The sequence below is a fragment of the Dreissena polymorpha genome, chromosome 8 (assembly GCF_020536995.1).
Source record: "Dreissena polymorpha isolate Duluth1 chromosome 8, UMN_Dpol_1.0, whole genome shotgun sequence".
NCBI classification, from domain to species: domain Eukaryota; kingdom Metazoa; phylum Mollusca; class Bivalvia; order Myida; family Dreissenidae; genus Dreissena; species Dreissena polymorpha.
The window spans coordinates 67,225,275-67,367,094 of record NC_068362.1 but is presented as its reverse complement, the minus strand read 5'-3'; the positions used below and the strand labels follow the sequence as shown (position 1 = coordinate 67,367,094).

The 141,820-nt window shown below is 35.1% G+C and overlaps 2 protein-coding genes and 2 long non-coding RNA genes across 4 annotated transcripts; all 4 read right to left on the bottom strand.

The window, feature by feature from the left end:
• Positions 1-11,042: 11,042 nt before the first annotated feature.
• Positions 11,043-15,794, bottom strand: LOC127841524 (uncharacterized). Its single transcript, XR_008031049.1, has 4 exons — positions 15,671-15,794; positions 14,840-14,989; positions 13,029-13,155; positions 11,043-11,116 (listed from the first exon to the last, which is right to left on the bottom strand). It is a non-coding gene; the product is annotated as an uncharacterized LOC127841524 (long non-coding RNA).
• Positions 15,795-18,070: 2,276 nt separating this feature from the next.
• On the bottom strand, positions 18,071-45,692 carry LOC127840599 (uncharacterized). The gene is made up of 9 exons (XM_052369008.1): positions 44,583-45,692; positions 41,259-41,508; positions 37,674-37,857; positions 36,427-36,677; positions 32,365-32,425; positions 30,693-30,932; positions 19,556-19,780; positions 18,191-18,263; positions 18,071-18,126 (listed from the first exon to the last, which is right to left on the bottom strand). The coding sequence occupies exons 1-9, from the start codon at positions 45,301-45,303 to the stop codon at positions 18,071-18,073; spliced, it is 2,061 nt and encodes a 686-aa protein (XP_052224968.1). The 5' UTR covers positions 45,304-45,692.
• Positions 45,693-88,947: 43,255 nt separating this feature from the next.
• Positions 88,948-141,060, bottom strand: LOC127841518 (uncharacterized). Its single transcript, XM_052370398.1, has 13 exons — positions 140,631-141,060; positions 127,762-127,814; positions 123,668-123,904; positions 122,960-123,181; positions 121,684-121,753; positions 118,409-118,534; positions 117,477-117,605; positions 113,844-114,002; positions 109,922-110,066; positions 104,540-104,591; positions 101,565-102,264; positions 91,436-91,927; positions 88,948-91,157 (listed from the first exon to the last, which is right to left on the bottom strand). Exons 8-13 carry the CDS (start codon positions 113,977-113,979, stop codon positions 90,973-90,975), a joined length of 1,710 nt encoding a protein of 569 aa, XP_052226358.1. The 5' UTR covers positions 113,980-114,002; positions 117,477-117,605; positions 118,409-118,534; positions 121,684-121,753; positions 122,960-123,181; positions 123,668-123,904; positions 127,762-127,814; positions 140,631-141,060; the 3' UTR covers positions 88,948-90,972.
• Positions 100,688-101,235, bottom strand: LOC127841522 (uncharacterized). The gene is made up of 2 exons (XR_008031047.1): positions 101,044-101,235; positions 100,688-100,881 (listed from the first exon to the last, which is right to left on the bottom strand). It is a non-coding gene; the product is annotated as an uncharacterized LOC127841522 (long non-coding RNA).
• Positions 141,061-141,820: the final 760 nt, after the last annotated feature.

Below are 141,820 nucleotides of genomic sequence, written 5' to 3'. Positions count from 1 at the left end.
TTTCTTGCACCAACCTTTCAGGAGGCTAAAGAGGCCCTCGACTCTTTCTGTCAAATGTGTGCGTTGCTAAATGTGCCCTTGAGTGCCAAAAACATTTTCTTCATCACCTGTCATGACTTTTCTAGGCATTACATTAGATTCAATTCAAATGGAGGCACGTTTACCAAAAGAAAAAAATGCAAAAACAGCAAGGCCTTTGTATGACTTAAGATCAAATGATACCTGTACACTCGGTGAACTCTGATCTATCATAGGGCAACTAAATTTTGCCTGTTCAGTCGTCATACCAGGCAGAGCTTTGTTGCGACGCCTGATAGATCTGTCTATTGGTGTAAAAACGTTACCTTACACGGTCAAGTTAAGGTCTCCGGCAAAACATGACATGATGGTATGGTAATCGTTTCTCACACATTTTAATGGAACCTCTTTTTTTCATCAATGAAACTCGACTTCCCCGCAATAGTCTTGGCTTGTATACAGACGCATCTGGCTCAAAAGGTTACGGAGCAATTTACAAGAACAGTTGGTTTTATGGACTTTTTCCAGAGAGCTGGCATAAAGCAAACATTACCTTCCTTGAATTATACCCTATTGTCATTGCGGTATTCACATGGGGTCCCTTTGGCGGAATCACACAGTGGTTTTCAACACTGATAATGAAGCATTAGTGTCAATCATAAACAAGCAAACCTCGAAAATAAGTTGTATAATGTACCTTCTCAGGAAGTGCAATGTCTCGAACTCATCATTATCTTCTTGGCCCGTCACGTTAGGGGAAAAGACAACAGTATCGCAGACAGTCTTTCACGATTTCTGATTCAACGGTTCAAAGAGTTATCGCCCTTCTGCAACCCACATCCAACAGTTATAGCTCCACATCTCAACCAAGAGGTATTGTGCAAGGGTTTGAACAAATGCTAAATGCTTCTCTTGCACCTTCAACTATGAAGACATACACGCGCAGTTGGAGGTTGTTTTATGTGTTCTGTCAAGTTTATTCCATTTCAACCATCTCTTTGCCCCTTTCAGTCACGACTCTAGCCCTATCTGTGGATTTCCTTCACCAAAATCCATGAAATCCATTACCACTTACCTTTCAGGCATAAGCTATGCACATAAGCTACAAAACAGGACAGACCCAACTTATCATTTCCTAATATCGTCCTTACTTAAAGGTGCGCAACGTTTGTCACCATCTTTCGACTGGCGCTTACCTATCAGTATTGGTCTTCTAGATAAATTATTATTGGCTCTAAGGCATACTTGCGCATCTCACTACCATGAACAACTATTTGCTGCCATGTTTCTATTTGCATTTCATGCTTTGGCTCGTTGTAGCGAAATAACAAGCTACAAGCCATATACAAAGTCTTTCTTTTTACAGTTAGCAGACATTCAAGTTTATTCAATTTCAACACCATCTTCAGTATCGGTTACGTACCACAGATTTAAACATAACCATGGCAAACCACACACAATCACCTTTTCACATGACCATACAAAACAGTCTGCAGTTCTTGTCCTGAAGGACTACATATCAGTTCGTGGTCAATATCCGGGACCTATTTTTACTTTAACTTCGGTTTAGCATTTTGTGGCTTAGACAGCAAAAGGTACAAATCCCACAGCTTTCGCATAGGTAAAGCTACCGACTGTGCTCAACGGTGGTTCTCAGATGCTAAGATAAGACATTTAGGCCATTGGCGTAGTAACGCTTTCCAAAAATACATCAGAATCACAGATAATTGACCAGTCGTATCCCACAGACGAAAAGCATTGCATAATATGATTAACTTGGTGATAAGAGCACTCTCTATCAAGCAACCTGCTGGGGCTGGTTGGTTACAAGAGATGTGCTTTCTGATATTAATGCAAACTTTATTGAGATTAGATTTGTCCCGGTAGAGAAACCCAGATTTACCTGTTACCTGTAAATATATATCGTGTAACATTTTTAGTTGTAGTATTTGTATAATTGTGTTGTGTTTTTTTTTTCAATATGAATGTTTATTGTGTTTTAAGCACTGTGAGAGATACTAACTTTTTGTATTGGAAACATTATCGTTGCCTGCTTTGGCTGTCAACGACAACAATTTTCCAACTGCTATTTTTTCATGTACGATATGTTAGAGAATACCACATAATTACAATATATTCGGTACCTGCCTGGGCTGGCTATCGAAAAACATCTGTATGTCGTCACATGCTAGATGTGTTCAACTACAATGTATTGAATTTCTTGTAGCTACATTTTGTTGTTTACATTATTTTCATTTCATACGCTACTGTAATGCAGCGAGTAATGTTTATTATACGCAGTATCACAGTTACTACTTTATCAAGCTCTTTTTGTTAACACAGAAGCATTATATGATTGGAACAATAGCTTAACAGTTGTGGGACTTTTTTTTAATCAAGATATTATTATTTATATGTATGCACTGGTAGCAACACGGTCTACTGTTCACTTGCAATAAAATACGATTATTTAGTGATAATCTCATTTCTGTATGGATTTTTTTTAATGCGTGACAAAATATTGTTCAATTTACATTTACATACACTCCTAGTCAGGGCCAGGAGTGCTAGCATTTCTGTTATTAACATGTTACTGGTAGTTACAAGTGTATATTGTTAGGGTAGATTTTGCATACTTTTTATGCCCCCGGATCGAAAGATCGGGGGTATATTGTTTTTGGCCTGTCTGTCTGTCATTGTGTCAGTCATTGTAGATGTGTGCCACAAAACTTTAACCTTGGTTACACTTTTAGAGCTGCACATTTTGAGTGGCTTAAGGTCAAGGTCATCGTTCAAGGTCAGAGGTCAAATTTATGGCTTCAAAGCGGCGCCATATGGGGCATTGTGTTTCTGACAAACACATCTCTTGTTATATTTACGTTACTGACATTATTTACTTTGTTTTGCTTTAACAAGTTATTTGATGCATTTCCAAATGACATGCTTTATTCTAGTCAGAATATTTTGTGATTCTGTTGAAAAATGTGTTATTTATTATATACTTGCTATACTTGAGCTATGAAATGCAAGTTTTGTTCACGAGATGCCAAAGTATGAGTATAATTTTGTCTTCCTCAGTCGTGCAAGCTAGGTAGGACCTCTCCATTACCGTTTTAATATATGGGGGAAGATAGCAAGATGGGAATACATGCAAACTATACGAAATAACTTATCAGTGTTTTTTATGCAATGGGTGAAAGGAACGGCAATCTAATAGACGTTAACCTATCTACAGAACCATAGCTTGGCTATATTCCCTGTAAACAATGACGGAAACACACGAAGTGTAACGATCTTTGTAATTATGCACATTCAGATGCCTTGCGGCTGTACAAAGAGAACAACGAAACATTTTGATTTACCCACCTCCCACCCCAATCTCCTCACGAATCGGCACTTGCCTGCAGGAAATAAATTGTTTTGTTGTAACTAGTACATTTTGTAATAACTTTTAGAAGGCCATTTTCTTAAGAAACCTCCACATGTTACCGAATGACATAATTGTTTAATCTCCTTATGTCTTAAGTTATATACATTGATATATGTTTTGAACTTTTATTATATAATAAAAACGGTCAGTCATGACCATTTAACCACAGCATATGTTTTGTTTGTTACTTCCAACCAGTGCATAAATAAGAAATAAATCGACTTTTACGTTTTTCAAATGTACTAATCTTTGTTTTGCTAACATAAGTCTTTTACCACGTGATGTCAGATATAGCGTTATGCTTTTGATTTGTGTCTGACGTCCTTACAGATTTGTTTTAAAATAAGTATTTAGCAAATAATAGAAGAAAAATGATAATTGTTCAACATCATTGCATGATAATCATAACACATATACATTATCAACAAAATCGCTACCAAAATCTACAGACATCAGGGGAAAATTAACTTGTCCTGCTTAAGCCCAATTGATATAGCATATAAATATTAATCATACGTGTTTCAGCTTAATCGGTCACAGGCGTATACGCTTGGAGACTTTTCTAACGCAACACGTGTTCAAATAAATAAAGCTCTCTTATTTTTGAATGGATTTTTTTGAAATTTGGGTCAACAATTATTCCACACCTGATTATTATTTTCTTAAATTTAATTAAATTGATCGAAAAACGAGTATGAAACTTAAAATATTTAAAAAGTCAAATTCTCACAATCTTATAACATAAAATAATAACATTTAAAAAAATTATGAATATATAACAAATCGAGTGGTTAATTTCCTGTGTGTCCTCCCGTGGCTGTTAGAACGTGAGCACATCTCTTTCGCATTGAGGCCAAGTAGGTTAAAAAAATAAAAAAAACTTTGAGGAATGATTCGTCACTCTTCAACAAGGGCAACACTTGATGATTTTTCTATTGCAATAATTCTTAAACTTGAATATCTCAGTAACAAATAAAAATTTTGATTTAAAAATGTACACGTGATCATTTTCCTACATCGTGTGCAAGCTCACGATAAAACAATTCATCCCTTACGATATGACGCTATAGTATGGGGGAAGGTAGCCTGCAGCATGCTGATTGCGCTACGAATTATTCATGCTAGACATATTGTTGTTGTTTTTTTCGGCGTAAGCTGAATAAGCCAGCTTTTCACCCTGACTTGACCTTTGTAAGTGTCCAATAATACTCAAATAAAATTTCCCGCGGCTAGGTACGAATGAATACACTTCATTTATTCCATTGGCTGATTTGAGTATAACACCAGAACATTGGAAACATATCCGCGTCTTTGTAACACTGTTTTACTGCATGAAACAATTTTATCTATAATAAAAAGGCCCAATAGATAGAACAGTTTTACAATCAATTTTCGACATAAATACAGTTTGTGCGTTCACCTTTTATTTTCAGAGAATTACCAGCGCAAAAGCGTTTAACTAAAGGCTATGTTGTCATATTTAGTACTTACTTGCATTGCATTTCAACCCGCGAGGTTTCGGGTCAACACGCGGTCATTTTGTGAAAGTCAGAGTTTATATACAGTTCATCACCGGAGTTCGCAAAAGGGGTTGCGATCATTGTGTCTTACTGACAATAACGTAGTGACTGTAATGCATTGCATTCCAATCCGCAAGGTATCAAGGTCAGTTTGCGGTCAGTTGCAGAAATCTTTATATAAACGCCGTCTCATAAACTTTGTGCACTTGAAGTCTGTTTTGATCAGGAAGATACTAAATAAAGATATTCGGCGACATTATTGTGGTATGTCAATCATCGATTTTTAATATGGTTTCAAAATTTGCATGATAAGGACCAATTTTGATAAAATTAATTAGAAATATTTATCCATTTAGATCAGTTTATTAAGCATGACCACAATAATTCGCTATACTATAATTATGCAATTAAAGCGGGTATATACGATTTTTTATATGTGTTTAATTGTAATATATTGATAAAATATGTTACAATAACACAAAATAAGCAAGAAAAATTATACATTAAAGTCGAATTTCATAAAATGCAGAAAAGACAAATTAGCGCCATGAGCCGATAGTGACGTACATATTTTCCTACAATAACCGAAGCATTCGTCTTTGTATTAGGATCGGAGTTAGTGTTCGTGTGTCGTAGGAATAGATATCGTTGCAGGAATTCAAATAAACCGTTAAACTAAGTTTCGATTCAAATCGTACATGTATGGTATACATGCTGGCGAATTCGGCTGTACAGCCGTTTTCAATTTCAGAATTAAAAATCTGGCTTATTTCGCATTTTTCGACACATGTTCTTCTTATCTTTTATTTTAATTTATATTGAACTATATATATAATACGTTTTTTACACAGTTTATATAAATTCATAAATATTTGACAAAATCGTATATACCCGCTTTAAATAAGATTCGAGTATTGCCGGCTGACCTATATGCACTCGTTTATTTTCATGTTTCTTGTGTTTTTCTATTCTGTAAATATAGATATCTGAGTAATAATATCACATAAAGCAAAATAAGCCACGAAATCTGGCGCAACACCCCGTAATTGATTTGCTTATGATGTAGCTAACAACTGCGCAGAAAAAAGGCATCCGCTACTTTTTATCTCATAGAGATAACTTTTGATCGTTCATAAACATCGACCACAATCAACGCCGTATATCTTTTTTAAAGATATTTCTTGTTTAAATTTATTTTAAGTTTTCATGGGATAAGAATCCACCTAGAATGATCAGATCGAAATACAAATATAATTATATCGCGTTTCTTCATATATGGGCGCAAAAAGTTTAAACGATACCAACTCCAGGTGCTAAAGTATTCGATCGTTACGGATGAATGATTGTATCGCGAGCTTGCCTAAATAGTAGTCAAATGATGACATGCAAAATTAATTAAAAATTATTTTACTCATAAGTGAGATATCTGTAAATTGGTACCAAAAAAGCCCTTCTGTTATAAAATTATAAATGGTATAAAGTATATGTACGCAATTATACACTTTCCAACGCAACACTTTTCTAACTTGAATAATTGCGTACATATACTCTTTACCATTTATAATTTTATAACAGTAAGGCCTTTTGGTACCAATTCACAGATATTGCCCAAAATAAAATATCTTTTCTTATTATTTTCTCTCGGCTGCACGAAATATGGATGATTTTTGTTTTGTTTTTTAAATTGTATTTATATAAAATTGTATTTATATTTAATTCAGTTGAAGGCGTTAAAAAATAAATTGTGTTACTATTTTACTGAATCCGGTTATTAAATAAGTATTTTGTATATTCGACTCTAAAATTGTGTACGAGACAATGGCATTGACGACATTATGTAATAAGTTTAAATTCTAACAGGACATCATCATCTGAATTTATAGATAGAAATCCACCTGTTCGACGTTTTTCAAATTTGTGTAAGTGACCATGACCAAGTACCGACCGTTCAAAAAACAATTATATCATAATAAAATGATTTCATTTAAATCAAGGTTGTGAACAGGTTTCATGAGCATCGGACACAGAATGTGACTTTTAAATTCTTCACAACGTTTCACAATAGCCATATGAGGAATACCGCCCATCACAGGAGAAATTGTCAGGATGATGCAGAAAACAAATCTGAAATTTTAGTATCGACAAAATTTTGCAACAGCCATCAAAAGACTGCAGCACCTTCTTACGGCCACGCTTTTCGAGAGACTGGAACGATGTGTTTAAGAATCTTGACGATTTGGAGAAATGATACTTCTAGTGCTCACAGACTCACATGCTTTTTTTTTTATTGAATTTGACACAGGGACCTAGTTTTTTTGCCCATCATGATCCAGTTCAAAATTTGGTCGCGATAAAAAAAGGATAAATGTAATGATCAAATTAAATGATGATTGGCATTAATGTTGGGCTCTAGTATATTCACAAGGAAAATGTTAACGACGCACGCCTAAAATCGCACGCCGAACAAAAGGCGATCACATAAAGGACTTCATGAACAATTTGTGCTCATGTGAGATACTAAAAAGAGCCAAGCCCACCCCCCCCCCCAAAAAAAAAAATAAAAAGGTCCGTTTCCGGTCGCCCGACCGTGTCTCCCGAATTGGCGCCGACCCTCAACTTTTTATTGGGGTCGCAAAAAAATAATTTGTTTTTGTTCATTTCGGTTGCTTTCGCATACTTTTCCGCTCCCATTTCGAATATTGTGCATTCTGGCGATTTCATTGGCTAATAATGTTATTATTTGACAAATGACTGAATAGTTCATTATATCAAAGTATGAAATTTTATTAATACATTCTGCAATAAATATGGAAAAAGGCAAACAATGCAAAAATTATACATATATTTCTCAATAGAAGATGTTATATTAAGCAAACTAAGCATATATATGTACATGTATTTCTTATTATAAGCTTAAGTAGACTTCCATTCTAGTACCCGAAAGACACACACATTTTTTTTATTCATTTCGCATAACTTTTCGCTCCCATTTCGTGTATTGAACTTTCTGGCGATTTCATTGGCTAATAAGGTTATTATTTGACACAAAATGACTGAATAGTTCTTAATATCAAAGTATGAAATTTTATGAATACAGTCTGCAATAAATATGGAAAAAAAGCAAACAAAGCAAATATTATACATATATTTCCCAATATAAGATGTAATATCAAGCAAACTAAGCATATATGTACATGTATTTCTTATTATAATCTTTAGTAGCCTTCCAATCTAGTACCCGAAAGACAAAAAAATCCCTACCTACCGCTCTGTTTTTTTCCCAAAGAGACCAGAAACGGACCTACTTTGGGGCCTAAGTGATGCTCATCATCACCAAATATAATGAAAAGCGATACAATTGTTTAATAGTTATAACGGCATAGTAAGGGTTTGTTAAATTTCGAATATTTGTAACATTGACCTTTCGTCCAACAACATTGGAATGAAATGCCACACACTGAATAAAATCATCCAACAATATAAATGATTAATAATCAATTAAAAATATCTCAATATGCGCATGTACATACGTTTTGATAAAACAATTACACAACGTTTCAAAAACGTAAATAATGTCATAATCATTAATGAATACGAACATATTTTAACACATGCTTGCACCGATATCAAAATGTCGAATAATTTCATCTAATAAAACCTAACATGCGAGACTATGTAACATGCATTATTATTAATAGTAGTTAAAGTAGCATGTTGCAGTAGAAATTGTTGCTACTGATATACTACTAGTAGAGTTAATGTGGTAGCTATATAAAATATGAAGTAGTAGTAGTAGGAATACTAGTAGTAGAAGTAGAAGCAGTGGTAGTAGTGGCATCAGTCGTGGCAGAAGTAAAAGTAATGTTAGTAGCAGTAATAGTAGTTGAATTATTATCATTTACTTTATTATTTTCCTAAATTGCTAAACCGCAAATAAATGACGGACTATTATCTCGTGTAATACAGTATATGTTAGTGCTTTGCGCGGGTACTACTCATTTGTAGACAAGGTGTTTGTGAAACACTATGTCCCCCCATATATTAGACCTTGAAAGATGACCTTGACCTTTGAACACTCAAAATGTGCAGGTCCATGAGATACACATGCATGCTAAATTCAATATTGCAAAAGTTATGGCCAATGTTAAGGGGGCCTTTTCAAAGATTTTGGCATGTTTTGATATTTGTCATTAAATGCTTCATATTAATACATGTAAACATCGGATCTATAAAGCTCCAGTAAAAAATAAAAAAATAAATTTAAAAAACCTAACCCTCAGCAGTGATCGAACCACTGACCCATGGAGCCCAGGGGACCGTTTCAATAAACATCGTAGTACACATTTACGATACATTTATCGAAGATACATAATTTTTTAAGTCCATATCATATGATTATACATTTTTAGTACTTAATTAATTGCATTGGCATCTCAAGCGCCGTTTATACTTGACGAGCATGGCGAGCTAGTTCGTCTACTTATTAAGATTACAAAATTCTCTCGTAAGTTAAAATTGTCGTACGAGTGTTTATGAAACGGCCCCCTGGAGTGACAAGTCTACGACTTAGACCAATCGGCCATCCTTTCTCATACAATGTAAATGTATTTTATACTTAATATAAGCAATCCTCGTCGTTTCACAAAATATAACGACAACAACAGAACTCTCTAAATTGACCAATCGCTTCGCGTTGCAACGCTTTATAATTTTCAGGTTTTTAAATCGTCAAAGGATGCATATAATGGCTTTTTTAGAGCATGGTAAATGTTCAGTATAACTATTTCCTCACAAATATCATAACTAAAACAACAATAAACCGTCGGAGACGGGTGATGCTCCCCAAAGTTTTTTTTGTCACAATATTGCACTTTATATTCAGATAAAAGGAAACGTCTTGAGGGGCATACCTTTGGACAAAATAATACGATGGATGGTTTAGCAACTTAAAAATTTCAAAGGGCCATAACTCTCTAGATAAATCATCTAACCAGAACCCACAAATAACATGCGCATCTCCTCAAGGTGGTTAAGCTTCCCATAGAGCTTCATTGAATTCCAGTCAGTTTTTTTTTGGGAGAAATAGCTCGGACAAGAATTGCACTATATGTACAGTTTATAGAAACTTTCAAAGGGCATTAAGTCTGTGAAAAATCATCGGACTAAAACTGGCTGATAATATGCACATGTCCTCTTGGTAGTGAAGCTTCCCATAAAGTTTCATTGAATTCCGGTCATTAGTTGCTGAGAAATAGCCCGGTCAAGAATTGCACTATATGTACAGTTAATGGAAAATTTCAAAGGGCCATAACTCGGTAAAAAATCATCCGACCAGAACCGGCTGATAATATGCACATCTCCTCTTGGTAGCGAAGCTTCCCATAAAGTTTAATTGAATTCCGGTCATTAATTGCCGAGAAATAGCCCGGACAAAATTGCACACGGGCGGTCGGACACACGCACGGACGGACACACGCACGGACAGACGAAGCGGCGACTATCTGCTCCCCCCAGAAATATCCGGGGAGCATAAAAATTTACGAAACTGAAACAACTTTTTTCAATGTTGGCAATTTACCAAAACGTGATAAGGCCCCTTTAAAATTTGACGCAAACCTTCGAGTTAGAGAGACGCGTGTTCCTAGCGACTTTCGTCTTTTGATTGTTTAGATTTGTTCCAAATGAAAAATCTATTTGTGTATGGCAAAATTTGGAGGAGAACGGAATTTCCTCGTTCTCATCATTTCGTGCCATCTCATTGCATTCTTGCTCAATTGAATACGTCACTTTCGCTGCCACCAAATACTGCACGTGTCCGGCTGCTATGCAAGTAGATCGATCCTTTACAACTTTCGTGTATTTGGCTGTTGATTATATGATTAAAACAGGTTAGGTCGCTAAACATGTAACGAAAATGCTTAAATTAAAGTTTAACTGATTATCTAATCGAGTATGAATGCAATATAGGTCACTGACACTTAAAACAAATGAGTTCCCAAACTCTGTACACAGGTGTAAGCCATTTCGTTATGTAGATGTACCATATTTAACGCTCTATTGATTTTTTATCAATACCTCATGCTGATATTCAGTTGTCTCCACATGTTGAATAACATCATATTCATCTATATTGTAATCTGGTCCGGATCTGTAAAAATAAGCTTATTACAACTACAGATTGCAACAATGGCTAACAATACCCATGTACACCGCTCTTACACAATTTATAATTCTAAATCTGAATTGTTAATGAAATGTGTTGAACATCTCTTGTTTCAAAACAAAATAAAACTGATTCACATGCATTTAATTATTAAAATAAATCCCTGCAGGGGGTGTTGAAAAGTCAAGAACGAACAATATGCATGAAGGAAAGAGCCTTAGAGACTTTTCTGGCCTTCTTTGTTAACATTTTGAATCCCCTGCTTTGATGGATATTTTTCGCTGGAAACATTTCTGTAGACGTTTGAATTTTTGCACACACAGAAAGGACCGAAATGACTTTGGCTTTCAACCACAGCAAAATGTAGGCAATAAACTACTAATACTTTTAAAGATGACTTCAAATATGTTATAAATAGTCATGTCAACGTATATAAAAAAATAAGTATCCGTTTGATAGAAGTACTAGGCTTTAATTTTACAGATTCAGCGTATTGAGATTATTGACAATAACAGCTGCTTTTGACCTTAAATATTAGTCACCTATGTCCATTGCCCCACAAACACACCATTTCATATAGACTAAACAAGGGGGCCTGAAAGGCCCAAAGTCGCTCACCTGAGGTTCAAAGAAACTTACCTGTTCTTCGGTGCCCAAGATGTCATAAGAACAAAATGTTCTTACCAACTTTCATGACCTGGCAGCCATGTTTTTCTACAGACCAGAACCTTTTTCATACACATCCAAGATATCATTTAAACAAATATTCTGACAAAGTTTCATGAAGATTCATGAAGCCAGATAATGAAAAATGCCCAGTCCCCTGGTGGCCATATTTTTCAAGTAACTGGAACCATTTTCGAACTTGTCAAAGATATCATTGGGACAAATCTTCTGACAATGTTTCATGATGATGGGACATTAATTATGGCTTCTAGAGTGTTGACAAGGTTTTACTATAGCTTTATAAGGAAAAATGCCACGCCCCCTTGTCGGCCATGTTTTCCCACCAACCGGAAACATTTTCGAATTCATCTAAGATATAATAGGGACAAATCGTCTGACCAAGCCTCTAGGACATTTAACCATGGTTCATGGAGATTTGACAAAAAATGTTGATGACAAACAACAAAATACAAACAACAGACTATAGGGAATCACAAAGGCTTATTATTAGCATGTTCTTTTCAGGTGAGCTATAAGTCTTATACTGATATGACAAATACATAATAGATGTGATTTTAAAAGGTAAAAGAGGACACTATGAAGCTAAATGATACAAGTTTTTTTCTGGAGACAGTCCTGTATAGTTGACGATATGTTGTACATAAAATTGTTTGGATATGATAATAATAATATATGTTATTACTTCAAAAACTATTGATATTGCAAGTATCAAATATAAATTATTATAAAAACACTGTTATTTCAGTATCATAGGCCTTTTTAGCAAATTACTTTCTCAAATCTTACTTCATAAAATTGTACAGTATACCTTTAGAGAATTTATAAGCCGTTCTGATTGTATTCAATAATTGTTATTATCTTAAAGATCAGCATACATAAAATGTACATTCCATATACAAAACCATATAATAATTAAATCAATAGCTCAACATTATAGAATTATTATCAATATTATTGAATGTGATCATTTTTATTGAATAGAAACAAACAAATAAAACAGGAACATTTATACCATACTCATACCAAACATTTTTAGCAGTTATTACAATGAAGCTAGAAAAATTACAGCCAGCAAGCTCCACATTTTCCATATGCATGAAATGTTGGACGGGTATGCATTCCATGAAGGATGGACACTACAATTAATAATGGAATGGGAAAAAAACTTTAATATTTCAGGTCATGTTTACATAATGACATTCAATCTTACCCTAAAACTGGCTTGACGAAACTAGCATACTATTCAACTTTATGTATATCTTTCTCTTCCATAGAACACACCCTGTAAGCTACATCAAGGTCAGTTGATTTTATCAGTGTCCATTTAGAAAATCCAGCTGAAAGGAAAATGGTACATAACACTGTAAAATAACATACTAATTTATTCTACAATAGCAAGATGCTATTTAACCTATTGCCTTGATGTAACAATCCCTACACTAAAAGTTATTGGATTTTATATCATGTCTTGCTTAATTAAGGGATCATTCCTGTGAAGTTTCATACTATTCTTTTAATAAGAACTACCTGAGACATGTTTTCTCATGATGTTTACATGTGTGACAGGTTAATTTTAAATCCATCCATGTACATGTATGGCAAAGTTATGGCTGAGGCAACAATTGTTTAGCTCTTGAATGGACATTTTTTAACTTTGACCTTTCCTTGCCACCTTGATCTTTGAGGTATGGAGATGGTTGTTACGGGCAACATGGCATCTTATTAAGTTCTAAATATGAGCCAATTGTTTTAAAATTCATCAATAAATGACTAAGTAATGGCTGAGATAGGAATTTTCAGAGGGGATGCTGGAAACACGGGCATGGTGTGACTGATGCCGCCTTCTTCTAAAGAGGCATATGCAATCCAATAATTTGACAAAATTCACACTAGAGCTACCAAACATTGAATAAGGGGAACATTGTAATGAATACAATCTGAGAAGCCGATGACGAGACAAACTAAATAGACAGTACAATAACTTGCATTTTTCTTTACAATATCTAGAAAAAACAAGTTCATATAAATTACAATCCAGAGAAGCTGTATTTCACACATTAAACCTTTGACATAATCTTAGTGTGACCCTGACCTTAGAGCAAAGGAGATTTATCTTTAAAGCAACAGGCCATCTCTAGGACATAGTTATATCACATGTAATTGGGTCCTACAGGGTTTATAATCTTACCTATAGATAGTTATAGAATTGTTCAGCCTGAATTCAGAAATCAATTCTGGAAACAGAGATAACCCTTTCTTGTAATGCTTTTTGGGAAGAATACAATTCTACTCAAACGCAAAGGAACAGAGCATATACACATCTATAAGTGATTCATACTTTTTTGACATTTCATAAAAATAATTATATTTTTTCAATAACATAAATAATTGAAATGAAACAATATTTACAAGTGGTTCGACAAAAACAAATGTGAAAAACAACACAATAAGTAACACATAAACGATTATTTTTACAACGTAAGCACATGCCGGCCATATTTTCTATATTAATATAACTCTTTAAAATATTTGTCATCTTAAACATGTGTCATAAACAGCTTATTGAGCATTTTTATTGCATACATTTTGCTTAACTGACCAATTGCAAAACATTATTTTGCTGAAATGAAGTTGCAACATCAAGTTTTTTTCACTTAATTTAACCATTTTTTCCCCGTGTATCATGTGTACATTAATGTAAATATTAATTTCCTTGCTAGTTTAAAAACATGTGATCAAATAGATCTTACACTTTTTATCTGTTTATACCATAATTTATTTTACTTGTCCCTGAATCTTTTATGAGAGGTGAACAAACCTCCTGAACTCGTATAATAAAATATCGTATGACAAGGCTTGAATTGGCCCCCACTGTAAGTTTGTACATGCAGGTGATAAATAAAAGATCATGACTATTTTTGATTTATCATTTCTTCAAGTTACTTAAAATACTCATGCGTTAAAAAGAGGACAAAAGAACAAAACATGGCTTGACAAGTGGTTAAATAACATTATACTCACGAAGATATGAATTTGTAGCAAGAAGTTTGTCAACTGTTTCTTTCAAGAGGGCATCCGGTAACAGAATGGTTATTCTTCGTAAATATTTAGTATTTTCAATAACACTTGACACATGCTCAGCAACTGCGACACACTCTTGTTTCAAAATGCCTGAAGAAGATAAATAAATTTTATACATTTAATGCATTTAATTAGAAATAAGCACATTTTCTATTTAAGTTTATTAGAACCTATGTCAGTTTGAATTGTAATTAATGGTATTAAATCACAGTTGCTTTCCACCTCATTGCAAATAGAAGCGAACAATAATCCCCCTATTACTTAACAAGATATATAATTAACCCAACCACATTCACATTTGACTTTACTGTATTAAAATTGTATATTTTTGAAGAATTTACACAGGAACATTATGACAATGTTGTATACTATGATTTTATTATTTACTTGTTTTATATTATTAGTTGTAGTAGTATTATACAAGTCATGTATTATGTTATTTTAATAGGAATCATCTACTGGCAAAGGCCAATACACATGGAAAGTATCAAGCCAAGCGGCCAATCTGTTCACAAGTTATTGATTGGAAACAAACTGGTCTACCGACATAACGGCAAACTGAAATACAGAATAACAATAAACCCCCTCTTCTTCGAAGGGGGGGGGGGGGGCTACAATAAATTATAACTGATCAGAAAACTTCAAGCACCCCATCGAAGGTCCATACAAGGCATGAGAAAAGCAAAAGGTCAATGATAAAAATATGCTTTTTTAATAAATATAAATAGAATTGACTGTTTTAGCAGTAATTTAAGTCATAGGAAAACATACTTGGATTTCCATTGCCATAAACAAATGCGACATCTGTAACTGTTGCTTTTAGACACTCGTCTATAGCATCTTTGGTTTTGAAATATTTCGAAGCAATATTTGAGCCCTCTCCTCTTTCAAGATGTACTTCTACAAACAAATGTGTTGAACAAATGAAATTGATAAATGTACCAATAAAATTAGATATAGCAAAACAAAATATAGTGACTGTGTTTGACAGCTCCAATTAAATGTTTCATGGCTCAAATTATAATACCATTCACTGTACATAGATGTTTAATTGAACTATATTATTATAAAAAATGTAACGAATCCCCCCCACCACTTTTTCTCACGTATTGCACGCATTTCCATTGCCTAGGGAAAGAGCACTTACCTAAGGATACATTTCAAGTTTTAATTTAATCGCTTGAGTAATGTAGAAGTTATTTCCACAAGCTTACAACATTTTCTATATCACTTATGTCCTTGCCTATGTTAATAGGGTACTATCTCATTAATAATCTCACTTAGACCTTCACAACGTGTAACAAGAGCACCGCCTTGCGGGTGCAGACCGCTCATCTATTTTATTTTTAAAGGTGAAGGGACTCTCATTTTAAATCACAAAGGAGGGAGGGGTGGAGTGAAGGGGGGTGTATAGTGTGGGGGTGTGGAATTTATTACATTATCTCCCCAAAAATGCGAACAAAAAAAACGAAAAAAAAATTCGAGGGGGGGGGAGTGGGGGGGGATTCTTGGGTGCGATGGTTGAACGGTATTTCAAACATAAAATAATAAAAATAAATATTTGTGTTTTTTAACCGTTTCAAAAAAAAATTAAAATTTGGGGGTGGGGTGGGGTGTATAGTGTGAGGGTGTGGTGGTAATTTGTGAGATGATCTAAAAAAAAAAAAAAATGAGGGGGGGGGGGGGATTCGGGTGGGGGGGAGGGGGGGTGGATTCTTGGGTGCGATGGTAGGACGGTATTTCAAACATAAAAAGAATAAAAATAAATATTTGTGTTTTTTAACCGTTTCAAAAAAAAATTGGGGGTGGGGTGGGGTGGGGGGGGGGTGTAGTGTGAGGGTGTGGTGGTCATTTGTGAGATGATCTTAAAAAAAATAAAATAGGGGGGGGGGGAGGGGGGGAGGGCACGGGGGATGGTTTGGGTGGAGTCTATTGTGGTTTGTCAGGTAAGAGTAGTTTTGTCAAAGTATCAATCAAATAAAATCATAAGTAAAGAAGTTATGGCAATTTTAGCTAAATTTAATAATTTGACCTTGAGAGTCAAGGTCATTCAAAGGTCAAGGTAAAATTCAACTTGCCAGGTACAGTAACCTCATGATAGCATGAAAGTATTTGAAGTTTGAAAGCAATAGCCTTGATACTTAAGTAAAGTGGATCGAAACACAAAATTTAACCATATATTCAAAGTTACTAAGTCAAAAAAGGGCCATAATTTCGTAAAAATGACAACTTGTCCTTGTACTGTACCCTTATGATAGTTTGCGAGTGTTCCAAGTATCAAAGCAATATCTATGATACTTTAGGGGTAAAGTGGACCAAAGCACAAAACTTCACCAAATTTTTAATTTTCTAAGTATAAAGGGCCCATAATTCCGTCCAAATGCCAGTCACAGTTACATAACTTTGCGTGCACAGTCAACTTATGATAGTTAATAAGTGTTGCAAGTATGAAAGCAATAGCTTTGATATTGTAGGAATAAAGTGGACCTAAACACAAAACTTATCCAAATTTTCAATTTTCTAAGTATAAAAAGGGCACATAATTCTGTCGAAATGCCAGTCAGAGTTGCATTACTTTGCCTGCACAGTCCCCTTATGATAGTTACTAAGTGTTGCAAGTATGAAAGCAATAGCTTTGATACTTAAGGAATAAAATGGACCTAAACACAAAACTTAACCAAAATTTTTAATTTTCTAAGTATAAAAAGGGCACATGATTCTGTCAAAATGCACGCCAGAGTTATCTAACTTTGCCTACCCAGTCCCCTCATGATAGTAAGTAAGTGTACCAAGTTTGAATGCAATAGCATTGATACTTTCTGAGAAAAGTGGACCTAAACGCAAAACTTAACCAAAATTTTCAATTTTCTAAGTATAAAAAGGGCACATTATTCTGTCAAAATGCATCTTTTACACAATTATGCAAATTATGATTTTAAACACAAGTGCATGCATATTTGTATCTAAGAAAAAAACAAAAAATGCCAAATGACAATATTTTTGGTCCTTTGTAAAGGATGCAATTCACAGTATTAGTATTGACAAATTACTATTAACCCTTTAACATTGTTCTTGATGAATATTTTATTATTCATAATTCATTTAAAGGTCAATTAAAATATATGCTATTGCTCACAAGCTCAGACAGACTAACACATTCATGTAAATGCACTAAATCAGTGTGACAGCTCCATCCAGGTTATCGCAAACAAACTTGATAAGGACAACTGAAGTACATATACTTTATATCAGATAATGTGTATGCACAAAATAAAATTACAGGATACTTACATGATAATCTTAAATCATACTTTAATCGTCTCTGTCGTTCCTGTTTAATGTCATTATGAATCTCAATAAATTGCTGAAATACAACACAAAAGGTAATAATTGACATGTGTTGCTGATATTGTTTTTTTTTATAGGCAGGAATAAAGATTATAAAAAAGTATTATAAAAAAAGGTTTTACAAATATTGAAAACATTTGTGAAGTTTCATTTTAATATCTATAGTGGTTGCAGGGATAAGTACTTGTTGCACACTAACAGCAACCAAAATGTCATAGTGCACACACACCTGAACTGGACATTTAAATACAAAATTCAAAAGGGGGGATTCTTCCTGCAAAAAAACGCTGATCACAGCTATAATTTTGTTAATGAATGTTAATGAAAACCCTGAATACATATGCAAAGCATATTTCAGATACAGGTATATGGAGTACATATAAGTACACCAAGACATTGTCCTTGGGGAAAGATGCCCATCCCCCTTCCACTTCTGTTTCAAAACCCTGCTTATGTCTAACACATGTTGCTGATGGCTAAATTTGACTGTCAAGATAATTAGACAGGTGATACATGTCACATTTAGCAAGACTCCTCATGTTCGTCATTTGTGGTAAATTAATAAAATGTGGAAATGAGGAATTACAAAGACTATTTGGTGAAAAGTCCAAGCTGAAAAATAACTTACAACAAGAGATGTGTTTGTCAGAAACACAATGCCCCCTATTGCGCCGCTTTGAAGCCATATATTTGACCTTTGACCTTGAAGGATGACCTTTACCTTTCACCACTCAAAATGTGCAGCTCCATGAGATACACATGCATGCTAAATATCAAGTTGCTATCTTCAATATTGCAAAAGTTATGACCAAGGTTAAGTAAGTTTTTGGAGAGACACACATAATGACAGACATACACATACAAATGTAGAATGACAGACAGACAGGCCAAAAACAATATACCCCCGATCATTCGATCTGGGGTCATAAAAAACAAAGCAATATAACAATAAGTGTATCAACTTCAAAGTTTGTTTTTGGCTGTACTTATGTTGACTAAGTGTTGAAATAACTAATACTTAAGATGTTGTTAGTTTTTCACAATATCATTACAATAATCTAAATTGTGGCATTTTCCACATGGTTATTACAGTTATACATAGTTTCATCAACATAATTATCTTGAGTGTTAACATGCTCTAATAAACCAATTAATGTAGGCTGATGGACGGAGGGCAAATCTAAACGTATTAAAAAAATTACCCATACATTTTAAACTAGAAATTGAATAAATCTACACAGTATTAATTTTAAAATCTCAATAACTTTCCTATTTGCAATTTTGAGAAGTATAAATAAAATATCTTACCTCAATGTTTTTACTATCCGCAGCAACATATATGATGAAAAGAATTCTTTCGAGACAGGAACATATTGCTGAGGTTGTATACTCATAAGTCGTTTCCAGCATAGCATATATGGTCTCTCTTACAGGATATTCAAAACTCCCTGTACCAATAGGTGGAAAAGCGATAGATGCACATTTTCTTTGTTCTGCCTCCACAAGGATTTGTTTTACCATGTCTTGAATGACCTATAAAATACTATACATCAAAGTCCATGCAGAGAATTGAAGATGTATCCAAAATAAATGGTAATACATAAAAAAAATAGTTTAAAAAAATGAAACAAGAGAGTCAAAGGCCTTAAGACGCATAACAGAGAACCCAACGATTTCAACTTATTTGAGCAGGTGCCGTAGTGTTTACAGGATTTAAACATAACATATAAGGAAGATTGCCTTGTCTCCTAACAGCTAGTTTTGATGGACACAACTATTTTCAAACTAGGCCATAAATAATTAGAAGAATTTTCTGAGCAGGTTCTATGGTTTGTTTGCAATGTTTCTTTATAGCCAATCGTGACAAACAGCCCCCACAAGCCAACCATTTTTTTCAACTGACACAAACCATTTGGAAACTAGCAAAGATATCATTAGGACAAATTGTTCTGGTCAAATTTCATTACGATTGGACATATTTAACATAACCTGTGTCTAGCAGGCTAGCCTTACCTTTCTCGAAATAAAATACGCTTTTTAACAAAATACACTTTAATAAGTGCATTTATTCTGCGCTTTCTCCAAAAAAGTGTATTTTTCTGCGTCTTTCGTTTTAAAAGTACACTTAAGTGTATTAAAGTGTATTTTTTGAAATTAGAGCGCGTTTTTTTCATAATCTTTTGAATTGCCAAGTGTATTTTTTCTGTACTTTTTCATGATTGAGTGCGTCTTTTCAATGGAAGTGTATGTTTAACTATATCTTTTCCAAGACAGTGCGTCTTTTCAATTTAAGTGTATTTAAGTGTATTAATAAGTGTATCTTTTCTGGGTCTGAACATATTTTATACTTGAGAAACAAATGTACTTATCTTTTAAAAGAAACATTTTGTTTACCTTAAAATTTAATCAAGAAAACAAGTATTTTTTTCTATCTTAAGTGCATTAAATCAAAATTGTCAGCACACTTACAACCTCTGAAGCTTATGAATGGAACATCATTTTTTTAAATTACATTTTTGTCCATACTTCAGTTCAATCAGTGAAAGTTAATTACAAGTCGGAACAAAAAGAAAGAATGTATAGTGAATGAAAACAAAACTGTCATTATCAAAGACACTTAAAGATTTACTAACACAACATCCAGTTCATACGTTTCAACAACTTTATTCACATCAACATTATATATTATTAGTATTTACAAAAACAACACAAATACAAGTGTTATGTTTGACATTATCAAATGTTTATTGATTATTTGAAAACATCAAGAAAATAATACTTTTCATAATAAATATTTTAACAACAATGTTTAACAGCTTTAAAAAGCACAAGTTCAACTAAATCAGGCTGTGGGTCACTAATTAAAAATATTGAATGTGTCAAAAATATTGTGTGGGCTTCTGGCTAGCCCACATAATATTTTTGACACTTTCAATATTTTTAATTTTAAAATTATATTTTCTCAACTTTCTTATACTGATATTTAACCCAAATAAAATTAATATCTACCACATTGACTACTAAACACATTTTTTAAAAGGCAATTAAAATAATATTTATAATAGAATTATAATTTTCTAACACCATTCAGTATGTTAAATTGAAATATTCACAATTAAATATAATATGCTAAGGGTTTTGTTCATGTATTGTAATTTGTGATTTTATAAACAATGAACAGATTGTCATTTCTCAGTAATGATATTCAATTTAAGGTCACAAAGAGAAGAATTGTTATCAGTGATGTGTATTATTCCATAAATATTTTGGTGTTGAAATTTGCCATATCAGTAGATATATCTCAAGCTGACAAAGCAGATAAGAGATCAGCTCTCCCCCATCAAATATGCATCATAAACACTAATCTCTTATCAGCGATGCAGCAATGCCTAACAAAGAGGTGCATATCATCTGCATACTTTTGATTGGTTGATAGTTTTGTTTTGAAAACAAGCCACTTTTGATTGGTTTAGGGCACAGGAAGTAAATTTGTGTAAACAAGCAGGTGTCAGCAACTGATAATGAGCTACATTTTTAGACATAATTTAGCAAATTAAGATTTTAAATTGTACTTGTAGTGTCAAATGTCTTGAAATACTGTCAGCATGAAGTATTGTGTGATGAAAACAATGTGTATTTACTACAATGTAGTAAATCAAAGGAGGTTCAAAGTGGCTGGATACTGAAGAACAGTTGTAACAGGTTTGTATTTTCATTTCTGCATCCCTTTTTTAATTAAGTTCATTGAATTAATTATGATCATTATCATATTTATGTATTGTCTCGGTATATGGATAAGTAAATGCATTGTAATTTTAAGGAAAAATAACACCAATTGAAACAAAAATAGATAAATATACAAATTAAAAAGTGTAAATGTTGTGTACAGTGAATTATTATGGCTGTGTTTTATGGTTATTGTCATCTTAAATTTTATTTATAGCTAAGTCTGGTCATAACTGAATGGATTTCCTTCCCTCATATTTAATGAGAACTTTTATATTTTGTTTTTAAAGGTATAACTCTTGCCCCAAGGAAAGAATGTGCATTATCACCTGCTAAAAAAGGAAGAAACAGGGGGATACTGACTGATGTATGGACTTTAACACCAGGTTTTTACCCTTCAAGAGTTGGCCAACTAGAGTGGAGCAGGAGAGTGGGCTGTGCTTGACTAAGAAAAGCTGGATTTGTTTTGAGGTAAAACTATACAGGTTATTGCATCTAAAAGGCATCACACTTCCAGCCAGTCCAGACAGCCAAATGAGACCACGCATCTTAGTTCATTTTCAGACTGTATTGTCTACAAAACGCTATTTCTTTGATGATAAGAGTTTAGTCACATGTGATCACAGGATTAAAATTGCAAAAATAAACAAACAAAAACAACAAGCAAACAAACTTGAATTGATTTAAATTTCTAATTATTATCGCAACAAGATTACCATTACAGCAATATTTCACAGTTAAGTGAAACAAAAACCTTACAATTTAACAAGTATGAAGAATGCCTCGCCCTTTTGATAGTGTGTGATATCATGTTTATCTTACGCAGATCAATACGCATTCATGATCCTCAAGAAGAGAAGGACACAAGCAACATCAGTGGTAGATGTCACTCCAGCCCCTGCTTTTCCGGTCTCTCCTGCTACTTTCCAGGTCCCTCCACCCGCCAAGATCAGGTCTAGGCACTGGCTGCCATCCAAGTCCCCCTAGCGGTTGCGGTCGTGTTCCCAAATGGCTACTGTACTGGACTACTGGTCCCACCACCATATTCGGTCAAGGTCTCTCCAACTGCTGAAGTCCAGGTTCCTCAAGCCACTGCGGTTCAGGTACCCCCAACAGCTCTGACCTAGTTCTCTGCAGCAGCTGCGATCTAAATATATTGACCCACTGCGGAACACTGCGGTTAATCGTTTTTTTTCCTTACAATCTTCCACAAATGCCTCATTTTATAATGAAGTGTAAAATTCTTATGTTCTTATTTTTTGTGTTATAAAGATGATTTTCCTGCACATTGTGTTTATTTCCCTTTAAAACTGCATGGGGCTATTACTTTATTTACTGAAACATATCAGCACAAAATCGTAAAAGACTTTAACATACTTTAATACAAAAAAGTGTTTAAACCCACAGGAAACCACCTTGCCAAAAAACCACAAAAACTTACTGAGCAGGTTATTGTTTGCCAAAACCTAGCGAGTGTGTGTTTCATTGTCCAAAGTGCTTATAAATTTAATAATAAGAATGAATTATCTTTAATGTATTTTTTTAGTTATATAAACTCGATAAAACGTACATTATTTTTGCGCCACATTACAAGTTTATTTAAATTTGTGTCACTCCTAAGATTTTCCCACGGCCTCCGAATGTCTCTCGTACCCTCTAAAAGTGTTTATTTTAAAAAATTATTTATTATGTAATTTTTAATAAATAAATCTATTTCAGACTTTAAAATACTGTTCTAGCTGTTGATATGTCCCCTTTATAGTTAAAACTGAGATAACTTGTGAGTAAATAGTTGTAAATTGTTGTATATATTTCCAAGTTTGGAAAGTTATGTAGATCTCAAATGTGCTTTCATGTCCATAGTGCTTATATATTCAATAATAAGAACGAATTATCTTTGATGTAATTTTAGTTTTTTTCATAAAAACTCGAAAACTACATAATTTGTGCGCCACATTAAAAGTTTGGCAAGAAAAAATCTTTAACAATATTAAAAACAAAGTGAGGATTGAGAAAGATTTTTTGTGTACTTTTTTGCTATTTGACAATTTGGTAAGTTTACATGTATGTCTTTGTCTTTCAACATATTTTATTTGCCATTGTTATTTAGTGTGATATTGTTTGAAAAAAATGTATATTGACATGTTATTTTTCAATGCATTCTTTGTATGAAACAATGTAAACCAAAAAGTATAGGGACAGGGGGAAGCAGTTGCAGAGGAAAGCGGAAAAGCTTTTAAGCACCCATAGAATGGTCTTAACTACTTGTTTATTTTAAAATTATTTATGCTAATAAATGTGTTTATTTCAAAGTGTATTTGCTGTTGTTCTTTCAGATCATATTTAAACCGGCCACTTTTCATATCCAAATGAATGTTTTTTTAAATAGACATTTTCAAAGATACACTTAAGTGCACTTATACACTAAAAATACACTAGAGCGTTTTTTATTTCTTCAAAAAATACACTAGAGCGTATTTTTTTAAAAACATACACTTGAGCGTATTTTTTTCCCAAAAATACGCTAGAGCGTATTTTTTTCAAAAAAATACACTAGAGCGTATTTTTTTCAAAAAATACACTAGAGCGTATTTAAGTGTATTTTTTCATGTTTTCCTAAGTAAATTAAAATGCTTAAAATACGCTTCAAGTGTATTTTTGGGGGAACAAAATAAAACGGAAAGCGAATTAATACGCTAAAATAAACTTAAGCGTATTAATTCACTTAAAAACACTTAAATACACTTTAAAATACACACAAAAGTGCATTTATACACTCAAAAAGTGTATTATTTGAACAGAAAAATGCACTTGTTTAGTTAAATGCGCTTTAAAGCGCTTTAAAGCGCATGTTATTGGCACCGTATTTTTCTAGCAAAAAATACGGTGCCAATAACATGCGCTTTAATGCGCATTAAAAGCGCATTTAATGCGCATTAAATGCGCATTTAGTGCACTTTTTTGAGAAGGGTAATCGGCATTTCCAAGAAAGAGCGTATTTTTGCTAAAAGGCTGGTAAATGTTACAGCATTGGTCAGTGACTGTTTACTAAGACCCTAAAACATTGAGTTTTATTTCAATATCTGTAGAAGACATAAACATAAACATATGGAGCTGTTTCATACAAATGTTAGTCTGAATTTTTACATATAATACAGGCTTATTTCTGCTGAATTGGATGCCTGAAATATGCGTATTTGTCAATGACATTATGAGATGATCCCATTTAAATGTGTAAAAATTCATTTGCATATCAATTGGTTTCAGAAGTATGTACTTCCTGTATGTAGACTTTAACCTTAATTTCTTTTTGCACATCTTAACCTGACCGTTATAAGAACAAAAGGGGTCTTAATCTTGCTGAAAGCCTGATCACAGTTATTATTCTTGGTCAGTGACTATTTAGATATTGAGTTGTTGGATGCAAACGTTAATATTCAATTACATGTACTAAATGGGGAATCATTCTGCTTAACTCAAGGTCAGTGATATGGAACTTGGTAAGTGACCTCACAGAATGAACCAGATCATATTTGTAAAGTTTCAGGTGAATAATTGCAGTAGAAACAGTAATGGAGAGATCTTGCAAGTTTACTTTGACCAGAGCACTATGCCGACTTCAACAAATAAGTGGGAAGTATTGACATAATAGTTGTTAGCTAAAAATGTTAATTCTTGACTGTACAGTTATTTTTTATTTGACAAAGTGACCTAGTGTTTGACCCAGTTTAAAACTTGGATGAGAAAAAATCACAAGAAATGTTTTACCAACATTTATAAAAAAATGAGCAATACATGAGGCCTTTAAAGTATTCACAAGGTCAATCGTGACAAAGAATGACGTCCAACATACAAAAATGACAAATAATTGGTGATCACAAAAGCTCACTATGAGTAAAACATGCATTTCATGACATATTCACAAATTATAGTCTGTAATCGATATCCACTATAGTGAGCATTCATCCAAATATATGGTTGTACAATAAGAAATACAACAAATATTATTAATGTGTGTTAGTTCTTAGTGTTTTGTGAACAAATCTTATTGTTGGCAAAATAATGCAAATATTTGGTATGTCATCCGTTAGAAAGTTTATGTCCATTTATAATCTAAAAGCTATTATTTCCTTTATAAAAAAATGACACTATTAAAGTGCTCTGGAAAGGAAGATGAATCAAAACATGTGAAACAATTTCAGTTGCTGGAGATATTGGATGATTATTTAATTCAAATGCACTCTTGTTTGGAGATATTGCCTGATTGATCCATTCATAAGAAGTATTTTTGAAATTACTATAACATGACCGTTCTGACTTTGTTATATACAGCGTATGACCTTTTTAGGCCACACGTGCATATTTTAAACATATTTTGTTAACAACACCTATAGGGTTTAATAACAAATATGCAAGCTATAGATCAATATGAAAAAGAGTAGCACAACAGGACCCTTGAGATCCTTTAAAGCCAACCTTGTTACTCTTAGCATAATACTAAAAATTTCTGATTTGAGGCTTCTTTTGTTGTCGTATGTATTATCCAATAACTTGCCATGAAATACTGTGCAGAGCTCCAGATCAGATGCTTATCTGCGTATTTACGCATTGAAAAATCAAAGATGAGAAACAAGAAAGGCCCAAAGTCGCTCACCTGAGATTCAAAGGAACTGACCTGTTCTGTGCAGCCCAAGATGTCATTAGAACAAATGTTCTAACAAACTTTCATGAATAGTGAACACCCTGGTGGCCATGTTTTTCAACAGACCGGAACCATTTTTGTACACATCCAAGGTGTCATATTCTAATCAAGTTTCATGAAGATTGGACAATAAATGTGACTTTAAAGAGAGTTAAGTTTTTATAATAGCCATATAAGGAAAAATGCCGCAACCCCTGGTGGCCATGTTTTTCAACCAACTGAACAATTTTTGAACTTGTCCAAGATATCATTGGGACAAATCTTTTGGCCAAGTTTCATGAAGATCAGACAATAAATGTGGCATCTAGAGTGTAAACAAGGTTTTACTATAGCCATATAGCAATATAAGGAAAACTGCCCCGCCCATTGGTGCCATTGATTTTCAACCAAATGGAACTATTTTTCAACTCATCTAAGATATCATTGGGACAAATCTTCTGACCAAGTTTCAATGATGATCGGACAATAAATGTGGCCTCTAGAGTGTTAACAAGGTTTTACTATAGCCATATAAGGAAAAATGCCCCGCCCACTAGTGGCCATGTTTTTCAACCAACACGAACCATTTTTGAACTCGTCCAAGATATGATTAGGATAAATCTTGTGACCAAGTTTCATGAAGATCGGACAATAAATGTGGCCACAAGGTCAAGAGTGTTAACAAGGTTTTACTAAAGCCATATATAGCCATATAAGGAAAAATGCCCCGCCCCCTGGTGGCCATGTTTTTCAAGCAACCAGAACCTTTTTAAAAACTTTTTCAAGCTACATTAGGACAAATCTTCTGACCAAGTTTCATAATGATCGTACAATAAATGTGGCGTCTATAGTGTTAACTATGTTTTTCTATACCTATATAAGGAAAAATGCCACGCCCCTTAACAGCCATGTTTTTCAACCAACCTGAACCATTTTCAAACTCATCCAATATATCATTAGGACAAATCTTCTGACATAGTTTCATGAAGATCAGACAATAAATGTTGCCTCTAGAGTGTTAACAAGGTTAATCTTAAGCCATATGTAGCCATATAAGGAACAAGAGCTGTCAGAAGACAGCGCGCTCGACTATTTGAGTGCTTGACAGTATAATGTAAGCCATCATGGAGAAATTGTTCATATTCAATAAGGTCAAGGTAATATAGTCATATTCTAAGTGGTAGTGGACCATAATTGAAACATATTGATCGCTTATGTTTTAAAACAATTGTACTTTATAGACAATTCAGAGTTCAGGTATATTTCAACAATCTATTGAACATTTGTAAAGACATAAAACAAACTAATAAGATTTTATTTCAAGTTTGATAGCAATAGCTTGGGTGGGATGGTTGGACGGTCCTTCAAAAATAAAATAAACAAGCAAATTCGTTGAATTGATATCCCCCGCCAATATGCTTCTGGACACTCATACAAAGTTTCAATGAAATCCGCCAAAGCACTTCCAAGATATGGCTCTGGACACAAAAAGCATTGTTTCAAGATACAAAGGGCCATAACTCTGTTATTATCAGATGGTGTACAATGCCATTTGGCATGCATCATCCTTTTATCCATATATATACTCATACCAAGTTTTAATGAAATCCGCCAAAGCACTTCCAAGATATGGCTCTTGACAGACGGACGGACGGAAAGACAGACGGACAACGCCAAAACAATATCTCTCCGGCTATGGCGGGGGATAAAAAATATATGTGGGTTTTTTTTAACATGTTTTTGGGGTGGTGGGGGGTGGAGTGGGGGAGGAGAGGGGGGTAAATTGTGGGGTGTGGTCATTTATTATATGATCTTTCAAAAATAAGAAAAAAAGGACAACACAAATTGTTTTTTTGTTTTTTTTTTTGGGGGGGGGGGGTTCTAGGGTGTGGCATGAGGGATAATTTGGGTGGAGTCCATTGTGGTATGTCGTGTAGTCTATTGTGGTATGTCATGTAAGTGTTGTTTTGTCAAAGTATGAATCAAATCTGATCATAAATAAAGAAGTTATGGCAATTTAAGCAAAATTTATTAATTTGACCTTTAGAGTCAAGGTCATTCAAAGGTCAAGTTCAAATTCAACTTGCCAGGTACAGTACCCTCATGATAGTAAGAAAGTATTTGAAGTATGAAAGCAATAGCCTTGATACTTTAGTAGTAAAGTGGATCTTAACACAAAATTTAACAAAATATTCAAAGTAACTAAGACAAAAAAGGGCCATAATTCCGTTAAAATGCCAACCAGAGTTATGCAACTTGCCCTGTAAAGTCCACGTATGATAGTTAGCGAGCGTTCTAAGTCTGAAAGCAATAGCTATGATACTTTAGGAATAAAATGGACCAAAACACAAAACTTAACCAAATGTTAAATTATCTTAGTATAAAAGGGGCCATAATTCTGTCAAAATGCCAGTCAGAGATACATAACTTTGCCTGTGCAGTCCCCTTATTATAGTTAGTAAGTGTTGCAAGTATGAAAGCAATTGCTTTTGTTGTTTCAGAAAATATTTGAAAAGTTTTCCCTTTTAAAAGTCCCTTCAAAACTCGTGACCATGAAGCGAGGCCAGTCTTGAACGTAAGGGCATAATTTGAACAGACTTTGAAGATGACCACAATACAATGTTACATACCAAATATTAAATTTCTAAGCTATGTGGTCTCTGAGGAGTGTTTTTATCACCACGCTTTTAAAAGCATGTGGATATTGATTTGATCTCCGTTTTTTTGTCCGTCCGATGGGCCACTATCTCCTCCTACACTATTGGCACTAAAACCTTGACACTTACACACATGGTAGCTATGAGCATATGTGCTACGGTGACGGCGATGTAATTTTGATCTGACCCCTGGGTCAAAAGTTATGGGTAAACAAGAGATTGCCAAGCAATATTGTCCCACGATTGTCAGTGTTTTTTGTTTTTTATATTCGTTGCCATAGCAACCATAATTCTTGACGTAAGAACAAAATGAAATGACGTGCATAATCTCCATATTGCCATCTATCTATGTTTCAAGTTTCATGAAAAAATATGAAGCATTTATAAAGTTATCGCAGGATCCAAAAAAGTGTGACTGACTGACAGACAGACAGACATACAGACAGAGCGCAAACCACATGTCCCCTCATGTTTCACCGGTAGGGGACAATAAATGGGTAAAATGGGAAAAAATAACTCATTTTACTAAAAACATGGTAATAACTTTTGACCAAGGGGTCAGATCAAAATTCCAAATAGTGCACTGTTGCATGCTCATAGCTACCATGTGGGTAAGTTTCAAGTTTCTAGTGCTAATAGAATAGGACGAGATAGTGGAGAACCACTCCCATCCAAAACCTTAAAATGGGTAAAAAAATCAGTTTAATAGCAACATGAGAGGCACATGATAAAAACTTTTGACCCAGAGGTAAGATCAAAAATTCCAAATAGTGCACCGTCGCACAAATGCTCAAAGCTACCATGTGTGTAAGTTTCAAGGTTCAAGTGCTAATAGTGTAGGAGAAGATAGTTGACAATTACCACGCCCACCCAAAATTGTGTTTTAACATAACTTCTTCATTTATTCACCAATTGACTTCAAATTATTACTGAACATCTCTTATGACAACACGGTCTATCTCCACCATCCATGTCCACATTACCCACACCGGGGCCATTGATAAAGGTAAAGGCAGCTTGGTTCGCCTCCACTTATAGTTTTAAGTTTTCATTCAGGAAACCCATTCTTTGCCTGTGAGCTAATTCATTAACCAACCATAATCATTTGAACAATTTTCATGGCAGACCACCCACAGAATATCCCTGTGAAGAAGTCCAGCCATTCAGGGGGAGATACGGTTTGAAAAAAAAGTTGATGGACACAGGACACAAAGAAGCCTTGTACTTTAAAACATCATAGGCAGATACAATTTATTTAACTGTTCGACCGTGCTGGAGTGTCACAATATATTATTTTTTTATTGCATTACAATGGGTTTAACAGACATCTGACAATATATTTAATGAATACTTGTGTTGCAAATGTATAAACCCAACACACCTGATCAAACTTTTCTTTTTCAAATGAAGGAAGTGCGCAGTGAAAAATGTAGCGAGCTTTTGTTTGTTCAGCCAGCTTCCCAGAACTAGTGACTGCAAATGATCCTTCTTTGATTCCGGACGGATACTTTTCTTTACATTCATCCAGAATTCCGGTACCTGCATGTTTAAGTATTTGTTTTGAAATGATCCCTGAAGAAAACATAAGGTGTGCATCTGTTGTGTTTACCAAGACATCAGCCTATAATTAAAAAAAGAAAAAACAAAACAAATGAATTTGCAATAAATATTTCCCTCCTAAGTTTTAGCAACAGCATGCACAGCTTTTAGAAACTAACTATTTCCACAATCAAGATTTACATGCATCATTCTTAATTTTTTAAATATTCACATTTTAACACTATAAATATGAGGAAAACATGGTACCCATCCAAACCAAAATGAATGCTTGTGGCAAGCTTGCGGCAAGCTTGCGAAGCTAAATTATAATTTGTACAAGCTTGCTGCGAGCTTGCCGCAATTTCAATACAAAGTTCTGCAAGCTTGTGCAAGCTTGCGCAAGCTTTTTTTGGATGCAAGCTTGCGCAAGCTTTTAAGTAACTGTTGGACAAGTACAAAAATTTAAAAAAAGTTAACAAAAATCATAATTTCAAGGAAGCTGATTTCTTTCCCAGCATATTGGGATTCAAATTTAATGGCATGAAACACAGAATCTTAATCAGGTTAACATTTTTTTCTGCGTAGCTGTTTAACATAACATATATTTTGACCTTTCAAGACCTTCTCAGAAGCCAATCGAATTTGAAATAAATTTTCCTCCAGTATGTCTGAAATGAATAAAACCAAATAATCTCTTGGCTAATTCGAGAAAAAGCCCCCCTGTAACATTGACCTTCGAAATGAATAGGCATTCTATGATACAATTTCCAAATGATCTCTTCGCAAAGGCTTGGCCAGTGTTTCTCTGCTGTGTAAATCAATAAATAGGTCAACATTGTCTGGTGAAGTTGAAAATAGGACTTGCTTTCAAGGCTATGTTTCCATATTTAATAAAAACCATATTGTATATGAAACAAATAAAAATATCTGTAAAAACAAGTGATGTGTTTGTGAAACACTTTGTCCCCTTTAGAGCGCTTTTGACCCATATATTTGACCTTTGACCTTGAAGAATGACCTTGACCTTTCACCACTCAAAATGTGCAGCTCCATGAGATACACATGCATGCCAAATATCAAGTTGATATCTTCAATATTGCAAAAGTTATGGCCAAATGTTAAAGTTTGTGCAAACCAACAAACCAACAGAAAGGGCAAAAAACAATATGTCCCCCAGTATAGACTGGGGGACCTAAAAATTGTTATTGCTGATATTTCAATTCACCTTTAATTTATCTTATTTTTGACTAATTTTGCCCTTCTTTAATTATTTTTTCATTAAAGTTTTATAAATAACAAGATTTGGTGGTTTTCAACATTTTAAATGTTTCACACAATACTATTTTAATGATATTTTTATGTCATCAAAATGAATCAAGTTTCTATGCATGTTAAACTATAATAGAAATGTAAAGTAGTTTAAATTTCTAAAATATATTTTCCCAGTCTCAAACTCCATGAAATGATACATAAATGACAATGTTTAATTGGATAAACACTGACCCCCAGCTAACCTGGACTTGGTTTTCTGCAGCCCCAATTTTCCCTGACAATGCTGAGCCCTCATACAAGAACCTGATTATAAAACCAAATGGCTTTGGATTGGTTGCTAGTAATTCACGGGAAGTTAATTGTTTATTTAAAACAAGAGCGTTTAAACAACTGACTGACCTAAATTGTAGGTATAATTCCAAGCAACATGAGGACTTAAAATTGTAGTAAGAAAATGCCATGCAATTCTGATAGAAAGGGAGTATTATGGAAAAAAACAATGTGTAATTAATAAAGTGTGGAAATGAACAAAGTTTGTTTCAAAAGAGGTTCAAAGTGGCTGGTTACTGTGTTTTGGTCTCTGATGATTCTTAACCAAATTCCTGTGTTTTTGGAATACTACAGAACAGCATAAAAGGTTTGTATTTTTATTTCTTCATTCCTTTTTAGTTTAGATTATTAGATAATATAATTTGAATTATATTTATGTACTGTGTTCCAGTGGGAAATGTAGAAGGATGATTGAAAGTCAATGTTGTGTGCCAATTTGATGGAAAAAAACACAATTTCAAACAAAAATAGATGAAAATACAAATATTGCTTATATATATTTACAACATTTCAGATTATATCATAGGATGGGGGAAAAAAAGGGAGACTGCAAGAGCTGAGCAGCACAAAAGCAGACAGTGTACAAACAAACACCAGTACAGCTTACATATGGTGTAGTGGAAGCCAATAAGTTTGACATGAAGTCTCTACCCAATTGCTTTCAGTTTGACTACTGTGATCAAAGTCTGCAAGGGACTTATCATTGGGAGGAATGTTAAACGGTAAAACAACAAGCAGCACAGAAAATATTTAAAAATTGCAACTTAAAATTGCCAAAATTTGACATTGACCCTATCTGTTAAAATACCAATTCAAATCTGACCTACTATTTTGTTTTAAAGCGGATATTTGTTGATTTCTGTAGCATATCAATTTCATGCCATGAGTCATGTAGAAATTATCAGGTTTACTTTTATCACAAGTAAATAATAATATCGATATGCTATAACATGCTTATACCCTGTTTTTACAAATAAACCGTTAGCCCTGAACTCTAAAGCTTATTTTCAACTTGCAATGAGTTTCATTTAAAAAAAGCAGAATAACAGATTCCTCAGAGCATCATTATGAAACACATCATTTATTCTTGTAATATTTTAACTCATGAAATTACTTCCTGCTAATTATGGTTGCAGTCACATTTATTGAAATAAAAGGATATAAAAAAGAATAACATATATACATTTCAGTGGTATTGATTTTCCTTTATTGCAGAGCTCTGGTGTTAAAAAGGTTCACCTTCATCCAGAGCACGAAGTGTACATTATTCAGTGACAACTTTCACAAGAATGGCATTCTGGAGCCTATATTCACAAAAGTTAACAATTGCTCTGCTGGATGTCCTTTTCAGCAGGGAACAACTTGCTAAGTCCAGCGCCAATGGGTCTGGGAAGGTCAATAATACTTTAATATCAACAATATGTTTGCCTTGTGTTGCCACACAGGCTGTGAAACATTTTGTGTTGAATGCATTTAAAAAAGACAATGGTACACTGTGCCTGTCCGATTCAGCTTTCAATGACATAATTAACAGTAAATGTGCAAATGCTAGAAGGGCACTAACTTGTTGAAATGTTCAAATGTGTCAATTATGAAGATATGTATAAACTATGTTATATAAACTTTAAAATATAAATTGTTCATTTGTACTCTTTACTTTTTTCAGATTGGAAGGTTGTACACAAACTTGAAAGTATACTATTCTATGGAATCTGCAAGCTTGCGCAAACTTGCAAATAAACATCATCAGCAAGCTTGCGCAAGCTCGCTGCAAGGTTCCAATTCTAAGCTTGCGCAAGCTTAATAAATCGCAAGCTTGCTCAAGCTCGCGCAAGCTTAGTGCAAGGTTCCAATTCTAAGCGTGCGCAAGCTTCCTCCACAAGCTTGCCGCAAGCTTGCCACAAGCATGTTAGAAAAGCTTGCGATTTTGGTTTGGGGCATAGGGCAGGGGTTATTTTGATACAGTGAAAATCTGTATTTTAATGAAATACATATTTGATAATTTCTTCAGTAAAATAAAGGAATATACTAAAATGGACATGTTTTTTCTTTTATTTGTGTTTTGTTAAAAAATAGGTTTCCATTTTCCATCAATTAGGAACACACACTTGTGGTCCACGAAAAGAAACATGATATTATTTTAAACAAGGGCTGTTTGTTAAACATGCTTGCCCCCCATATGGGTTGTCAGTTGTAGTGGCAGCCATTGTGTGAATACGTTTTTTGTCAATGTGACCTTGACCTTTGACTAAGTGACCTGAAAATCAATAGGGGTCATCTGCCAGTCATGATCAATGTACCTATGAAGTTTCATGATCCTAGGCTTAAGCATTCTTGAGTTATCATCCGGAAACCATTTTACTATTTCGAGTCACTATGACATTGACCTCTGACCTAGAGCCCTAAAAATCTATAGGGTCATCTGCCAGTCATGATCAATGTACCTATGAAGTTTCATGATCCTAAGCCAAAGCATTCTTGAGTTTTCATCCGGAAACCATTTTACTATTTTTTAAGTCACTGCGACCTTGACCCTTTGAGCTAGTGACCTGAAAATCAATAGGGGTCATGTGCCAGTCATGATCAATGTACCTATGAAGTTTTATGATCCTAGGCATAAGCATTCTTGAGTTATCATCCGGTCACCATCTGGTGGACGGACCGACAAACCAACATGTGCAAAACAATATACCCCCTGTTCTTCGAAGGGGACCATAAATATTATGCAACATGCTTCTGGTATTCATAACATTCATAACTAACAGATATGGCACTACATGCAGGGCTCATAGAACTTTTACTTGTTAACACTGTTGTAAAATTAATGATAGGTAGAATAAACAAGGGCTGCTTGTAAAACATGCATGCCCCCCGCCCATATGGACTGTCAGTTGTAGTGAGTGCCATTGTGTGAATACGTTTTTTGTCACTGTGACCTTGACCTTTGACATAGTGACCTGAAAATCAATAGGGGTCATCTACCAGTGATGATCAATGTACCTATGAAGTTTCATGATCCTAGGCCTAATTTTTCTTGAGTTATCATAAAAAAATCATTTTACTGTTTCGAGTCATTGCGACCTTGACCTTTGACCTAGTGACCTGAAAATCAATAGGGGTCATTTGCCAGTCAAGATCAATGTACCTAAGAAGTTTCATGATCCTAGGCGTAAGCATTCTTGAGTTATTATCCGGAAACCATTTAACTATTTTGAATCACTTTGACCTTGACCTTTGACCTACTGACCTAAAATCCATAGGGTCATCTGCCAGTCATGATCAATGTACCTATGAAGTTTCATGATCCTAGGCCTTAGCGTTCTTGAGTTATCATCCGGAAACCATCTGGTGGACGGACCGACTGACGGACCGATGGTCATGTGAAAACAATATACCCCCTCTTCTTCGAAGGGGGACATAAATATATTAAAGAAAATTATTTCATAAAATGCTTCATACATATTTTTTAAAGTGAAATTTTATTGCTTACACAAATAATTTAAGCATAGGTAAAGGGATGTGCAACAGGAATAGGACATCATAAAAAGATTTAACATTTTCAATAAAGGAAATGATACTGATAATAATTATATATTATATAAAAGGAAATTTGTATGTGCCAAAGGATCATTCTAGTAAAAACTATTCTCAAATCCGTTTCTTACAAGATTAACAGAGTAGGACTGTTTTTTTAGTTTTTTATAGGCATGGCCAACATTTTATTTTAGGTATTCTTGTGAATTGAACGCAATTGAAGACGGATCACCCTATGACAATCCTGCCACTTTTGGTCAAAATCAACAAGATGGTTTTATATAAGATATTTGAAGGAAGAAAGCAGGAAAACGCACATGGAAATCTTTATCCTGCTGGTGACTGACCACAAAACTAAGCTCCTTTTTAGCTCTTTTTTTATAATTGTAAGCTGTACAATACACGGACAAAAATGATAAATATAAAATTAGCACACTCACACACTCTTGCCAGCCCTGGCCGCTTCAAGTTTCCCGCTTTCATCAGGTAATGTGGAACGTCGACTATCCACTGATTCCGCTGTTGGCGAACCAACCCTGAACGGCTTGTTCAAGCAGACATCAAGAGGCTGTAGAACTGACGTACACCCTCTAGGTTTCACAGCCTGGTGGGTGCGTAGATCTACCAGGCGTCTCTTGATACGGTCCATCGGGTGGACACGGAACATGTCCCACACGAGCAACGACCGTTTCTTGAGAAGGCAACCTGGTCGCTTGCTCTATATGTCGCTTAGCCAACGCTCCAATACAACATCGTCCACTAGAGCTGTAACGATTTACCCATCATTCGATTCGATTTGATTTCGATACCAAATGGTTCGATTCGATTATTTTCGATTTGATTCAAATTAAACTATTTGCTGCTTATTTTGCAAACTATTTCATGTTTGGTTTGTCTAGAGCATGAATTAATATGTTTGGTATTTGTTATTAACTTATTATGTTGTACATTTAAAGTGTTTAATTTTTTAATTACAATTTAAAACACACATGTGTTTAACAGAAAACAACAACAAACAAAAATGTAAGAAATTACAACATCCAGTTGACTTCTTAACAGAATGCACACAGTTTAGTAAACAAACCATATGGGTAACTTACGTCAACAAAACACGTTTTGCAAGTTGCGTTTGCATCAGAAACTTTGAAAACCCGAAATGTTCGAAATACTTTTAATTTTAATTTTGATGGTGCGTCTTTCGGTATGGTTGAAGAAGCCATTTTTTCCGGCTGATGTAATGCTCAGCATGTTTTTCATTCATTCATTCATTGGATCCATATTGTCTATTGACCAGTCACAATACGTATTACAAATGACAAGAACGTTACGACGACAGTTTTGGAAAGTAAGGTTTAAAATGCAGATCAATCGGGATTGTAGTGAATCGAATAGAAATTGGCCGTATTGGTATCGAAATCGAATCGGCGGCGTTGAACCGGTTTTTCGATTCATCGAACCGAATCGTTACAGCTCTATCGTCCATCCATCCTTTCTCCTGGATGTACACGTCGATCCCAGGAGGAAACTTCTCTTAAACACGACCGCAGGTGGCAATTTGGTCCTGATAGAGATCGTTTTCTCGCCGATTGGGTTCACCGTATTTGAACCCGGCATGTCAAAGAACATCGGCGTCTCGTCCATGTTCCCTATCTGGGACAACTCAAAGTCAAATTCCCTTCTTTAACACCAAGCTGTGGAAGGAGAACACCTTTGCATCGACATCAGCTGGCAATTTCTGGGCAATGTGCGTCCTTTGGCGCAGCGTCAGGCCAAAGCGATCCATGAAGTGGGTGTACCAACCTGCAGATGCCTTAAAGGCCGCAGCGTCGATGCCATACTTAGTGTCCTTAGCCATAATGTGTGCTTTAAGTCTGATGGCATTACGGGAAACCACATTGCCGCTGTTCCAGTATCCAAACGTGCAAGTCCGTCTCAATTGCATCATACGGGCTAATCCACTCAACACGCCGCTTCTGTTTAGCAGGTCCACTCATTATTGTGTCCTTAATCTTACGCCAATCACGCACTTGCTTTTCACTTACACCAAACTCGCGTTCAGCAGCACTATTATTATTTGATTGCTCTGCAAATTCTATCACACGTATTTTAAACGCATGGTCATACGCCTGGCGTTTGCGTTTTCCAGGCATTTTCACACATCAAATGTGAATCAAATTAATAAATTATTATTATAAAATTTGCACTAAAATGTCCACGCTATTAATAATCCACAAACTTATAATCCGATGACACAATGTGATCACTGTAATCCAATTTTTGTACTTTTAATCTGACTATCAAAACAATTGATTAGTGCCTCGGTACAACATGTTTTTATAACAATGATTGACATAACCAATAGGCCGGTAACTCCGCCTTTGTTCTACATAACAGTTTCAAAGGCGGAGCCTTGCATGTGCTCAAATATAATTGGACGATAACCAGTGAATAACAAACTCGTGATTGGTTAAACATGTCGCTTCACAAATTAAAGGAATCTTATATGATCGGCGAGAAGGGTGATGCTTTATGGCTTCTTGGCAGGAAGCGGCTTTCCTTTGATGACGTCAAACTGTCAATTCACACAGGTTGCCAATTATCGCCCGACTTTAACAAGAGCACCGCATAAAGGGTGCCACGCTCTGCTGCGAAAGCTTGTCAGAAGATTTTTTTAGAGGTCACAGTGACCTTGACCTTTGACCTAGTGACCGAAAATGGGTGTGGCGTGTAAAACTCATCAAGGTGCATCTACATATGAAGTTCAAAGTTGTAGGTGGAAGCACTTTGATTTTAGACTCAATGTAAAGGTTTTAGCACGACGCCAGCGAACGGCTGACGTCATACAACGAACAGGCTATGAACAATACCTCGGGTTTTCTCCGAAAACAGCCTCGCTAAAAATGACTTGATCTTTTGTTTACGCGTACAGTTATAAAAAAAACACCTGCTAACATGAAAACTTTGGATTAAATTATGAAAATAAAAACAATGGAAATGTTGCAAACTGTGGTTATATTAATTGGTAAGTATCAGTTAAAAGACGACATTTTGTGTGTCGTATTTCAACAAGTTTTCTATACAACAACAACAACAACATTAACCATTACTGCGGGGATCGATCTTGTTAGAATGTCATCATTTTTTTTCATGATCAACCTCTTTAGTCGAGACTGTAAATTTAATCAATTTTTTTAGGAAAAAAATCTCCACTTATGACTGGATTTTTACGGTAATAAACGATTCTGAGTTCAAGTATATTTTCCACAATCTATTGAACATTTGTAAAGAGATTAAACAAAGATTTTATTTCAAGTTTGACAGCAATAGCTTGGGTGGGATGGTTGGACGGTCCTTCAAAAATAAAATAAACAAGAGATTGTCAAGCAATATGGTCCCCACCGGTGAAACTACACCATTGTCAGTAAAAAAAATCATTTTTTATTTTTGTTGCCATAGCAACCATAATATTTGACGTAGGAACAAAACGAAATGACGTACATAATCTCCATATTGCCATCTATCCATGTTTTTAGTTTCATGAAAAAATATGAAGAACTTTAAAAGTTATTGCAGGATCCAGAAAAGTGTGACGGACTGACTGACTGACAGACAGACTGACAGACAGACGGAGTGCAAACCATAAGTCCCCTCCGGTTTCACCGGTAGGGGACAATAAATATTTGCGTCTTTTTTTTACCATGTTTAAAAAGAAAAATTGGGGGGGGAGGGGGGGAGGGTTGGGGTGGAGTGGAGAGGGGGTTATAATTGGGGGAATGCTTAGGGGGAGTCCAATGTGGTATGTCAGGTAAGTGTTATTTTGTCGAAGTATGAATCAAATCTGAGAATGAATAAAGAAGTTATGGCAATTTAAGCAAAATTTATTAATTTGACCATGAGAGTCAAGGTCATTCAAAGGTCAAGGTTGAATATAACTTGCCAGGTACAGTACCCTCATGTTAGTAAGAAAGTATTTGAAGTTTGAAAGCAAAAGCCTTGATACCTTACAAGTAAAGTGGATATAAACACAAAATTTAACAAAATAGTCAAAGTTACTAAAAAAAGGGCCATACTTCTATCAAAATGCCAGCCCTGTACAGTCCCCTTATGATTGTTAGCAAGTTTTCCAAGTCTGAAAGCAATAGCTATGAATCTTTAGGAGTAAAATGGACCAAAACATAAAACTTTACCAAATTTTCAAGTTTCTAAATATAAAATGGGCCATAATTCTGTCAAAATACCAGTCAGAGTTACATTACTTTGCCTGCACATTCCTCTTTTGATGGTAAGTAAGTGTTGCAAGTATGAAAGCAATTGTAAGCTTTGATAGTTTAGGAATAAAGTGAACCTAAACACAAAACTTAACCAAATTTTCAATTTTCTAAGTATAACAAGATGTGTTTGTGAAACACTATGTCCCCCCATATATTTGACCTTTGATCTTGAAGAAAGACCTTGACCTTTCACCACTCAAAAGCTCCATGAGATACACATGCATGGCACATACCAAGTTGCTATCTTCAATATTGCAAAAGTGTTTATTAAATGAGCAATTTTGACCCACATTTTTCACCTTTGACCTTGAAGGATGACCTTGACCTTTCACCACTCAAAATGTGCAGCTCCATGAGATACACATGCATGCCAAATATGAAGATGCTATCTTCAATATTGCAAAAGATATGGCAAATGTTGAAGTATGACACAAACCAACAAACAAACCAACAGATAGGGCAAAAACAATATGTCCCCCACTTAAGTGGTGGGGAACATAAAAAGGGGCCATAATTCTTACAAAATGCTTGATACAGTTATCTGCTCTTGTTTATAGATTAGGGTCATGTTGGCAAAGAAGTATGCAAAATATGAAAGCAATATGTCATGGGACATTGAAAATATTTGAGGTGGTGCGCAAACTTTAACATAGATTTATCAATAATAGGCATATTCTTAGTGAAAAAAGGGCCATAATTCTTACAAAATGCTTGATACCGTTGTCTGCTCTTGTTTATAGATTGGGGTCATGTTGGTAAAAAAAGCATGCAAAATATGAAAGCTATATTTCAAGGGACATAGAAAATATTTCAGGTGGTACTCAAAGTTTAACATAGATTTATCAATAATATGCATATTCAAAGTTTAACATAGATTTATCAATAATATGCATATTCTAAGTGAAAAAGGGCCATAATTTTTATAAAATGCTTGATACAGTTGTCTGCTCTTGCTTATAGATTGGGGTCATGTTGGTAAAGAAGTATGCAAAATATGAAACTCACTGAGGAAAAGTGGAAAGCAATGCTGCACTTCTTCCATAACATCTGAATGAAAAGCAACTGTTTTGAATTGTTTCGCAGTTATTTTGGAAAAGGCATCCTGAAACCCTGCATTTAGATTTCTGATACTGTTACCACTTTTATTATGCTCATAGATTGGAAGGAGACAGCGTGTTGGAATGTTCTCTGAAAACACAGCTTTGTCCCATGTGTACGCGTATTTCTTCCAGAGAGTCACTGCAGGTTTCACTAAAAATAATAGTGAATATATGTATGTAATGATATTTTTGTTCATCTAAATATTGACAATAAATTTTGTATGTCAAATTAGTGAAACATTTTACCAATTTTTGTATAAAGGATAAGCCAAACACAAGTTATTTCCACACTGCATTACGACACAGAACTGACAAAAATTACTATAAAGGGTTATGTTATAGTGTATCCAAACAATTTGAAGAAATGATGACATCATTCTGTCTCATTTCCCATATCTGACATGAACAAGAAATTCTTAAAACTTATTTCTCGTCCTGTAGTTACCCAGATGCAATCTCAGATGAAGTTTTTCCTATTATAATGTTGAGCGCTTCATTTTGACATATTTTGAAAATATAATACAAAACGTCATCTATGTATGAATATTTTTTTTGCAATAATTGCAAAAGCTGAATAAATGTATCATGATAGAAAGAGAGCAGTTAGAGTAGAGGATGCTGCCATGACACACACACTCCCCCACAACATGAACTACACATATCTAAAAAAACGCACAAGATGTCCATGATTCACTTAAACGCTCACCTGATTTAAAATACACCAAATTGTTAAATATTTGACCTTGTGATCTAGTTTTAGACTACACTGAATTCATTGACAGGTTACAAAGACGAATAGAGATATTCTATGTATTATCAATATTTCACTCACAATTTTATGCGAGCATCAACAGACAGTACTTGCAAAACTTTTTTAACTCGCATTTGGCAAGTGAGAAAGTGCTAATTTTGAGCTCTGTGCTTCATGCATATTTGGAAACACGTGACCCAGATTGGAACTCAGTCTAGATATTGTACATTACTTTACAGACCAAGTATCATGAGGATTGAGTCATTCAAGAGTAGCAGTAAGTTTATTCTAAGATTTTATTACCTGTGACTCAGACTATTAGATATTGTTAAGATACAGGATGTCCAAGTTTCATTGAGATGGAGATACAGTTCAGCCCACGCCGAAAAAACATATTTTGCGATCTGCAGAGTCAAGGCGTAACAAGTCGATGCCGAGTCGGCCGTTGAAGCCTCGTCAGTTTCTCCAAGAGCTGACCTTGTGGCTTAGTTTTTGAATGCACCTGAACCAGTTTCAAACCCTAGATATTGTAACACCCAAACCAGTTTTGAACCTTAGATATTGTTAAGATAAACACTCTTACGAACTATCAGACTGAGTCATAAATGTGGCCCATCCCTAAGATTCCCATCTGAGACCAAAAATAACAACTGTTCTGAGCAGGTAGTGTTCACAAGATTTTACAAAAGCCTTTTCAGGAAAACTACCCCAAAACCAGGCTTGCATGCAACAACCAACATTTCTTTACAAACTCAATCCAGATACATAATTATGTTCTGAGAAAATGTTTCATGAGTGGATAAAAAAAAATACTTGGTGTTTTACTTTAACCTCTTAAGAAAAACTGCCCAACCTCATTTCAGCCATGTTTTTTATTGGACATGACAGCAATGTTTTTCCACCTTTATAATAAAGTACCCATAAAAGGCATTTTTCAAATCAATAAATAATTATATTATTCCCAATAACCTTCCAAAACGTTTCCTAAAGGCATTATATATGCATCAAGTTCATTCAAAAAGCACATTTTCTGCAGTTGAACAGATAAAAATGAGGACTGAAACTGATCATTCCAGAAAATAGTCATGTTAAAGAATATTAAGTTGGGTTTGCGCAATTAAACACCAAGCAATTAAAAATGACCGTCATTCCCAATACAATACGGCAAAAATATCTTAGATATCATTGGGACAAACGTTTTGACCAACTTTCATGAAGATGTATAAATATGGCCTTTAGTTTGTTCACAATCTTTTCTATAATTTCATCACGTGACTTTTAATTTTGACCCCATGTGACTCAGTTTCAAACTAGACTGGTAAAAGGGTTTTTCTAAGAATTTGACCACATGACCTAGATTTTGAAAGCAAATGACCAATATTCCAAATCAGCCTACATATTGCAAAAATAAAAATTCTTAGAAAATGTCATCAAGATTTAGTTGCAGATGAGGCTTCTAAAGAGGTAGCAATGTTTTTCTTATATTTGACCAACTTAAATAATTCAAAGACACACAAAACCCAGATTTTATGTCATCTTAGATATTTTCAAGATAAACATTCTGAATAGTTTGATCAAGAATGGATGAAAAATCTGGCCTCTTGAGTGGAAACCAGCTAAAAGTTGATGACAGACAACATGCAACACACGATGCAAGAAAAACAAAAATCGCGGTGGTGTAGTAGATGAGGTGTCCGCCTAGCGATCGGGAGTTCATGGGTTCCCACCCTACTCTGGGAGCGTTCTCATTACCTCCTCCATAGACACCAAGTACTGGTTCTTCCCAGGAAACGGACTTGATAATGTCCCTCTGTCTATAATGCTCTAAAGGGCGCTTGGCAGTATATATAGATAGATAGATAAGAAAAGGAAAGCTGGACACGGGCTGATCACAATTGCACTTCATGCTCAGGTGAGCTAGAACAGGGACCATAACTCCGTTGTTTAGAAAATATTAGAACCAAATCTAAGTATGACAGTGTGCTTGTTCATATGCTGCTAAATATCTTTGAATATTTTCTAGCTCTCTAGCAACACTACTTTTTAAGCAGCACAAGATAAAAAAATGTATTGTTTTTATTAAAACAGGCAACAGAGACTTGTTAAAAAAATTGCCAAACCTAAATATCTAAGTGCCCAAGTACAGATGTTAATATGCTTGTAAAGTTTCAACCCATTAGCAACTATTGTTTTTGAACTACAAGCAACACAACCAAAAAAGTGTAAGTTTTAGCATTAAAACGGGCCATAACTCTGATTGAGCCGAAAACATGCAAACCAAAATATTGGGATGCCCACAAGTTAATAATGCTGGTTTAACTGTGTTTGTCAAGTTTTATTTTTGTAGCAGCTATACTTTAGGTTAGGCTTTATCAAAAATCCCAACAGATGGGGATGGAAGTACAAAAAGATAGACATGGTGATTTCAGCATATGCCCCACTCTACCTGGTACATGTGATGTAATAATACCTACCGTTTTCTTGTGTTTGCAGTTTAGCCACAGGAAATAGATATTCTGTGGTAAGAATCAAAATTGTGTCCTCTTTTAGTTCCAACAGGTTACCCTGGACAACATGGATTTGTCTCGCATCCGAATTAAACCAAGTCGCTATCAAAGAACCCCCTGTTCGATCCTTCCTGGGTAAAGATATTTCAACACAGAAGTTTGAGTCATCAGCTATTTGTGTAAGTGATTGTTCAATTTCATAAACCTTCAAGGGCGATACTGGTAATGGCACTTTCACTTCATGTACACAAAATATCTTTTGGAGTTCTTTTATAAGTCTGTGTACACCATTCTTTGTACCATTTAAATGCAGTAGTTCAGTGTGTTTGTCATGTTGAACAATAGTAACATTGAGTTTTTTTGCCAAATCCATAAGCTTAGTGTAACTTTTTTTATTTTTTGATAGTGTTTCACTTTCGAGGGAGGGCAGCTTAAAAAAATGGTCATTTATAACTGTTTCATTAAAGTCTTCCATTACATCACTTGTTACCAAATACACAACAGCATAATCATCTTCGGCCAATTTAACAAGTTTGTTTTTCGAAGCCCACCGTTCTATATAGGATTGAATTTTGTCCAATTCTGCTCTTTGGAGAGCACTTTTGACAATTGATTGTGCAAGCACAGGTTGTGCTTTGTCAACACATGTTTTAGTTTTGCCACATACAAAAACTTTTTCAGTTATCATGCATTGGTATACTTGAGTTTTATGTTGTCTACATAACTTTTCTAAATAAAGAAAAACATTTTAATTTATTTCATTATTCTTCATTAGAAGCTTTAATGCGGAAACACACTCAAATGTAACAGGTCTTGAGTACATTGATGTCCTTGCAAAATCCTGAAATATATTTGTCACATCCTGTAAAGTCTTTGTTTTACACTGAAACAAACCATCACTCATGAATTCGTTTATTTTAACAACATGAATATTGTTTGATTGCAGGTAATTCTCAATATCAAAACTGCATAAAACTGCCCAAGGAATGCCAATCTGAACATCAGTCAATGAAAAGGTGTCTGCATTGGAGATGTGCCTTCCATCCACTCCTTCAACAACAGCTTTACCGTCATTGTTCAAATCTGCAAAATACAAATCAATGATGTTAAGAGGGTCTTTATTCTCGTTATGCTAAATTGACACCAAGTGTTTTACAAATCTTCACAAATCAAAAAGATTGTTGACCTGATAATCAGCATATCTAATATATAAACCTGTTCAATCTAGATGTGAAATGGAGTTGGTAGACAGGACAAAAAGCAGTGAAACTATTAAATCAGTGAAAGATAATCCATGAAATGTTCAATTCTTTTTCATGTTTGGTTTCAGATAGAAGTTCAAAGTGACTGTTCATCAATATTTGTTGTCATTTGTTATCTCATATTGCAAAATTATTAAAGCCATTCCAGTGATATTATTTAGAGGATAATACACAGCTGATCCGGGCCGGGCAGTGACAATTGGCCTGCAGGGAGCATAACGGACCTGGGGCCGATTATCACTGCCCGGCCTGGCTCAGCCGTGTATTAACGTCTATAATATATATCTTACTTTGTTTTTTGTTTATCTTTGTTTTGTTCTTTCTCTTAATTTATTACAGAACAAGCTTTCCGTACTTTTATTCATTCAATTGATCACGCAATTTATGATTTATTTCTATGACGTAATTTCTGTGACGAAAAACACCAGTTTAAGCTATTCAGACATGAAAGGTTTATATTAAATATTTTTGAAGCATCGAACAAAAACAAAAATCTATTTCGTATTGTGCATTTGTCGTGCATAATTGGAAGCTTTGATAAAATTCTTGTTATCGCTCCGATACGTCATTCGATTTTGTAAATCGTGTTTATGGTCAGCATTCGCTACAATCGTTAAAAAAGGTGTGATTCAACATAAATATAGATATCAAACGGATAGAATAACAGACAACGGATTGCACATCGTTGTTATTTTATTATTATAAGCATCGAATTAAAGTTGTCATAGTGGTAAGTGTATCTTTTACTTTTTAAATTTTGCTGTTTGGTGAATCCTGTTAAAGCTCAAATAGAGGAATCAAAATAATGTGAAGCAGTCGACTAGTTTCAGTTTCAATCGATATTTGTATTATCCACATTGCCTGCTACCTGTCATTTAATAATCTAATTATGATTGAATATTTTGTTGATTTTTGGCTAAGACTGAATGTGGACGCCATTTTTTCCAGTTGGAAATTAAGCGCACACATTCTGAGGGCCGATTATTTATTATGACCCAGCAATGGTGATAATGGCATGAAAAACTGTTAAATGTGTTACTATATATAGTAGGTACATGTATATAATGCTTAATTGTAACTGGGCCAAAGTTATGTCTATGTTTTGTAAGAAACAAGGTGAGAGTAGTCTGCATTTCCATTCACTGTTCAGTGCTACATCCTATACTACAAAGATGCATTGATTTTGCCAATGTTCCAGGTGATTATGCTAAAATCAGCCAAGCGAATGAATGGAGTGTATATTCATTCTGGTCTTCTGGCGTTGTGTAAAAGTCATCTAAGGTAAAAAGCTGGGTAACACAACTACGCAAAAAAAAAGCACTTACATTTGAATAGCGCCATGAGAAAACCAGCACAAATGACGTTGACGACGTCATTGGCAAATCGTCATTCTCATTATGTCATAATTTTCTACGGAAAATTGATTTGCATGTGTGCATGACATATTTGTGTATGTGTGTTTGATTTCTTTCGAAAGTTAGAAACTTATGGAATGGATGCCAAACTTGAGGTAAGAGCCGTAACACTATGTAGATTTATTTATATTATGTTTTCGCACAATCGTCACTGACTATACTTGTTTTAACATTAATTATTTAAATCTGATTTAGAAACACGTCACGTATTGTTTTGCACTCTATCAGTGAATGAAAGAAACTTTGGTTGGTCATAGAATAGTGTCAGAGAATAACTAGACTGTTATGATATTTTAAAAACATTATTTGAATTATATTAAAAAAGCATATTACAGAGTACTAATAATTAAAATGTAAAGTTTAAGTAGCAATTATGGACAGAGTAATAAGCTGTTAGTTGATGATAGTTTTATTTTTGTGTGGATATTCAAAATGGTATTTTTGCAAAATACCGAATGGATATATTTAGATAATACAATACATCATAACTCTACTCAGAGTGAAAAGAGTAGTCGGTATAGCAGTAATCTTTATACTTTTTTATTGATCTTAGAAGCAATGGTTCAAATCGTGGAAGTTCTAACATTTTTTGTGTTAGTATGTGCATGTTATAGAATACAATTATTGTTAAATTGCCTCTTAATTGTTGCTTTAAATATACTGATATATATCAATTGAGTAATGCGTATTTAAATATTTCAGGATTTGGAAAGCATCATCTCAGAACACTTTGGTCATACCCTTGCGAGTACACCCGTTTGTTCCCAGACATTAGAGGCCAGTGACGAGAACGACGTGGATACCAGCAGCTAGTACATCTGTCAGGGTTGTGTGAGGTCTATGGTGAGTGAAATATTGATGCAAGTTGTGGACGGATCGAGTAGCACTAACGCTGCAGTACGTTACCCAGCGTGGTGCTGGCGTAACTGGAAGTCGTTTCATAGGCAAACACTTAAATGCGCTACCTGGCATACGGTATGTAGCAATTATTACATTATAGAAAATGTACTGGTACATTTATCTACGCAAAGAGTTTAATATTAACAATCCTACTGATTTGGACAAAATACAAATAATAAAATGTGTCCTTCCACTGAAGGAAATATTAGTACTTCAGAATGTTGTCTGCCAACCCCGGCGCTGTTATGGCAAAGACATGCAGCAGCAGAGAAGAAACCTCTTTGTGTTTATTGAAGAACTCAGGTTTCCTCTTCACAAACACCAACCGTCCAGTGCTGCTGCTCGCTCCTGGATTATCTGCAGCACGGCGACTATTTGCATGATAACTTGCGACCTCAATTGTCAGCTCAGGGTCAGGAAGGCTTCGCGTGTTAGACAGAATGTGACATTTTTACTGTTCTAACTGTGCTTAGGGTTTATTTAACCAGTTATTGTTAATGCATTATGGATTCTGTACGTTTGTTTGCATAACAAAAATATATAAACATTCCGATTTCATTTAAATTATCGAACAAACTACGTATTTATTTTCGTGTAGAAAAACATAAATTAATATTTACACATTATATGACATAACAAAACAGTAATACATTTGCGTCACCGTTATCAACAACAAGAGGCCCACGAGAGCCTGAATCGTTCTACTGGCTGGAATCAATAGGGCTCAAGCCCTTGATAGTATGAGCAATCTGAGTAAGTTTTAAATAAACAGACCCAAAATGGGAAATTTATCGCATTTACAACAAGAAACGTAAAATTTAAACTTCAAATGGCTCCTTTTCAACAATAAGTTGGACAAAATTGTATCACTCTCAATGGGGTTCTGTCCCGTTTAACGAACTTAAGTTTGTCGCTAACTGTTTCGCCTTTTCTCATGTAGCAAACTTTGCGCCGCTCGTACGACCCACCTAAACAGAGCATTGCCTCATCAGAAGTGACAAAGTTCTTCCATCTTCCACCTCTTAACTTCATGTATAACTGCCATGATCTAGACCTCCTCTTCTTAATTTGCGTTATGTTAAGCTGATGAACTTTGCATTTTTTTCGTAGTTTAGCTTCGAATTTTTTTTGTGATAATGTTATATACAGTTCCTTCAGAGATGCCTAACATAGACGTCATCTCACCTTGGGTCGGTGGATTAACTTTGGCGATCATACGATTGATATTTCTGATGACGTTCAGTGTGGCCACATTTTGACGATATCTAAACATTGGCATAGGAAGGCCAGCATTGATATTTTGGCGTTGATATCCAATATTATAACAAATATTCTTGATGTAGACAAAGGAAATCGAATAGCCGATTGCTTTTTACTCATTTTGGATACTCCTATATGCGTGTTTAGCCTTCAAAAGTCCAACAACTATCCCTTCCACTTCCACGTTATCACTAATTTTTCAACGCACCATTCTATAAATGACGAATATCAATGTTGAAACATCAATATTATGATTGTACATGACAGAGTAAAAGCAATCTGCACGGGTTTTTCATGTGGTACTGTCTAAACATGTATACAGATTTTGTTCAAATATAATGTGGGCGCCTCTCGTATGTATCATCTGCTTGCGTTATTTTGCCCCTAAGAAGGGAAGAATACAAATCCTTTGCATGATCCAGCAGTATCTGAATGTCTGGATCTTCCTGGGTCATTTCAGCTGTAAGCTGGCTGTGTATGCACTTTTTAACAAGAAGATGGTCCCGTGACTCTGGACAGCATTTCATGTCACAATGTGCACAATTGCATTTTCTCCATAGACAGCCTCAAGTATGTGTTTGAGACCGTTTTCTTTCATGAGGGATCCTTTGCCCCCCCCAATTCTGAACAGCCTTTTCAACTACTGTGTGGCGCATCAATGATGATTTCGGCAACCTTCCAAAACAAGGGTTGGTCAAACGTTCCAATGGTGTGAAGGTTGTGGCAAGGTTGCAAACTAAGGCTTATGTTGACAGAATGCACGCTTTGTCCCCATTGTACCTATTAATCATAGGCAAGAACTTGACTTACAACAGCCCAGGGTACTGACTTTTCTGATGCAAGATACGCATCATTTCCTGCCAATTCAGTGTTGCCTGAAGCTGAAAAATATCAATCCTCTAGTCAAAATCCAGAAATCGCGGCAGGTCCAAACTATGGCGTTTCACATAACAAGCATCACGTCAAAAGTAATAGACTTGTGGTCCTTCATATTGTGTCGTTGGACGCCATGTGAGATTTCTGTGTCACATAAACCTGGGTATAGACACCAAAATCATCAAATGTGAGTGGATACTTAGTAGTTACATAGTTATGATCATTAATGGGTTTTGGTGGCCATCTTGGTGACCATTTTGGACGCCATGTTGGATTTGTGTGTTTTATAATAAACTTAAACAATGTCTGATGATCTAAATGTGTTCTTTACCCCTTGAAACCTATGTATAACCCCCCCCCCCCCAAAAAAAAAAATCAAATTTGAGTGGATATTTACATAGTTATGATCATTCATAGGTTTTGGCGGTCATCTTGGTGGCCATCTTGGCGGCCATTTTAGACGCGATGTTGGATTTGTGTGAACTATTGTAAACTTCAACATGTGTGATGATGTTTATGTGTTAATTGCCCCTTAAAACCTAGGTATAGACACCAAATTCATAATATTTGAGTGGACAGTTGCATAGTTATGATCATTAATAGGTTTTGGTGGCCATCTTGGCAGCTATTCTGGACACCATGTTGGATTTGTGTGTAATATAATAAACTTAAACAATGTCTGATGATCTTAACGTGTTCTTTGCCCTTTAAAACCTATATGTATAGCAACTAAAATAATCAAATTTGAGTGGATATTTGTATAGTTATGCTCATAAATAAGTTTTGACGGCCACTTGGCAGTCATCTTGTCGGCCATCTTGGCGACCATTTTAGAAGCGATGATGAATTTGTGTGAACTATTGTAAACTTAAACATGTGTGATGATCTTTATGTGTTATTTGCCCCTTAAAACCTAGGTATAGACACCAAATTCATAATATTTGAGTGGATAGTTACATAGTTATGATCATTAATAGGTTATGGTGGCCATCATGGTGGCCATTGTTGACGCCATGTTGGATTTGTGTGTAATATAATAAACTTAAACAATGTCTGATGATCTTAATGTGTTCTTTGTCACTGAAAACCTATGTGTAGCCGCGAAAAAATAATCAAATTTGAGTGGATATTTACATGATTATTAATAGGTTTTGGTGGCCACTTTTCAATGAAATAATCACATCGCCGTTATTTTGAAAGACATAATTTTCGTTTCCAAGGGAGCAAAGTTGTTGTACTGTTTGCATAAAAATAAAGAAAGTCAATGCACTTCAGTTTGATAGAAAATTACCTTGAATACCTTCTACATATTGTGCCAAAAAGTGAAAATATGTGGTTAGATCGATAATTTTTCTGTATTTTTGACCTTTGATATGACCTTGAACTTGACCTTCAAAGATGACCTGAATGCATCAAATTTTGAGTAGTTCTAATATAAACAATTTCCACCATTAGACTTATTTGCATCATTTTTATATCAAGACGTATCCCTAGGTTTTAATTACTATTCAGTACAAACAAAAATGGCGGCCATCTTGGTGGCCATCTTGGATATCTTAGCTCGCCACCATTTATGCTAATTTATGCCGGTGTCTTAGTAAACTTCAGGCTATCACGGTCATTTTGGTATATGACTCAGCTTGTTGCAATATGGTTTCCAGGTTACCCCTTGAAATAGTGGCCTTCTTAGCTGAAAGTCACCCTACCACAGTAAGTATTTCAAAATTAAAAAAAAATGGAAAAAAGAGGGCCAGTGCATAATGTGCTCAGCTGACACCAAACAAAACTTAACTGATCTGATATGTTATTGTGATTTTCTGTGTAAGAAATATGACATGATAGACTGCCATAGCTTTACCCCCAATGACACAGATTTAATGCGGGCCAGACGCTATTGAAACATATGTTCTAGTAAATATATATTATTTTTCATCATGTCAGCCAGTGCTTCCGCTGTCACTCGCAAAATTCACTAATGGCGAAAACAAGAGCAATTTCTGCTAATAAATAAATCGTTTGGCAAAATTGTTCGGCCAAATTTTTTTTCCCCTGCTTCAGTAAGTGCAGTCCCAGATTGTCAACTCTTTAAAACTGTAGACTGTTCTAGAAACATCACCGTGTTATCGACTGGAAAATTGGATACGCAGTCTGCATAAACACCGGTCTGAACCGGGCATCGAAACAAAGGAAAGTGTCTGGTGCGAAAACAAACCAATCGTGTAACTGTACATATTATCGGCTTAAATAAACAATTAAATCTGATTAAAGACTGCTGCCGATTTCAAACAATTTGAGTAAAAGCAGTAGTGGAATTATTAACTCATTTAAGGAGTAAATTGTAGGAACAAATTATATAGTGTGTAACTGTTAGCTATAACAAAGCCAACCAACTATCGCAAAGCCCCAGCATTTGGTTTTTCACGTCTTACTGATTAACTACCACTCACATCTTAAGTGCCTCGGGCTTAAAATGTTTCATGAAATCGTAAAGTAAAATCACGTAATAAATTAATGAAAGGACTAATATTGTCTTGAGTTGTTGAAATAGTATTAATTTTTAATTAAATTTACCAATGACAAAAGTTGCGATACGTAAAATTCGCCATATCATTAAACTGATTAGGAAAATTTTCTCAACTTATCTTAGATATCATAAGACCAAATGTCTGACCAAGTTCACAGAAGACAGAACAAAAATGTGTTCTTTACAAGCGTTCAAATGGTTGACCATAACCAAAAAAGAAATACTACCCAGCCCGATTGCAGCAATGTTTTACAATTTAGTGTTTTTTTCCAGGAGGGCAAAGGGGCATGGCACATTCCTTTCAAAAAGGGCATTTTAACGCGCAGTTAAGGCAAAATAGGAGCAAAAACGTTCCATAATACCTGGTTTTAGGAGAAACATGTAATCAGAAGCAGGTGTGGGAAAAACAAAAAAATATAAACAAGCACATGTAATCGTAATTGATGTATTTAACTTACTTTAATTAAAACAAGAGATTGCAAAGCAATATTGTCCCCTACCGATGAAACTCTTCCATTGTCAGTAATTTTTTTATTTTATTTGTTGCCATAGCAACCAGAATTTTTGATGTAGGAACAAAATGAAATGACATGCATAATATCCATATGCCATCCATCCATATTTCAAGTTTCATTAAAAAATATGAAGAACTTTTAAAGTCATCACAGGATTCAGAGAACCACCATTTTCAGCTGTATTTCTAGTCTATTTGTTGCCATGGCAACCATAATTTTTGACGTAGGAACAAAATGAAATGACGTGCATAATCTCAATATTGTTATCTATCCATGTTTCAAGTTTCATAAAAAAATATGAAGAACTGCAGGATCCAGAAAAGTGTGACGGACAGACAGACTGATAGACTAACAGACGGAGCGCAAACCATAAGTCCCCTCCGGTTTCACCGGACCAGAACCGACTGATAATATTCACATCTCCTCTTAGTAGTGAAGCTTCCCATAAAGTTTAATTGAATGCCAATCATTAATTGCTGAGAAATAGCCCGGACAAGAATTGCACTATATGTACAGTTAATGGAAAATTTCAAAGGGCCATAACTCTGTGAAAAATCATCCGACCAGAACCCGCTGATAATATGCACATCTCCTCTTGGTAGTGAAGCTTCCCATAAAGTTTCATTGAATTCCGGTCATTAGTTGCTGAGAAATAGCCCGGACAAAAATTGTGCACGGACGGACGGAAACACACTGACACACGGACGGACGGACAGACGCAGCGGCGACTATATGCTTCCCCCCACCCCCAAATTTTTGGGGGGAGCATAAAAACACTAACAATGCACATGAACTATTTTCAAACTCAGCAGATAAATCATATGAACAAATGTCTATAGCAAGATTCATTATGACTGGGCACAGAATGTTATGTCTATTGTTCTCAAGGTTTGCCATATATCTGGCAGGGCATTGTTTTAGAAAGTTTTTTTTTTAGTTTGAACAAGGAATTGCCTTCTAGTTTTGTGAGAAAGGGTTAACAATTTGAAATCTGGGGAAATTAATGATTTAAAAGAAATTCCCTTTGAGGAAGGGGCCTCTTGCTCCTCAAAAGGGACCTAATTAAAGTCACAGTTTAAGAAGGAAAATTCCCTTTCAAAGGGCTGGAACCCTTTTCAAACACAGCCTAGGTATTGTAAGAACAAATTTCATGAGCATGTTTCATGATGATAGGGCTAAAAACGTGACTTCTAGTGTGTGTTAAGTTTTTACAAAAGCCCTCTTAGGAAAAATATGCCGCCACCAGGAAGCCATGTTTTTAATATACCAAAACCGTTTTCTAACTCAATCATGATAATTTGATGGGAACAAAATGTTCTCAGTAACTTTCATGATGATTTGGCAAAATTTGACTTCTAGAGTGTTCTCAAGATTTTACTTGGATGTACAAGGAAAATGGATAACCTCAGTGTCAGTCATTTTGAAACAAATGATCTGAGCAAGTTTCATACTGATTGGTAATAAATTATGACTTTAAGAGTGTAAACTAGGTTTCACCAAAAGCATACATTTTTAACTGCAATGCCTCCTTTTGGCCATAACTGGTTATGTCTAGTTACATCAAACTTTGCCAGCACACTTAATTTTAAATATGTTTTCAGAAGCTGAACATGCATTAATATAGATGGTTATCACTTTTTAAATTATTTGAGCATTCAATATAACTGGCATTTAGAGTATCAGTAAAAATGTTTATTTTGGACTTAAAGCTAGCTAGATCTTCAGAATATCAGGTCTTCAGAAAAATTATACCTTATTATTATATAGGCAGTCAGAGACAGCAACTGTAGAGACAAAATGACCATTGCAATGACATAATTTTCCCTGAGCAACCTATTTGATGGTATCCATTCATGTAATGTCACACAGTTTAGAATTATTTAAAAATAAGCTTTTAAAATAATTGTTAACGTTTGATTTTATATGAATAATATAAGGTCCTCTATTTTGAGTTTTCTTTAAAAAAGTAACTATCATACTAATTTTAATGATCATAGGTCAAAGTATTTTCAAGATAGCCAGTGAAAACAAACTGGTCTATGCAGAAAATAGCAGTCATGTTACATGCCCAATTGTGACCTTGACCTTTGATAAAGTTAATAGGCCCCTTTCTTACTCGCATGTAATTAGTACTGTATACCCATTTGGATGAGTGTGAGTCAAAGCATTCTCTTGGTATATTGCAGAAATTTAACTACTGTCACTTAAAACCGAAGTGATGTTGTCTTTAGTATAAACCTATTTATTTTAGATCGATTGCGTAGAAAGCCTAAGGCTTATTTGAAACGCTATCTAGTCCATTTCCTGGGAGTAGAACCAGTAATTGGTGTCAATGGGGGAAATCAAAAGAACGCTCCCACGGTGGGGATCGAAATTGTAACCTCCTGATTGCTAGGCGGACACCATATCCACTACACCACTGCGACCTTTTCTCTAATCTAAACCCCATAAAAAATTTAGATTATCAAATGTAATCAAGTTGTTTGATATAATTCATAATTTTTTTTGTAACATTTGACCTTTTGACCTAAAAAATTGAAACATCTTTTCCTCAGAAGGAACAAGTATACCAATTAAGCAAATTGGGTGTCAATCCCTTATCTTGAGTAATGAAGACTTGCTTTTCAAGTAACAAACCCTTGTTAACTTTACTTTAAACTGTTGACGACAACATAACAAGAGGACCTGAAAGGCCCAAAGTCGCTCACCTGAGATAAAAAGATATTATTGGGACAAATTAATCTTCTGACCAAGTTTTACGAAGACCGCCCCTTTGAAGCCATGTTTTTCAAGCAAACATAATTATTTTCGAACTCATCCAAGATATCATTGAGACCAATCTTCTGACCAAATTTCATGAAGATTGGACAATAAATGTGGCCTCTAGAGTGTTAACAAGGTTTTACTATAGCCATATAAGGAAAAATGCCCCGCCCCCTGGTGGCCATGTTTTCCAACCCAAGGGCATCATTTTTTACCTCTTCCAATATATTATTGGGATGAATCTTCTGACCAAGTTTCATGAAGATTGGACAATAAGTGTGGCCTCTAGAGTGTAAACAAGATTTTACTATAGCCATATAAGGAAAAATGCCCCACCCCTTGACAGCCATGTTTTTCGAGCAAATGTTACCATTTTCAAACTCATCCAAGATATCATTAGGACAAATCTTCTGACCAAGTTTCATGAAGATCGGAAAATAAATGTGGCCTCTGGAGTGTTAACAAGGTTTTACTATAGCCATATAAGGAAAAATGCCCCGCCCCCTAGCGGCCATGTTTTTCAACCGGCATAATTTTCGAAGTCTTCTAAGATATTATTGGGATGAATCTCCTGACCAAATTTCATGAAGAGTTGGACAATAAATGTGGCCTCTAGAGTGTTAATAAGATTTTACTATACATGTAGCCATTTATAGCCATATAAGGAAACATGCCCCGCAGCCATGTTTTTCAAGCAAAGGTTACCATTTTTGAACTCATCCAAGATATCATTGGAAAAAATCTTCTAAGCAAGTTTCATGAAGATAAATGTGGACTCTAGAGTGACATTTAATTTAACAAGGTTTTACTATAGCCATATAACGAAAAATGCCCCTCCCCCTGGCAGCCATGATTTTCATCCAACGGGCATCATTTTCGAACTCGTCCAAGATATTATTGGGATATATCTTCTGACCAAGTTTCATGAAGATCAGACAATAAATGTGGCCTCTAGAGTGTTAAGATTTTACAATAGCCATATAGAGCCATATAAGGAAAAATGCCCCGCCCCTTGGCGTAACAATTTTCGAATTCAACCGTCATATCCAGAAAACACATGTTCTGACCAAATTTCATGAAGATTGGACCAAAAATGTGACTTCAAGAGTGTTCACGTGTTTTCACTATATGCATATATAGAGAAAACAGCTCCGCCCACTAGCGGCATTGTTTTTCACCGATCTGGACCATTTTCAAACTCATCCAAGATATTAATGAAACCAATGTTTCCACCAAGTTTCATGATGATTGGGCAAAAATTGTGACTTCTAGAATGTTCACAAGGTTTCTCTAAAGCCATAGAAGGAATAATGCCTTCTAGAGGCCATGTTTTTCATTGGACCGAAACCATTTTTGAACTCAACCAACATATCATTTAGACAAACATTTTGACAAAGTTACATGAAGATTTGGCATTAAATGTAACATCTACAGTGTTCACAAGGTTTTTCTTTTTTTTTTAACTAGTGACCTAGTTTTTGACCCAGCATGACCCAGTTTCGAACTCAGTCGATGGATCAATGGGACAAATTTTATAGTCCGATCTTCATGAAACTCGGTCAGAAGATTCATCCAAATAATATCTTGGACGAGTTAAAAAAAAGATGCCGGTTGGTTGAAAAACATGGCCACCACGGAGGCGGGGCTATTTTCCTTATATGGCTATAGTAAAACCTTGTTAACACTCTAGAGGTCACATTTATTTTCTGATCTTCATGAAACTTGGTCAGAAGATTTGTCCCAATGATATCTTGGATGAGTTCGAAAATGGTTTTGGTTGCTTTAAAAACATGGCCACCAGGGGCGGGGCATTTTTCCTTATATGGCTATATATGGCTATAGTAAAACCTTGTTAACACTCTAGAGGCCACATTTATTGTCCAATCTTCATGAAATTTGGTAAGAAGATTGGTCTCCATGATATCTTGGATGAGTTCGAAAATAATTAAGTTTGCTGGAAAAAAAATGTCTTCCAAGGGGCGGGGCATTTTCCTTTTATGGCTATAGTAAAATCTTGTTAACACTCTCAAGGCCACATTTACTGTCCGATCTTCATGAAACTTGGTCAGAAGATTCATCTCAATAATATTTCGGAAGAGTTGATAAATGATGCCGGTTGGTTGAAAAACATGGCTGCCAGGGGGCGGGGTATTTTTCCTTATATGGCTATAGTAAAATCTTTTTAACACTCTAGAGGCCACATTTATTGTCCAATCTTCATGAAACTTGGTAAGAAGATTCATAATAATAATATCTTGGACGAGTTCGAAAATGATGTCGGTTGGTTGAAAAACATGGCCGCCAGGGGGCGGGGCATTTTTCCTTATAATTATGGCTATAGTAAAACCTTGTTAACACTCTAGAGGCCACATTTATTGTCCAATCTTGATGAAATATGGTCAGAAGATTTGTCTTAATGATATCTTGGATGAGTTCGAAAATGGTTACGTATGCTTGAAAAACATGGCCGCCAAGGGGCGGGGCATTTTTCCTAATATGGCTATATAAGGCTATAGTAAAATCTTGTTAACACTCTAAAGGCCACATTTATAGTCCGATCTTCATAATGAATGTACAGAACACCAGGAACTTTGCACAGAAAAGAATGAAGTTTGCACAGAAAATAAAACTTTGTCCACGGAACGTAATACTGTAACTACTGCAAGTAATGCTGTAATTACTGCACATATTGACGAATGTACCGAACCTAATTAAGTTTTGACAGAACATAATGATGTAACTACTGCACGTAATGCTGTTAGTACTGCACATAATAACGAATGTAGAGAACGTAAAGAAGATTGCACGCGGCATAAAGCTTATCCCACCGAAACTAATGATGAATGTACTGCAAACAGTGACATTACTCATATAACGTCAGATATGGCGCTCCATACTTTTCTATTCTTAAACCTTTTCCTATGAAGTATACTTATTGAGATAAAAGCCACCACAACTGTACATTCTGTGTTTATATTGTTTAATCATGTATCAGGTTATATCAATGTAGTTAAATGTATTAATTGCCTTTCATTTCGTATGTACAGGTATGTTATTCATAGTATTTTTGTCAACAGCTGCCTTAAGTATAGATTTTGACAGTGTTCTTTGAAATTAGCAACTGCATGTGTTTAATACTTTGAATATTCATTATGATATTTAAATATTAATATATTAATACTAAAGAATATGACGAGCATTTTGCATTATTAACAAACAAAATGTTAATATATGTTATGTAAAGTTTTGTGTACCATAAATTTAATAAATTGTTCATAAATAACCTAATAGTTTATGTCTTAAATGATTATTGTTTAAAACAACCATAATTAAATAAGATAGAATCATAAAGTCACTTGGAGCAGTGTTGCACATATTTAATATAAGCAAGCAACACTAATTGTTAGGTGAAATAGTGTTCTAACTTGAGTTAGAACAGTTTTCCATTAAATAAAAAACCCATATAGACACAGTTTTAAGTGGGAAAACTATTCTAACTGCAATAATGTTTAATATCTCTTTTAAAATTTATATTTTTTTGTAGTAAAGAGCTATTTTATAAAGTATTTGAATATTACATCATTATAAGAAAAAACATATGACATATCTAAAGAAGCAACATAAAACCACAGTTTTTTCTTCTTCCTGAAAACTTTTGTAAAATGGAGTTGGAACAGTGTTGCGCTGAACAGGCGATTTGTTCACCATCACTGGACAGTGTGTTGCGCGAAAGAATTACGTCGATATCTCCAAGGTCACACTGAGTTCAAAGGTCAACAATGGCCATAAATGAGCTTGTCTGGACCATAACTATGTCGTTCATTGTGACATTTTAAAATCACTCCCAAGGTCAAGGTCACTCTTTGAGTTCAAAGGTTAAAAATGGCCATAAATGATAATGGCATAATAATTCTTAAAAATCGCCATATATCAGATTCTCTTTTTTTGTGAAGACAGCGTGCAAAATAGTCTGTGTCAATGCGGCACGTGGGGGTATAAGTCGCGTCTTTGACAAAGCTCTAGTTTGGTGTAATATTGTTCTAATCTTCCGTCTGAGGTCAAAACTGGCCATAACCATGAGGAACCTGGTTAATATTGACTATACGCAAAATTACTTTGGCTCGAAGTAAATTGCAGGTGATTGATAGGTCATCAAGAAGTAGTATCATCAGCACTTTACTTGAAGCAAAACATATCTCTATTTAAGCTCATGTTCGTGACTCCGAGCCACCAATGCCTTTCCCCTCATGTTTGAAGTGTATCTTTGTATCTACATTGTATTAAACATGGGTAAAGCTTGATTTTAAGAGTTACTTGTTTCAGCTATATTTGGAGTTCCAATAAAGTACTGTACAATGAAGCATTCTAAGGCCGTGTTGAACTTCTGTACCCTTCATAAAGAAACTTCATCTCTTCGGGAAATTCACTTTGTTGATGTGAAGGATGAAACTGTTAAGGGAATCCAAACCATGTTTGATTGTATGATTCGTGACAATAAACAGGAACCGTACCAGCCGTCTGATTTTCTTCCTAAAACGCAATACCGGCGCGGACACACAGAAAATATGCAATATTCCGCCATTCCAATAAACCAGCAGGGTGCATTTAGTGGCAGCATGAGAGACAATGAGCAACATCTAAGTGCGCCTTTACAATATGAAACAGTCAATAACAAAAACGGGGCCGTGATTCATAAACTGAAGTCATGTGAAATGAAACAGAATATAATTTGTTACCAATGCAATATATTGGAAGCACATGTTGATTCAATTGTGGTTGTAATAGACAAAAAAGGTGAGCCTGGGGTTATATGCAGAGCATTAAAGAAAAAAATGACAGATGTTAACAGGGCGTTTTATGAAAGCACTTTGGAAGACAAATGTAAAAAGAATTTCAACGTGAATGATGTCATTGAAACATTGAACTTCGGTTCACATTTTAAATACATACTTCACGTAGTATTGCCAATGGCAGTAAAATCAATGTCTTCAAAAGAACGAATTAAGATAATGAAAGCAACATATCAAAAGCTGTATAAAAAAATCAACGACAATGTTATGACCAGATCTATTGCTGTGGCTCTCTTGGCAGTAGGTAAGACCCTTATTTTGAGACTAGTTTTCCCCTACTTTAAAAGTTGGATTGGTAGGAGCAACAATGGTAACAAATTAACGTAAGCTGCATAATATTAAGAGTTATTCTGCCCTTCAACTTCCCTCATATTTCAGTTATTGTTATCGTATTTAACCTTGAAATACGTTTGAAGACCTACAGATTGAGCTTTCAAATTTTATTTAAAACTCACTGAACGCTGTCAGATTCAATTATGTGCTCATGTTTTATTACTTCTTTGTAGAGTTGATGCGACCGGCCATTTTCTAAATCACGCGTAAATGGTCAAGTTAACGAATTTTAACAACTACTTACTGTTGCAAAACTTAAGAAACGTATTACATTGTAAAAATTTGCAATTAAGTTTATTCAATCCTCTGGCTTTCTATTGGTATGTACACATGTCAAACAGTGAAGTAAAAGCTGTAATAATATAAAAATTCGATCACAAGACGTGGGTCCTCGTATTAATATCAATAACAGTATTATTCTTTACGCATTTCTAGCTAGGCCACAGTCCTTAGTATAACATATGACGAATTAGACCAAAAACTGCAATAAATGGAAGGGTTCATTTTATAAGATTAAAAAATATGCCATGCATATAATTTGAAATTAATGAACTAAGCCTGTAACACAATCATTTGCTGATCATTAGTTTTACATGATGTTACATTTTTATATACAAATTAACAACACGTGTTTACCTAAAATCATGTTATTTGCATTTAATATTAATGTTTACATGTATGATTTCAGACCCTGAAATACCGGATGATCTCAACTTAGGGAGTCGACATGTTCTGGAACGGATTCCTTGAGCATTGCAAAATAATTCCAGGCAAAGACCACAAGAAAGAATTGGATGTTCATCTCGTTTGCTTAACAGACGATACCATGTCCAAGACCATTGATTTGCTCTTAAACAAAAATTCCTTATTGGAACTGGATGCAAAGAAAACACTGTCAGTCAATGTGAATAATGAGGTTTGGTGTTGTTACTATTAACAGTTTTTATGTACCATGCAAAAAAACGACAAAGTTGGTATAATCTAGTCACCGTTTTTGTTGATTGGTTAATTAATTGACCTAATAGCATATCGTGTCATTTTAACTACCTCTTTAATGTTTAGCGTGATTGCAAGTAAATGTTCTGTCTTTTGTATTGCTTTTCTGTACGCTTTTCTTTAACCACTCGCCTAATAGTCATGATAAATAGAGAATACTATGTTAGTGTGACTGTGTACTTGAACTTATAGGACGAGTTGAAGAAAGGTTTCCATGGCGAGGCTTGCCGAGCCGTGTAAGCCTTTCTCAGACGAGTCGGATAAATTCAAGTTCAAAATCACACTAACATAGTATTCTATTATGTATCCTACAATATTTTGTTAATTTGTTCCCGATGCATTTAAATAGTCTTTAGTTGCTTGAAACAATAGCAAAACAGATTAAATTAACTGAATCAATATCTAACCTTGCGTAGTAATATTAAAATTTGTTCATGATCGATCCCGTTAAACGCCAATTGAAATAGTCACATCCAAATTCCACTCAATAGCAGAGTAACAAGACAAAATATCGCTTTATGCCTCGATTAAAATTTAATCAGTAGTCCATATGTTACACACTCAAGTAGAGCACATATGATTTTGTTCAAACTAAAATTCTAGTTTCACCAATGCAGAATACAAACAAATGCTGCCATTTTGAATTTACTCGTCAACCATGATTCAGCATTTATCCCCGCCAATATTGTTAATGTTCATCTATAAACAACTCTTCGTTTTACACACTTTTACTAACTGGCATAAAAATGTCAAACATCTACTGATTCTTTTTCTACTCACCAAAATTGTGTAACAACCATGTTTGTTTTCTTCAAGCTGTGTATGCCTCCATGACGAGAAAATTCCATCAAAACTCTGCACACATTATTAAAATGTACATATCTTCCTCGCCATCAATCTTTTCCATTTTAAAGCACTTGGTGTAATCAGGCAATTCTTTGTGGATAGACACTCTTTGATCGACTGACAAAGGAACAACTTATTCATAAAAAAAAATACCATTAAGGCTTTTAAGCCAACATTGATTTCCTTCGAAACATTAAAGACACTATTCTCTGACACTTCTCTCAATCCGTCAATTGTTCAATATAACATCGCTTTATTCGAGTATATTCGATATTTTTAAGAAATCGAAAATGCTGTCTCACCGGTTTCATTGGCGTAATATATTCCAACACTGTTTTCACGTTTTGTTTTAATAATCCATCGTAAACACACGCAATCATTCAAATTAGAACGACCGCAGACATTAGCGTTGTTGACCTGAATGACTTAATCAAGTGATTTCGTCAGCTTTGTGGTAAAATTAAGAAGGTTAAAGGCCAATACAAGTAGTCGCTATGTACATGTGCTAGCCATTGGATAAAGCTAAGGTGTGGGATAAACCTTATTTTTATCCGCTGGATCGTATTTTGTTATATACAATCATTTAGCTGTAGGATAAATAGTTAATTCCTTTCTTTAGCGTTCGATGTATCAATTTCTGTATAGCAGCTTTTCATATAATTTGATCATCATATAGAATAGCCATTCGTCTATAATACTAAATATTATACCACTAAAACAGAAACATCATATAGCAGGTAATCAATGTTATTATGGAGCAATACATCAACTTGTAAAATTTAAAATAAAATAGTCAACCACTGTGAAATTATGCAAACTTACAGTTAATATAAAATTGACTATTTCTTAATCAATATACAACACATCGATTTTTATTCCATAACCTTAATGTGGTAAATATAGTTATGCGATTCATTTGTCCATCTGTATGTCCGTCACTGTGGTGTATCCATGCTCCTTATCTCTTAACCCTTTGACAGATTCTTTAGTTAATTGCGCTGGCTCATAATCAATGTCACCACTTCAAGGTGAAACAAATATTTAGAATGGACACAATTTTCTCTTTGACAGCTTTGTTCATTTTGTTACAAATCTAGTAATATTGAGTTGTGTCCCGTTTGTATTTCACATATTAACGGTCTTTGAATTATTGTATGAGTTCGATGCATTAAGCAATGTTCGTTCGTCCATATGTCCGAACCTTTTGTTTTGAACATCATTTTAACGACTGGGTGGATCTTTTCTCAGGAATTATGACGTTTCGTCTTTGTTTTCAAACATGGAAGATATAGAGAATAACAGGTTACTGCCTAATACTTTTGTAATATATCAGGCAAGGCTTAGAATAATATAACGACGAGACTTGTCGATCCATTATTTTATTCGTGCCGAGCCTTATTTATTACAAAAAGATCAGGCAGTAACCTGTTTTTCTGTTTATCATACCTCTAAAAACTCCCCGATTTGAAGAAATAATGAAACATTCGCTAAAAAGCTGCAGTTTTAGCGGGAAAGAATATGACTTTTGTCGTTTGACGTGTTAATGACGTCTTGAGCACGCGCGCTTAATATTTGTAAAAAAATGTTGTTTTTTTTCAGTTTGTGTTGCATTTTGTGTTGAAAATATATAACATCTTGGTATCAAGTTGTTTCTTTTGTTGAATTTGATTCGATTTTACTAAAAATAATAACTTTATAGTTGATTCCGAGTAATATGACCTACCTCCTATCATTGACTGATATATGAACTTCCTGTTGACAATGATATAAAAATTTATCATACCTCCGCATTGATATCTGCCTGATACAACGTTGCTTGATATATTTTTTCTATCATGGTCAACAGGAAATTCTTATATCAGTCATGTGTGAAGGATGGTCATATTACTCGGAATCAACTATAAAGTAATCAATTTTAGTAAAATCGAATCAGATTCAACAAAACAAAAAAATTGATTGGCGTCGCTCTGGAGAGCGGCGACTAGTATGTAATGCATTTTTTTTCGCTTATGGGAGGAGAAGTTATTTTATGGATCAATGTGTATATTTTTGTTTTAAGAATATCTTGCATATTGGTGATTTTTTTGTGTAAATTAGTGTAAATAAGTACTGCATTTGTGCCTGTTACATTTATTACAACATTTATTGCCAATAATGCAAAGCTAATTGTTTTAATTAATAACTGATCCACAACTGATCACAGGGGAAAGATCACAGGGACTGGGCAAATACGCGAAACTTTCTGGTTTTGTTTAAAGCGAGATTATACGATTTTTATATGTGTTGAATTGTAATATATTGATACAAATATGTTATAATAACACACAATATGCAAGAAAAATGATACATTTAAGACGAATTTCATAAAATGCAGCAAATACAAATTATCGCCCGAGCCGATTGTGACGAAGATAATTAGTACATATTTTCCTACAATAACCGATGCATTCGTCTTTTTAGTAAGTGTTCGTGTGTCGTATGATTCGATATCACTGCAGGAATTTCAAATGAACCGTTAAACTAAATTTAGTTTCACATCTAACATGCATAATATACATGCTGGCGAATTTGGCTGTACAGCCCTTTTCGATTTCAGAATTAAATATCTGGCTTATTTAGCATTTTAGGACACATGTTCTTCTTAACTTTTATTTTAGTTTATATTGAAATATATGTATAACAATTTTATATTAATTAATAAATAATTGACAAGATCGAATATACCCGCTTTAAAAACAAAACATAATCAAAATATTTTTATTTTGTGGTTTTTCTAACTTGCTTATTTAGTGGAGAATCAATGTAATACGATATTTGACGACCTATCGCGCAAGCAAGTTCATTGGAAGGCGTAGTGGTACAAAAACGTACAATGTAATAGTTTATTAATAGACATATAATAAAGATCGCTATACACAATTTCACCAAATAGCAGTACATAAATGATGTCAGCCGGAATAGCTCAGTTGGGAGAGCGTTAGACTGAAATTGTTTACGCAACAATCATCTAAAGGCCCCCGGTTCAATCTCGGGTTCCAGCACGAATGGAACAGTTCGGCGGCTGACAATTTTTTTTAAGTCAGGTAAATAAATATAATAAAGCTTTATTTTATGTAGACATTTTAAAATCCATTTTACTACAATTGGATATTTTTAATAAAATTAACGGATGCCGCGTGGTGACAACGTTAATTAAAATTTCTTACATCACTTAAATATCTTATTAAAAAATACGCGTGTTTTTATATAAAGAAATAAATGCAAAAAACACATCTATTATCCATGTATTTTTATGGTTGTCTATCATAGGCCTAAGTACTATCCCTACCACATATAGAGCGCGAAGCGCGACACGTATTATTGATTGTAACAATGAGTTGCGATAGAGGAAGCAGCCGCTTATCAAGGAGGAGCTGTGTCCCAGCAACCCGTTTCCCTAGAGTCAAGCACTCCTCGGAGTTTTTTTTTAAGAACCACATATAGAGGGCGAAGTGCGATACATATTACTATCCAGGTGGTATGGGCCCTTTAGCATTATCCGACCATTACGTTCATAGTTATCTTCCTTAGAATTTGAGAAATTTTGAAATCGTTGTTCGAAGTCCAAAATTTTCATCCGATTGTTCCCAAACTTGCACAGGTTTTTTTATCAATGAGGACCCAACCCAAACTCTATATGAGCAATATCGGACCATAAGTCCAGAATTATGTCTCTTTCAATTTAAACATAAAAGTAAAAAACTGCTTGGTTAGGTGATTATGTCAACATTTTTCATCAGATTCTTTCCAAACTTACAGTGTCTTCATATCAATGAGCATTTTTACCTCATTTAAAATGAGAAACATCGGGACAATAAGTCCAGAATTTTTTTCTATTAAATTTGACAAAATAAACAATTTCCACCTGTTTAAAAGATTTCACATCTTTCGTCTGAATCTTTCCAAACTTGTTAAGTGTTTTATATCAGTATTACTCGAACCCTATTGATAATGATGAATATCAAAGCAATAAATCTATTATGATCTTTTACTGAATTTCAAAGTATTGTGAAATGCAGCTTCTTAATGCAATTTACAGTTTTCATTCAATTTTTTTCAAACTTTTACAGTGTTTTCATATCAATGAGTACTCAACCCCTATCCTAAATGAGCAACGTAAGAATAAGTTCAGAATCAACTCCCCTTGAAGTTGAGAAAAATATGAAATTACGCTTACAAGATGAAGCAGATTTTTTTAAACCTACACAGTTCTGTTCCATTAATGAAAACTGCACACGGATGCCAGTAAAAAAAGGAAACCAATGTAAATAAAATGAACTATGAAATATTTGGGGGTTACTACACAAAATCATAGATAATGGTTATTTGGGGGTTATAACACAACATCATAAATAATGGTTATTTGCGGGTTATAACACAAAATTATACATAATGGTTATACCAGTATCTTTTTCTATTTTGTTTAAAATAATCGGCCAATATTTTAAAATTTACAGTAGAAAAAATCGTTCCATGTAACTTCATTGAGTGCCTTTTACACTGAAATATCCGACGCCCTTTGATGCTTTGCAATACTTATCTTGTACCAATATGTTATATATTTTAAACACAAAATGCAACATAAACAGCAAAAAACATTTTTTTACAAATATTTAGGGTGCATGCTCATGACGTCATTATTAACAGGTCAAACGACAAAAGTTATATTCTTTCCCGCTAAAACTGTAATTATTTCTTTATAATCGGTGACGTAGAGGTATGATAAACAGAAAGACAGGTTACTGCCAGATCTTTTTGTAATATATCAGGCTCGACACGAATAAAATAACGGCTCGGAAAGCCTCGACGTTATATTATTCTAAGCCTTGCCTGATATATTACAAAAAGATCAGGCAGTAACCTGTTATTCTCTATATATCAGGCAACGTTCTATCAGGCATATATTAATGCGGTGGTATGATAAATAGTCATTTAGTGTGTGTTTTCAACTCATCTTTAATAAATCATATATTGTCCTTTGTTTTTCCATCATCGAATACTATAGTCCCCAAAGTGTGTGTTTACAAATCCTATTTTACTGCTGGGTGAATATCGCTCAATCTTTCACAGTCTCATAACTTTTATATGTAGATGATCATAAAGAAAGAATTATGCTCCACCACATGTTTCCTTTTGTTTTTCTACTTAAGAAAATATAGTTGCAAAATGGTGTGTGTTCAACTCCGCTAATTTGTTTGTGTATGTTTGTCCTCTTACGAATATAGTTGCAAACGTGTGTGTGTGTTCAAATCCGCTCTTGGTGAATTTTCCATCATTTATCACAGCTGAATTTGTAGATGGAAGTCATTTGGTCAATTGTAGAATTCATAGTGAATTAGTCTGTTTCCAAACTTTCACAGTGGGCCTTTCAGTATAAATTGTATGTGACATATGTCTAGTCAATATCAGAAATGGTCTATTAAAATACATTTTAATACTCATGTCTAATGAAACCAAAAAAGAGCTGTTGGACTGATGGCCTGTTTTGGACTTATCATCACAATAGAACATATTTAAATTGTTTGAGGTACCTAATTTCATTATCATTAAACTCGCCATTACCTTTTTAGCAGGACTTTTATATATAAAATATATATTATAGTGGAGCTATCCTACTCACCCCGGCGTCGGCGTTAGCGTGCAAATGTTAAAGTTTTCGTACCACCCCAAATATTTCCTATGTCCCTTGAGATATTGCTTTAATATTTTGCATACTTCTTTACCAACATGAGCCCAACATATAAACAAGAGCAGACAACTGTATCAAGCATTTTGTAAGAATTATGGACCTTTTTTCACTTAGAATATGCATATTATTAATGTTAAAAGTTTGCGTACCACCCCAAATATTTCCTATGTCCCTTTACATATTGCTTTAATATTTTGCATACTTTTTTACCAACATGACCCCAATCTATAAACAAGAGCAGACAACTGTATCAAGCATTTTGTAAGAATTATGGCCCTTTTTTCACTTAGAATATGCATATTATTGATAAATCTATGTTAAACTTTGCGTACCACCTCAAATATTTTCAATGTCCCTTGACATATTGCTTTCATAGTTTGGAAACTTCTTTACCAACATGACCCGTATCTATAAACAAGAGCAGACAACTGTATCAAGCATTTTGTAAGAATTATGGCCCTTTTTCCATTTAGAATATGCATATTATTGATAAATCTATGTTAAAGTTTTGCGTATCACCTCAAATATTGTCAATGTCCCTTGACATATTGCTTTCATATTTTGCAAACTTCTTTACCAACATGACCCCAATCTATAAACAAGAGCAGACAACTGTATCAAGCATTTTGTAAGAATTATGGCCCTTTTTGTCTTAGTAACTGAATATTTTGTTAAATTTTGTGTTTAGATCCACTTGACTTCTAAAGTATCAAAGCTATTGCTTTCAAACTTCAAATATTTTCTTACTATCATGAGGGTACTGTACCTGGCAAGTTCAAGTTGACCTTGACCTTTGAATGGCCTTGACTCTCAAGGTCAAAAGAATAAATTTTAGTTAAATTGCCATAACTTCTTTATTTATTATCAGATTTTATTAATACTTTGACAAATCAACACTTACCTGAATACCAGAATGGATTCCACCCAAACAATACCCCACGCCCCAACCCAGAATCCCTCCCCCCAATTTTGTTTTTATATATTTTTTCCTATTTTTATTGTTGAAAAATCATCTAATAAATGACCACACTTCACAATATACCCCCCTCTCAAACCCCCCCCACAACCCCAAAAGAATATTTTTTCTCTGAAACATGGTTAAAAAATAAATATTTATTTACTATTTTTGAAGGACCGTCCAAACTTCCCACCCAAGCTATTGAAATAAAATGTTATAAGTTTGTTTGATGTCTTTACAAATGTTTAATAGATTGTGGAAAATATACCTGAAAACCTTGACCTTATTGATTAATTTGAACATTTTCCCCATAATGGCTTACGTTATACTGTCAAGCACTCGAATAGTCGAGCGCGCTGTCATCTGACAGCTCTTGTTGCAATTACGTTTTAATATGTTTGAGTTATATTAGTCACACATGCGACAGCAATTCTTTTTGGTGTGGAATTTGGCTCTTGTTCAACATTATTTTATATACGGTTTATTTACTAAAAAAATTCCGCAATGCTTGTTTGTGTACTATTTCATTGCTCGTACGTGTACTATTTGCTATTGTTCCTATACTTAGTTTTTTCAAATGACGTTTTTGGATCAAAACTGGCCATGCAGTGATGTTACATTGTTTATATATTCTTGTTTTGTTATATGGCTATGTAAATATTTGTTCCGTTTGGTGTTTAAATTTATTTTCAAGTAATGCATCTTGGCTCAACATTATCCTTACCTTTGGAACACATGGCAATTAATTTTGTATAAGGAGACAATACTTCGTATTAATCTTGGGTCATGTTAACTCATATGTAAACTTTATTGACACAAAAATAACATCTTCGTATATTTTCAAATTTTATTCAAACAAACATAACTACACTTTTTAAGCAAACTTTATTTAAAAAAAATGTTGCGTTTTACTTTTCAGATAAATGAAGAAGAATTGAAGGAACAAGACACTTGCGTAATATGTATGGAGAAAATAACTCAACCGAAAAAGCTTGTATGTGGTAACATCTTCTGTAGAGACTGTATTGATCAATCGCTGAGCTTCAAGCAAAGTTGTCCATTATGTCAACATGTAGCGGAAAAATCACAGGTGACATATTATTTTATCACTCACACAAATTTTTAATTAAACTATAGCTATTCCTTGCTAAAAAGGCACGGTACAACCAATAATGTCATGATTTCATAATTGCGTTATTGTTTAAGTAGTTATTGCGTTATTTCTTTAATGTACATTTTAAAGTTCTATGCACGAATTCTACATTTAGCGTGCAATTGAACATTGTTATCCAAGTGCTACAGCAAATGTTGCTTTACTTTATTTTTATTTATCATATACATTTATCAATGTATATGAAATCTTATTTAGTGCATCATCCCGATGAGGCCTACTGCTAGGACTGCTGAATAAATTTTATCAATCAAACATTCAAAATTCCAATTTTTGTATTAATTGTCCCAGGTGATCAGCCACCAGGGAAGATGACTGTTTCACGTATATACAGTGTCTGTACTGGATATGATAACTGTGGTAGCATATGCATTAAATACAAGTTTATGAGTGGACGACAATCGGTATATTTATAAAATAGTAAATATGTATTTGTATTCACGCGATTAAAAGAGATATGTAGTTTTAAGTACATATGATGCATGTTTATACAATTTTTTTAATACATGCAGTTTTAAATAATTTGCACGCTGCATATTATGTTGTGATATTTATATATTTTAATAGTTTATATAAATATATTTATTTCAGGAAATGCATCCATCTCCAGGTACATTTTACAAAGGGATAATTCGTGCCGCATATCTCCCTGACAATCGGCAGGGACAAGATATTTGCAGAATGCTTAAAGTTGCTTTTAAAAGGAAAGTCGTATTCACCATTGGAAACTCCAGAACAACAGGCCACGAAGGAGTGATAACCTGGAACTACATCCATCATAAGACTGATTATAGGCCACATAGCCAGTATGATTAACTAAAGCTATAGTTTATGAAAAAAATGTTGGTACATATAAGCAGATGCATAAACTTTAGTTGTATAGTTAACCATTGATTTCTATTTAGTTGTGTAAGGATGCATGAAAAAACTAATTTCTCTGTTCGCAGAATGTGTATTCATTTTAACGAAATACAATCTTTGACCATGGCTAAGGTTTTATTCTAATTTGTGATATTTTATATTTAAGGTTTGGATATCCCGACAAAACATACCTAGACAGGGTGACTGATGAGCTGAAAGCTAAAGGCGTGACGCTGGATGACATTGACGCTACAGATACTCTGCAAGGAATCGTGATGGCGGATTGATGTTTAAAGCCTGTCCGTAATACTTAAAGCGGGTATATACGATCTTGTCAAATATTTAGTAATAAATATAAAATGTGTAAAAAACTTATTATACATATATTTTAATATAAACTAAAATAAAAGTTAAGAAGAACATGTGTCGAAAAATGCTAAATAAGCCAGATATTTAATTCTGAAATCGAAAAAGGCTGTACAGCCGAATTCGCCAGCATATATATCATGCATGTACGATGTGAATCTAAATTTAGTTTAACGGTTCATTTGAAATTTCTGCAACGATATCGATTCATACGACACATGAACACTTACAAAAAAGACGAATGCGTCGGTTATTGTAGGAAAATAATTACGAATTATCTTCGTCACAATCGGCTCGGGGCGCTAATTTGTATTTGCTGTATTTTATGAAATTCGTCTTAAATGTATCATTTTTCTTGCATAGTGTGTGTTATTATAACATATTTGTATCAATATTTTACAATTCAGCACATATAAAAATCGTATATACCCGCTTTAAGAGATAGCACAAAGCTTCAAAACGTCCAATATAACAAAACTTATAATTGATTTGTTTGCTGAAACACGTGGTCATCTATATGAACAACGTCTATTTATAAATAATTGCCAATAGTGAAATATTGTAATGGTTCCCTTCTCCAGCATTTTTTTCATTTATGAAATATTTACTTCAACCAGAGTTTACTCTAGATGAGGAATTTAGTTATAAGCAGCAAAGTCATTGCTGCCTGGATTGGTGAAGCAGTTTGTTAAATAAAATGAAAAGAAACTGTTTCGCGAATATAGATAATTTAGTTTTTATACGTTTTTATTCCCCCGCTTGTGTGGCATAAAGGTGGCCTGTCCGTCCGGCATTCCGTTTTCCAAAAAAAATTAATGTAACGCCTTCAGATATTTAGCTGATTTTTGGTATATGAGTCTACCTACATGGTCTACAGATGACGTGTGAATTTTGTTTTTGTCCATTTATTTTTGGCGAAGTTATGGGCTTTGGATTTAGAAATGATCTCTATAATAACCGTTTTCCGAAGTTATTTTGAGAAACGCTTTCAGATACTGAGCTGATTATTTGCATGTGATTCTATGTACATGACTTACTGATGAAACGTAAGTTTCGTTCCGGTTTATTGATTGTTTGCAATCCAGTTATGGATCTTGGACTTAGAAATGTTCTCTATGATTAGCCGTTTTCCGGAGGTATTTTACGCAACGCTTTCATATATTGAACAGATTTTTATTTTGTGAGTATACCTACATCACAAAAGAAGTGTGGGTTTCGTTCTTGTTCATTGATTTTTTGCGAAGTTGTGGGCCTCCAATTTTCTCTTAAATTGGTGATGTGCGGCTTCAAAGCGCAGCAGGAGTGCATTGTGTTTCACAAACACATGTCTTATTAATATTGATTCATATTTTCGTGTTGTAACTGTTTATAACTAGTTGTCTTGTGTAGCATTTGTTCCAAGTGTAATTAATTGGCTCTATTAGTTCAAAAACATTAAATGTAATAGCAATTTTATATAATAATCACCTTTAAAAAAACAAAATCATGTTGTTTTTTTAAATTAATGTATATAAATATTTTATAATGTATTCGTTTATTTACATTTGTAAGGGAATAGTATTTGGATAACTTAGGCAAAACGTGCGTTGTGATATACTGGTATGGAGGTCATGTCCTGTTTCACCCGATAATTTATGAATTGTGACAAAATTTACAAGAGGTATATAATTATTTAAGGACCGTAGCATCTCTGAATGAATGAACTGGACAATTTTGATGCTGGATTTATTGCCTCATGTATGTTTAAACATAAAAACGTTTACATTTTTAACACTAGAACCCGAAGAACCAGATGTCTACCTTCAGGTAAAAAAAACCCCACTAACATGATTCGATATGTCTTTTTCCGAACGTTTTTCAACGTATACTGATTCTCCGATGAGTGTTTTTGGTCGTACTTGGCTTCATATTTATCATTATTAATGTATAATTAATGTAAGAATGAAAAGTTTTAGGTATTTGGGAAGGGAAATTCAATGTTAGATTCCTTTCGATCAAATTAATAGAATGTCTTTATGTCATCACTATAATTCCTAATCTTCTGAAAGTAACTTTCTTTTTGCTCAGTCAATAATAATAATGCACTCAAACTGTAAAATACGATATGTTAGTGTGTATTCAATTTGAATAAATACATCACTTCGTTATGATTAAGCATGTTCTTTTAGAAAACATATCAGAACTGCTCTCTATATCAGTTAATTTCGTGTACTCTAAAACACATGTTAAAATATGTAGTGATGTCGTAACCTAATCTATGACCACCTAATATAGTTATTGAAACGGTATGCTATTTGTAGTTTCACGACTTGTATCTGGTGAAATTAGTATAATTTTGTTAAAATAATTGATATTAGACATGTGTGTCGATTGTAGTGTAACTCACCTGTGCACAAAGTACTCTTGGGGAGCTTTAAGGATACCGTATTTTCCGGCAGTGCTTGCGTCCTCCCGTTAACTGTTTTGTTCTAACGACTTGACCTCCTGAACAGCTCGGCTGATTTTAATGAAACTTCACATGTTGACCATCTTTCAAAGTTGTTCTCATCAGTCTGGTCTATTGTATATGTAGGTCTGGGTAGATAAAAATATATTTTAAAATAAAAACTTATACTATATTTTTCTTTGAAGCCTTAAGGGTCAGAGCCTAAATATTTGTTTTAGCCCTCTAATTAGGTGGTTTACATCATGGTCATTGGGCCAAAACTGGCCACACCCCAGGTGTCACATGAGTTGTCGTAAAGAATATTACATCTTTTTTATGCAACTTCAAGCTTTAGAGGCTAATTATATGGTTGGTAATATCTTAAGGTGGTCCTTTAAAAGTTTGTTCATTTAATCTCAGTGAGGTAAAAATTTGCCACGCGAGGAAATAGCATGGTTTCCTTATATGTTCATAGTGAAAAACAATTAATACATTAAACCGCAAGGCTGAGAGGCTTGGTATTTAGCATTGTATGGTGGCTCTACCAAGCTTATTCAAATCATGCCTTTGTGGTAAAATCTGACCACGTACAATATTCACAATAAAATATTGCCTTTATTGCTACTTACTTTAAAAATCTTCTTTAAAACAAATGTGGTCATATTTGACGCTTACCATCATTTCTACCAAATTAGTTCTCATCATGCCTCTTTGGTCACGCCTAGGAGCACTTGTTTTTGTTAAATGTAAAATTGCAAACTTAAAATAAAAACATTTCTGAAACCGCAGGACCCAGATGCTTTTTATTTGTCATGTAAAGTCTTATAGTGATCCCCTGTTAGGTTTGTTCAATCAAACTCCTGTGGTCAAAACTTGCAGCGCCACATGAGTCAAATTGTTTTCAAACACCGTAATTGTGTAGCTGTTAATTATTTTTTAAAGACTTATGGATTGGATATTAGGTGTGGAACGTTGCATAATGTTTCCTCTTCTTGGTATCTTGTTCCAAATCATGTGCTTGGAATCAAAATAATCACACCAAAGGGTCACGCTGTTTATATACACTTTCTTTTTCTTAGTTTCTTGTTCCAAATCATGCGTTTGGGATCAAAACTAACCACGCAAAACGGTCACACGATTTATATACACTTATTGTTTATGGCGTTAAAAATATAATTCGCGGAAACCGCAAGAGTCAGGAGTTTAACATTGTTTTGTACTTAATAATGGTCCTCTATTAAGTTTTTTTCAAATCATGCACATTTTGTCAAAAGCAGCCCCACTCAAGGGGTTACTTTTTGAAAAAATATTTTTACTAAAAACTTTAGCTTGTTAAAGCTGTCTTATGCCACATTAAGTCTGTGTCATGCCGAAAAAAACATAGATAAAAACTATAGTTTTTACTCAAACACCACAAAATCTATAAATGATGGGTTAGTTTATAACTGCCTCTGGTGAGCGATCTACGGCTTTAAGGCTATCCCGTCGATAGGATTTTTACCATAGAGGGCTACAGTACTTGCATGTTTATATTATTAAACAGATTTTGGATTTATGATTATAAAAAACATTGTGTTAACAAACATGTACGTAGCTTTGTGAATTGTTTATTGGGGTCTTACGTAATCGTTCTAGCTTGGTTTATAACGTAATTGTGTTATGTGCGCCCTTTATTGTGTAATGTTTAAGGCGTGTTACTTTTAAACTTAAGCTTATGATTATAGCGTGAAGAATGTTATAAAGAAGTGTTTTATCATTGAGATGCCGTAATAGCCTCATCGCAACATAAAGCTATACTATTTATTGTAATTTAACACAAAATTCAATTTGCCTATTTAGGACATAAAGGCACCGTCAACCACAAACGACGATAAAAGAAAAGTTCTAAAAGACCTATTTTTTACAATTATTAGTTTAAATTGATTAAAATATCACGACTGGTATATTACATTACTTGAAAATTTTTCATATTTTCAGTATATTCGGTAATAAAATGTAGCGATGTGAAATCGAAAGTGCATCGAGAAAAAAGGTGACATAACGATATACATACAATAAATAACGAAATTAGATTGATCATTTTATATGCAAAATAATATACAATTCACTACGCATGCACAATTTGCCTTCCGGGGTTTACCACGTGACGATGATGATCAATCTACCTGCGTTATTTATAGTTAACTGGTAGTTACCTGGTACCCGTATCCAGTAAAATTTTATTACCGAATATACTGAATATATGAAAAATTAACAACTTTTTCAAGTAATGTAATATTCCAGTCGTGATATGTTAAGAAATGTAAACTAATCATTGTAATAATTGTAAAAAAAATACGGTATTTTAGAACTTTTCTTTTTTCGTCGTTTGTGGTTGACGGTCCCTTTAATATAATATTATTGCCATTTCACTTGTTTGCTTAGTTCATATAATACTATTGCAATGTTTGCTTATAGTTGTAACCATTTATATGTTTTATAAGTTTAATTAGTTATTGACTACATTTTTAAGTGGTATGTCTGCAAACATGTCACGGTGAAGAACCGTATTATTGACTGCCACACTTGTTAGTTGACAAGTGTATAACTCAGTGTAAAGAAGTATCTGTCATTCAAAGCAAATATTTGTGTCTACAGTAACAAGTCCCTTTATTGAATCATAGTGCATACATGTATTAAAATTTACCGGTTCTATAAGAGATCAAATTGTTCTTTTTAAATTTGTTCAATCAGTTGTGAAAAGATATTTACATTTGTATACCCCCATTACCATTGGTAATTGGGGCCATATAGGAGTCACTTTGTCGGTCGGTCTGTCCCGAAATTTCATCCGATCTTCACCAAACTTGGTCAGAAGTTGTATCTAGATGATGACTAGGTCAAGTTTGAATATGGGTCATGCCAGGTTAAAATCTAGATCACGGGGTCACTTAGTGTGTTTTAAATTGAAAGTTTGTCCGGACCATAACTATGTCATTTATCGATTTTAAAATGACTTGGTATATTTGTTCACCATCATGGGACGGTGTGTCGTGTGAAAAAGTACGTTGATATCTCAAAGGTCAAGGTCACGCTTGGAGTTCAAAGGTCAAATGCTTGTCCGGGCCATAACTTTGTCATTTATTGTGAGATTGTAAAATCATTTGGCAAATTTGTTCACCATCATTGGACGGTGTGTCGCGCGAAAGAATTACGTCGATATCTCCTAGGTAAATGTTACACTTTGAGTTCAACGATCATAAATGGGCTTGTCCGGGCCATAACTATGTCATTCATTGTAATATTTTAAAATCATTTGTTCACCATCATTGGACGGTGTGTTGCGCGAAAGAATTACGTCGATATCTCCAACGTCAAGGTCACACTTTTAGTTCAGAGGTCTAAAATGGCAATAAATGATCTTGTCTGGGCCATAACTATGTCATTCATTGTGAGATTTTAAAATGGCTCTGTACATTAATTTTGTTAACAGTCATTGGACGGCGTGTCATGTGAAAGAATTCAAGAGTTCAAAGGTCAAAATGGCTCTACATGATAATGGTATAATAATTCTTAAAAATCGCCATAAATTAGTTTCTTTTGTTTTGTGAAGACAGCATGCAAAATAGTCTGTGTCAGTGCGGCACGTGGGGGTATACGTCACGTCTGTGATAAAGCTCTAGTTGGAATTGGCGGTTTTATGACCAGCTATGATAACTGCAAGGGGCTTAAACTAGTTTTAATCACATCCATGTGCGTGCGTGTGTGTGCGCATGTTTTGTGTTGAAAATATCGGGTGCGTATCATATATATGTAGTTCATGATGTGATGTCAAGTGAACATTGTATCAACACAATGTGTTGTGTCCAACAACTATGCATCTTGCCTCAAGGGCATGGTCATAGTGGCTACTTGGAGCTTGTATCTTACATCCCTTTGTTGGATCTTGTGTTCCTGTCCGGTCCTTACATTCGGGGTGTAGTATGGGCTTCTGAATACATTGGCATGAATGCTCATCATTAATGATCGCCCCATTTACAAAGTTCGATTTATTTTATCTCCTAAGCTATTATTTTCATTCAAAATATCGGCATCGAGGTACGCGTAATGCTTTGGTTACGGTAAATGTCCAAAATATCCATATCTCCGTTTCCCCTACATGTATTCAATTTAAATTTTATGCATGCGATACAGGTAATTTCATAAGATCACCGATTTCCATAACTCTTAACTGCAAGTGAGCAGAATAGACCCTTTTCACAATAAGCCAAACTTGAGAGGAGGGCGAAGTCACGTGACTCGCAAAATTCCAGAACGAGGCTGAACGTGCATTCATTGCTAATAGTGCCACACAACGCCGCATCTGATTGCATTTATTCATTCTTTTTTAACATTCGGCGACGTAATAATATTGTCAACACAAGATGACATTGTCTGAATTATCAGTAATATATAAATTCCATTTTAAGTGTTTATGCATTAAATAAATGTTCTTGATTCAAGTTCTTGTTTTATTTAAATATTTGCACACAGTTTGACACTCTTCATTTGAGCGCGATGATTGATCTGTGGTTTTTTTAATTCCCCAGTGTTCAGCACAACCCATTCTGTGCTGTCAAATACTTAATTACTATAAGTTGTCATAAACCACGCGTAGCAGATGCATGGTCAATAAACAAAATTTATGATACCTACATGTCTTCTCCTTGTAGAAGTTGTGCGCAGTCTTTTCTAGGACTCATTTAACGCCAAATACTCAAATTAAAAGTAATTTGTCCAGATTGTCAGAAAATAAATACTGGATAGATATTAGCCAGTTTAATTATAAAGTGAATCACGGACATTTCGTTCCTACGTTGTTTTGACAACACGGATAATCGTTCGTTCGTTATTTTGACAATCTGGCCAATAATTCCTAAATTATTTTGACAACCTGGACATTGGTTCTTACTTTATTGCTATCCTGGTCATTATAATCGCAATTTAACAAAATTAATATGACACTAAGAGCAATTTTTAACTGGTATTTTTAATGTGTCATGATTAAAATAATGTGCTATTTTTTATATTTTTATTCAGTTTTAAGACTTTTTCTTGAGCATGAACGTTAACAATTATTGTATCGACTAACACTGATATCTGAAATTAGCGAAACATTGCGCAATCGGGGAGACTTTCACTGCATGGTCACCGTATTGTAGACTTAGACGCGTGTTTCTTGGCGTACGAGTGACCCTCAAAGCATAACACAGACTGACCGCGTTCGTTCGTTAGAAGTTCCATGTTGGAATTTGAAAGAATAGCCCATTACAATATATACATATATGTTTATATTATATGTACACATTGTTCGCACAGTTAAGGCATTGTTTTTAATTGTATGAACGAATGTCCAGATGAAAAAATTATTAAGAAGCGAATGTCCGGATCGTGAAAATTATGTAAGAACGAATATTCGGACTGTTAAAATAATGTAAAAACGATTGTCCGGATCGTCAAAATAACGTTGGAACGAATGTCATGGTAGTCAAAACAACGTAGGAACGAATGTCGGCTTTGTAAACATTAGCTTAAGAACGATTGTCCGTGGAAACGAAAGTCCGGATACCTATTAAAGCGCTTAATAACTATGCGTTTTAAATATTTAAAAATTGTAATGCTTAACATTAAACGTATTTAGAGGGTACCGGCAAAAAAAAAACTCCCTCACTTAGTAGGGCCTAGTCCTTTATACAGTGTACGTTAGTGTACGGAACAACATGATCAAAACGAGCATTATCGTCCACCACAACGGGGTTAAATAATGTATCCGAAAAATACAAAGATTATAGATGTATTATATTTGTCACTTAAAATCAGGAAAATAAAAAGAGTTATCAACTTGCATACATAGACAGTTCAGTCTGCAATATTGCCATTCACTGAAAAAGAAAATGTATGCAATTAAAAAATGAAAATTAACATAACTTTTAAATAGTCTCATGTACTTGGCCTTTTATACTGCTTTGTCGTACGGTTATTCAACACGTTCCGTCGATCGTTCATGAAAAATATCACACATCAACACACCCATACCTTTGAGAATTATGGTTATATAATGCTATGTTTTGTATAAGACGGCTTTTGTATATCTCTGTTTTGTTTAACCCATTTATGCCTAGCGTATAGAAAAAAGGCCTTTGCAAACAGCGTAGACCCAGATGAGACACCGCATGATGCGGCGTCTGATCAGGGTCTGCGCTGTTTGATTAAATGAATTTCTGTAAGAAATATTCTAAATATAGAAATAAATATACCAGACATCCCTTATTTTGGAAATAAATTGATCCAATTTAGAAGGATGGGAGATTCCACTAGGCTTAAATGGGTTAATGATCGGTGCTGAGTCTTCAGACCACCTTGACTCTGATGGTCAAGGGTAACTCACAGTAAGATGAAATACAATTTATAAACGTATACTAATGGTTCTAAATAGTATGTCGTTGAATTCTTATTTACGTGTTAGAATGTTTAAAGTTTATATTATAATTTCTAATACATTTATTGACTAAACACGTGCCTGTATGCGTATGTTTGACGTCATTGTAACCAGTGGCAATGCTCATGAAATTTCCGAATGTATACAATAACAATCAACAGCTTAACAATCATCGATATTCTCCGCTCAAGAAAGTTACACGTTCAGCCTCGTTCTGAAATTCGACGCGTTACGTGATATCAAAAATAGCAACAGTGGTAGTATTGTGAAACTTGTCTATTATGCCCCTTTTAACTTAGAAATTCGGTTAAAGTAAACATGCCTTATTCCTATCAAAATATCTATAAGGTTTTCGATTGAAACTTGACACATTTGTCATGTTGAGGGGCAATTGACTGAGCTCCATAAGTTCTGCGTAATCCACACACACACACACATATATATATAGTTTCCTAGGGCCATGCTGTTCGTGTATTGAACTATTGAATATGTTAGTGAAATTGTATGCAGATACTCATTTAACCTGTATAAGTCATTACATTTGTATGCCCCCCCCCCCCCACACTTCAAAGAAGAGGGGTTATATTGCTTTGCTGGATGTCGGTCTGTCGGCAGACCAGTTCGTTTCCGATCAATAACTCATTAACGCATTGACCGATTGGCTTGATACTTCACATGTACATTATCCTTCGGTAGTAGATGACCCCTATTGATATTTGGGTCACGAGGTCAAAGGTCATGGTCACTGTCAAAATAAGTGGGAAAATCGTTTCTGATCAATAACTCACCAACGAACCGACTGATTGGCTTGATACTTCCCCTATGCATTGGCCTCGGACAGTAGATGACTCCTATTAAATTTATGGTCACTAGGTCAAAGTCACTATCACTATAATTATAAAAATTGTTTCCGATCAATAACTCATCAACACATTCAATGACTGATTGGCTTGATACTTAACATGTGCATTGGCCTTGGACAGTAGATGACCCCTATTAAAATTGATTCAAAGCCTTGTTTGGGGGGCATTTGTCTCCGACCGCGGAACTCCTGTTTAAATTTGCGTTTTGTTTCAGTGCATACACACAATATGAACTCGTCTATTGCAATCGCATGTATCACATGTCAATAAAAAATAGGAATCACTGATTTGTTTTGTTGTTTCATTAAATGTCGTTTATCAGATAATCAAATATGGTATACAACTATGTATACTCCAAATTGTTTTACAAATGCACTTACTTCTTCACAGCATACCCTCGCCAATAGCCTGTCCGGGAAATTTAAATATAAATCAAAGTATTTTTAAGATCATTGTAATATTTAATATTGAATCATCGTTTCACAAACCATATGCAAAACTCGTTTTGTTCGAGAGTTTTAAAGATGCCAATCTACCAAGTTGTTTAAGCATTAAGGGCAATTTTTTATTGTTTGCAAGTTTTGAGCATGGTTAGAGAGAGAGTTTCGCACAAAGAAATACATTCTTTGGTCAAATGCTTAGGTTGTAACACTGAAAGCTTAAGGTCAAGTTGATGAAATTAGTATTTAACACATTGTGGTCAACTTTAATTCAGCATGGGTTGATTGTTTAAGGATATGAGAATCACGATAAGTCAGATTGGTGGATGAAAAACCATGGGCCTACGTCAAAGTTACAAACAAGATTGAAGGTCAATTGTATAGAACATTTCTCTAACATATGACAGTTTCCAGCAAAGATGGATTTTGTTAAGAAAACCGAAAAAACTAAGTATGATAAGCCCGAGATGCTGGTTTATGATAAAGGTCAGACTTCTGGATACTATCAAGAAAATAGTTTCTTAACATTTAAACCGGAATATTTCTGAATCAGCATGTATACATTTTAATAAAAGACCAGCAGAATTATACCAAGGTCAATCACAATTTTTTTATTACTTGATGGATACTCTTGTACTTGATAAGACGGACTGTCGAGTGCTTGCTAAAGGTCCCATGGTCCAATGCCAAGGTAAAGTATAAGAAATCAACATTGAATACTTTATTAAAATATTGATAGTTTTTAATGTAGTTGTGAAGGAAGTAGTTTGTTTGGTTTTACGTTTTTATGCAACCGGTAGGAGGGCATATAGTGATCGGACTGTCCGTCCGTCTGTCCGTCACACTTTGCGTTTAGGTTTCGAAAAATGCTCACAACTTCTATGTTCCTTGAGATGTAACCTTCATATTTGGTGTGCATGTGTATATGGACAAGGCCTTTCCATACGCACACAAATTTTGACCCCTGTGACCTTGACGATGAACTTAGGGTCCGCGTTTAGGTTTCGAAATCTGCGTTTAGGTTTCGAAAAATGCTCTTTACTTCTATGTCCCTTGAGATATAACCTCCATATTTGGTATGCATGTGTATTTGGACAAGGCCTTTCTATACGCATACACATTTTTACCCCTGTGACCTTGACGATGAACTTAGGGTCCGCGTTTAGGTTTCGAAATCTGCGTTTAGGTTTCGAAAAATGCTCATTTCTTCTATGTTCCTTGAGATATAACCTTCATATTTGGTATGCATGTGTATATGGACAAGGCCTTTCCATATGCACACAAATATTGACCCCTGTGACCTTGACCTTGAACTTAGGGTCCGTGTTTAGGTTTCGAAATCTGCGTTTTGGTTTCGAAAAAAGCTCATAACTTCTATCAAGCGTTTATAGGGGGCATAAGTCATCCTATGATGACAGCTCTTGTTTATTTAATGTGTGTGTCTAAATAAAATGCTTTATGTTCAATTTAAGAGGGCGGTTAGACTGACCAACACAAAGAGACTAATTCACACACGTGCGCATTTTATTTATGTTGTGATATCCGTACATTTTCTTTTATTTATTGCCGCTGATAGTTTAGTTTTATAAAAAAGGGGTTAAATTTGAATATTCGTTTTCGTCTGCGATGATGTGTCCAACTGTGCAATATATTGAACCATGTGCATGAAGAATTTGTTAAGAATGTGTTAATTGTCTGCTTTAACTTAGAGTTTCAATACGAAAATAAGTAAAACAAATCTTTTGAAAGGACCTTTCTGAGGTCTTAGTGATACATTTCATAAACACCATCTTGCCTAAATTATGTTTTACTTGGAATTGTACACAGTTTGGCATAAACACCATCGTGCCTTAATAATGTTTTACTTGGAATTGTACACAGTTAGGCAAAATATTTTTTTTCTAAAACATATTTTCATAGATTCAAAAAAAGAATGTTTGTGTTGCTTTGTTTACAAGCAAAATAAAGAAACTTCCTAACGAACAAAAATGTTTAAATAATTATAATTGTTTATGGATAATCATCAAGTGAAATCGTAACAAGGGCTGTTTGTAAAACATGCATTCCCCCCACATGGGCTGTCAGTTGTAGTGGAAGCCATTGTGTGAATACGTTTTCTGTCACTGTGACCTTGACCTTTGACCTAATGACTTGAAAATCAATAGGGGTCATCTGCCAGTCATGATCAATTTACCTATGAAGTTTCATGATCCTATGCCTAAATATTCTTGAGTAATCATTAGCAAACCATTTTACTGTTTCGAGTCACTGTGACCTTGACCTTTGACCTAGTGATCTGAAAATTAATAGAGGTCATCTGCCAGTCATGATCAATGTACCTATGAAGTTTCATGATCACAGGCGTAAGCATTCTTGAGTCATCATCCGGAAACCATTTTACTATTTCGAGTCACTGTGACTTTGACCTAGTGACCTGAAAATCAATAGATGTCATCTGCGAGTCATAATCAATGTACCTATAAAGTTTTATGATCCTAGTCGTAAGCGTTCTTGAGTTATCATCTGGAAACCATTTTACTGGTTCGAGTCACCGTGACCTTGACTTTTGACCTAGTGACCTGAAAATCAATAGGGGTCATCTGCGAGTCATGATCAATGTGCCTATGAAGTTTCATGAAGATCCTAGGCGTAAGCGTTCGTGAGTTATCATCCAGAAACCATTCGGTGGACGGACCGACATGAGCAAAACAATATACCCTTCGAAGGGGTGCATAAAAATGATTATGCATTGGTAATGCTTGTCATTTATAATTTAAAAATGTATATTACAGACATAGCGCTTAAACTACCGAGGAAATGTACAGCCTGCGTGGCGAATGGGTAGCTTATTAAAAATTATTCAGAAACATATTGTTACAAAGTACTTTATCTTAGGCTGTAACACTAACAAACTTAGAGATATGTTATTAAATCAATTTATGTTATATCAAGTTCAACATTACACCATCCATGTATGAATAGAGATCAGATGTAAACGTCAAATTAGCCCGCAATGAGTATTAGTGATTGGCATTTTTTTAAAGAATTGTTTCATGTTCATAGATGCACGTATTATAGCCGTATAAGGAAAAATGTCCCACCCCCTGGCGGCCATATTTATCGTCGAACCATAATCATTTTCAAACTCAGGCAAGCTATCATTTAAAGGGGGCCTAACCTCTAGGGATAACCTCTACTTTGGCATCTTACTAGCTTGCGTTGTGTTTTCTATCTGACAGACCACGCGATTAAGTGGGCGGATCGATGGTCTTCCAGGCCAGGTGTCAATTGCGTGCGAAATGACAGAAAGAATTAGCCTGTCAAGCCAGTAATTAAACATCATGTGACTGATAAGAACCAACCGAGGCCCCCAAAAGGGACGGCGAATGTGTTAATCTTTCATATGAATACATTTACGCTTTTTAAGTATACGTAAACGAAAGACCAACGACAATATATAGGGGTGAGAGGAGCTTTAATAGTAATACTAACTATAACTATAACAATAGCATGACATATCAAAGTAGATGAGCGCAAAAGGTAATGAAATAGTGAAACAAACATGTTACTTAATTGGTATTAAGACATTTTTAAGCATTACTACACATTCACAGATATGCATGCATACAAAACTAACAAGACAATATTTTACCCCAAAACCAAAAGTAAGGGTAAATTGTTGTGTTACATTAAGATTTCTGAACAGCCTTTTGTATGGATTCGACTTTTTTGTACCTGGTGCGAAGGTCATAGATAAGCAGTTTTGATAACAATTTGAAGCCAAATCACCTAGTAAGATTGCATCTGGTGGAATCCCCATAGCATAGCAGAGAAAACGCCCCACCGCGCTTGACTAAATGTGGCGCAATCTCATTAGGGGCCACATAGCCCCGCCTGTAAACGATGTCTTATCCGCAGAACGATTATTGGTTAAACCTGAGCATTGTCAACTTTCAAATAAATAAAACTGGTCTTCAAGAGATGAAAAATTTGCGGCGTGGAATAATGCATGCACAGGACACAATCGATAATGTTTTCGTCGCGGGATATCGAAAGTCCTTAACAGCTACTAATTTGTCTTGCGCCATCGTATTTGCATCATTATAGTCCATTGATGATAGGTCATGTAACGACGTCTGAGGCATTAATGCGGGTCGACAGCCATACCACCTGAGATCAAAACGTAACTGCGACGCAGTTAAATAATGGTGAGGGCTACAGCCCACACGCATGAGTCGAAGGAAGTTGTGTCAAGTCGTTCCAGAAGTATACCTCTGCTGGCAAGAGGTCGAGTCCTTGGTTAAGAATGTCATACGTTGAGTCATAATAGAGCAAATTACAATGGCTTCTTACTAAAAACAATGACCTTTTAGCGATGTCTCGCATATTTCTTGCATTGGCCATGCTATTTGCACACATTGTATATTTGTGTAAGTTATTTAAACTTGTCTTTTGAATGATGCTGATGATTATGCTAATGGTGAATGAACAGCCTGTACATTAACAAATTTTACCTTTGGCCTCTTTGGGTAACTTGACCATTTAGCTACGGAGACGAGTTGAACATGCAACACGCCTTGTCCAAATGATAAGCATGTGTGGTGCATTGATTTAAATTGGTTGTCAGACTCATTATATTTTTTGAAAGTGGGCTCGACAAAATCGACCTGTACAAACTATGGGAAAACCTGATGACATTATTATAATGTTTAGCGATCTGTTAACATGTCGTTACTTTCACTGTTAAGAATTTCTTAATGTAATCTTGTATTCTTGACTAGAGCTTTGTCACAGACGTGACGTATACCCCCACGTGCCGCATTGACACAGATTATTTTGCATGCTGTCTTCACAAAAAAGAGAAGCTAAATTATGGCGATTTCTAAGAAGTAGTATGCCATAATCATTTATGGCCATTTTTGACCTTTGAACTCAAAGTGTGACCTTGACATTGGAGATATCAACATAATTCTTTCGCGCGACACACCGTCCAATGATGGTGAACAAATGATTTTTAAATCTCACAATGAACAACATAGTTATGGCTCGGATAAGCTCATTTATGGCCTTTTTTGACCTTTAAACTCAAAGTGGGACCTTGACCTTGGAGATATCAACTTAATTCTTTCGCGCGACACACCGTCCAATGATGGTGAACAAATGTGCCAAATGATTTTAAAATCTCACTATAAAAGACATAGTTATGGCCCAGACAAGCTCATTTATGGCCATTTTGACCTTTGAACTCAAAGTGTGACCTTGACCTTGGAGATTTCGACATAATTCTTTCACGCGACACACTGTCCAATAATTTTAAACAAATGTGCCAAACGATTTTAAAATCTCACAATGAACGACATAGTTATGGCCTGGACAAGCTCATGTACGGCCATTATTGACATTCGAGCTCAAAGTATGACATTGACCTTGGAGATACGAACGTAATTCTTTCGCGCGACACACTGTCCAATGATGGTGAACAATTGTGCCAAATGATTTTAAAATCTCACAATGAACAAAATATTTATGGCCCAGACAAGCTCATTTATGGCCATTTTGACCTTTGAACTCAAAGTGTGACCTTGACTTTGGAGATATCAACACAATTCTTTCGCGCGACACACCGTCCAATGATGGTGAACAAATGATTTTAAAATCTCACAATGAACAACATAGTTATGGCCCGGACAAGCTCATTTATGGCCATTTTTGACCTTTGAACTCAACGTGTGACCTTGACTTTGGAAATATCAACATAATTCTTTCGCGCAACACACCGTCCAATAATGGTGAACAAATGATTTTAAAATCTCACAATGAACAACATACTTATGGCCCGGACAAGCTCATTTATGACCTTTGTGGACCTTTGAACTCAAAGTGGGACCTTGGCCTTGGAGATATCAACGTAATTCTTTCGCGCGACACACCGTCCAATGATGGTGAACACAAGTACCATATGATTTAAAAATCTCACAATAAACAACATAGTTATGGCCGGACAAGCTTTCGGGACAGACCGTCAGCCCGACAGATCGACAAAGTGACTCCTATATAGCTCCCCATTACCATTGGTAATGGGATATAAAAAATGTTCAAACATTATTAAATGTACAACATAGAGGTTCAATTACTAATTTAGCAAAGGTTTCGCCCATATTTCGCTAAAAGAAAACATTTTGCAAATCAAACAAAGCAATTAGGCATAACGAATAATTTACCACGGTAACCTCGACCGGAAAATCGGAAATAAAATTATCAAAATAAATTTACACATTGAAAAGACGATTTTAATATTAACTGATCTCTGTTTGCAAATTCCACAACATGTTACTTGAAATAATATACCGTTTGTATCTATGAAGCTAATGTTGAAGTATAATTAGCCACATTCGACCAATGGAAAGCATAATCGCTTTAACGCTGACACCATGCATTAGAACCGTATATATTTCTGAAGTTGATAATGAACTATTGAAGAACGATTTTTACCGTAAATAGATAAATGTACAAATTATATAGCAAAACTTATAATAAATATTTATTACAATAAAACTCATACATGCCATGGCAGAAAAACAAAATTCACAAAGTAAACAAATATTGTATTCGACAACAAGAACTATTTATGTAAATCAAATGTGGTCTATATATACACTTCTCTTCCAACACAACTAGAAATCGTATTCCATGTCACAAAAGCATTCCTTTATTCTTTAATCACAAATCACCAAACTATCATGCAACATGTCTCATTAATAAATCTGTGAACATACAATTAAAACAAGACGGACATAAAGGCGCTAATAAACACTATTATATGAAAGCTAACTACAATTTATAATTAAGAGCAATCAGATTTATAAACAATTAATTCATTAAAATTAAAAGATCGGGGGCATATTGCTTTTGGCCTGTCTCTCTGTCATTCATTGTGTGTCCCAAAAAAACTTTAACCTTGGTTAAAGTTTTGCGATAACTTTTGCAATATTGAATATTGAAGATAGCAACTTGATATTTGGCATGCATGTGTATCTAATGAAGCTGCACGTTTTGAGTGGTGAAAGGTCAAGGTCAAAGGTCAAATATACGGCACCAAAGCGGCGCAATAGGGGGCATTGTGTTTCTGACAAACACATCTCTTGTTCTATATAAAAATGGGGAAAAACAGCATAAAACTACAATTTTTACAATAATCACAAATAGTGTACATCAAATTTTACAAGTACTTTATTTACAAAATAATAGTATTTACAAATTATAACACTTCTTTTCAGGCGACCTGTATTTTATTCATTTAATATTTATTAAAAACAAGAGGCCCAAAGTCGCTCACCTGAGATAACAAAATATTATTGGGACAAATCTTCTGACCAAGTTTCATGAAGATCGGAAAATAAATGTGGCCTCTAGAGTGTTAACAAGGTGATACGATAGCCATATAAGGAAAAATGCCCCGCCCCCTGGCGGCCATGTTTTTCAACCAACCGGCATTATTTTCGAACTCGTCCAAGACATTATTGGGACGAATCTTCTGACCAAGTTTCATGAAGATCAGACAATAAATGTAGCCTCTAGAGTGTTAACAATATTTTAGTATAGCCATATATAGCCATATAAGAAAAAATGCCCCGCCCCTTGGAAGCCATGTTTTTCAAGCAAACGTAACAATTTTTGAACTCATCCAAGAAATCATTGAGACTAATCTTCTGACCAAATTTCATGAAGATTGGACAAAAAAAATGTGAACTCTAGAGAGTTAACCAGGCAAATGTTGACGCCGCACAACGGAAGACGGACAAAAGGCGATCACAAAAGCTCACCATGATCACGTTGTGCTCAGGTGAGCTAAAAACTGATCAAATACGCGTTTTTTTCGTTTATTATAATACATAATGTATTGCTGACTTAACAAACAAATATGCTGGTAAAATTATTGTAATTATTCAACGATAAAATCTACAAAAGCATAAATTGGGGCGAGTTGTCTTTTGGTTGAGGTGACTTGTCCAATAAAATTGGGCGAGTAGACTATTTTTTTTTTTGGGGGGGGAGGGAATAGTCCAGCATTCTGAAAGCATACCCTTGATACCCCATTTCCAGTCTCATCACATCTGTATTGTATCAACTTAGCATATAAACAATGCATTGGAATGCATTTGAACACAAAAAAATGTTTTTGACATATTTTCCGTGTCCACCCCCCCCCTCCCCCCACACAGACACAGAAAAAGAGCTACCCTGGTCAATAAAAATCATGGACTAATTAATGTGTAAACAATATATTCTCAAAGTACACACAGGTTTTTAAATTCATCATTCAAAAAATACAGTTGATAACATAGATGTTCATATTTTGTGTGTAAATTGGGACTCAATAGAGACAAAACGGCTAGCATATATTTGTTTAAATATGAAAACCTTTTTTCATGGATGGCATGATTTTAGTTCATGCGTATGTGTAGGGTTTCGACTTTACAACTTACAGTATAGCTATGCAGATATTGCTCTATAGAGTAAAATGACTGGTACGGGCGAATGCAATGCATTACGGTAGTTTGAAACAATTCTTTCTTGTCAACACGTTATAAAACATGTTTACAAAATCCATATTGCTGCTTAGCATATACAGTTTGATAATCTTAACGTTTTTGCAATGCTTCACATTGTCCAGACCGTGTACTATTGCAACACTTGCGCGCAGAAGTGGCGATTGGAATGACTCCGGTTTATCTGCAACAAAAATGTTACCATTTACAATATGTGGTTTATACTTAAACAAATTGTTCCCTTACTTACAAATCTGAATTACAGGTAAAATATGTTCAATTACATATATACTTCATAAATATATAAAATACATCACCATAAAGAAAGTGCGGTAAATATATATAATGTCCTTGGTTTGTTTTTGCTTCCAATATAAAAGACATGATTTGTCAAAATAAGAAATGTTTGTCTAAACAATGAAATTGGTGAACAGTGACCGTTAAATGCACGTAATAAGTTACCGCTTTCCCCAAATAAAGGAAGAGCAACAGCCTCCCACTTGTGCTGATTAAACAAGTTTATCAAGCTTTCCATTTTGCATTGAACCTCTCTCTCGAATTCGGTTATGTCGTGATATTCCAAAGGATTCCACATAGGCAAGCGGATCTTCACAGTCCAGCTGCTATTGAAAATATCCGACACCGGATCTAAGTATGTTACCAGTGGTTGTTCAAGGTGTGTTACGCTATTCACAACAACTGCGTCCACCTCTATTCGACTCTTAAAAGGTGGTAAATATACTTGTATTCGATTTCCAAATGCCACCAAATGCTTATCAAGTGATGCATTGGCATCTGTAATTTCATCAAAATCATCTATTTTAATTTGCTGGGCCATGTTTTCTTCTAAGACAACAATATTCACATGGCTTACATATTTACTATTCTTTTTATAACGGTTTATTGCTCTGTTGATTTGTTGCCCACAATGTTCTATCGTTATAGGTCCGATGCCTGAAATAAATATGTGTTCCCCTTTTATAATAATTATATGAAGCAACAATTATAAAAGTACTGTGTTTCTATTGTTATTTATTACATGTTTTCATTCATGGATGCCACCATCACACGTTTGGACATAGACAAAATCACCTTTTAATGCGTTCTTGCTCCCCAATTAACATCATATTTGAAACAACACAATACTAGTCTTGTACAAGTTATACTCATAAGTCTCATAACTCAACACGATGTGTTACAGCTTCGAATGTTCAGTTTTCAATACTATTTCATAATTTTCAGCTCTGAACAGGTGTTTTTTAGTTTGTTCGAAATCCGCAAAATATTTTAAGAGGATTGGAATGCTCAATATTAGGGACAATATATATAAAGTTAAAAAACTAAAATGATATAATTTTGACATTACACACATTGTAGCATCCGAAAGTCGTTTTTTTAACTATCATCTTCACATCCAGGTCATTCAGTTGAGAAGTTTGAACTTTATCCGTTAAATTTTTAACCAGGATCTGAGTTAACAAAATGTTGTGACCTTATAAGATATGATGGAAATAAGCTCTAGTTTACTTATCTGAGAACTTATTTGTGACATTTTCATTATGAATGTGAATTCTGAACTAACTCGTTAGACTGATTTTGAAAATAAGGAAAACAAGATAGCTCCTAGTTGGCAATTTTTGAAATTATAATATAAAAGTCTGGTACAGGCATGATTGCTCGATATATTACTTCAGGGAAACTGCATCCTCTACCCGCAGTCTGGTACAATAGTTACAAAATACAAACACAGCAATGTACAATAACTCTTATTAAAGAAAGTGTAGTGTTATGGTATATGTGCATGGCACTTCTCCTAATTGATATCTATACATCCATGAAGTTTCATGCTGGTATCTTATTTAGTTTACCCCGTGTTTGGCGGGGTAAACTTATTGAGCGGATTTTTTTATCTAACAATACTACAAATCAAAGATAGGTCTGAATGTAAGTTACAAGCAAACTCTGACTTCAAACACAATGTCTTCTTCTCAACTGAATTTATAAAGGGAAAACTACTTTTATGAAACAATGCCACAGACTTTGTTCCTTTTGTAGGACTTGTTTACAGTTTTTCAAAATAAGAATTTTCTTACTTTTATATAATAAATGAACAATGAACATGAATGAGCAAAAAACACTAGTGACGTAGACTCGTTCGATAAATAAATATTCGTTTATGAATAATCCTCATTAGAAATTGATAAAATTATAACCGTTATGAACGTAGACAGTTGAATAGTTTGGAGAGTTATAAGGTTATATTTTGTGACAAGGATTGAATAAATTAAATATAAAATAACTGTGATATTATATCAGCATGCATGGCTGAGTGGTTGCAGTGCTGGCCTTCTACTAAAATGGTCATTGGTTTGAGCCCGGTGGGTTAACTTTTTTTTCTTATTAAAGTTGTATTCTTCTTTTATTCTGGAGCTCTTTAGTTCCCATGTTTGCGTACACGTATATTCATTTAAAACATTTAATGACAAACTTCATCTTTGACATCTTTGAAAGTCCCTTTAATGTTATTCCAAGCTATATCCCTATAACAACAGATCTATACGAATTTAAAGTATAGAAACTAAAGTTGTCAACATATTGTTAAGAACAAACATCTACTGTTGAAAGAAAATTCCGGCTTAATTTGTTTTTAAAGCACTATCAAGAGAAGCTGTTGAAACAACAAGAGGACCTGAACGGCCCAAAGGACTAGGTTCACGAAGCAGCTTTATATGCCCTATGAAATTGTAAAAAAATAAGTTTCAAAAATCATCATAAATTTGGTATATTTGTGGAGCTTAACATCTTATCTGTCTCATTCAAAGCACTTTTGCCTTACAAATTGCGTGAAACATCTCTACAATTGACCACAAACATGTATAGTTCAGCAGAATAACCTAAATTTTGACAATTTTTGGACATTTAATGACATAATAGAATATGAAGGCAAGTTTCCCACACTTTGATATTTTAAGTTTTGATTCATATTTCGGAGTTAGATGCAATCAAAAAATTTCTTTGTGTCGGAAATATGCCTTCATATTTAATTTTGAACTTTTGTGAATTTTAATATTGGTAGATGTAAGTTACAGTGTAACCCAAATTCCTTGTTGTTTTGCACATTAAAACACAAAGTAAATTATATGTGTTTTATTGTTGATTCATAATGTAGTTATATTTAGAACACGTTTTCCATGCACAGTGTAATATGTCTTTTAATTTATGCGAAGATAAAATATATTTTGTAAATATACGAATTTTGTTAACTACTGTTGGTAAGGGCATCAACTCTTGCATGATTGTTTACATCGCTCCATGACAACATGTAGTCAACACTCAGATCGATAATTTTAAAGGATTACTAGCATTCACGTAAGTTTTAATCTTTATTTTGCTTTCATAAATTTAAAATTACCATTTTAAATGTTTTATTATCGTAAAAATGGTGTTCCTTCTGTTGAAAGAGTCAATAAATTGTTGAAAGATCCATTCGATTATTCTGGTGTATTGCGACTGCAGACGACTCCAGCAATATTGTTGTGAAAACCGTTGTTTTCTATCGCAATTAATATATAGTTGTATAGATTTGATTAAAACAATTTTCAAGCTTTTGAAAACATGCAAGTTGAGAGAAATTACAATTTAAACAATTAAAACCATTTAAGATGACAAACGACACTTGCAGTGAACATCATATTGCTCAATGAATATACATCATTATCGACGTATTTTTACAATTTTCTGTGTGGTGTAATGGATGTAGTGTCAGACTTCCACGCGGGTGGTTGTAGTTCGATTCTCGATAAGGTCATCTTTTTTTGTTACAATAAAAATATAAAAGAAAATTTGTAAAAAATATTGCACCTAATTTTTTAACGTTATTTAAGAATTATATTTATGTCAAAGAGAAACACCTAATATGATTTTTTTTTCTTGCAGAATGCCTCTCAAAACGTGTATTTTATGCGAAAAACGGCTCAAAATACACCAACGCCGTCCTGTAAATAAACATGTCAAAATATATTTAAAAAAGAATTTCCTGATAGAAACAACACAAGATCAATTTATTTGTGGCAAGTGTAGTCGGCCAGCGTATTACGTTGCATCACAACAACCTTCTTGTGCACAACAACCTTCTTGTGCCTCTACTAGCTCATTGCTGCCGCAAAATGTTCTCCCAAACAGTCCTCCTTCAATCAAATTGAATATTAAAACAACATCAAAAAGCCATGCTTATTGTTTCATTTGCAAGAAACCTGGACCAAAATTGATTGTCGTTCCTACTTCTACAAGGACGGAAACCTTCATTCAACATAATATTTTAATAACAGCGGAAAGTAGGTGTTGTCCCGGTCATTTCAAGCAAAATGGTACATCCTTTGAAGAAAATGTAATTTCAAAATTGTCTACAATAGACAATGTTTTTTTAAACAGATCATCTCTTCTTAATCTTCTTACTGCAGTTCGAGAGTACTGCGTATGTTCAAAAAGTAAGAGGCTGTCGTTTGATGACTTAACAACTTTCAGTGAAGAAGACATGTTAAATCTTACCGGCATTTCGGTGTCGAACTTTTTAGCACTCTTGAAAGCCGTCGAATTATCAATAAGAAACACGCCTGCTAGAACTGTAGCAACTACTATTGGAATTTTCTTGTTTAAGTTAAAGTCAGGTCTATCAAATAAGGTCCTGTCAACTTTGTTTGAAGTTTCAAAATCAAGCGTCAGAAGAGCTATACAAACATCCAGAAAAGTATTTATGACCGACTTTGTGCCTTTTAATCTTGGCTTTTCACACTTTTCACGTGAAGATGTAATAAATAAACATACGCGTAATTTGGCACAACTTTTTTTCACGAAAAATAAGGAACAAGTCATCCTCGTTCTCGACGGAACCTACATCTACATTAAAAAAGTGAAAACTTTCAATTTCAACAGCAAACGTATAGTATGCACAAGGGAAGACCATTAGTCAAACCCATGGTTATTGTAACAACATCAGGATATTTTATTTCCGTAATCGGTCCATATTTGGCCAACAGCAAAAATAACGACGCATCAATTCTGCATCATATAATTAAAAACAACATCGAAGAAATTAAAAACTGGGTCAAGGAAAACGACATATTTGTTGTCAACAGAGGCTTCCGTGATGCCACCTCTCTGCTTGAACAGCTCGGGATCCACGCGCAGATGCCGTCATTTTTGCCGCGAGGAAGCAAACAACTACCAACTGATTTGGCAAACTCTTCACGGCTAGTTACAAAGGTATGTTTGCTTTATTTGCACAATTCACCGTCAGATAATAACGCTAAAACATGAACAGCACAATGTGGAATAACTATGTGCCATTTATAGGACCCATGTAAGACGATTTCATAATTACTGAAAGGGTTATACCGTGTAATGCAGATGTAACGGGTGTGTAATACTATTTGTTTGGAGAAGAAACAAAAAATCGCATTTGTTTAACCACCAAATAAACATTGACGATGCAAATTGAAATCTCTACTTTGTATTTTTGTCTTATTTTTATAATTAATTGTATTGTTATGTTGAAACGGAAATGAAAATGAATATATAGTATTATTGTTTTTATCTACACATGAGCCCGTGCATGAAAGTCTTATGTCAGCATACCGATCTTAACTTAATTTCTATGCATCGGATCAATTAACTTCTGTTTATAGGGAAAAACATCGAACGCTGTATGGTAGTGAGCTAATTTAAACCAAATATAAGCTGTAAAGTTGAGTTATTGACTTTTAAATATTTTACAATACCTTTTTAGGTAAGATGGGTAGTTGAAGCGGCTAACGCTAGAATCAAGCGGTGGAAGTACTTGGACCACATCTTGCCAACGAATCAAGTGCCATACATAGGCGACTATATTAAAATTATTTGTAGTTTATGTAACAAGTTTCTTCCACCTTTGAGTGCCAACTGTGAATCGTCTGAAGATGTTTTATGTGCGGTAAGGATGATGGCCAAACTAAAAGAAGAAAATAAATTGCAAAAATTTGTAGAAGATAATAACCTCCATCGCCGTAGCATCAGTAAATGGTCGTCTGTTAACGAATCTGTTTCCAACTTTCCTCAACTTGACGAAACTATGCTTAAACTCCTGACGCTAGGCACCTACCAGTTAAAGCTCTGTCCGTCTTACATTCAAGAATATATGGGCTCTGAATGCACAATCGATGTGTTCAGAGAAACTTGTGATCTCATTCGTGTCCGTCTTCAAAGCCGTCATATTTCATCAAAGACTTATCAGGTCTGGATTCAATATGACTCAGACCATGTTAAAGCATGGTATTGTCAATGCCGGGCAGGTGCGCGTACTGTTGGCACGTGTTCGCACGTTGCATCTGTCATTTGGTATTTGTCTGGTTTATCCGGGCCAATAAATGATTGTTGCATTCAGGACTGGGGCAAATATATTGATGACGCGTCTCATGTGCCACAAACTGTGGACACTTCCGACTCCGAGTCATATGTCAGTACTGTTGAGGAGTAAATAAGTCTTAAGTCTTTGGAATATTTTTGACGGAATATATCGACGACTAAGTTCTTATTTACTCCTCAATATGTCGGTATTTTCTACTGGTAAAACTATCTGAGTTAGCTAAAGGCGTATCTCGACTTTTAACCTGTAATTGTTTCAACATTCGGACATATTGTATTAAGCTTTTATATATTATGTAGCGGAAAGATACGTAGTAGAAGTTCTATGGTTATAAAAATGTTTAAACCTGGCAAAATATACATTTTCACAAACAGATCAGCCTTAAGTACGGAATCTGGATAGTGCCAGCCATAATATCGATCTTTCATCAAGGGCGACACATGACACACGAAGCGATACCCGATATTTTGCGCGACAGTCGCGGCGACGCAGGGTAATTTGCGCGACAGTCGCGGCGACGCAGGGTAATTTGCGGCGTCGCACGATATATTCAATGCGATATATCGCCGTATGGGCTAACTACACAAGGGCGATGTATTGTGTTAAATATATTGTGCGTCACTGTCCCGCATATGGTGCGTCGCCGCGATTGTCGCGCAAAAATTCGTGCGTCGCTTCGTGTGTCGCCCTTGATGAAAGAAGGGCGAGATTATAGATGGAACTATCCGGATTCCGTACTTAATGGATACTTATGTACGTGTCACTTATAAGATTTATGTGAAACACCGGTACATTCGCTTTTATAGTCCCTGCCAGCTGTTGTTAAAGCTTTCGGCTGATAAAACACGTTAATCTTTTTGGGATGATAGGAATATTTAAATGTAATATTGTATCATTTTGTTACATAACTAAAATCCATTGTCTGTGAAGTGAAAAGTATACACTCATAGATTAGACATGTGTACGTTATTTGACGTAATTAAGGTATATGCAGGACTGCTTGTGTCAGTAACATTTTGATACGTTGATGCGTTTGTAACGCTGAAGACGTCAATTCTTGTATAAAATACTGTTGTTTATGATATTTAATACCATGAAGTGTTGTGCATTATAACACATTGTTATCATATGCAGGACTGCTTATGTCAGTAACATTTTGATACGTTGATGCGTTTATAACGCTGAAGACGTCAAATCTTGTATAAAATACTGTTGTTTATGATATGTAATACCATGAAGTATTGTGCATTATAACAAATTGTTATCATAATGTTATACTGGGTGACTGGTTTATTATTTTTAATTTCCAACGGGATGCTTGATGTTAAGCTTGTATTTAGTATGTACATTATATGTTTGCATTCTTATTAAAAATCCGTTACCATAGTAACATCTTAATCATCAAAGATTCATTTTGTATTGCAGTAATTAAAAAATTGAATAATACAATAATTAAAATATATTTTTAAGTTGTTCGGTTAATATTGTTTGCCGATCGATATTTACTTTAAAAAGTGACATATATCATATACATTTAAATTGTTTCCATGGAAACGGCAATTGTAGTTTCAGAAATTATTAATTAAAACTTACCTGCATATATTCTGATCAATTCGGTATGCCTTAGGCAAAGTATGCTGTGCATGTTAAATTATACTTTATATTCTTTGATTTCTTTGACAAAAAATGTAGAAAAATGTCAATGTCTTACTCGTTACCATGACAACCAACAACTATTTGTTGTTTTTTTACAACATGCTGTGTGTATTCAATACTCATGTACAATTTTGTAATTTTCATGATGACGTATAATGTATATATATACGTTTGCAATTGATTTTTATATACCATTAGAAATATTCTCACGTATTTATCATGTTGCCATAGCAACCATAATAAAGCGATACTAATTATAAATATGTTGTTTTCCTATATACAATAGTTTGCCCTATAAGATAAAAGTAAATTCATTTAATTCTGAAACAGGGCATATTTCAACCCTTCGTGAACCTAGCCCTTTGCTCACCTGAAATAAAAAGGAACTGATCTGTTCCTAGCAGAAGAGATATCATTAGAACAAATGATCTGACCAAGTTTCACGAAGATTGAACAATAAATATGATTTTTAGAGTGTTAGCAAGGTTTAACTTTTGCCATATAAGAACAAATTGAACGCCTCTTCCCCCCCCCCCCTCTTGAGGTCTTGTTTTTTTCCACACACCAGAACCATTTACAAACTCATCCAAGATATCATTTAAACAAATGTTCTGACTAAGTGACATAAAGATTATACAATACAAAGTTTTTACAAAGTTTCACTATAGCCATATAACTAATACTGCCCCGCCCTCTGTCAACAATGTTTTTCGACCAATCTGAACCATTTTCGTACTCTTCATAGATATCATCGGGAAAAATCTACTTCCTGCGTTCAACAAATGTTCTGACCAAGTTTCATCAATATTGGACAATAAATGTGACGTTTAGTGTAAACATGGTTTAACTTTAGCCACATTAGGAAAAAATGCCCCGCCCCTTGGCGGCCATGTTTTTCAACAGACCAGAACTATTTTAGAACTCATCTAAGATATCATTTAAACGAATAATCCGACCAATTTTAACGAAGAATGGACTATAAATGTAACTTGAAGAGTTTTAACAAGGTTTTACTTATATAAGCTAAATAAGTTAAAATGCCTCACCTCCTGGTTGTAGTGTTTTTAAACAAACCGAAACCATTTTCAAACTCGTCCAAGATATCATCGGGACAAATCTTCTTACCAAATTTCATTATAAGATCTAACAATAAATGTGGTCTTTAGAGGGTTAACGGTTTTACTATAGCCATATAAGAAAAAAATGCCCCACCACATGGCGGCCATGTTTTTCAACTGACCGAAACCATTTGCAAACTCATCCAAGTTATTAATGGGTCAAAACGTCTGACCAAGTTTCATGAAGATCAATCAATAAATGTGCCCTCTACATTGTTAACAGGGTTTTATTATTGCAATATATGGACAAACGCTCCACCCCCTGACGGCCATGTTTTTCAACAGACCGGAAACATTTGCGAACTCATCCAAGATATTATTAGAAAACATGTTCTGACCAAGTTTCATGAATATTGGACAATAAATGTTACTTGAAGAGTGTTAAAAAGGTTTTACAATAGCCATATAAGGAACAAGGGACAAAATTTTCACAAAACCAGGTTTTCATTGTGAAAAAAAATCTGATAAAGGGAGAAAACTCAAACTGAACTTTTGAAATGAACAAACAAAATTAACCCCCATTGTAAGTTTGTTTTAAAAAAATATATATTTTTAGTCGTGGCGACCTTGACATTGGAGATATTGACGTGATTCTTTCGTGCGACACACCGTCCCATGATGGTGAACAAATGTGCCAAATGATTTTAAAATCTCACAATGAATGACATAGTTATGGCCAGGACAAGCTCATTTATGGCCATTTTTGACCTTTGAACTCAAAGTGTGACCTTGACCTTGGAGATATCGACGTAATTATTTTGCGCGACACACCGTCCCATGATGGTGAACAAATGTGCCAAATGATTTTAAAATCTCACAATGAATGACATAGTTATGGCCAGGACAAGCTCATTTATGGCCATTTTTGACCTTTGAACTCAAAGTGTGACCTTGACCTTGGAGATATCGACGTAATTATTTCACGCGACACACTGTCCAATGATGGTGAACAAATGTGCCAAATGATTTTAAAATCTGATAATGAACGACATAGTTATGGCCCGGACAAGCTTGTTCCGCCCGCCCGCCAGCCAGCCCGCCCGCATTCGCCAATCTAATAACCAGTTTTTTCCTTCGGAAAACCTGGTTAAAAATTCCCCGCCCCCTGGGGGTCATATTTTTCAACAAACCTGAACCATGAACTCGTCTAATAGATCATTGGGACAAATCTTCTGACCAATTTTCATGACAGGACAATGAATGTGGTCTCTAGAGTGTTTACAGGGCAAATGCTGATGACGCAAGACAGACATAAGTTGATCACAAAAGCTCACCATTGAGCATGTTGTCTCAGATGAGTTAAAAAAGCAAAGGACATATAAATGATAGTTCCCCTCAAATCAAAGCTCATCCTAAAAAATGTCTGTTTTTAGATGAAATAAAGTTTAATAAACTGATCATTCTCTATTGTAGTTACCTGTTCCAACAGCAGGAATGGCTACAGATTGATATCCATATGCACCTGCGGTTTCAAAACAGTAAAATACGGCTATTTCCAACATCTTTAAAGTTTCAATGTTGACACATTCAAAATGTGGAATGCTTATATGGATTATTTTCTTGCAATGGAGATCTCCTCCCGCACCAGAAACGCGACACTCTAAAGAGTACAATTTTCCCTGTTTTTCAAGTTGAATGCATGCATCTTTGTACTCATCTCCTCCTTTTTCTGACAGTCTTTGTGCTACACCTGAATGCTTCGATATAAACATATGCGTTGGTGATATAATGCAATCGTCAATACTATTCGCTATATCCCCGGTACATATATAAACAGTTATGTTTCCTTTTCCACCAAGATCCAATTTTGATATTTGTTTGAAAACATCTTTTGTTTCCACCAGTTCTGCCTTGTTTTCTGATAAATTCATACTTCTTGGAGGGTGTACATCTTTGACAGGAGACATCGACGGATGTTTGGGAAATTCAGACTGTAAATATGCTTCAAACAATATTATATCCTGCAATGTTCCTCCAACATTGCCACCAACATTGTTTAATGAAATATGTATGTTAAATGCCTTTTCTACAGCTGTTTTCCAGATTGTGATGTCATCTTGTTCTTGCAAATACCGTATAATTCCTTGGTTGATGTTGGCCGACATTTCATACAGGTCCTAAAACATAAACATATACAGTGAATAAATTAGACCTACATTTTAAAACATGCTTAGTTTAACATGTATCCACTAAGAATGACCTTGACATTCCAAATAGCCATTAGCGCTTTTTAGAGAATAAGAAAATAATTTTGTAAAATGCAATCCAAATGGAAGTTGCAAGAGAGCAAAAAATAACAATGCTCACCGATAACGCTAAGGGGATCTTGCCTAAACTGAGCAGTAGTGTTCACAAGGTACAGAGCATAAGGAACACTGCTGTATTTTACCAGGCTGGCATTTATTTTATTTAAGAAATAATATTTTTCTATCATGGTTTGTTGTCGAATAACCCACAGTAAGGAGTATAGATGCGTAGGAATTAAATCACGAGTGCGAAGCACGAGTGATTTGATAACACGCATCTATACAACTTACTGTGGGTTATTCGACAACAAACCATCATATAAAAATATTTTTCGATTCTAACACTATCCTGATTGATTTGGTTCAAGCTTTAGGACGTGAACTATATTTTTCAATACCCCGCCCTTCATAGTACTAAGTTCACTATTTAGTGACGTCATTGAATTGTACAAACATATGACGTCATTTTCATTCATAAATATTTTGCAAATGACGTCACTTTCATTGAAAACAACAATCGTAGAAACTTAATGACGTCACGTGTATTGATGCTACTGAAAAGCTGGCATGCTATAAATGTTTTCTGAATTACGTTTCCTAACAAATAATATTCTTTGTAGATGTGGTTATGCCACTAATCACCAAATATACAATTTGTTGTTTCATTATTTTTATATACATGCTACATTTATTACATTTCTTTTAGAGCGGGTTTTAGCACGTGCATTTTACTGCAATATTTTCTTTATTTATTCGGAACTATTTTCGAAACATTAAGCTCCGCCCATAAGTTATTGCAGAATAACCCACACTTGATTTTCTTTCTTTGCCTATAGAAAGCAAGTTGCGTGTCGTGTTAGAATGGACTAAAACAATTGAGAACTTGACCGAAATATCATCAAAACACCTTTATCAAGCGACTGGACCTACTTTTGAACCGGGTGCAAATAGGATAACAACAAATAGTCTGAGCAAGTAACATGTGAATCGGACAAAACATGCGACTTCCAGAGTGTTTATACGATTTCACTAATGACACATAAAGATAACTGCCCCTATTCACGGCACCCAACATGTTCAATGAACTGCAACAATTTTGAAGTCAAACTGGTTACCATAAAAACAAATGTTCTGAGCAAGTTTCACAATCATTGGGCAAAATGTTGTGAGAGGTAGAGTGGTCTAAAGCTTTTCTCTCTCTCTCTCTCTCTCTCTCTCTCTCTCTCTCTCTCTCTCTCTCTCTCTCTCTCTCTCTCTCTCTCTCTCTCTCTCTCCTCTCTCTCTCTCTCTCTCTCTCTCTCTCTTTCCTCTCCTCTCCTCTCCTCTCTCTCTCACCCTCTCTCTCTCTCTCAATTCATTAGTATAATTATATGAATGAAGTTTCATAGCAATAATTTCAATCAATATAGAGTTATTCAGCACAAAACCTGTTTGTGTAATAATAACCTTAACATACACCCACACAACAAAAGCAATTCCAAGCGAGGTTGCTTACCCCATGAACACACTTTTTACAGTGGTTTTGAACAAAAATTCATTTTTGAGCAGAAACACATTTGATTGTCCGCGAATTTTGACGATAGGTGAACATGTGTACCAAATTATTTTAAAGTTCTTAAAGCATTGTCAAACAAGCATTAAACCCAGGGTTATGGTTCCTGTGCATAGCATTTTTCCTCATTGATATCTATACACCCATGAAGTTTATTGTTGAAATCTTATGTATTTTGTGCTATATAGCCTTTAAAAGTGTGTGGCATACTGACAGTCGAACAATTTCTGACGGTCGAACAATGCAAACACAGTATACCTCAGCCTTTGGTGGGTGATCTTTAAGGTCCATGTCCTTGTACTTGATATTGAAAGTAAATATGTGGTTCTTTCAGGTGACACAATGTAGCATATAGTGTACAATAATGTCTAGCAATTTTCAAATTCAACCTCGCCTGGTTATTTACACATATTATTTTTGTTAGTATGACCTGGACATTGAAGTTCTCATATTGCGTGATATTATACTCCTATGTGTTTTGGAGTTACAGTCAAGGTTTCAGACAGACAGACCGACAGCTAATGGGGCAAAATGATTCGTACACAGCGCCCATCCTTCCTACTGGTAGATAACTAACAAAAAAGTATTACTTACAGAAATTTCAACAACTACTGTGTCAGGGTCGAGGACTTGCGAAACAGTTGAACTAAAACAAAATAATAAGGGCATAATTAAAAAGATGTACAAATCGACCTATATCATGTACATACATATACCCTCAAATGGAGATTATTTGCAAGAAAAAAAATAATGTCTCCTATCATTAAAACCCCTGATCAATTTAAGTATTATCATGGGACCCCACTGTATCGCGGAACTTGTCGAAAATCAATTACTTGCTTGCAAAAAAGCCGATATATTACCTGATTTATATAACCAATCCCTAAAAAAATCATTATTTCACAAAACAATCGCATTTATTTTACTTTGGTGTGAGAATTAGAGACGTACAAGCAGAAAAGTCATAACCTGTCAAATCGTCCGTAAAATCTAGGTCACTCCATTATATCGCGCTAATATTACAAAAGGAAAAAATTTCAAGTATGGTGGGCAACAATTGCCATAAAAATTTTAATAAGGTACATAACATATTTTGTTATCATTATAAACAATGTAAATCACAATTTTATCAGAAATAAGATTTTTAATCAGTTTTAACTTTTACACAGAGAATTAATCTGTGTTTTCAAGTATAAGACTGTAAACATGTTTATTCACAATCTGGACACAGAAATTCAGTGTCCTTTCGTATTACTCTCACATTTGTACATAATTTCAAATGAGTCCAATGTGGACATTTGTCACATTTTCCCCATGTAACCAATGTTATGTATGGGAAATTGTCAATGTCTGCAGGCTCAAATCTATTGCAAACGCAACATGATTCACAGTCAGTCTCAATGTCCTCATCGCTGTTCGCATCCTCAGGACTCAAAAGGGGCACCTGTTGTTTGCTGAGTCCAGATGTACTTGTTATAGGTCCCTTTTGTGTGTCCTTTTCTTTAACTTCAGGATCAAGAGCGACTGCTGATTTGTTGGCTGCAGCTGTTAGCTGCTGAACATTCTTTGCGTCCATCATGTTGCCTGTTACTTTAAAAGGAGGCACAACTCTTTTAGGCTTGGGCTTAACTGCCTGAGTGATTGTCTTTTTGGAAAAGAAATCAACAGCTGGATATTCAGAAGCTTGTTTTGCATCACCAGCATTCTGCATCAAGTTTGGTGTTCCTTCACTTGGTGTTGTTGATTCCATGGTTATATCCGGTTTATCAAAGATTGTAGATGGTGCTATCTGGGAGTGACTAATTGCTAATTTGTTGTATGGTAATATTCCAGTCTTCTTGAATGCTGATATTAATTTTCTGGAGAAAGTGCTTTTAGAAAGGGCTTTGCTGTAAGTTGGGCAATATTGTATTTGGTGATGTTTAAGCCAGGATTTAACTTCATGAAGTGCTGACACTCTTGATAGTATATGTCTTTGAAGGGCCCGAAAATGCCTACATCCAGGGGCTGGGTTACATGACTTGAGTGTGGTGGAAGAACAAAAAGGATGACATTGTTCGCTTTTGCCCATTCAGCCAATGTTAATGAAATGTGTGAGCGTCGACCATCGTACAATATGAGTGTGAGATGTTCGCTGTCTGTAGGAACATAGGCAATGAAATGTTTCGTCAGATAGTTCAGAAACACTGATGTATTGGACCGTTGTCCTGGGCAGACATAATATGGTGGAACACTTTGACCAGCAGCATTACCAGCTGCTATGATGGTTACTATGGATGATCTTGCAGATGTTATATTTTGTGGCACAGTGTCCTTTTTGCAGATGATTTTTGGTGGGGTGTGTTCACTGTTGACACCAGATTCAGAATATCTTCTGAGGTTTATCTATCATTTTGTTCTCTGTTAGTACATTGAAAAGTTCATCATAGTATTTATTTAGTGTTTCTCTTGATGTTTTCACTCTTGAAAGATCCAGTTTTTGAGGTTTTGATGACTTCAGTTCAGGCCAGCGTTTGCAAAAACCATTAAAACCAGTTGTCACTTAGGCTTTTTTGATCCGGCTTCAATGTCTTTCCCAAAGACTCAGCATAATCTCTCCCCATATATTGTTCTGATCTCTTCGTGTACCCAAATCCAATTTTAGCCATATAGGTCACGTGGTCTTACAACTTCTTTTCTTCCTCTATTATGAAAATGGTCTCGTGTCCAACTTTTGCCTCAACATCAACGCGACCTTTAATTCTATCCCTAAGGGTTGTTTCTGGTACAGCAAACATCATTGAGGCTCTGTACGCAGAAATACCACCCAAAGTGGCCTCAAACACCCTCTGGAGATTTTCTCTGACATACAAGAGACGCTGTTTTTTTGGTTGAGGTTCCTGAAAAAGAGAACAAAGTTATAAGTTCAAATTCTCTTACATTGTCATGCAAGCAAAAATCAAATCTAAAATTTGCATTTGCAAATTATTGTTTAAATTTGCACAGAATTTGACAACTATGCGCTTCCGTAGATTTTTTATTCAAAAGCGGGAGTGACGTGACGTGACTGTCAAACGTTACAGACGACCGCAAACTGTCAAAAGTATTTTTAGGAAAATTAACACTTTTTAAGACAAACTCTGCAAGAAAATGATGAAATCAATTAGAAAATCATTTCTGATACATAAATAAAACAACTTACCGCAACTCGGAACATTTTTTCGCCGGAAATATGTCGAAAAGAAAACGAAAGTAAGGAGTTACTAACGTAAACAACCGCTAGGTGGCAGTGTAAGCGAAATATTTAGAGTTATAAAAATAGCGCGATTCAATGAATGCCGCGATACAGTGGGGTCCGAGTATACTTATCCTTACCACAATAATGTGTTACAAATTGAAACCGTACATGATTGTGAAACTGACCAAATTTCTGGCAACATTAAAAGCTCTTTATTAAATGTTGCCAGAAATGTGGTCAGTTTCACAATCATGTACGGTTTCAATTTGTAACACATTATTGTGGTAAGGATGTGTTTTGTCTATAAACATTTATCTTTTGTTTATCTTATGAAGAAACAACAAGGACTGTTTGTAAAACATGCATGCCCCCCATACGGGCTGTCCGTTGTAGTGGCAGCCATCGTGTGAATACGTTTTTTGTCACTGTGACCTTGACCTTTGACCTTGTGACCTCAAAATCAATAGGGGTCATCTGCGAGTCACGATCAATGTACATATGAAGTGTCATGATCCTAGGCAAAAGCGTTCTTGAGTTATCATCCGAAAATCATTTTCCTATTTCGGGTCACCGTGACCTTGACCTTTGACCTTGTGACCTCAAAATCAATAGGGGTCATCTGCGAGTCATGATCAATCTACTTGTGAAGTTTCATGATCCTAGGCATATGCGTTCTTGAGTTATCATCCGGAAACCATTTTACTATTTCGGGTCACCGTGACCTTGACCTTTAACCTAACGACCTCAAAATCAATAGGGGTCATCTGCAAGTCATGATCAATCTACTCATGAAGTTTCATGATCCTAGGCGTATGCATTCTTGAGTTATCATCCGGAAACCATTTTACTATTTCAGGTCACTGTGACCTTGACCTTTGACCTAGTGACCTCAAAATCAATAGGGGTCATCTGCGAGTCATGATCAATCTACCCATGAAGTTTCATGATCCTAGGCGTATGCGTTCTTGAGTTATCTTTCAAAAACCATTTTACTATTTCGGGTCACCGTGACCTTGACCTTTGACCTAGTGACCTTAAAATCAATAGGGGTCATCTGCGAGTCATGATCAATGTACCTATGAAGTTTCATGATCCTAGGTCCAAGCGTTCTTGAGTTATCGTCTGACAACCACCTAGTGGACGGACCGACCGACAGACCGACATGAGCAAAGCAATATACCCCCTCTTCTTCGAAGGGGGGCATAAATATTAGTCACCTGACCTATGAATTCTCAAGAAGCCCCCAATCATTTAAAGGGATCTTTTCACGCTTTGGTAAATTGACAAAATTGAAAAAAGTTGTTTCAGATTCGCAAATTTTCGTTTTAGTTATGATATTTGTGAGGAAACAGTAATACTGAACATTTACCATGGTCTAATAGAGCCATTATATGCATCTTTTGACGATTTTAAAACCTAAAAATTATAAAGCGTTGCAACGCGAAACGATTGAATAATTTGGAGAGTTCTGTTTTTGTCGTTAAATTTCGTGAAACTACGAAGATTGCTTATATAAGGTATAAAATACGTTCAATATGTGTACTCGGCGGAATAGCTCAGTAGGCTAAAGCGTTTTTACTTCAGGACTCTGGCAGGACTCCAGGGGTCACTGGTTCGAAACCTGGTCCGGGCAATGTTCTTTTCCTTTTTTTAATTTTATTCTTGATTTTTTACTGGAGCTTTTACGATCCAATGTTTACATTTATCGATATAAAGCATTTAATGAATAAGTTAAAAAATGCCAAAATCTGTGAAAAGGCCCCTTTAAATTTGTATACCATTTTTCCGGTTGTCTTGTGTAATTTTGTACGGATGGATGAAAGACGGACGAAGAAACAGAGTAAATGATTGGTAGATACATGAAGACCAACGGCAAATATATCAACCAATATGAATGCCAAGTTTTATAATCACAACTTATGCAAGTTTTGAGTTAACAGGGTTCTGTATCAAGTTGTGTTGTATACTCAGTAACAGTGACCGGACCTTTGCCAACTGGTGATAAAGGTTCAATATAATCTTGACCTTGTCATATATTATACCAGATCATGTGTTTCATCAAAGTATCTGACCTGCTTTTTCAATGAGTACATGATCTAGTGTCATAGACTGACGGAGGGCTTAAACTATAGTCATGTTGTGTGAAACTGGAGCTATAGCTGAGAGTGATTAAGACTGTAGTTTGAAATGATGTACAGGTAAAGTTGTGTCTGCCCCTTGAGCAAAATAAGAATGTGATCTTTAAGAAACTCATTTGATTTCTTGTGACATACCATATATATTAACACTTCTAATAATCAAGTACTAGGTTGTATCTTTGACATTTAATCTTGAAGGCAGTTTTTCAGTTTTATTCACAAATGTTTGGATTGAGGAATAAAAACTGAAACTGTCAAACATGTGTTTGTAAGCAAATGTAAGAATGGAAATCATGTAAATGCAAAAAGAAATGTTCTTTAAAAAAAAGCAACAGGCGTTTTAATTTCATATTCAGATGAGGTGCACTATTGATAAATGTGGACCATTTTGTTTGGAAACACACAGTCAAGTAATATAAGTTATACAAGAAGTGTAATTATAATTGTTAATAGTGTATGCAAATAAAGAAAAATAACAAGAACACTATTTTGATGTCTTACTATAATAAAGTTTTTTTCCATTTTTGCACTCAGGCCTATTGGGGAGACATGTTCTCAACAGTCCATACTACATTAACAAAAGTCGAAACTGGGTTAGACAGTTACATAAAAAATACCAACCAAAAAAACTGGCCCGCATCCAATGACTGCTTAACATCCGCAAGTAATGTAATCAATTTGTCTTCTTTAAGTCCAGTATTACTTAATATTTTGACATCCACTTTGAGCTCTCTATCTTCAGTTTCATACCATTTATTTGTCATCCCTGAAAAGTTTAAACAGGACCAGGTCAAAATAAGAATTTCAAAATAAGACTCAAAGAAAATAATCAATATTGTTTAAACATAGACAAATATACAAATAAAATAAAGCATTAACGCATTGTGATATTTTTGCATACTACATATTAAAATAAATAGAACAAGATGCGTTTGTGAAACACAATGTCCCCCTATATGACGTTTGACTTTGAAGGATGACCCTGACCTTGTGAAGTATGACCTTGACCTTGACCTTTCAGCACACAAAATGTGCAGCTCCATGAGATACACATGAATGCCAAATATCAAGTTGCTATATTCAATATTGCAAAAGTATTCATAAAATAAGCGTACTGGGCCACATATATTTGACCTCTGACCTTGAAGGATGACCTTGACCTTTCACCACTCAAAATGTGCAGCTCCATGAGATGCACATGCATGCCAAATATCAAGTTGCTATCTTCAATATTGCAAAAGTATTTATAAAATAAGCGATCTGGGCCACATATATTTGACCTCTGACCTTGGAGGATGACCTTGACCTTGACCGTTCACCACTCAAAATGTGCAGCTCCATGAGATACACATGCATGCCAAATATCAAGTTGCTATCTTCAATATTGCATAAGTATTCATAAAATGAGCGATTTTGGCCATATATATTTGACCTCTGACCTTGAAGGCTGACCTTGACCTTTCACCACTCAAAATGTGCAGCTTCATGAGATACACATGCATGCCAAATATGAAGTTGCTATCTTCAATATAGCAAAAGTTATTGCAAAATGTTAAAGTTGGCGCAGACAGACCAACAGACAGACAGACCAACAGACAGGGCAAAAAAATATGTCCCCCACTACTATAGTGGGGGACATAAAAAGTAATATTTTCATTGAAGTGTTTTCATTGTGTCCAACTTTACCGTAAAAAAAAACCCATCTAAATAGCAGACATGGTATTTGCACAGACAAACTTAATTTTAGATGTTAACAAGAGCTTGTCACAGTAGTGCCAAATCCCCGCCGAAATGTGTTTGCTTGTATGACAACATTTGTTTTAGAGAGTAGAATAATATTTGTAAAAAAAAATAAAGGGAGATAATTCATTATGCTCCGGACAACAATTTACTTTGAAATTAAATAAAGGGATAAAGTTCAAACACTAAGGTAGATAAAGTTATGGTTCTTAGTCACTGCACTTCTCCTACTTGCCATCTGTTAAAGATTCAAGTTTCAAGTAAATCCAATTAGTAGATTTAGAGTTATGCTCTGGACAAAAATTTACTTTAAAGTTATATAAAAGGGGAGATAATTCAAAAACTAAGGTAGATAGAGTTATGGTTCTTAGTCACTGCACTTTTTCTACTTGCCATCTGTTTATATTTCAAGTTTCAAGTAAATCCCTTCAGTAGATTTAGAGTTATGCTCCGGACAAAAATTTACTTTAAAATTATATACAAGGGAAGATAATTAAAAAAATAAGGTAGATAGAGTTATGGTTATTGGTCACTGCACTTTTCCTAGTTGCCATCTGTTTATATTTCAAGTTTCAAGTAAATCCCTTCAGTAGATTTAAGGTTATGCTACGGACAAAAATTTACTTTAAAATTATATAAAGGAGTATATAATTCAAAAACTAAGGTAAATAGAGTTGTGGTTCTTGTTCACTGCACTTCTCCTAGTTGCCATCTGTTTATATTTTAAGTTTCAAGTAAATCCCTTTAGTATATTTAGAGTTATGCTCCGGACAAAAATTTACTTTAAAGTTATATAAAAGGGGAGATAATTCAAAAACTAAGGTAGATAGAGTTATGGTTCTTGGTCACTGCACTTCTCCTAGTTGCCATCTGTTTATATTCAAAGTTTAAAGTAAATCCATTGAATAGATTTGGAGTTATGCTCCGGACAAAGTTTCAGCCGGACGGACAGACCGACAGGACCAATTACTATATCCCCTCTGAAAAAAATTTCGACGGGGATAACAATACCTGCTGCACATTACAAAAACTTGTGACGACCCTCAAACAAACTTATGCAGCTTACATGTATCACGTTTAAAAATACATGTACAAATTTTCGTTTAAAAAAACATGAGTCATGTTAAAATCATATCAAAATCGTAAATAAGCAAAGCCACTGTGTCTCAACAGTTATAGTTTATATGTGTGATTGATTTAACCTGACTGATATTCCATTGAAATCCGTAGCTATTTCTAAATACAGATAATACAGTCGCTCATCTTTGACATGGCTATTTGAAGACGAATGTATATAGTCATGCGCTATCACTTGGTCACATTTCGACATAAAGAAATACCCTAATAATAACTGCGCATAGCCACTTATTTATTATTTTTTTATCGGAATAAGTTTGTACATTTAGTGTACGAATGTGGCATATAATTATGTGTTAAAATCCACATTGATAATTTGGCAGCATAAAATTATATTGTGAAAAAAACAACAACGAATAACCAACTGAACTCAAGCACATGACACTCGGTTTGCGATCCCTACATTGATCCACTGCAACAACATAATGAGGGATCCTTACAGAGGACTTGAAATGATAACATTTTTGGACTATAAATTCTCTAGTGGAACAACATACAAAGTGTCACTATTATGCCAAAATGTTGCACCCAATTGTACTTCATTAACTATCATCTACACTGTTAACGTTTGATCAAGATCTACACAGTAGTTAAGGAGAAGTTGGTAAGACACAATTATGGGACCATATATTCTATGGTGGAAAAACAGGCAATTTCCCATTATTTGGCTAAAGCTGGCCAGATACTAAAACCTTAATTAAAGACAATTAAGGTTATTAAAATGTAAACGATTCATCAAATAGAAAAGGAAGATGGACTAGAATCAAGTGCTTTATGTATCCGATTGGAACATAAAAACCAGTGGAATCAAAAAGTGGTCTCTCAGTTGAATTAATGGAAAGACAGAGATGGAACACCAATACTCCACCATCTTTGATGGCATATTTAAACAAGAGCATCGCTTAGCGGGTGTCAACGCTCGGCTGAGGGTGCCTTTTTTAATAAAAGAAAGCTTGCCAGAAGTTTTATATTAGAGGTCACAGTGACCTTGACCTTTAACCTAGTGACCCAAACAATGGATGTGGCGTGTAGAACTCATCAAGGTGCAGCTACACATAACACTGTATTATGTGAATTGGGAATAAGACATCAATTTGGGAATAAATTGTGTTTTATCAAAAGTGCATAATATGCAGTTTTATATATTGCATTTATCTAGTTTTACAAATTATAATTAAAACATATACTTGCATATATAATAGCATCATTTAAATTTATTTTACTTAAAAACTGGATTTTTTATTAATTAAAAAAAAAATCCTGATGAAATGAAACTGTGTCCATGCCGCGCATGGACACGGCTTAAAATTACACTTTAAATGATACAAATTCAATCATTGTTAATGAAAAAGTCATGGAAAAGTTCTTATTAAGCTTAAATTATGGATAATATATTACAAAAATATATGTAGATCATGAAATGAATAGTTTTGTTTGAGAAAATCACCAAAATGATGTCCATTCCCAGTTTGATGTCTTATTCTCAATTCACATAATACAGTGTTTCATGAAGTTTCAAAGGTGTAGGTGGAAGCACTTTGATTTTAGAGCCAATGTCAAGGTTTTAGCGGACGCAGAGCTGGCTATGAAAATACCTCGGGTTTTCTCCGAAAACAGCCGAGCTAAAAAACATAACACAATATTCTTGTAAAAACACTTAACATACATGACGTGAGTTTCTCTCTTGTTGTTAGATTTGTCAGAAGTGCCTTTGTCTGTTTGATCATCTGGCAAGGCACGGCAATATAGATCTGTCGTAGATATCCGTAGGATACCAATGTAGTGATACTTGTTGTAATCATGTCGCATTCCTGTTTGCATATCTCTATCAAAATAATCACAGCTATAAGTAAATGTGATGTATGCTATCTAATGGCAAAATAAAAAAAGTAATATTAGAATGACCAAAATAACTTAATCTAAGTTTCCAAAAGTTAAAAAGAAACAACATCTTATGAAGAACAAGTTCACAAACGTGACTCAAACAGCCTCACAACTTTGTCAGGTATTTTCACTTTCAAATTTAGCTGAAAATGTGTGGATCACAAACGGTAAGTGGCTCAAACTCATACTTTATTTAACTTCTTATTTTATTGCTGGAGAATTGTGAAAGTGGCTTATCCAAACACGTATAACCCACAACCGACCTAATCAAACAGTAAAAACTCCTCCAGGGGGTTATCAGCAATATAACAGTAGCCTCAATATAACTCCTCCTGGGGGGTTATCAGCAATATAACAGTGGCTTCAATATAACTCCTCCTGGTGGGTTATTAGCAATATAACAGTGGCCTCAATATAACTCCTCCTGGGGGGTTATCAGCAATATAACAGTGGCCTCAATATAACTCCTCCTGGGGCTTATCAGCAATATCGAACATGTTTTCTCAAACCTATGCAACCTTTTCTGTTACGCAAAATGGTCAAACCATCTATCATCATCACATCAATGCAAAATACTGAATGGGGACATGCTATTCATTTTTGGATAGAAGCACTAAGAATACAAATTGAACACAATATTTTTTACATCAAAACATAGAAGCAACTTTATGATTATTGTGCAACACCCGTGCCATCTGTAGCCAATTGTATAAATCTGGATATCTCTTATCCAGCGGATAACTTTTGGCTATCTTCAATTTTATGATAGGATAACCAAAAGTTATCCGCTGGAAAAGAGTTATCCAGATTTATACAATTGGCCGCAGGACAATAAAGTTAAATAACTTTGAATCAAAAGTTAAAGTTCATGTGTAATGCATATTCCCATAATGAGATCAAGCAAGCTATACAAATTCAATATGATATCTCTTTTAGTTTTCAGGATATTCTATGGGGAAAAAAATAAAAGAATAACAATTAACAATAAACAGAACTCTAACAAATGGATGCATTGTTATTCTTGTTCACTGTACACACATTGAATGAGATCTACCTACCTTTTAAATTTGAAGTTGATACCTGTGAGTTTTTGACATATGCTCCAGGCATGTACTTAACTTTCAATGGCACCGTTATTATCACTAAGTATTTTATAAACAGAAAAACTACCAGTATTTTTGCAACAAGAGGGCCAAGAGGCCTTAGTTCGCTCACCTGAGAGGAGTCGGTTCATTCAATCTTTACCAAACGTCAAACTTGACCTAGAAATTGTCCAGACAAACATACTGGTCAAGTTTCATCACTATTGAACCAAAACTCTGGCATATGGAGTGTTTTTGTTTTTGTAAGATTTGACCTGGTGACCTATATTTTGAGTTGACCCCCCTTACCAAACATCAAACTTTGCTTACAAAAATAAATATTATGATCAAGATTCATAAAACCTGAAACAAAATTGTGACCTCTAGAGTGTTTACAAGGATTTTGTATAATATAATGAAAATTTGGACAATCTAAGGGCAACAAGGGCTGTTTGTTAAACATGCATGCCCCCCCCATATGGGCTGTCAGTTGTAGTGGCAGCCATTGTGTGAATACGTTTTTTTTCACTGTGACCTTGACCTTTGACCTAATGTAAGTTATCATCCGGAAACCATTGTACTATTTCGAGTCACCGTGACCTTGACCTTTGACCTAGTGCCCTGAAAATCAATAGGGGTGATCTGCCAGTCATGATCAAGGGGGGAGTGAGAGGGGGTATAATGTGGGGTGTGGTTATTTATAAGATGTTTAAAAATAAATACTTTTTTTTGGGGGGGGGGGGCGGGGGGGGGGGGGTAGGGGGGGAGTGAGAGAGGGGTATAATGTTGGGTGTGGTAATTTATTTTATGTTAAAAAAAACAAATTGGGGGAGGCGCGGGGGGGGGAGGAAGGGGACGTGAGAGGGGTGTATAATGTGGGATGTGGTAATTTATTAGATGTTTAAAAAAATATATTTTTTTTTGGGGGGGGGGTGGGGGTAGGGTGATGGGGGGTAAGAGGGGGGTATAATGTGGGTGTGGCAATTAATAAGATGTTTTAAAAAAAATTGGGGTGGGGGATGGGGGGGGTGGGGGGTGAGAGTGGGGTATAATGTGGGGTGTGGTAATTTATTAGATGTTTTAAAAACAATTTGGGGGGGGGGTTGGGGTAAGGGAGGTAGGGGAAGTGAGAGGGGGTAAAATGTGGTGAGTGGTAATTAATTTGATGTTAATAAAAAAAAATGTTTTTTGGGGGGGGGTTGGGGTGGGGGGGGTAGGGGGGGTGGGGGGTGGGGGTGAGAGGGGGTAATAATGTGAGATGTGGTTATTATTAGATGTTTAAAAAAAATCTTTTTTTTTTTTGGGGGGATGGGGGGTTGGGGGTGGGGTGAGAGGGGGTAATAATGTGGGGTGGGGTAATTTTTTAGATTAAAAAAATGGTGGGGTGGTAGTCGGGGGTGGGGGGTAGGGGGGGGGGGGGGGTATAGGGGGTGGGGGTAGGGGGGGAGTGAGAGGGGGGTATAATGTGGGGTGTGGTAATTATTTAGTTGTTGAAAAAAAAACTGGGGGGGGCGGTTGGGGGGTAGGGGGGATTGAGAGGGGGGTATGTGGGGTGGGGTTATTACAAGCCTTTTTACTATATAAATATAAGGAAAACTACCCGTCCCCCTGGCAACCATGTTTTTCAACTGACCGGAACCATTTTCGAACTCAACTCTCATATCAAGGAAACAAATGTTATGACCAAATTTCATTAAAATTGGGCCAAAATTGTGACTTCTAGAGTGTTTACATGTTTTCACTATATACATATAGAGAAAAATGCCCCACCCACTGGCGGCCATGTTTTTTCACCAATCTGGACCATTTTCGAACTTGTTCGAGAAATCAATAAAACCAATGTATTGACCAATTTTCATGATGATTGCGCAAAAATTGTGACTTTTAGAGTGTTTACAAGGTTTCTCTATAGCCAAATAAGGAAAACTGCCCCGCCCACTGGCGGCCATGTTTTTCAACGGACCGGAACCACTTTTGAACTCAACCAACATATCATTAAGACAAACATTTTGACAAAGTTACATGAAGATTGGGCATAAAATGTGACTTCTACAGTGTTTACAAGTTTTTTCTTTTTTTTGACCTAGCAACCTAGTTTTTGACCCGGCACTACCCAGTTTTGAACTCGACCGAGATTTCATTGGGACGAAGCTTCTGGCCAAGTTTCATGAAGATCGAACAATAAATGTGGCCTCAAGTGTTTACGAACAAATGTGGACGGACGGATGGACGGACAGACGACGGACAATGACCGGTGACAAAAGCTCACCTGAGCAATCAGGTGAGCTAAAAAGAGTATCCATATAACTTAACACATATGCAAGAACATTTACAACTATTTTCACTATTTAGCACAACAGCTATATCTGTGAAATGGGCAGTTCTGCATGCAATGATTGTTTCGGATATCTTGTTGAATTGTGTTGGAATCTGAACTCCTGGTCCGTGGCTGAGCGACACTCCTTGAAACAACAAAAGCATCATTTTGGCAAAGATAGAAAAAAAGGACCACGAATCAATTTCTTTTGCTCGATATTGGTTTCACTGTCAAAGGAAAATTTGAACAAATCAATTAAATTGATGCCAATAAATAAGTAAAATATATCTTGTGCACCTTGCAGCTAATGCAGAACACAATTTATTTGTGGAAATGTTTGAGTTAAAGATTTCTTGTTGAATCACAAGCTTTTATTTATAATAAGTAAATTGTTCATTGGGATTTACTCTCAATTTAACCGTAATTTGACATACAAGCGAGTGTACTATAACAAGGCTCAACTGTTCATAAGACATTATTTTGACATTTGACCTTAAAATGTGACTTAACAAGGGTCTTATTTTGTGACTATAAAACAAGGTGTGGCACTTCTGTGGTAACAAAAGCTCACAATAAGCTTGCTGTGCTTGAGCTTCTCTGTAAAAAATGTCTTTATTGAGAACATGCAAATTGTTGGGGGCAGACAAATGACCCCTATACCAATCCAATGATCTTTACACATACACAATTAATTGAAAATGATATTATTTTATTTTGACACATGTGTATCGCATTAAAAGCACCACAGTTCATATACTAACAAAATAAATAGAGCACACATAAGCTACATTTTTATTTACCATTCACTAAACAATTTTGCCCGAAGAATTATAGTACCAAGCACATTAAATATATGTACCAATTTTAATAGAAATGAAATATTTTATAGTACCAAGCAAATTTAATATATGTATTACATTTTCTAGAAATTAAATATTTTTAAATAACCTTGTTCTGTTGTGAATTCAAAGACAACTACATGCTTTGACAAATACTTCAGCTCTGGTTTGGCAACCACATGGATGTTTAAATTATCTCCCATGCTGCCCAACTGCTTCTTTACTCCAGGAGGTTCTTAAACAATTCAAAGTTTGTATGTCAATACTTTCATTTTATAGATAACAAGATGTGTTTGTGAAACACTATGTCCCCGTACATGACGTTTGACCTTGAAGGATTACCTTGACGTTGACCCTTCACCACTCAAAATGTGCAGCTCCATGAGATACACATGCATTCAAATATAAAATTGTTAGCTTCAATATTGCAGAAGTGACATGACATGAGCAATTTTGACCCATATATTTGACCTTGAAGGATGACCTTGACCTTTCACCACTCAAAATGTGCAGCTCCTTGAGATACACATGCATGCCAAATATCAAGTTGCTATCTTCAATATTGCAAAAGTATTCATAAAATAAGCGATTTGGGCCACATATATTTGACCTCTGACCTTGAAGGATGACCTTGACCTTTCACCACTCAAAATGTGCAGCTCCATGAGATGCACATGCATGCCAAATATCAAGTTGCTATCTTCAATATTGCAAAAGTATTCATAAAATAAGCGATTTGGGCCACATATATTTGACCTCTGACCTTGAAGGATGACCTTGACCTTTCACCACTCAAAATGTGCAGCTCCATAAGATACACATGCATGCCAAATATCAAGTTTCTATCTTGAATATTGAAATACTGCAAAAGTGTACATTAAATGAGCGATTTTGACCCATATATTTAACCTTTGACCTTGAAGGATGACCTTGACCTTTCACCAATCAAAATGTGCAGCTCCATGAGATACATATGCATGCCAAATATCAAGTTGCTATCTTCAATATTGCAAAAGTTATTGCAAATGTTAAAGTTGGCGCAAACCAACCAACAGACCGACCAACCAACAGACCAACCAACAGACAGGGCAAAAACAATATGTCCCCCACTATAGTAGTGGGGGACATAAAAACTAAACAAAAGTATTTAGAGAACCAAGTAGTCCAGAGTTCAACATCTTTCAGTTTACACCATGGAAGGAATTATATGTACTGAAATTAAAAACAATTATCTTCCTGGCCACACTGTCATCCTTATAGCAGCAATGATCAACTTCAACCATTAACAAATTTTGAGTTTTTTTTTTAGTTCCGCTGGTTATTTTCCGCTTTAAACAATATTTAAGTCATTTCACAGCAGTCAGTTATCCAACACACATTTTTTAAAGGGTTAGCTGAGTAACAGAATGGACAAAGAAACAATTTCATGACCAATCCCACACAACATAAATTGCCAGGCCTGGTATCAACCCGCAATCCTCCCCATTTGTAGTCCTGTGCATAATCAACTGAGCTGACAACTCAAAAAAAGGGAAAGCTTGGATAGGATAAACACGACAAAAAAAACAAACTTGCATATGAGATTCGTGATTAACTTTTGTACATGCTTTCAAGCCATTCATTAAAGGCCCGTAAAAGGTGACAATCCGTAATTATTACTGATTTTTAAAAAAAATGTGCATATTTTATTTGTAAAGGTTATCCAAAATTAATATATATATATGCTATTAGTCATTACCATAAAAAATTAGCAATTCAACTTGTTTTGAGCTCAAAATACGGTGTCCTCCAAGTCAATTGTGTTTACAAACAATCAGTTTATTTACATCGCTGTTTACTCAATCATGCAGAGTGATTCCGAGTCGGTTTTCCGATAAAATATTTTGATTGATCGGCACAAGACATTATGTATCAGGTGAACAGTCGCAATTACAATCAAGGCAAAAGTGAAAAATAAGAAAATGAAACATATATTAAAACAAGTATGCATGATGCAATTCCATGTAAAACATAATATTGTCTACACAAAAATATTTTACCAAACTCATGTTCTCTTTCTTTGTTTACGATGATATTGTGTTGTTTGTACTACGTCATCAATATATGCGTACTTAACGAAAGAACCCGAGGAACATCGTAGTTAGCGAAAATGTACGAAAATTGCAAAGTTGTAAACATTTCTTCAAACTATGAAACAGGTATATCTTCCATAATTCTTGACAACGTTGCACCTATTATCATTTTTTATGCAAGAGTAACGGACATGCATAATAATTGGATTTGTCACCTTTTACGAGCCTTTAAACTGTTTTGAATATTGTTTTGAACTTTTGTAGCTAATTGTATTACTTCCATGCAAATCAGGAAAAAATCACAGCGAGATGTATCTCATTTATTTGCATGGCATAGACAAAAATGTACACCATTACAAAGACTGTCTATTCATGTTTAATTGTGCATTATGTTCTGGCATCCATGTACCAAGTTTGCATTACTGTATGATCTGTATTGACACATACATGGTATCGGTTGCTAATATACTAGTCAAATTACAATAACAGAAAGATATTACAATCATAGAAAGATATTACAGAAATTAAATGGCAGGTGTTAAGCAAATATAACACCCAATAAGGAGAGCGCTGTCTATCATTGCAGAAGACCGCAGTAGAAACCACTCTTCAATGGGGAGAGGCGAATATTTATTCCACCCTGAATGTTGTGCATGAAACTTTAATTACATCTAAAAACATACTTTACTTTTAATAAAAATGTATTCAACCTTAAAAAGAGTTCACATAAAACTCATGCACTCATCAAACTTGAGCTGTTAAACACAAATTTTCTAAACTTCTAAACATTATAATCATGAAGAGAATTTTTTACAAACCAGTGTTGCTATTTTACCTATAGGCTCAAACCAAAGGAATATTTAACATTCAAGCCCTATCAGGATGTTATGCGTTACAGGGTCATGTTATAATTGTATAAGGATGACAATATGGGAATTAGCATTGTGGAAAAATGAGTCAAAATAAAATGAATATTGTATGCTGTAAAAATATAAGAACTTCTTCAGAAAAACAGTGTGTTAAAAAATATAAACAAACACACATATCGAAATAAGACAGAGGTCTTTGATGATTCCAGTTAACATTTCTCTACTACACGTATGTAGCAAATTGGTTACAGTATGTTATTAAAACATTACAATACAAGGCCATTTTTCTATCAAAATTTTTGGTCCAGTTGTTTTATTAACGATATTGACCAATATTTGTTGTTATTGTCTGTCAAGCTTTCCACTTGTTTAAGGCATTAACTTATTCACTTAATAAGTATAAATTATGCAACTAAAAACATATGGTTCCCAACCATTCTTACCACAATTGGTGAGTTCTCTGTAGTCTTTGTTTTCCTCTGAGAAAACATCATTTTTTACGTCAAAGAATTGCTGTAAAACATGAAAACAATGGCTCTATTGGACACACATTATTGCAAACTGGTTAAAATGCATGTGCATCTAGTAATATGTTTGCTTCAATGTGTTTAGTGTTTAAGCTAGCCAATTTTTCAAATCAAATAAATCAATTTCAAATGGGTGCAAATTGTACATCACTTTCAAATTAAGTTTTTCATTCCTTTGCACACGATACTATTTGTTTCCATTTCCTATGGCTGAAAGGAAATGCAGAACTTGGTTTCAAATCGATTCTCTAAATTGGTAAGTTGTTGCTTATGAGTTATGTTTTCAAGAAACTGACGGCTTTTAAAGCACACATTTTGCTCATCACAATAATGAGGTTCCAAATATTCATGTTTGAGAAAAAGTCCAGATTAACAAGATGTGTTTGTGAAACACAATGTCCCCCTATATGATGTTTGACCTTGTAGGATGACCTTGACCTTGTGAAGGATGACATTGACCTTGACCTTTCACCACTCAAAATGTGCACCTCCATGAGATACACATGCATGCCAAATATCAAGTTGCTATCTTCAATATTGCAAAAGTATTCATAAAATAAGCGATTTGGGCCACATTAAATTTGACCTCTGACCTTGAAGGATGACCTTGACCTTGACCTTTCACCACTCAAAATGTGCAGCTCCATGAGATGCACATGCATGCCAAATATCAAGTTGCTATCTTCAATATTGCAAAATGATTTATAAAATAAACGATTTTGGCCACATATATTTGACCTCTGACCTTGAAGGATGACCTTGACCTTGACCTTTCACCACTCAAAATGTGCAGCTTTATGAGATACACATGCATGCCAAATATGAAGTTGCTATCTTCAATATAGCAAAAGTTATTGCAAAATGTTAAAGTTGGCGCAAACAGACAGACCAACAGACAGACCAACAGACCAACAGACAGGGCAAAAACAATATGTCCCCCACTACTATAGTGGGGGACATGAAAACGTCTTTTTACATTGATAAAGGGTAAGCTAAAATTGTAAGAAAAATCATGGCCATATCAGATTAAAGCTGGTTAAAGTACCTTATGAATAACACAAATGCTTCAATATTATTTAACGACATTAATATGTAGAAGAGTGGAGTTAGAGTTATGTATCTAAATTTATCAAATATCATAAATTTGTGTTAATTGCTTTTAAATAACATAATTTATAAAGAAAATCAATACCTTTAACATTCCATCTTTATTGTCAAAAATAGCAAACACAATTTTTTCAAGAGTAGAACAAACAGCTTCAGTTTGGTACTCCTTTGCTGCTGTCAACATGGCATATGCTATTTCCCGTGCAGGGTAATTCATTCTGCCTGTACCAATAGGTGGAATGGCAATTGATTTACACTTGTGCTTGTCAGCTTCTTACAGGCACCATTTAGTCATGCTCTTAATTGTCTAAAAGATAATTATAAAGCAATACATCACAACACTACAACTAAAGATGCAACATATTTCTTCCATATACTCTTGAGAATTTGCAAATGCACCCATTTAACAAACTTTGTTTTTATCATCCATAGTCCAAACATATTACCCATTATCTTTTATTGAATAATTTGACTTTACGAATGTGTGTTGATTATGTTTTTTCAATAATATTCTAGCAGGGTTAAATAATAAGTTAAAACAGTTATTTGTACTTTCATGAAGAACAGACAGGCAGAGCAAAGTAATTACTGTATAGGGCTCTCCCCTTCATCTTCTATTAGATGGGGTACAATATTTATTTCAATGTTTTAATATAGTGAAAAAGTTTCAGCAAGGAAATGGACAGGACACGAATACAAAGATGTGACATAATAATGTAGCCCTTACGTTTTTCCATCGATAACCATAAAATATTGCGGCACTGTAATACTTGCATTATTTACAAATACATACCTTGTCAAAGTCAACTTTCTGGAACTTTGGAAGCACACAATGGATAATGTGTTTCATTCCTGACTCCCTCAGCCGTCCTGCACTTGTTACAACATAGTCTCCTTCAACTAAACCATTTGGGCATTTAAAATTACATTCATCCTGAATGTCATCACCAGCAGTTTCTAACAACATTTTTGAAACAGCTCCTTTTATAAGTTTCAGTTTTCTGTTGGTTGTGTTAACTAAAAATTCAACCTGAAAATACAAAACACAGTAAGTGTAATGACCTTGGAGCTAGGGACAAAATTCCTTTGTGTGACATTCTATTTTTTGTCACTTCTGCAATTATTTTTCAAATTCCATCCATGGTGGACATATTTATGGTCTGGACAAAATGTCAGGCATTTATTTCTTATAGCCAAACTTGAATTTCGACCTTACATTCAGGAACCTAGCTATTACATACAGCACTCTAAACTCATCAAGCATGTCTTTAGTGTCAAGATGTTAGAAAACCAATCCATGCTGGTAAAAGTTTTGATTTGGGAAAAGTTTCAAGAGTACATTTTTTAAATTTGAATTGAATTGTGACCTTAACCTTGCTTTTAACACATGACAATGCGTTGTGTAGTGTAAATAACTTCTGTCAAGTTATTGTAACACATGGGCCATGAAAGAACTCACCTGAGGACATCATACTACAATTTTCAAAGACTTGACTCCATGACCTAGTTTTATAAGCACACTTTAGCCATATTCAAACATGAACTTGAGATTGTCAAGATAATCATTCTGACCATTTTTAACCAAGATTGAGTCATAAAAGTGGCTTCTAGATTTATATTGTATTTTTAAACATTTAACCTGGTGACCTTGTGTTCTGATTCATGTGTCCAAGATTCAAACTTGGCCTAGATATTGTAAAGATAACAACTTTGACCTAGTTTTATCAAGATGGGTCATAAACATGGCTTCAAGAGTAAAAAGTTTATTTTTTCTAAGATTTGACCTAGTGTGTTTTTTACATACTTGACCCAAGATTTTAAGTTATTCTAAATATTATTATTATATATTATTAAATGTGGCTTCTGAAGTGGTTACTATTTTTTGGTAGTTTTTGGATGCATGTGACACAGATTCAGACTTGGAAAGATATTGGCCACATAAAACATTATGACCACGTTCTATCCATATTGAATAATTAATGTGGCTTCCAGAGTTGTTTTTATAAAGTTTGTCTCAATAACCTCCTTTTTGGATGTATGTGACCTAGATTTGAAATGGTTCTTGATACTGACCTAGTAAACATTCTGACCATGTTTCATCAATATTGAATTTACAAGAGATGTGTTTGTCAGAAACACAATGCCCCCTCCTGCGCCGCTTTTAAGCCATATATCTGACCTTTGACCTTGAAGGATGACCTTGACCGTTCACCACTCAAAATGTGAAGCTCCATAAGATACACATGCATGCCAAATATCAAGTTGCTATCTTCAATATTGCAAAAGCTATTGCCAATGTTAAAGTTTTCGAACGGACGCACAGACTGACAGACAGACGGACTGACGGACAGTTCAACTGCTATATGCTGGGGCATTAAAAATGTGGCCTCTAGTTTGGTAACAAGCTAAAAGTTTACCATGTATGACATAATTAAAACACAGTGCAACAGGCGACAGACAATGGATGACCACAGTTGCTCACCATGAACACTTTGTGCTCAGGTGAGCTAAAAGTTATAATACTGGAAAACACAATTCCCACTTGGAAAAACATCTTCCATTTTCAAACAATAATCTTGAAGATTAGTTTCTTTGCAAATAGACTGATCCCCAATTCACTGCACTTGTTTTTAATTCTAGGTTTCTTTTCCAAAACACACTTCCACTTTGCATATAAACTATAACTTTCTATAATTTGTGTCTAAAACATATTCTTCAGGGTTGATGGAAACACAGCTTTTATAAATGCATACTAATTATATGACATTATTTGTTCATTCAATTGTGATTTGTCATTTTTTGCAGAAATTTCCTTTACTCAATTGGCAGAAATCTTGGAATATAGACTTATGCGATACAAAACAAAATTCCTATATTTCCTACTACATTTGCTAATTAATAGCTTTGTACAATGCAATTCAACCACAAGTCGTGATGCTTTGATAACACTAGTTTGGAAAATATAGCACATGCGTATTAATTGATATGTTTATATTTAACTATGTTTATATTTAACATTTTTAATTTGCGAAGATTTTTAGCAGAAAGATTGCTTAAATCACACAGCTATCTCCTTTTACTTAAGTGTTTTCTATTTGGATTTTGCAAGTCATCAACTAAACAAGAGGGCTATGGGCCCTAAGGCACTCACCTGAGACTATAAGGAACTAAACTTTTCTGACAAGGTAGTGATAAAAAAAAATACAAATACTTCATATACATCAATAGTTAATTTCTAGGCCCCTTTTTATTTTTGAATTGGCTGTGATACTGTGAGAACAAATGTTCTTATCAAGGTTCATGAAGATTAGACAAAGAAAATGACTTCTAGAGAATAAACATTTTTTTGTTTAGTCCACATGACCCAGTTTCAAACTCAGCCCAGATTGATTTAATTGGGAAAGATGTTCTGACCAAGTTTTATGAAGATTGGCCAATACATGTGGCAATTAGTGCAAAAACAAGGTTTCACTATAGCCATATAAGGAAAACTGCCCCCCCCCTGTCCAGGCAGACATGTTTCTCCAGGTACCTGAACCGTTTTTGAAATTCAGCTGAGATAGAATTTAAACAAATTACCTGACCAAGTTTTAAGAAGACTGTTCAGTAAATATTCTTAAAATCTTTTATGAAGATTGAACTAAAATGTTAAATATTACTTCCCAAGTGTCAACAAGGTTTTACTAGAGCCATATAAGGAAAACTGCCCCTACCACTGGCCACCAGGGTTTTCAATGGACCGGAACCACTTTTAAACTGGGCCCAGATTGGACAACAAATGTCATTTATAAAGAGAAATATGGTTTAACTGTAGCCTTATAAGGAAAACTGCACTGCCTTCAGGCGGCCATGTTTTCAAAGGAACGGGAAGCATTTTTTAAATCAGCCAAGATATCATTAGAGCAAATGGATATATGGAAGGATAGACCCAACCACAAACTAACCCAACAACAATTTGATTAATGCACTTTTTGAGGGGGGGGGGGGAATATTTGGGGGGAAAGCATGGACAAACTTAATTCTTGCATAAAGTCTTCACTGACACAACATAAACAAAAAAGAAACATGGACTTAAATTATCACTATTCTAATATTAACTAGAGCTTTGTCACAGATGTGACGAATACCCCCACATGCATCATTGGCACAGAATATTTTGCATGTTGTCTTCACAAAAAACAGCGGACACAATGCTCAATGTTTGAAACGCACTAAGTGACCCAGTGACCTAGTTTTTGACCAAGCATGGCCCATGTTCGAGCTTGACCTACACATCATCTAGATACAACTTCTGACCAAGTGTGGTGAAGATCGGATGAAAACTACTTGAATACGCAAGCGGACACCATGCTGAATGTGTAAAACATGTACCGAAAAAACCAGTCATAAGTCTACCCGCTCATAAGTCAACTTCTGACCAAGTTTGGTGAAGATTGGATGAAAACAACTTGAACTAGAAATGCCGCGGCCGACGCGTATCCCCACACCACAGCTTTTGACCCAGGGGTCAGATCAAAATTCCAAATAGTGCACTGTCGCATTATGCTTATAGCTACCATGTGATTAAGTTTCAAGGTTCTACTGCTAATAGTGTAGGAGGAGATAGTGGCCAGGACAGACGGATGGACAGACGGCGGAGATAAACACATAATCCCCTCCAATTCGGAGCGTGGGGATAATAAGAGAGCGGACACTTAATACGGACCGACCGACAGACAGACCGACAGACAGACCGACAGACACGTTCACTCCTATATACCCCCTAAACTTCGTTTGTGGGGGGGGTATAAATACAGGAATAAGATGCCCATAACAAGAATTTATGCAAGCTATTTAAAAATATATAACATAACTATGGACATTCATTTAAATAGTTGGATTATTTACCTTTTGTTCTACAATGGAGCCATTGGTTACCTCAATCTCAATGGGTCTCACTCCTATGTTAAACAAGAAAACAAAGTATGATATGAAAACATGAACTAATTATACCAAGAAGACAAAAATAGTAATACAATACAATTTGTGTAAAACAAGCACAATATTACATTAAGATTAAAGGACTTACACTGCCATATGTCTAATTTACTGTTTATATTTTGGGTGAAAAGGACTTGCATGTTCATTTACACAATTGTACTATGTTTAAACTTTTGGGAACATCATTTTAAAAATTGAGGGCCATGATGGCCCTGTATCGCTCCACTGTTTTTTATGCGAAAAAAGCGTGCAATGGGCAAGGGTTGAAATGTACTCAAGCATGTGACTTTCTCTTTCTATCCCTCGTCCCACTGGGCGCTTAAAGTTATAAGGGTGAGCATTTTTATATATAAATTTGGCCCCAGGGGAAAATTTGCACAAACTTGGTAGAGAACTATAAGATGTCACTACACATAAAATTTGGTAGCCCTAGGCCTAATGGTTATGGACAGGAAGATTTTTTAAAGTTTGCACAAAATAGGCTTTATATAATCACATGTTCAGTTTTGTGACCCCCAGGGCAGGGTCAAATTTGAGCTCAGGGGAATAATTTTAATAAATTTGGTAGAGGACTATTAGATGTCACAACATACCAAATTTAGTAGCCATAGGTTCTATAATTATGAACAAGAAGATTTTTAAAGTTTGCACAAAATAGGCCTTATTTAAGTGTATGTTCATTTTTGTGATCCCCGGGGCAGGGTCAAATTTGACCCAGGGGCATAATTTGAAAAAAAAAACTTGGTAGAGAACTTTAAGATTTTAATACATACCAAATTTGGTAGAAATAGGCACAATGGTTATGGACAAGTAGATTTTTAAAGTTTGGACAAAATAGGCTTAACAAAAGCATATGTTCAATTTTGTGACCCCTGGGGAACGGTCAAATTTGATCCCAGGGGCTTAATATGAACATACTTGGGAGAGGACTATTAGATGTCACTACATACCAAATTTGGTAGCCCTATGCCATACCATTATGGACAAGAATTTTTTAAGTTTGCACAAAATAGGCTTTATTTAAGCGTATGTTCATTTTTGCGAGCCCGGGGCAGGGTAAAATTTGACCCCAGGGGAAAATTTGAATAAACTAAGTAGAGAACAATGTGATGTCACTACATACCGAATTTGGTAGCCCTAAGCCCTACGGTTATGAACAAGTAGATTTTTTAAGTTTGCACAAAATAGGCTTTATATAAGCATATGTTCATTTTTGTGACCCCCGGGGAATGGTAAAATTTGACCCCAGGGGCATAATTTGAACAAACTAAGTAGAGAACTATTAGATGTCACTACATACCAAATTTGGTAGCCCTATGACATACGGTTATGGACAAGATTTTTAAAGTTTGCACAAAATTGGCTTTATATGAGCATATGTTCAGTTTTGTGACCCCCGGGGCAGGATCAAATTTGACCCCAGGGGTATAATTTGAACAAACTAAGAAGAGAACTATTAGATGTCACTACATACCAAATAAGGTAGCCCTTTGCCATAGGCAAGTAGATTTTTAAAGTTTGCACAAAATAGGCTTTATATAAGCATATGTTCATTTTTGCAACCCCCGGGGCAGGGTCAAATTTAACCCCAGGGGCATAATTTGAACAAATTTGGTAGAGGACTATTAGATGTCACTACATACTAAATTTGGTAGCCCTATGCCAAATGGTTATGGACAAGTAGAATTTTTTAAGTTTGCACAAAATAGGCTTTATATAAGCATATGTTCATTTTTGTGACCCACGGGGCAGGGTCAAATTTGACACAGGGGCATAAATTGAACAAATTTGGTAGAGGACTATTAGATGTCTCTACATACCAAATTTGGTAGCCGTATGCCATACGGTTATGGAAAATAAGATTTTTAAAGTTTGCACAAAAAAGGCCTTATTTAAGCGTATGTTCATTTTTGTGACCCCCGGCGCAGGGTCAAATTTGACCCCAGGGGCTTAATTTGAACAAACTAAGTAAGGAACTATTAGATGTCACTACATATCGAATTTGGTAGCCCTAGGCCCTACGGTTATGGACAATAAGATTTTTAAAGTTTGCACAAAATAGGCCTTATTTAAGCGTATGTTCATTTTTTTGACCCTGGGGCAGGGTCAAATTTGACCCCAGGGGCATAATTTGAACAAACTAAGTAGAGAACTATTAGATATCACTACATACCAAACTTGGTAGCCCTAGGCCCTACGGTTATGGACAAGTAGATTTTTAAAGTTTGCACAAAATAGGCTTTATATGAGCATATGTTCATTTTTGTGACCCCCCAGGGCAGGGTCAAATTTGACCCCAGGGGCATAATTTGAACAAATTTGGTAGAGGACTATTAGATGTCACTACATACCAAATTTGGTAGCCCTATGCCATATGGTTATGGACAAGAATTTTTTAAAGTTTGCACAAAATAGGCCTTATTTAAGCGTATGTTCATTTTTGTGACCCCCGGGGCAGGGTCAAATTTGACCCCAGGGGCATCATTTGAACAAACTAAGATGAGAACTATTAGATTATACAGTCACTACATACCGAATTTGGTAGCCCTATGGTTATGGACAAGTAGATTTTTAAAGTTTGCACAAAATAGGCTTTATATGAGCATATGTTCATTTTTGTGACCCCCGGGGCAGGGTCAAATTTGACCCCAGGGGCATAATTTGAACAAATTTGGTAGAGGACTATTATATGTCACTACATACCAAATGTGGTAGCCCTAGGCCCAATGGTTATGGACAGGAAGATTTTGAAAGTTTGCACAAAATAGGCCTTATATAAGCAAATTTTCAATTTTGTGACCCCCGGGGCAGGGTCAAATTTGACCCCAGGGGCATAATTTGAACAAATTTGAAAGAGGCTCACCCCAGGAACATTCCTGAAAAACTTCATAAGAATTGGACCAGTAGTTTAGGAGAAGATGTTTAAAGGAAAAGTTAATGCACGCACGGACGGACGGACACACGCACGCACGCACGACGGACACAGGACCATGACATAAGCCCCGCTGGCCTTTGGCCAGTGGAGCTAACAAAAGGGCCATGATGACCCTTAAACGCTCACCTGAGGTACAGACTGACACAAACTGTTTAAAACTTGAAGTTGTGACTTGGCCAAGATTCAAATATGGCTTGATATTGTCAAGATAAACTTATTTCATTCAGTTATACATGTGGCTTCAAAAGTGGTTTCCTGAGAACTGACCTGGTGATTGAGTTTTTGGACACAATTGACCAAGATTCCAACTTGGACCATATAATAGCAAGATAAACAAGGGCTGTTTGTAAAACATGCATGCCCCCCATATGGGCTGTCAGTTGTAGTCGCAGCCATTGTGCGAATATGTTTTTTGTCACTGTGACCTTGACCTTTGACCTAGCAGCGATTTTCCTTGTACAATTGGGAAAAGTACCCGTACCGGTCCAATTGGGAAAAATCGAGTCGTGAAAACCTCAAAATTGGGAAAAATCGAGTCGTGAAAACCTCAAATTGGGAAATTGGTGTATTTGATTTTTTGCTCCCAAATACTTTAAAATTGATGACCAAGTGTTTTCAAGCTGTCAATATTATATAAACCTAGGTTTAAGCTATAGAGCTGCAAAGGGAAACTAACTAAATGTTGCTTAAAAAAAAATGCTTAAGTTTTTATGCTTCCCCAACATTTATTTAGGGGGGAGCATATAGTAGCCGCTCCGTCTGTCCGGGCTATTTCTAAGCAACTAATGACCGGAATTCAATAAAACTGTATGGGAAGCTTCACTACCAAGAAGAGATGTGCATATTATCAGCAGGTTCTGGTCGGATGATTTGTCACAGAGTTATGGCCCTTTGAAATTTTCCATTAACTGTTCATATAGTGCAATTCTTGTCTGGGCTATATCTCAGCAACTAATGACCGGAATTCAATGAAACTTTATGGGAAGCTTCACTACCAAAAGGACATGTGCATATTATCAGCCGGTTCTGGTCGGATGATTTTTCACAGAGTAATGGCCCTTTGAAATTTTCCATTAACTGTACATATAGTGCAATTCTTTTCCTGGCTATTTCTCAGCAACTAATGACAGGAATTCAATGAAACTTTATGGGAAGCTTCACTACCAAAAGGAGATGTGCATATTATCAGCTGGTTCTGGTTGGCTGATTTGTTTACAGAGTTATGGCCCTTTGAAATCTTCCATTAACTGTACATATAGTGCAATTCTTGTCCGGGCTATTTCTCAGCAACTAATGACCGGAATTCAATGAAACTTTATGGGAAGCTTCACTACTAAAAGGAGATGTGCATATTGTCAGCGGGTTCTGGTCGGATGATTTTTCACAGAGTTATGGCCCTTTGAAATTTTCCATTAACTGTACATATAGTGCAATTATTGTCCTGGCTATTTCTCATTTACTAATGACAGGAATTCAATGAAACGCTATGGGAAGCTTCACTACCAAGAGGACATGTGCATATTAACAGCCAGTTCTGGTCGGCTGATTTTTTACAGAGTTATGGCCCTTTGAAATTTTCTATAAACAGGGTTCGACACTAATGCACGTCGGACAGACATTGTCTAGTAAGACCGGTGGTCGGGCTAGTAAAACTGCGGGCTAGCTTGTCCGACTGGTCGTACATAAATTAAACAAAAATCTATACTGATTCATATAACTATAAATAACTGCTGTGAAAACCTTTACTTTAAATGTGTAAAATTACTCTTGTATCCGTTATTACCATTAAAACAAAACTAGTATATTTAAATAAACGCGGAGCATTCACACGATTCATCGCTATTTTTAGACACAAAGGAGAGCTTCCTGCAGAAATTGCTTGTTTCACTTGGTCAAGTTGTTATGAAAATAAATGATTTTCTGCAGTGACGTATAACTGTAGAGCATGATTTTACGACTTCTATCGAAAATCGGTGTCGTCAATGAAAACATTTTTGCGTAGCAGACAAGATAATGTAATTTAAAGAACGGCTTTGTTAAAGTTCGGATTTTTGTTCGACAAATCAGTTAATAAAAAAGAATCCGACGCTTAACTGACACGAAACGTAAATATGAAGAAACACGAAAACATCAATTTTATCCAAGATGGAAAATCTAGTCAGTTCCCATGGCTTGAATTTGACGAAGAAAAGCAAAAAAAGGGGTTATTTTATTGTTTTACTCTATGCATAAATAAAATCTGGTCTTCAGTGATTATTTACTGATAAATCCTGATTAAACAGTTACATGACACAATTGTGTTCATTTGCTACATGTATGTCATTTATGGTCTAGTAGACATCAGGTTCGGGCTAGTACATTTTAAGAGGAGCTGGTCCGACGGTCTTGCTGTAAAAAAAAGTTAATGTCGAACCCTGATAAACTGTACATATAGTGCAATTCTTGTCCGGGCTATTTCTCCCCAACTACTGACTGGAATTCAATGAAGCTTTATGGGAAGCTTAACTACCTTGAGGAGATGCGCATGTTATTTGTGGGTTCTGGTGAGATGATTTTTTTAGAGAGTTATGGCCCTTTGAAAATTTTAAGTTGCTAAATCCATCGTATTATTTTGTCCAAAGTTATGCCCCACAAGACATTTCCTTTTATCTGAATATATAGTGCAATATTGTGACAAAAAAACCATTGGGGATCATCACTTGTCTACGACGGTTTCTTGTTTTGTTTTGAAGTAATAAATTAAATCCTTACCGTTTTTGTTATTGTATATTCAAATATTGACATAAAAGAAACCTACTTTGATCACTCAATTGGTGTTAAATTAATTAAAATCGAGCAATCATTATGTTAATGTAAAAAAAGTGGGTGGGGCACAGCGAATGATGTTTGATTTTATCATCAAACTCGTTTAAATTGCCAGTTATTCTTCTTTTATAATAATGGCTTAGTTCATTACTGATACATTATGGCCATGTGTAGGGGATTAAAAAGATTGATAGGTTACCCGTGGTGGCCTTTATTGTTAAAAAAAACAGCAGGTGTAAGTGCTCACTTCATTGCCTTTTTCGGGCAAAAAAAAATATTATCTTCTTTTGTTTTTTCATCTTCATCTTTGAAAGCAATTTTTTTCCCAATTTTTTTTTTTTTTTTTTTTTTTTACCTTTAATTGGGAATTTAAGGACAGCAATTGGGAAATTTGTATTTTTTTCGTAATTGGGAAAGTGCCGTTTACCGGTACTTTATAAAGAAGGAGGAAAATCGCTGCCTAGTGACCTGAAAATTAATAGGGGTCATCTGCCAGTCATTATCAATGTACCTATGAAGTTTCATGATCCTAGGCGTAAGCATTCTTGAGTTATCTAGAAAACGGCTATAAAAAAAAGGGGGCTTAAACAGGCGATATTGATTTGTGTCATTCTATTTCTTGCTAACTGTATAACATATCTTTTTATTGTTGAAATCAATTCAAAGTGTAAAACTTTTCATTTATTTTCGCTTAAAGTTGTCTAATTTACATGAATTTGATCAAAAAAATATTAAGTATATTGTGACATCAATTATCAAGATCATCAGAAGCTTATGAAAATAAAACGGAAAAGCCTGGATATTCGCGATGCCTTCTCGCTTTCCTGCTTTCAAAGATGAAGATGAAAAAACAAAAGAAGATAATATTTTTTTTGCCCGAAAAAGGCAATGATGTGAGCACTTACACCTGCTGTTTTTTTTAACAATAAAGGTCACCACGGGTAACCTATCAATCTTTTTAATCCCCTACACATGGCCATAATGTATCAGTAATGAACTAAGCCATTATTATAAAAGAAGAATAACTGGCAATTTAAACGAGTTTGATGATAAAATCAAACATCATTCGCTGTGCCCCACCCACTTTTTTTACATTAGCATAATGATTGCTCGATTTTAATTAATTTAACACCAATTGAGTGATCAAAGTAGGTTTCATTTATGTCAATATTTGAATATACAATAACAAAAACGGTAAGGATTTAATTTATTACTTCAAAACAAAACAACAAAACGTCGGAGACAAGTGATGATCCCCAATGGTTTTTTTTGTCACAATATTGCACTATATATTCAGATAAAAGGAAATGTCTTGTGGGGCATAACTTTGGACAAAATAATACGATGGATTTAGCAACTTAAAATTTTCAAAGGGCCATAACTCTCTAAAAAAATCATCTCACCAGAACCCACAAATAACATGCGCATCTCCTCAAGGTAGTTAAGCTTCCCATAAAGCTTCATTGAATTCCAGTCAGTAGTTGGGGAGAAATAGCCCGGACAAGAATTGCACTATATGTACAGTTTATCAGGGTTCGACATTAACTTTTTTTTACAGCAAGACCGTCGGACCAGCTCCTCTTAAAATGTACTAGCCCGAACCTGATGTCTACTAGACCATAAATGACATACATGTAGCAAATGAACACAATTGTGTCATGTAACTGTTTAATCAGGATTTATCAGTAAATAATCAGTGAAGACCAGATTGTATTTATGCATAGAGTAAAACAATAAAATAACCCCTTCTTTGCTTTTCTTCGTCAAATTCAAGCCATGGGAACTGACTAGATTTTCCATCTTGGATAAAATTGATGTTTTCGTGTTTCTTCATTTTTACGTTTCGTGTCAGTTAAGCGTCGGATTCTTTTTTATTTACTGATTTGTCGAACAAAAATCCGAACTTTAACAAAGCCGTTCTTTAAATTACATTATCTTGTCTGCTACGCAAAAATGTTTTCATTGATGACACCGATTTTCGATAGAAGTCGTAAAATCATGCTCTACAGTTATACGTCACAGCAGAAAGTCATTTATATTCATAACAACTTGACCAAGTGAAACAAGCAATTTCTGCAGGAAGCTCTCCTTTGTGTCTAAAAATAGCGATGAATCGTGTGAATGCTCCGCGTTTATTTAAATATACTAGTTTTGTTTTAATGGTAATAACGGATACAAGAGTAATTTTACACATTTAAAGTAAAGGTTTTCACAGCAGTTATTTATAGTTATATGAATCAGTATAGATTTTTGTTTAATTTATGTACGACCAGTCGGACAAGCTAGCCCGCAGTTTTACTAGCCCGACCACCGATCTTACTAGACAATGTCTGTCCGACGTGCATTAGTGTCGAACCCTGTTTATAGAAAATTTCAAAGGGCCATAACTCTGTAAAAAATCAGCCGACCAGAACTGGCTGTTAATATGCACATGTCCTCTTGGTAGTGAAGCTTCCCATAGCGTTTCATTGAATTCCTGTCATTAGTAAATGAGAAATAGCCAGGACAAGAATTGCACTATATGTACAGTTAATGGAAAATTTCAAAGGGCCATAACTCTGTGAAAAATCATCCGACCAGAACCCGCTGACAATATGCACATCTCCTTTTAGTAGTGAAGCTTCCCATAAAGTTTCATTGAATTCCGGTCATTAGTTGCTGAGAAATAGCCCGGACAAGAATTGCACTATATGTACAGTTAATGGAAGATTTCAAAGGGCCATAACTCTGTAAACAAATCAGCCAACCAGAACCAGCTGATAATATGCACATCTCCTTTTGGTAGTGAAGCTTCCCATAAAGTTTCATTGAATTCCTGTCATTAGTTGCTGAGAAATAGCCAGGACAAGAATTGCACTATATGTACAGTTAATGGAAAATTTCAAAGGGCCATTACTCTGTGAAAAATCATCCGACCAGAACCGGCTGATAATATGCACATGTCCTATTGGTAGTGAAGCTTCCCATAAAGTTTCATTGAATTCCGGTCATTAGTTGCTGAGATATAGCCCAGACAAGAATTGCACTATATGTACAGTTAATGGAAAATTTCAAAGGGCCATAACTCTGTGACAAATCATCCGACCAGAACCTGCTGATAATATGCACATCTCTTCTTGGTAGTGAAGCTTCCCATAAAGTTTTATTGAATTCCGGTCATTAGTTGCTTAGAAATAGCCCGAACAAAAATTGTGCACGGACAGACGCACACACACACGCACGGACAGACGGAGCGGCTACTATATGCTCCCCCCTAAATAAATTTTGGGGAAGCATAAAAACTTAAGCATGTTAAAAATCTGATAGTTTGAGTTATACGGACTAAAGTTTATCATTACAAAAAGTTATTCCGCCAAGAATTAAAATAGCTAATGCTGATGATATCCCTCTTAGGTGAAGTGAGACAAAATGGTATAATCTAGAATATGTACATTTGTAGGAACTTTGAACCAGATGCAACCACATTTTAGACATAGTGACTTTCACCATGTTCATAAAGGTTTCAAAATGAATTTATTTGGAAACCTTTGTAAACACAGTGAAAGTTAATGATTGCCAAATCTGGCTGGTACCATTAGGCATCTAATACCATACTAAGGCAAACGTTTATATTGTTATTAATTGTGAAAGTTAGTGTTACAATTGAATAATCGAAAGCAAATGTTGATAATTTTGAGGTTCCTTTTTCTTCTCATAGTCCATTATACTTGATATTTGTCTTCAATCAGATATCACCATAGAAGTACAAGTTTCCATATGGCATTATGAGCACTAATAATAAGTGCTTTAAATGTCATTTGGATATGTATTTCCTTATGCATCAGAAGACCTAAAATTCATTTTCGGAACCCCCTGACATAGGGGCGTTGCCCCCTCGACCCCCAATGGGGAAGGTCCCCCATTCGGACCCCCTGACATAGGGGCGTTGCCCCCTCGACCCCCAATGGGGAAGGTCCCCCATACCCCCCCCCCCCCCCGCCGCCTACGTTTGCAAATCACCCTCCTACTACAAATATTCATGAAACCCCTGAGCAAGTATTGATAAAAGAAATTACGAGATTCAGTGCAATTTATTTCTATTAATTATGAATCGTATCGGCAAAGAGTTGTTTTAACAGCATATTTATTTCACTCGTCCTGTAGGACGAGAGCTTTTGGAAATTCCTTTGTCCTTTAAAGATTTCACTTATAAATACGAGAAATTTTGTCCCTGAAAGCTTGATGCGATTACTTCTCCTGTTGATATACAATCACTGGTTTGAGCCTCACTTGATTGTTGAGGCAAAACAAATGTATAGGAATCACCAATTTTTTGGCACTGTGAATTGGAATTTTTCTTTATGTGAATTGGTCATGTTTTTCCTGAAATTAGGTAAAATGGTTGCAATGAGGATGGTTTTGTTTTCAGGAACCAATTTTATATTGAGGAAAGCGCTGCAATTTTAGCATGTCCACCCAACTAAGGATGCTGCATACAAAGTTTAATCTCATTTGAATCATAAGTGCCTTCAATCTTACCAGTAAAATAGTACCAGACAGAAAAATGGATAGACAAGCAAAAAATCTTTATGCCCTCCCTAAAGTGGCTACATACCTGTGCCTAAATTATTAAGTTCAATGGTATTTATCATCACACTTAAAAGTTCCTCAGAGATTTCATGAATTGTTAACAAGCATAACCATTACCACAATACTTGCCCTGACCATTTTGGTTTCAAAGAAGATTTTTTCAAATCAATTTTTAGCTCTGACAACCAACATTATGCAGTAGACCAGAATTATTGGAACAAGTGTTCCGAGGTTGAAGACATGGGCCCCTCCAAACAGGGCTTTGAACTAGTGACCCCAATTTCAACAGGGGTCATCTTCTGTCCAAGGCCAATGCACATGTTAAGTATCAAGCCAATCCGTCGATTCGTTGATGAGTTATTAATTGGAAACACTTTTCACACGTATTATGACAGTGACCTTGACCTTTGAACTAGTGACCCCAATTTTTAGGAGTCATCTAATGTCCAAGGCAAATGCCCATGGGAAATATCAAGCCAATCGGTCGATTTGTTGAAGGGTTATTGATCCGAAACGCTTTTTACCGAATTATTGTGCCAGTGATTGCCCTTTGACCTAGTGACCCCAATTTCAATAGGGGTCATCTACTGTCCAAGGCCAATGCACATAAGAAGTATCAAGCCAATCGGTGAATCAGTTGACAAGTTATTGATCAGAAACGATATCACACTAAGTGTGTAACAGTAATCTTGACCTTTGACCTAGTGACCCCAATTTCAATAGGTGTCATCTACAGTCCAAGGCCAATGAACATGTGAAGTATCAAGCCAATCGGTCAAATGGTTGACGAGTTATTGATTCAAAACCCTTTTTACTCACTTATTGTGCCAGTGACCATGACCTTTGACATAGAGACCCCAATTTCAAAAGGGGTCATGAACTGTCCAAGGCCAATGCATATGTGAAGTATCAAGCCAATCGGTCAATCGGTTGACGAGTTATTAATCGGAAACCACTTAGTGAGATAATGACTTTGACCTTTGACCTAGTGACCTCAATTTCAATAGTTATGATTTACTGTCCAAGAACAATGCATATGTGAAGTATCAAGCCAATCGGTCAATTCGTTTGATGAGTTATTAATCGGAAACTAACTGGTCTACCGACAGGCAGACCGACCGACATCCAGCAAAACAATATACACCTTCTTCTTCGAAGAGGGGAATACAAATTTGAAAAAGCTGGGCTTTTTTTATTGATTTGGGGAAAGGGCCTGGCTTACCATTTTTGGGGAAAAATTATCAACAAAACTGAAAAGGGGAAGAAATTTCTCTAAGAAACTTGAAATTTGGGGAAATTTGCATCATTTAAACAAGAGATGTGTTTGTCAGAAACACAATGCCCCCTTCTGTGCCGCTTTGAAGCCATATATTTGACCTTTGACCTTGAAGGATGACCTTGATTTGACCTTTCATCACTCAAAATGTGCAGCTACATGAGATACACATGCATGCCAAACATCAAGTTGCTAGCTGAAGCGACATAGAAGTTATGAGCATTTTTCAAAACTTAAATGCGAAACCTAAATACAAAGTGTGACGGAAAGACAGACAGACGGATGGACGGTCCGATCACTATATGCCCTCCTTCGGGGGCATAAATAATTATCTTAAGAGAAGGAGCCTATATAAGGCCCTTGCAAAAGAAAAAAAAATCCTAAAAGGGTCAATCATGCAAGGATCATTCAAGTGAAGATTCCTTTATATCAGCCAAGCATTTTAGATGGAGACAACAAGTTAATGTACGACTGACATCTGCCAATGCATGACAGACAAAGGCGGTCCCAAAAGCTCACTTTGTGCATTGCACAGAAGAGCTCAACCCATTTATGCCTAGTGGACTCTCCCATCCTTCTAAATGGGATCAATTTATTTCCAAAATTAGGGATGTCGAGTATATTTATTTCTATATTTTGAATATTTCTTACAGAAATTCCTTTAAGCAAACAGCGCACCCTGATGAGACGCTGAATCATGCAGCATCTCATCTGGGTCTACGCTGTTTGTCAATGCCTTTTTTCTAGACTCTAGGCACAAATGGGTTAAATAAAAACAGAGATTTATTGAGATTTGATATATGGAATTTGCACCTGTCGCATGCTCATGCCAAAACAACAACAAAATAGGGTACAGCAGTTGTTTGTTTTATAGATCAAATTATATTTATGTTGCTAAGATTTTACTCTTTTTTTACATGTAAAATAACTTGGATAAAGTCAATCTTAAATTAAAGTTTAATCCAATACTATCACAATCTTTGTTTGTATAACAATTTAGCAATAATTAGGCAGTGATAAGAGGCAAGTCGAAAAATATATATCTGTTTGGCTGATTGTGGGCTGATCAGTTCCTTTGAGTTTGATTGATTGCTGCCTAGAACTATTAATGTTCTTATTATAAAATCTCAACTGAGACAAAAATATATGTATTCTATGAATGAATAGGTAAAATTATTATGTAAGACGTACCTTTAAAGTAGACTTCATCTGAATGAATGTGTCGCAGAACCATAGCCTGGCTTTCTACCAGGTGGTATTCATGAATGTAATCAACTATTCACTGAACATCATCCTTGCTAGAACAACATATGTAGATATGAAGCTTTCTGAGCTGTAATGAAGCTTTTAGGAAGTGGTTCAAGTAGTCAGCAACAAAGCAAACATGTTCATCATACACTGATGCATGTATGGCAACTGATTCACATTTTCTTGCAGTAAATTGTGTCCATTGGAACAAAGCATCCTTCATAATTCGTTCTGTATCAACCACTGCTTCTTTGGAAGGACTACTGGCAAGCACAGGAAGAATGCAAATAAACTGTCCTTTTATCTTTTCAAACAACAGCTCTCCAAGTTTCAATTTTCTGTTGTCATCACTGTACTTTGTAAATTCAATCAGTTCTCCTGAAAATAGATACATTTTTAACCTACCTCGACACATGGTTAATACATGTATATAGAAAATACAAACAATGGTACAACAAATTTATCATCAGGTTACCCTACCTACCCTCAACATAACCTTGCTTTTGAACATTTTAATGAGTGGCTAAATATTGGACATGTTAATTTTTTTTAGTTTGTTATTCAATTTTCATTCATTACGTTTGTGTTTTTTTCTTTCGTTTTGGTAAAAGGGAATTTAAAGAAAAATGCTTAAGGTTATCACAAGCATGTGTTAATGATCTTTATTATAATATTTTTGTAAGTTGAATATTTTCAAAAAAAATATGACTTTCGTTCTTCTAAAAATGAAGATGAATTTCCTGTGACCTTGAACTTTGACATGTTGAGTTCGATATTAATATCAACGTGTCTTGCTATTCTCCAAGAAACCAGCATACTAATTGAGATTTTCACAGATGAAAGCATTTTCTAGATATCATTAAGAAAACATATTGACATACGATTATATAAATAAAGTTTGTATTCATCACCCTTCTCAAAATAAAATGCACCTTTTAACAAAATACGCTTTAAAAAGTGTATTTTTCTGCATTTTTACCAAAAAGTGTATTTTTTCTGCACTTTTTTCATAGTTAAGTGAACTAAAGTGCATTTTTTCTGTATTTTCAATTTCTTTTAGTGTATTTTAGGGTACCTTTAGTGTATCTTCTGTAGACAAAGTGCATCTTTTTATGCAATAAGTGCATTTTTTT

Excerpts from the sequence above, each read along its gene's own strand:
- LOC127840599 (XM_052369008.1), bottom strand. The coding sequence starts at position 45,303 with ATGATAACTGAAAAAGTTTTTGTATGTGGCAAAACTAAAACATGTGTT. Across the intron at positions 41,509-44,582 it reads ACTGCAAACACAAGAAAACG|TGAAACCTGCAGTGACTCTC; the intron begins GTAGGTATTATT and ends TATTATTTTTAG. Across the intron at positions 18,264-19,555 it reads CGGATAGTAAAAACATTGAG|CAATTTATTGAGATTCATAA; the intron begins GTAAGATATTTT and ends GTTGTATTTCAG.
- LOC127841518 (XM_052370398.1), bottom strand. The coding sequence starts at position 113,979 with ATGATTACAACAAGTATCACTACATTGGTATCCTACGGATATCTACGA. Across the intron at positions 104,592-109,921 it reads GATGCGGGCCAGTTTTTTTG|TTCAACTGTTTCGCAAGTCC; the intron begins GTTGGTATTTTT and ends ATTTTGTTTTAG. Across the intron at positions 102,265-104,539 it reads CAGTAGTTGTTGAAATTTCT|GACCTGTATGAAATGTCGGC; the intron begins GTAAGTAATACT and ends TTTATGTTTTAG.